The sequence below is a fragment of the Vulpes vulpes genome, chromosome 12 (genome assembly GCF_048418805.1).
Source record: "Vulpes vulpes isolate BD-2025 chromosome 12, VulVul3, whole genome shotgun sequence".
Taxonomy (NCBI): Eukaryota; Metazoa; Chordata; class Mammalia; order Carnivora; family Canidae; genus Vulpes; species Vulpes vulpes.
The window spans coordinates 163,803,623-163,946,235 of NC_132791.1; the positions used below are offsets into that span (position 1 = coordinate 163,803,623).

The 142,613-nt window shown below is 50.5% G+C and overlaps 2 protein-coding genes across 3 annotated transcripts; both read right to left on the reverse strand.

Annotated features, from left to right (window-relative positions):
• Positions 1-23,858: 23,858 nt before the first annotated feature.
• Positions 23,859-43,799, reverse strand: LOC112924672 (solute carrier family 2, facilitated glucose transporter member 5). The gene is made up of 12 exons (XM_026005073.2): positions 43,440-43,799; positions 36,892-36,990; positions 36,150-36,310; positions 34,084-34,208; positions 29,856-30,008; positions 26,847-26,972; positions 26,552-26,739; positions 26,322-26,432; positions 25,736-25,837; positions 25,313-25,388; positions 24,713-24,840; positions 23,859-24,619 (listed from the first exon to the last, which is right to left on the reverse strand). The coding sequence occupies exons 1-12, from the start codon at positions 43,470-43,472 to the stop codon at positions 24,416-24,418; spliced, it is 1,506 nt and encodes a 501-aa protein (XP_025860858.2). The 5' UTR covers positions 43,473-43,799; the 3' UTR covers positions 23,859-24,415.
• Positions 43,800-59,716: 15,917 nt separating this feature from the next.
• Positions 59,717-77,787, reverse strand: GPR157 (G protein-coupled receptor 157). Of its 2 annotated transcripts, XM_026005072.2 has the most exons (5): positions 77,304-77,787; positions 65,326-65,539; positions 62,977-63,171; positions 62,238-62,476; positions 59,717-60,885 (listed from the first exon to the last, which is right to left on the reverse strand). In XM_026005072.2, the coding sequence occupies exons 1-4, from the start codon at positions 77,684-77,686 to the stop codon at positions 62,264-62,266; spliced, it is 1,005 nt and encodes a 334-aa protein (XP_025860857.1). In that variant the 5' UTR covers positions 77,687-77,787; the 3' UTR covers positions 59,717-60,885; positions 62,238-62,263. The 2 variants fall into 2 exon arrangements, with proteins under 2 accessions (XP_025860857.1, XP_025860856.1); XM_026005071.2 differs by having other exon boundaries at positions 59,717-62,476.
• Between the last annotated feature and the right edge of the window lie 64,826 nt (positions 77,788-142,613).

A 142,613-nucleotide genomic window follows, 5' to 3' on the forward strand; every position in this document is an offset into this window, starting at 1 on the left:
TGGGTTAGGGGCTGCCCACACGTGCTTCCTGCGGGACAACCCCACTCACCTGGATGGAAGGGGACAAGAAGCTCATGGTGAGGTTGGACGGCCCATGCACAGCCCCACCTGCCACGAAGGCAGCTGGCCGGGAGGACTGCAGGAAGATCTCGGTCCTCACCATGGGGGGGGTGGGCCCTGGAAGCAGAGAACACAGGACGAGTGGAGAGCAGAGAGGGGCCCAGAGGGCCCTCAAGGACTAGTGGTCCGGGGACCACTAGTCTATTGCAGGTGGCCGAAGGGAGAAGCTGACATCTCTCAGCCAGCACACCCCACTTCCTCTCTCTTCGGGCTCCTTCTTGGGTGCACAGCTGCGCGGCATGGGGACAACCTCCGTGCGTGGGCCCCAAGGTCACACCGAGTCCACTCCACCCTGGTGTTGGTGCCAGTTTGAAATTCTCAGCCAAGGCATAGCAGAGCTCTTGTGTCTGGGAAGTGCTGCCCCCCTGCGGTGGGCGTGGGGAATGGCGGTCACCTGCAGGTTACCCCTCGCCTTGGGTTTCTCAAAACTTTTTCCATTAAGGAGATTTGTCTAAAATGTCCTCAGCCATTTTTCCCCCGATCACCACCTCTCATGAAATTTTATTTATTTTTTAAAGATTTTATTTACTTATTCATGAGAGACACAGAGAGAGGCAGAGACACAGGCATAGGGAGAAGCAGGCTCCATGCAGGGAGCCCGACGAGGGACTCGATCCCAGGACCCCGGGATCATGACCTGAGCCAAAGGCAGATGCTCAACCACTGAGCCACCCAAGTGCCCTCCTCATGAAATTTTAATGCCACATATATGCTGTATAACTGTTTTATGTATTGTCTATAGTTTTATGTATAAAAGGAGTAACATTCCTTTTTTTTTTTTAATTCATGAGCGACACAGGGAGAGAGAGAGAGAGAGAGAGAGAGAGAGAGAGAGAGGCAGAGACGCAGGCAGAGGGAGAAGCAGGCTCCATGCAGGGAGCCCGACGTGGGACTCGATCCTGGGTCTCCAGGATCACGCCCTGGGCCGGAGGTGGCGCTAAACCGCTGAGCCACCCGGGCTGCCCAAAGAGTAACATTCTGTCCCTCCCCCCAACCATCTTCCAACTCTTGAGGGTGATATGGCCACATTGAAAATGCACAGTCTTACTGGATGGAGATGGACAGGAATTCCAAGTCCCCGAATGGGCTGCCCTTGGGAAGTCAATCCAGTGAGGAGGAGGCCCCTTTTTCAAGGCTCTGTACCCCCAAATGGTGAGAATGGTCACCTGTGCTGCCCACCCTGTCCTGTTTTCCTCTTCATTCAGACTGGCAGTGAAGCAGTCCTTCAGAAGCTGGCTCGCCTGTCCAGTCCGTCCACTGTCTGATCCTGAATCTGCGGCACATCTGATTACCCACATTCCTTAGGCAGGAGCCAGAGGCCCGGAGGCCTTGGGGAAGCACGGCGGCTTGCTCCAAGCCACACACAGGCAGGAAAGGGTGGACTCAGGTTCCTGACACAAAGACCAGCACTCTTCCCACTGGGCCCTCCTGCCTCCACATTTGAGGCTCATCGGGGGAGGTTTCCTGCCAAAAACCCCACCTAAACATCCTGAAACACGACGGTGTCGGTGTGGTTCACGGCTGTATCTGAGAGCTTGGCACAGCAAGACAAAGCCGGGATTCCATCACCGTGTGTTGAACGGAGCAGTACCTTTATTTTGGTGTTTGGACAGCTCTTTTTCTTTTTTCTTTCTTTCTTTAAAGATTTTTATTTATTTATTTATGAGACACACACACACAGAGAGAGAGAGAGAGAGAGAGAGAGGCAGAGACACAGGAAGAGGGAGAAGCAGGCTCCCTGTGGGGATCCCGATATGGGACTTGATCCCAGGACTCCAGGATCATGACCTGAGCCAAAGGCAGATGCTCAACCACCGAGCTACCCAGGTGTTCCTGGACAATTATTTTTCAAACCAACTTTCTACAGGGAAGGTTCTCATCTTAGGAGTCAGATCCCTTGCCCAGGCAGTGAGAGGAGGACCCCAGAGTCTGGAAGCTCCTGAGAGGTAGGCTGAGGGAAGGCCTGAGCCTGCCAGCATATGGACAGAGGGGTAAGGCAACAAAGGATTGTAGCCAGGGCAGGGGGTGATGGGCAGAGGACCAGACAACCAAGCCTGCGTGGGCTGTGGGCTAAGCAAATGATACAAGGTTTGGATCTGAGCTGAGGTGTCCCCAGTGGGGTCTGGCTGTCATGAGCTCCTTCTTTGCAGAGGCTCCGTTGGGGACTGTTAGGAGTCACAGGAGATTGGTGGGGCCCCAGCCTGGCTGTGGCACAGGTTGGCACTTGATCAATGTGTGTTGAATGGATGAATTCAAACTGGAACAGCCTTCAAGGGGAAGGTAAACTGAGCCTAGCCTTCAAGTCTGGGCAGGGTTTGTACAGCAACAAAGGAAAAAGCAGAGAGGATGTCACAAGCATCATGAATTGAGGACATCCACTCATTCAGCAAGTGTTTCCTGAGCACCTGCTATGTGCCAGGCCCTGGGAGGCTGGCAGGGTGTGCAGGGCCCAACAGAATGTCCCACAATGTAGGCAAAGACGCAGGTGATGCCAGAGTAAGACAGCTTGGGGACTGTGCTCTGTGGGGAGAGGCAGGGTAGTCTGGGCCTTAGACAGTTGGCCTGGGACCCTTGAGAGCTCAAGGTCCAGAGCTCCATGTGCAGAAGAGGCCACCTGCAGGTCCCTACACAGGGCTCTACACTACCTTCTAGGAGCCACGAGGCCAAGACAGCTGGCAGACCACCATCCCTGCTCCCCACAGCCAGGACAACAGCTGGCACCAAATCGGGCACACAGACTTCGAGCACACTGAGCAGGGATCTAACTCACAGGACTAACTCACAGGACTAAGTGTCTTCTCTGCAATCAGAAGGCGAGCTGCGGAGGAACTGGCACGGGCCTGGCGGTGGAGATGAGCCAGGAATGGCTCGTTCTATGATGCTATCTCCTGCTGCCAGGGGAGGACGAGGCTGGGAGGACGGCCTCCTGGAACGGAGGGGGCATGCCGGGTGACACGGGGATGAAGAGCCAGCGGAGGCCTCCGAGATCCGAGAGCTTGGCACAGCACAGACGAAGCCGGGATTCCATCACCATGTGTTGAACGGATCAGTACCTTTATTTTGGTGTTTGGACAGCTCTTTTTCTTTTTTTCTTTCTTTTTCTTTTTTTAGGATTTAAAAAATATTCATGAGCGACACAGACAGAGGCAGAGACATAGGCAGAGGGAGAGTCAGGCTCCATGCAGGCAAAAGGAGGGTCAGGCCTGATGCTGGACTCGATCCCAGGACCCTGGGATCATGCCCTGAGCCAAACGCAGACGCTCAACCACTGACTCACCCAGGAGTCCCTTTTTCCAGCATTCTCCTTACCAGTTCCATCGGTCACTGTCTCCCTACCGGTTCCTCCACCCGCCTCCCTGTCTTGATATTCCCTGCGCACAACCAGCTTTGTGCCCCTGAAACTTGCCGTACTGCCTAGGAATGAAGGAAGGAGCCCTTCTGGGGAGAGGCCAGCAGGGAGAAGACAAAGAGCGAGGACCTTGTCCCTAACAGAACAATTTTGCACGTTCTGGCGTTGACAAGGGTTCCTGACTGCGGGCAGGATGGCGAAGAAGTAGCGAGGATGTATGAGATACTGCTTGTTTGTAGGCTGTTTCATATTATGGCCACCCTGTGCATTTTCATCTTTTTTTTTTTTTAAGATTTTATTTATTCATTCATGAGAGACACAGACACACACACACACACACACACACACACACACACACAGGCAGAGGGAGAAGCAGGCTCCATCCTGGGAGCCTGATGTGGGACTTGATCCCGGGTCTCTAGGATCACGCCCTGGGCTGAAAGCAGGTGCTAAACTGCCGAGCCACCCAGGGATCCTGTCCTGCGCATTTTCAAAACGCTTGTGGAGCACAGGTAATAAACGAAGGCCAAGAGAATTACAAATTAAAAGAACGTGCAGGGCAGCCCTGGTGGCTCAACGGTTTAGCGCCGCCTTCAGCCCAGGGTGTGATCCTGGAGACCCGGGATCGAGTCCCACATCAGGCTCCCTGCATGGAGCCTGCTTCTCCCTCGGCCTGTATCTCTCCCTCTCTGCCTCTCTCCCTCTCTCGCTCATGAATCAATAAATAAAATATAAAAAAAAAAAAAGAAGGAAAACCCCTTTAAAAAAAATAAAAGAACGTGCAGGTCTCCCCCGCTCTCTGAAAGCAGAGCACCCTATGAAAGATTTCATCAGCTGAAATCATGGGAAGCGGAGGAGCCATTATTATTAATTTCAACAGGCAAAAATTTGAACATTCCCAGACCCCAAAATAACCTCTCTTAGGCTTTTCTGATACCTTAGGACACATCTTGCGTATGATGCATGAAATAAATAGACCTAAAAAGCACAGATGTTCACGGATGTGGTTCAAAGCTCCAGCAGCTGGATGCTGAGCTGCTGAGACTATTTCCCGGGCGGAGGAGCCGGGGTGGCAGTGGGATGGGGGATGGGGGGTTTGTCCCACTAGCTGCTGCGGAGGGTGGGGTGCTGCTTCTCCAAGGGCTGGCTGCAAAACAAATACTTTTTCATAAAAGTGGATCTCTTTTGATTAGTGAAAACACATACTAATGCAGGTCTTTGGTAAAACAGAAACTTTCAAAAAGTGGGACACCTGCATTTCTTGTTCGGGGAGCCGATTATGTTTTAGTCTTACTCTGACACCACAGCTGGCCCTTGAGCAGCACGGGTTTGAACTGAGTGGGTCCACGCACAGATGAACTTTTTTTGATAAACACGGTCCAGTGTTGTAAATATATTTTCTTCCTTATGACTTTCTTAATGACATTCTTTTCTCTAACTGACTTTACCACTAGAATACAGCGTATAATACATATAACTCACAAAATATGTGTTAATTGACTGTTTCTGTTGTTGATAAGGCTTCTGGTCAATGGTAGGCTGTTAGGTTTTGAGAGTCAGAAGTTACGCTTGAATTTTTGACTGTGTGGGGGGGGTCGAGCCCACTGTAACCCCACATTGTGCGAGGGCTGACTGTAATCCCAATGACTTTTCAGCTTCTACGAGGTTCATTTCCCATTTCATTCCGATCTGGTCCCCGGGATGTTTCTAATGTTGCAGATGGTACATGGCTTGACGTGCTTCAGGATTTCGAGATGAGAGCACGGCCTCACTTTATAGCCTGGGTGTTCTTTGACCGACACGTCTCTAAATCAGACCAAGCTCATTTGCTAGAACATCACGTCCTTCCTCACGTGCTCTGTCCTAACCTTCTCGGGTGCTCGAGTATCCTTTTCCCTCTCTCTCATCACAGATCCCGACACTTGCTTGTTCTGCTGTCCACGTCGGCTGCCACGCTCGCCCTCTAGTTCTGCTTGCGTGGACCAACTTCAGACCTGTCTTCTCCTGAGTCTACCCCCGTCCATCCCAGGGGATTCTTTCTTTCTTTCTTTCTTTCTTTCTTTCTTTCTTTCTTTCTTTCTTTCTTTCTTTCTTTCTTCTTTCTTTCTTTCTCTTTCTTTCTTTCTTTCTTTCTTCTTTCTTCTTTCTTTCTTTCTCTTTCTTTCTTTCTTTCTTTCTTTCTTTCTTTCTTCTTTCTTCCTTCTTTCTTCTTCTTTCTTTCTTCTTTCTTTCTTTCTTTCTTTCTTTCTTTCTTTCTTTCTTTCTTCTTCTTTCTTTCTTTCTTCCTCTCTTTTTTCTTTCTTTCTGAATTTATTTATTTATTTATGAGACACACACACACAGAGGCAGAGACATAGGCAGAGGGAAAAGCAGCCTCCCTGCGGGGAGCCTGATGCAGGACTCAATCACAGGACCCCAGGATCACGACCTGAGCTGAAGGCTGATGCTCAACCACTGAGCTACCCAGGTGCCCCCGGGCAAGTAATTTCTAGTAACTTGGTGCCTGAGTATTTAGCTATTGAAACACCTGTTTTATGGAAAGCTCTTCTGTTGTGCCTTCACGTGATGGCTGGAGCATCAAAGGTCCCCGCTTGTTCCCCTGTATGTGTGTAGGCGAGTGAAACTCCCACCGGCTTCCCTTCAGGACGGGGCATTACAGAGGACTTGTCTATGAGGGGCAGGGGGGCCCAGGGCTGAGGACCATCTGGTCTAGTGGTGCTCCAGGGACCCCCCCACCTTGCTCTGTGCTTCCCCACAAATCCCGTGGAGCAGGAAAATGGAGGTGAGACCTGGAAGAGGAGCACCAGCGTCAGCAGAAGGCAGGCCAAGCCACAGATGTCAGAGCCCAGCAGCAGGAGAGGCCGCTTCCCCAGCTGGCCTGCAGGAGAAGGGAGGATGGTGAGGAGCCTCCATGGCCTGACCCCTGACATTCTTGGGTCTAGGAGTGGCTTCTGTCTTCACTCCCTCCGCAAGGACCTCCTAAGTGACCACTGCCCAAAGGGGATGGTAGCTGCTTATCTTGGCAGGAGTGTGATGGTCATGTGGTCAGACTGCTGCCCTCCCTTGTTCCCATCATCCACAGAGCCCAGATCTCCACTCCCTGACCCCCATGACCTCCCCACGGAGGAACACATGGGAAGGCAGAGGGAGTGGCAGGAACGTGGGCAAGAGCCTTTAGTGTGGTTTCTAGGGGAAGGCAGGCTGAGGACTGGCTGGTCTGAATGACCTCAGCAGGTTCTGGGGGTGCAGAGGCCTCCCCTAGCTGTCTGGTACCTGCCCTGGGGCGGTTAGGGCTGAGGGAGAGAGGCTCAGAGTGTGAAATTCTGCAGATGTGCCCGGGTGTGTGGGCTCTGGATTGGCTGATTTCACGTGAAAGGTACACTTGCCAGTGAAGCTGTTTGCTCTTTCTAGAAATTGGCTAATCATGGGAGGCAGGGCGCAGTCCCTCCAAAGTCAGGAAGGCCCCAAGGTGTCAAAGCATCAAATACAGAAACTAGAACACGTCCTCTCCCTTGGGAGCTGTGACAAACTGTCCTTTCAGTGGCGGTCATCTGATTTGTTGGCCTTCCTATACCCAAATAATCATAAAACTTGTATTTAAAAATACAAGTCCCTGGGGCACGTGAGTGGCTTAGTGTTTGAGCATCTGCCTTTGGCTCAGGGCGCAATCACAGGCTCCTGGGATCGTGTCCCACATCAGGCTTCTTGCAGGGAGCCTGCTTCTCCCTCTGCCTGTGTCTCTGCCTCTCTCTTTATCTCTCATGAATAAATAAATAAGGTCTTTAAAATAAAAATAAATAAATAAAATTACCCCCTGCCCCCCAATACCTGCTGCTTGGATTCAGTGTGGCTGTCTGGAGTCTGGCCTCCCATCAGGTCCCACTCACCCTGCACACTGCCCTTTCCACTCTCTGGACGTGCATATTCCTTCTTGAATATTCCAATCTTGAGCCATGTTCTTTCCAACTAACTTTCCCTACATCCTTCTGGTTCCCATAACACTTCCAGTTCTACTCCATGCCTGCCACCAGCATCAACAGCAGTGCCCCATGGAGGGCCGACCTGGTGCCAGGCCCTGTGTGGTCACTTCTAATCCTCCCAGCAGCCCTATGGACAAGGATTATTGCTCCATTCAGTGAGGGCCCAACATGAGCAAAAAAGCAGCCCTGGTTTATATAAAAAATTAGAGGAAGAAGACCAACCTCACGGTGTGGGCCTAGCACCCGGGGCTATTTCTCCAGGTAGGTGTGGGTCCTGGGCAGGATGGTGGGCAGAGGGTCCTAGAGGGTAGGGTTCCCAGGAGGGGCCAGGCCCGCCCAGAAGAAGGTAACCTGAAGGAGGGAGTCAGGGGGAGGGCAGTGGACAGGACTCCACGCAGGAAGGGTGGGGGCCGGGCTTGGGCTTACCCTTCCCATCACCCTCCTGCTCTCACCTCCTTAAATCCCCTGGAAGTTGGCTGGGGTTTAAACTGGCTCCGCGGGGATCCCTGGGTGGTGCAGCGGTTTAGCACCTGCTTTTGGCCCAGGGCGCAATCCTGGAGACCCGGGATCGAATCCCACATCGAGCTCCCAGTGCATGGAGCCAGCTTCTCCCTCTGCCTATGTTTCTGCCTCTCTCTCTCTCTCTCTCTCTGTGTGACTATCATAAATAAATAAAAAAATTAAAAAAATAAAAAAATAAACTAGCTCCGGGGAAAGTATGAGCAAGTAATAAGTGACTTTCTAAAATATCTTCAGCCTCACAGCTAACTCAAGAAACAGTAACCAAAACAATAGTAAAACCCCCGGAGAGGTTCTACAGAAAGGAACTCTGGGGTCACGGTCACCTGATCTCGTGAACGAGCATTCCTCTGTTGATTTACTTTCTTAACGTGGCATATATAGCAAGGTGTGAGTGCTTCACACCTTAAATATAAAACTCTGAGATAAGTTTTACAGCAACAATAACTCCCACATCAGCACACTGGGTAGTGCAACCCCCACGACCACTTTACAAAGGAAGAAACTTGATTCCAAGGTAGCTAAGTGGCCTGGTGGAGGTCACACGAGTGGTTCGTCAGTATGTGGACATCCAGGAGTCTACGCCCCTCTAGTAACCCCAGGACCAGTACCACTGCACCTCTCAGCAGCCCCTTGGGGCTCCTGTGTGCCTGCCTCGCCCCTACAAGGGGAAGGGCACTTCCCCGTCACTCACCGAGGTGATGATCACCACTGTGTGGGTCCTGCCAACACCCACTGTTGCATACCAGGAGTGAGCGGCCTCCATGCCCACAGACACGTAAATCATGTCTTTGAAGGGCACAGAGGCAGTGAGGAGTGGCCCAAGGGCCCAGGCCCCTGGCTTACCCTTCCTGACTTGACAACAAACAGTCCTGAAAGCCTAGGGGCCCCCTTGGATGGGAAGGAGTCAGTGGGTGGCCGGCAAGAAGAGCTGTGATCTGGAGTCCAGAGGCCTGGGGTCGGGCCTGGCTCTGTCTGGGCTTCCAGGTGCCAGCGGTGTCCCCTCTGAGCCCCTGGATCTGCCTCTTCTGGCCCTGCCCCCAGGACATGGGCACACACCGCACTTCCGAAATCCACAGGTGCTGTTGTGGCTTCGGTGGCTCTTGCCCAGGCTGTCCCCCACTCCTAACATCCCATGAGTCCCTGAAACCTGATGCCCCCTCTTCCTGACACATTCCTTGAACACTAACTGGGCTAGCCGAGCAACCTGCGATGTTTCTGGGAGCGGCCCCCTTCCCCCCACTCCCTCCCTCCTGCTTTTTCTCAGATCTCCACCCTTCCGGCTGCACGTGATAGTTACAGCAGAAGAATCATGTTCGCAGACAGTGAGGCTGCCAAGCTGGGCTCCTGACCCAAGCTGTGTCAACCAGCGCCCCCGCCCCCCCCCCCCCCCCCCCCCCCCGCCCCGGGAGCCTGACATGGGGTTGACCCCCACCCCCACCCCCCCACCCCCCCGCCCATTCCAGCCTAGGCTGGCCTTCTGCAGCGGAGGGGAGAGGACTGTTGGCAGGAGACTGGGGGGGCTCTCGGGGAATGGGCAGCAAAGAAAAAGGTTCTGTAGCAAGAGAAGAGCAAGGCAGGCACGTAGGGAGAGGCAGATCTGGAGACAGAACCTCCCTCCGGGCTTCCTCCCTCCAGAGCCCCGACAGCGACAGCACAGCACACTCGGCAAGCTCGTATTTCCAGGACACCGCACTAGAGCATAGAACCCTGTCGCTCAGGGGGGCGCAGGAAATGTTTGGTGGGTGTGGTGAAATGAAGTGGCTTTCAGGGGGACCAGAAGTTCTGAGGGACCAGAAGCTCATGGACAGGCCAGCAGCCCCCGAAGGCCTCATCCTTGCCGCTTGCCCACCCCCACCTGCTGCTGGGCACACAAGCTGCCCCTTGCAGCCCAGGTCCCACCTTGGTCCCAGGAGCTGCAGAGGCCAAAATGGGAAGAGGTTGGGCACCAAGAGGAGGCCTGGGCCTTCCTGAGGCTGACGGCAGCTCACTGGCCTCAGGGAGGCAGGGGGAGCTCCCTGCCAGCTCGGCCCACCTCTGGCCACAGCCCACTGTTGTCCTGCTGTGCTACTTGACCACAACAGGGTCCCCGACACTGTGATGGTGCCCCCATCACCACCACACCCACCGGGTCCAGCTCCCAGCTCCCAGCCCTCAACATCCATCAGTCATGAGGCTGACTCTGACCTTGACCGTGTTCTCCACCGGCCACGCCCTGAGCTGCCGGGGATGCACCCCCAGCCCCCCAACCCGCCATGATCCTGTCCCACTGGCGCCTGCATCTCCTGTCTTGGCAGCGGCCCGGCCTCTGGTGGGCACCGCCCAGGGCCACCTGCAGGCGCGGGAGGCGGCGGGTAGCCCACAGAGCCTGAATCTTCCCTCCCTCGCCAGCTGTTTCTTCCTCACCCTCGTGAACCAAGGTAAACGCGGGCTCTTGGGGAAGAAGGGCAGAGAGAGGAGCTGGAGCAGCGAGGGGCCCCGAGTGCCAGCGTCCGGGCCGGCCTGGAGGGAGCCAACGCTCCGAGCTGAGGGGCTAGGGGTCCCGGGGAGCTGGGGGCACCCTCCGCGGGCCTCCCCGTGTCCTGACTCCCTCCTCTCACAAAGTCACCCCCCATGAGAGCGAGGACAGCAGGGGCAAGTCCTTGCAGAGATGGGGCTGCCTGGGACCAGCCACAGCGGGGCGCCACACTCAAAATTGGAGAAAATCATCCTAATTTTAAAAAGACAGGTTATTCATTCACTTTGCAGGAAGAGCATCGTTTTTCTTAACAGGCCTGTGATTTAAAAGCTTGAGCCCTGGAGGGGAGGAAGCCGTGCCTTGTTCCTACTGTTGTGGCTAGAGACAGCATCCACTCCACCCCACGGGAGGGGGTGCCCAGCGCTGGGCCTATGGGAGCCCCTTCTGGAAGGTTCGGGGCCTGGGGTGCTGCCAAGGCTCAGGGAAGCCCTGCTAGCCAGGATGGAGAACGTGGTAGTCACCATATTCATCAGCCTCACTGAGCAGGGGATCCTATCACCGGAGCAAAGGGGACAGGCTGCTGCTGAGTGCCATGTGAGGGCACAGAGGGTGGGCGGATGGACGGATGGACAGACAGCACAGCCTGGGCACCAGGGCAGGCATCCTCTTCCCAGTTTCCTGCTGAAGTTCAGTTGCACTTGGGAACCCTCACTGCCAATGGCCTTTCACTGAGCACCTGCTGGGCTCTGAGTCTCTTCAAGGTCCCTGGTGGTGAATCTACCCCATGGAATTTGGGTAATTTGGAAATGTTTATTAACAAAACAAAAACAATCCCACGCTGTTCCTTTTTTTTTTTTTTTTAAGATTTTATTTATTTGAGAGAGAGAGAGCAGCACAAGCAGGGAGAGGAGCAGAGGGAAAGGGAGAAGCAGGCTCTCCACTGAGCAGGGAGCAGGGCTCAATCCCAGGACCCCGGGATCACAACCCCAGCAAAAGGCAGCCACTTAACTGACTGAGCCCCGCAAACACTCCCCTTCCATGCTCTTGTAGGCTTGTTGTCCCTCCACCCCACCCGCGATGGCTTGGCCTTCTGTTTTCCTGAGGCAATAGAAGCAACCAGAAGACAATGTCCAAGGGCCCCTCCACCACTGCTGGCTCCTGCACCCACTGCCCTGCCCGGGTCATTCTGTTAGCAGTCAAGCACGCTGCATAGTGCCCTCTGGGAAACCCTTTTCCCTCCAGGCCCCCCCCACATCTTCTCTACAGCAGAATCCCCGAGCTGTGCGCCCTTGTCTCTGAGGCTCTCCCTTCCATACCGGGGAACCATCTGTCCCCATCACCCACCAAAGCTGCCCTCCCCACCCACGTCCCCCAAGCTGCTCATCGCCCAACCACAGGTCACCTTTCGGCCTCACCTGACCATGTCGTCCAGTAATGTGGCAGAGCTGAGGGCTTTGGCCACCCACATTGCCTTTGACCTTGGCGTGCTGCGGGACCTGTAGCCCTGCCCAAGATGGCCAGTGGCCTGAAGATCTGTGCTAGGGAGAGTCTCGAGATGCTAAGGATGTCCACCATTGTTCCCAGAGTGGCCCTAAGGTCCTTGGGAGGCCGCCTCTCCCAGGGGCATGGGAAGAGCGTGTGCAGGAGATGCCTGGTTCCAGCAAGACAGGAGTCGGAGGGGGAAGCAGTCCCAGCCTCCTGCGGTTCAGAGCCCAGAGCCCGGGATGTAATCCAGTCCCATCTGCTACTCCCTGAGTCAGCCACCCCGCCAGGCAGCTCGAGCAGCCCCCCCCCCCCCCCCCCCCCCCACGGAGATGGGACTAGGCCCTGTGGTCTGCACTTATAAGGCAAGTCTTGCAGGATCCTCAGACCAGGGGGTCGCGAGGGTACCCTCTCCTTCCTAACTGCAGAGCTGGGGCCGCTGGCTACACACCAGGTGTGTGTCCCTGGGGAGCAGGACTTGAGGACAACTCTTGCTTTGACTTGCTTTCTGATTTTTCTAAAGCATGGATTACTTCTATCACTTTTTTTCTAAATAGAAAAAAATTCACTGGAGTTGAGAAACCTCGCTCCCCTGCTGATCGAGGCTTCAAATTCAGTATTCCTTTTGCTTGAAGCCCTTCCTCCTCAGAGTAAATGGTACATCCGCCTCGGAAGATACCTTGTAAAACCTTATCAGTTGTGTTTCCAGGTAAAAGTTGTTTTTTTTTTTTTTAAGATTTTATTTATTTATTCATGAGAGACACAGAGAGAGAGGCAGAGACACAGGCAGAGGGAGAAGCAGGTTCCCTGAGGGGAGCCCAGTGTGAGACTATCCCTGGACCCCGGTATCACACCCTGAGCCTAAAGCAGACTCTCAATTCCTGAGCCATCCAGGTGCCCTAAAAGTGTGTTTTTAAAGATACTTCCCTGGGATGCCTGGGTGGCTCAGCGGTTGACCGTCTGCCTTTGGCTCAGGGTGTGATCCCAGAGTTCCAGGATCGAGTCCCACATCAGGCTCCCTGCATGGAGCCTGCTCCTCCCTCCTCCTGTGTCTCTGCTCTCTCTTTGTGTCTCTCATGAATAAATAAATAAAATAAAATCTTAAAAAAAAAAAAAAGAAAAGAAAAACAGAACTGCCCTGGATGTACCTTACCTACCCCCCAGGATCCACCACTACTTTCCAGAACACTCCATGCTGACTTACAACAATGGCTCCTTTGCCTACCTGCCCCCACTTTGGTGCGGGCCTTGCCAAAGGAGGTGAGAAGGGAGAGAGAGCACCAGCTGTGGGGGGGCTGCAGACTCTGCACCATCACCCTTTGTGGTGTCCCCGCTCTCTGCCCACCTTTGAGAACCATCAGGCCCCTGACTGACACAGTCAGCAGCGGGGTACCGGGGGAGGGGAGCTCTGCTGCCAGGAATGGGTGTGTGTGCATGTGTGGGTGTCTCCAAACAGAAACCCAGAAACCCCTCCTGACAGGTAGCCATAGGAGTTCTACGAAAACCACCTCCTAGGCAACAGTGAGGGCTCACCAGGTATGCACACAGGTTTTCTCAGCCACCTGGGGTGGCCACACCCCCCGAGAGAACTGCCACCAGAGCCCGAACTCTGAGAGCAGATGATCAGCCAGGCCTGGGGCCCCGAAGAGAACAAACAGCGCACACATGGCTGCCCCACCTCCAGCCTCCCGAGGACCGGAAAGCCTTAGCTTAGCTCAGGGCTGCCCAGATCCCACTGGGACAGGCTGGCTCCACCGAACCTCCTGGGCTCAGGGTTCTCATCTGAAGGCAGTGATGAGACCATCACCGAGGTCCCAAGGTCTGGGGCTGTGGAGTTCAGGCAAGAGAGTGGTGGCCAAGCCTGGGCTTCTAGAACAGCCCAATCACTGTTGGTGAAACTGAGAACAGCACAGTCTGAATTACAAAGAAGCCTGTGTTGTGAATCATTCCAATATGCTGAATGTTTTCTTCATTCAAATGCACAACATCTGGCAGATTGTTAATCAAGTACCTAGAGGAGTAGGTCCTGTGGTCCTGCTTTAATAAATAAGTAATTTTCACCAGCAATGTTTTCTTTAATGTGTGAAAATTGAATGGATATGGTTTTTTAAATGTTAGTTTTCTTTAGAGGGCTTTCCACTACCTCCTACAAACTGCCAACCTTGGCACATCAAGTGCTAAGTATAATAATGAACTTTGAAGAGTGAGATCTAGGGGTGCCTGGCCAGCTCAGTCAGTAGAGTATGTGATCTTGATCTTAAAAGTTATCGGTTTGAGCCCCACATTGGGTTTTAAGAGATTACTTAAAAATAAAATATTAAAAAAACAAAAACAAAGAGCGAGATCTGGTCAAATGGAATGCCATGGTGCCTTCCCTGAGACCTCGGCTCACACCCTTCCTTCTGGGAACCTTGACCTCGGCATCCTTCCTTATCTGCAGAGTCATGTCCTTGCAGCACCCAGGCTTGGGCATGAAGATTGCTGGGTAAACCAAGCAAAGTACAAAGAACTATATTCTTCTTTCTTGCACAAGGCACGAGACAGGAGCATGTGCAGTGACTCAGTCTGAACCCCAAACCTTAGAACAACAGTGGTGCCGAGGCCACCCAGGGAGGGGCTGCAGCTGTTATAACCTGGAGCCCTGGGTCACCTGGCTGTAACTAAACCCAGTGAGGCATATGCTAAGTGCCATCAAGCAATCTTCTTTCAAAGGCTGTGCCACCTCCATGGGGTGGATGATGGAGGGAATGTTGTTCTGTGCAATGGACATGGGAAGAAGTCCCGAGAAATTCAGGGGCTTATTTCCAGGGCATGGCGTCTGTGGCCAAGTGGGAACTGGACTTCAAGCCTCTTGATTTTCAAGATCATACCAATTCCCACCACATGCACAATCTAGAGACAATGTGGTTTAAGTGAGGGCAACACATCTCCTTTACCTGCAACATCTGTCAAACAGCAGGCCAACTATCAGCGACTCCGGTAAGCCACTGAGAGGAAACAAGGATAGAGTGCAAGACCACAGGAGCAGCATGAGCATCTTGTCCATGAGTGTTCTGTGTCTCTCCAAGTAGGTTTTCTAATGGAACCTATAATGACTTTAAGACATGGAAACCATTCTCTATCTGCAGCCAAGAACACTGGGCATCTCATGAGAGATGATGATGTAATGTTCTCAGCTGCCCCTTGTCATTGTACTGAAGGGTGTTTCTGCCGGTACCCCTGGGACACAATGGATTCTCTGCTGTCATCTGAGAATAAAAAAGCCTACTGTAGTGTGGAGTGAGATGAGGAACCAGACTGCACAAAAGGTTGCTAAAAAGTCACCCAGGGGCATCTGGGTGGCTCAGTCTGTTGAACATCCCACTTTTGGTTTGGGCTCAGGTCATGATCTCAGGGTTGTGAGGTAGAGCCCCACATTGGGCTCCACATTCATTGGAGAGTCTGCTTGGGATTCTCTCTCTTCTTCTATCCCTACCCCGCTGTTCTCTCTCGCTCTCTCTCTAAATAAATAAATAAAATTGTAAAAAAAAAAAAAGAAAGAAAGAAAGAAAAGAAATGTGCTTCAAAAAAAAGAAAGAAAGAAAGAAAGAAAGAAAGAAAGAAAGAAAGAAAGAAAGAAAGAAAAGAAAGAAAGAAAGAAAGTTACTGATTGTGTGACCTTGGGCAAGTGATCCTAACCTCCATAAGCCTTAGTTTCCTCATCGGTTATATAGATAATATATGTCTAATAGAAAACTCGTGAGCATGCAGTATGATATGGTGATGGTACATTCATGACTGAAAAAAGATCATTGTAAGTATATTAACACACACCATGAGCAATTAGTACAGTGTCTCCTATAAAACAGTTGTGAATAAAATATAATTATAAACGAATGACATCATAAAGGTACAACAGAACTCATACCCAAATGAATGGTAATAGACCATGGGTCCTGTCCTTGCTCTTTATGGGGCTTTCTCCCTGCAGTTGTCCCCTGTGTGTCCTGCATCATAGCTCCTTCCTTTTTTTATTGCCTACTCCCTCTCAGTACACAAACTAGACTCCTGCCCTATAAAAACCTAACATGACTCCCTCATCTCCCTTCACTGAGTTTCATTTTTTGTTCCCTTGTGCAATAAAACTCCTGCAAATAGCTGCCTGTCTTTGCTGTCTCTCCTCCATCCCACCCACTGGCCCTTGAACCCACTCCAGTCAAATGTTTGCCTCCAGCTCTCATCTCAGCTGTTCTTGTAAAGGTCATTCATGCCCTCCATGAGGTCAAAGCCATGGTCAGTTCTCCATCCTCAACTTGACTCATCAGAGGAGGCTGTCCCTCTCTCTTGACTCATATGCCTTACGAGGCCTTGGGGACACTTTGCCCTCAGGATCTTCTCCACCTAACAAGGACCCCTTCTCCTTTTCCTTTGCTTGCCTTCACCCCGTCCCGATCCCTAGATGCTCCATGGTTCAGGGAGGAACCTGAACCTCCTTGACCCCAGTCTCTCTGCCACCTGCAAGTGGTCTTCCCAGGGGAAGGGCTGTGGGACTGAGGCTCAAAGCCACAGGCAGGGAACTCAGGTGTACTTCTACCCCACCCCTCTGTCCCAATATGCCTGGAAAGGATGGGGAAATGACTAAAATCATTCCCTGGTCTCCAGACAGAGGTGGGCATCCAGGCGGAGTACAAGGGGAAGGACGATGGTGGCAGCCTCCCACCTGCCCTGTGCCCAGCTCGTTGGGCCTGTTAACCACAGCGATGTTGTAACTATACTAGAAGGTCAAGCCAAAGGCTGCACTCAGGCTCACCAACAGCAGCGTGGGCTGGAGTCTTGGTGGGAGATGGGGCTATGGTCAGGAGCTCTGGGGGGTCACCCTCGGCCCCCGGAAATGGGGAGCAGGGAACCCATGCTGAGTCCAGCTGGAGGTGGCGGATGGCTAGGGGCAAGGATGGCCACCCAAACACTCATTCCCTCCTGGAAGACCTGTCTATGCATGTCCTCTGTGCCTGGCCCTGGACCAAGTGGGGGCAGCTTCAAGGACAAAGGTCCACCAGCATGCTGCCCTCATGGAGCATGAGGGAGCCACCCTCAAAATTGTACACATATGCGAAATCCAAATAACAATAATGTGAGGACAGTAAGACGGAGTGATGGGTTGGAAGCCAATGGGGGCTGACGGGCTGGGTTCGGTAGGGTGGATGGGGAATGTGCCTCTGAGGAGGAGCCTTTGGGCTGAGATCTGAATGGATGAGATGAGGCAGCCTGTGAGCTTCTGCAGAAAGAAAGTTCCAGAAGGAGGGAGCAACAAACCGATGCCCTGAGAACATACATGACTTGTCTTTTACTGCAGGACAGGCCCTCAGGAAAGACAATCACACTTCGCTGCTTGCTACAGCACCCAGGACAGCTCAGGGGTGGCTGAATTGGGGCAGGCTCTGTGGCTGCAGCCCAGGGCTCTAAAACGGCAGCTGGAGGGATCCCTGGGTGGCTCGGCGGTTTAGCGCCTGCCTTCAGCTCAGGGCGTGATCCTGGAAACCCGAGATCGAGTCCCACATAGGACTCCCTGCATGGAGCCTGCTTCTCCCTCTGCCTGTGTCTCTGCCTCTCTCTCTCTCTCTCTCTCTCATAAATAAATAAATAAATAAATAAATAAATAAATAAATACAAATCTTAAAAAAAAAAAAAAGGTAGCTGGACCATCCCCCCAAAACTTTGCTTGCCTTGCTGCTCGCCTGAGACCCACCATCCCCATCAGCTGCCTGGCCTGGCACCCCTAGGAGTCAGCCTGGCAGACAAGAGCAGGATGAGGCACCTTTAGGGGCCGGGGTTTGGGTTTGGGGGGAGAACAGGACCGGGTAGAGGCTAGAGGGCAGGTGGCATCTCTGAAGTGCTCCAGCCTCCCACAATTCACTAGCTCTGACTCAGCTCCCTGTGCTGCATCTGAGCTGAGATGTTAGGGGAAGCTACTTGCTCACCACCCCCAACCCCGCTCTCTCAGAGCTGGCAACTCCCCAGGCAAGGCAGGAGCAGGGCTGTCCTCTCCTTGCTGGAAGCATTTCTGGAGCCTTCCTCTTCCCCCACAGGTTCCCTCTTCCCATAGGACAGGGATGGTGACAGTAGTCTCAGCACTTACCCCTCCTTGGGTGGAGTGGGTGGAGGAGTCCCTGTCTCCTTTTTTCTTCAACCCTGTTTGGGTGAAAAACAGTGCACCCTGCTTCCGAAGCGGCACCTGGGTCCTGCTTCGCCCTGACAGCTTGTAGCACCACCCGTTTCTCCCCCGGGGCCTGCATGGCTTTATAACCCTCTGGCCTCTGGACGCTGCTGAGGGAGTACATTTTCCTTGGACATGTTGACTGATAAGATAAGACTCACACGCTGCGTGAATTTTGTCTGTGCCTCTGCCAAGCGCCAAACCAGAAGCTCCGCAGGTGCGCCAAGAAGGGGAAAACACCATGTGCCATCGTCCCTAGAAATGAGGAGTCTTGGAAACCAGGTCGGGCCTGATCGCCTGGATGTGTTATGCTTCTCCTGTGTTATTTCTCCGTCTGCGCCTCCTCTTACGAACCTGGACTAATTGTCCATTTAGAGGAAAGAGCAAAGTAAATTAAAAAAAAATACAGCCTATTTATTTCTAATTACGCTTAGTAGTATTAAATAAGCCATTAGAATTTTGAACAAAGGTTCATTTCAGATTCACTCTATCAGCTAAATAAAAAAAGCGGGGGTTGCCTGGCTGGCTCAATGTGTAGAGTGCACAAGTCTTGATCTCGGGGTGGTGAGTTCAAGCTCCACAATGGGTGTAGAGATCACTTAAAAATAAAACCTTTGAAAAAAAGAGAGTGACTGAATAGCTTATGACAGCATCACCTGACTGGAAGGCCAGGCTGCCATTTCAAAACAGAATTATGAGCATAGGAACGTGGACGCATACTGTGGACGTTATATGAAATGACCCAAGCAGAACACAGGAGTGTGCGTAGGTCATGGTGTACCGAGGACATGTCACAGGGTAGAGGGGATCCTGAGTCCCTATTTCCCCTAATGCTCTGCTCATGACAATTTAGGTATTCTCTAAAGGACCAGGCTATGTTTTCTCTGCTGCAGCCCCTGCTCCTCCCAAGGCCTGGAGTCCTGATCCATTAGGAAGGCATGTATCTTTGGTCCCTGCTCTCTCAGCTGCCTAAGAACGGGCCCTGAGCCCTGGACATTTCCTTAGCGAGATCACACAGCAAAGTCCAGCTGATGGCAAAACCAAGCTCCTTCCCGCTGCTCCTCCCGCTTAAAACATTCCTTCTCCCGATCCGATCGCAGGACAAATGTTGCCTCCCGGGAACATCTTCTCTGGGACCACCCTTCCAAAAGTAAGCCCCGCCCATCACCTGGCACGCTCTGAACACTATCTTGAGTATTCTCTGCGATAACCTTAAGTGCTTATTTACTTGTATTTTTGGCCACTAGATCCGTTATAGCCAATGCCTGACACATAGTAGGTGCTCAACAAATATTTATTGAATGAATATCCTTGATTGACAACGTTCATCATCATGCTGCTCCCTCTTCCACTAGGTGCAAACACCTTTCCACCGCACCTGTACAGATCTCGCCCATTCTTTTTTTTTTTTTTTTAAGATTTTATTTATTTATTCACAATAAGACAGAGAAAGAGAGAGAGAGAGAGAGAGAGAGAGAGAGAGGCAGAGACACAGGGAGAGGGAGAAGCAGGCTCCATGCAGGGAGCCCGATGCGGAACTCGATCCTGGGACTTCAGGATCGCGCCCTGGGCCAAAGGCAGGCGCCAAACTGCTGAGCCACCCAGGGATACCCCAGATCTCGCCCATTCTTTTTTTTTTTTTTTTAATTTTTATTTATTTATGATAGTCACAGAGAGAGAGAGGCGCAGAGACACAGGCAGAGAGAGAAGCAGGCTCCATGCACCGGGAGCCCGATGTGGGATTTGATCCCAGGTCTCCAGGATCACGCCCTGGGCCAAAGGCAGGCGCCAAACCGTTGCGCCACCCAGGGATCCCAATCTCGCCCATTCTTGAAGGCTCGGCCCACTGTTGATCTTTTCTTCAAAGACCGTTCCAGTTCACATTCATTCATTCAACATCTGTGAGATGCCAGCGAGGGCCAAGCTCCCTGCTCAGATGATTAAGTCAGTGCTGAGAGCAGGCTCGGAACGAGACACACAGGTCTCCCATTCTGTCCTCTCTTATTGCCACTCCAGGGCAATGCGGTTTTCAGATCACTGGCTAGACTGTAGACTCTTTGCAGACAGAATATGCCCCACATGCGTCACTGCCGTGTTGCTCAGTCAACAGGCTGGGGAACAGCAGGAAGAGGACGAAGATGAAGCATTTGCGGGTAAGAGAGCCGAATCTCACGTGTTTCCAGGGCAGCTCCCTGTCTCCTTATTCTTCCTCCAGGAACCCAGGAACCAGCCCTGGAGAGAGCAGATTTCAGATGGCAAGATCCTGTCCCACTCCCATGCCCAAGCAGGACTTTTTTTCTTTTTTAAGATTTTATTTATTTATTTATGAGAGACATACACAGAGAGAGGCAGAGACATAGGCAGAAGGAGAAGCAGGCTCCCTGCGGGGAGCCGGATGTGAGACTCGATCCCAGGACTCCAGGATCACAACCTGAGCCGAAGGCAGATGCTCATCCACTGAGCCACCCAGGTGCCCCCAAAGTGGGACTTTAGACACAGTCCACAAGCCCTTTTATAAGAAAAAGGGCCAATATCACTGCCCTCCTGGTCCTGAAGCCTGCCTCCCGGGGTGGGGGGGGAGAGGGCAGTGTAGTGAGGCTTCTACAAAGAAACCTCTGCTCAGTTGATAGTTGATTTTGTGATCACGTCTTTCCTGTAAATTACATGAAATAATGCGCTTTCTTTTAAATGGTCTTTTTCTCATTATAGTAGTAGTCTGGAGTTTCTCCTTCTCCTTCTTTGTCATGTTTTTGCTTGCAAAAAAAAAAAAAAAAAGGGTGGGGGGAGTCCAGTCCAATGCAGTCCACTGAGTCTTATTTTCAAAGATTTTATTTCTAAGTAATCTGTATGCCCTCGAGTGGGACTCGAACGTGGGACTCGAACTGACAACCCGGGGATCAAGGGTCACATACTCCAACTGAGCCAGCCAGGTGTCCCTAGTCCACTGCATTTTGATCTATGAAATCCAGAAGCATGGAACCCACTGGTGAAAGCCACCTGCCACCCGCCTGATGGGGTGATGAATGTGCTCGTTGCCTTGGGGCTGGTGACCTCTCTCAGGTATACTCTTTGCAGCGTCACCTCAGCCTCGCTCTGTTCTGCCTTTATCACCTGAACTGCTCCCAGCAATACTCAGCCACTCAGAAAACATTCAGTGAGCCCCCGCCATGTGCCAGCCCCTGCACTTGGCACTGTGCACATTGCAGCGAGTAAACAGGGTCTGTAGCCCCCCTCTCCTCCTCCTCCTCTCTCACTTGCTAATTGCCCTGACCTTGACTGACCTTGGTCAGCATCCAAAGAACCTCCAACCTCCTGACACTTTGCAATTCTCCCAAACTATTTTTCTCCTCCATTTTCACTTATCTTTGTTGCCACCTCAGCCCCTAGTGGTCTCCAAACCTTTTCTGTAGTACTATTCCATCAGTAATAAAGTTTTGAACACAAACTTCCAGTGTATGTGTATTTATTTTTTATAAGTTATGTACATGGACATGTCATGTGATAAAGCACACACTCAAACAGGAATCGTAAAAGGAGGAAGCAAGAAATACAGTAGCCCCCCATTATCCATGGGGGATCCACTCCCAGACCCTCCATGAAACTGTGGATAGCACCGGACCCTGGGTACACTGCTTTCTCCTATACATACCTGTGATCAAGTTTAATTTATAAATTAGGTACAGTAAGAAATCAACAATAAAACACAATAGTTTCACCATTATACTGTAATAGACGTTATGTGAATGTGGTATCTGTCTTCTGAGCCCCAGAGCCATGTCTGATGTCCTTCTGGACATTTCTTCCATATGTTATGAGCTTCTCCATCACAACATGTCCAAAAATGTTACTATCTTTTCCCCAAACTTGCCAGTCTGTTCCCAACACCTTTCACCACTGGCATGTCAGAAACCGGGCAGGGCACCAGGTGCCTCACCTGTGAGGGCTGAGTGGTCCCTAAATCCTACAGGTCTCTCTCTGAATTCTCTCATGTCTCAACCCAACCACTGCTGGCTCTGGAGGGCCCCCCTATCTCTTACCCACTGCCCCCCCCCACCTTTTTATTACTGCCACAGCCCTCCCTCAGACCCAGTGATCACCCAACACCCAGGTTGTGTGGAGGGCCCCAGACTCACTTTGGCTCCCAAGGACCCACACCTTTCTGGCTTCATTTCAGATAGACCCGTACGTCCCCTGAACACCTCCACAGTGCCATGCGGCTCTCACCTGGAACACCCATCCTCCACTTTCCTACTGCATCTTCTGCACTGGAGCGATCCTGTGGTCTTCCCTGGTTCTACACCTTCCTTGTGCAAGCCCAATCCTCTCTCTTGTGTTTTCTGACCCATTAAACATATCTGTAAGTGGCTTTTTCTTTCTTTTTCTTTCGTTCTTTATTTTTTCTTTCTTTCTTTCTTTCTTTCTTTCTTTCTTTCTTTCTTTCTTTTTCTCTTTCTCTTTCTCTTTCTTTTTAAGAGAGGGGTTGGGGAGGAGAGGGAGAAAATCTTAAGCAGGCTCCAGGACTTAGGGCCTGATCTCGACCCTGAGATCATGACCTGAGCTTAAATCAAGAATCAGATGCTTAACTGACTGAGCCACCCAGGCGCCCCAGTGTTTCTATATGTAGCAATCTGTGTTTATATTAAACTGAATGTGAGCTCATACTAGTATCTCCAACATTCATCTAGGGCCACATGGATCGTCCTAGGCTCCCTATCTTGGCTTATTTGCACCAGTGAGATGGCTCTCACCATATGTCATTCTTTTGCTTAATTGCTTAATCCCAGTTATACATGCATAGTGGTCTCTCACTGCATATTTACCTGTGGGTTTATTTGTCCTCAAGATCAATGCTCATTTTCAAGCTCTTAAAAATAACTAAATACATAATGCATGCCAGCTGCTGATCTAAACACCATAAACATATTCTTTCATCCTCGTAACCATGTGAGACATCTGATATTAGCTCTGTTTAACAGAGGAGGAAACTGACATACAGAAAAGCCGAGCAAGGAGCCCCTGTTGCACCATAACTGAGAGGCAGGACCAAAGACTTAAGCTCCAGTCTCCTGGATTCTGGAATCCCGGAGGGACCGCTCCTCCGTGCTAAAAGCTCCCGCATGTGTGGCTGTTTCTTGTGCCCCCTTGCACATGGTGTGTCCCTGCAGCAGGAAGTCAAGGGTGGTCCAACCACAGCGGGGTACTATTCACTTCTGGACTCTCGCTACTCTTACAAGTTATTTAATTCATCACCTGTGGAATCCCCATCCCACCCCTAAGAAAGCTGCTCCTAATTCCACCTCTGATCCACGTGGCCCCGGCTCTGCTTCCCTCATGCCTGGGAGCAGGTCTCCATTCTGTTCTCCACCTCCCTTGAGCCCCTACATCTCTAAGAAGAGTCTCTAGCTCTGCCTCATGTGTGGGGGCAGGGGCATTCCTCCTTCTCCTCACCCCTCACTTCCAGGGCCCCTTGGTGTTTGCTATGCACCTGAAGACATGCAGAGGAGCCCCAATCTTAAATTTTTAAAAACCACAACTTTGCAACCACCTCATCTCTTGCTTCTCCCCTTCTTCCTCCAAATACTGTCTGAGTGCTCCTCCACCCCAGGCTCTGTTCTAGGCAGAGGGATTCCGGGACAAGCAAAACTGGCCAAACTTACATCCTCGAGGGGCTGGTGCCGCAGCACATTTAATCTGCTTGAAGGAACAGGGAGCACCCAACCCCATGCCTTCTACCTGCTTTTAGGAAAGAAGTGTGTATTGGTGAGAAGTGATCATACGTGTTTTATTGAGCATACAGAGGCAATGCCATTGTCCATCAGCAATATAATTCAGGATTAATCATCTCTGACTCAATTAAAGTCTCCACAGGGACCTGCCCCAGTTTCTTAGACATCACACTTTGTAGGACTGGTATTTCTGAAGATGGACCTGGCAAGAGGAAGGATCCCTTTGAATACAGGCCTCTGGCCCTGAGAAGACCCATGGGATTGCAGAAGAGTTCCTTTCTCTGGCCAGAGGCGGTTCCTTCCATCCCATCACTGTAGTGATGATTTTCGTTGTAAGAGCAGGTGTTATCGGGAGCTACTACCCCAGGGCTAGCCCAGCACAGCTAGACGCACCTGCTCACGGTGAATCGGGAATGGTGGGTCAGTCTGGAGAGAGACACCACAGAAGCCTTTTGGACAGTCCCAGTGGGGCCTGCATTCCACCCTGGGCTGGTCCTCATTCTGGATGCTCGCAGACACTACTGGTCAGGAATAAAAGCCCAGAGGGAAGCTCCACACAGACCCACTTGGCAGGCTCCTCTTCCGGAGTTACTGCCCCAAAGTAGAGAGTGGGAAGTCCTTTAGTTCCTCCTTTTCTGGGTGCACCTCTGACACCTTATTCATCTTGGTGAAAATCTGATTGATCTCCATGAATGTCTTGGCCTTGGTCTCGGGGACAACCAGGAAGATGTAGATGGTGGTGAGGAGACATATCACAGCAAAAATGATGAAGCTGTAAGCTCCAAGGCCCACCTGAGGGATGGGGACCAGGGTTCACTTTCTCGAAAAGGTTCTCCCTTTCCCCCTTGGGGATTCGTGCTTCTGGGTCCCCCGGGTCCCACTCACCTGAATGAACGGGAAGATCAAGCCCACGGTGAAGTTGGAAAGCCAGTGGACACTGCCACCCACCATGAAGGCCGACGGCCGGGAGGACTGCAGGAAGATCTCCGTGATGAGCAGCGCGGGGATGGGACCTTGGGAGGCAGAGTGAGAGAAGAGGAAGAGCTGCCTCCTCTGAAAGCAGAGCAAGACCACACGGGGTCTTGGAGCCCCTACTGGTCAGGGCACCCAAGGCAACGGGCCCAAGGGCCAGTATGTCTCCAGTACCCCAGGGCTTGTGGAGAAGCAGGGTAAGAAGACCAACAGCAAGAATTTGGCACCACAGGTGACACTCTGTGACGTCCCTAAAAGGGGCCCATGACCACCCTCAAGGGTCTCTACGCCAATCATATGGCGCATTTCAACACACACAGTCCAGGCTGCTTTACCACTTTAACTCTAATTATGCTCTGTCCAAACCCCTTTGCAATAAGAAGGCAGGGGGAGAAGCCTTTTGGGGGCTGTATCCGGTCTCCAAGGAGCCTCTTCCAGGTAACAGAGGTTTGTAGGGCTGATGGTGCAGGGGAAGAGATGCAGAAAGCATAGAGCCGGCTCTGGGGTACATACTGGGCCCAAGGGCGTGTCCTACGACGTAGCAGATGACACAGGCAATGCTGACATAAGGCATCCAGGATATTGTGTCCTGTGGGGAGAGAACAGAGTTGGATCACACCTGCAAAGCAGGCAACCAGGGATGGGGAACGTCGGGGATTTGGGTCCTCAGAGGGCCAGCCGCTCTGCAAGGGCTGGGGGAGGAGGGCACCTGGCTCCTCCAACAGGCAGCACCCCCCAGAGGCCTCCAGAAAATCGGCCATCAGTGGCAGTGGGCTGCTTTGGGGTGGGGGCCCCGGGGGCCTGCAGATGGTCCCCAGGCATCTGATTCATTGTAGCTGCTAAAAGACCACTTTGGTCTCCCCCCTCATACTGCAAGCGCGGGCTCAGGGGGTGGACAGAAGACTCCTGCCTCCACCCGAGCCCCAGCTGCCTCACCTGCAGGGCCAGAGCGGCCGTCAGCACGCAGCAGGCCGTGAAGCAGACAGAGAAGCCCAGAAGGAGCAGGAACCTGCGTCCCAGGAGCTCCACCACGAACGCCTGCAAGGGAGGGGGCGCAGGATGAGCAGAGAGGCTCAGAGCCCTGCGGGACAGGAGGCCGCACCTCTGCCTGGAGCTGCCTTCCTGGGAAGCCCCCGCTCGTCCCACACACCCCTTCTGGAGGGGCAGCTGTGAGGAGACGCGGGCAGACCGTGTGCCCACTTGCCCATGTGCATGCCCCCCAGCAGGCCCCCACGCTGGCCAGTCCAGGGGTCCCACGCGTTCCTGGCACAGGTAGCAACCCCGAATGCCAGACATTGGGGAAGAGCCACTTCACGCAGTGGAAGCTTCCAGACTCTGGAGCAGGGTTCCCCACCTTGGGGGGGTTGCACAGGCTGCCTCTCCTAAGAGACAGGCTGTCATCTGACAAGGGCCAGAGGCTGCAGATGAGGAGACCAAGAGGCACCTCGGATCCGGCTCTTTCCTTGGCTAGGACCCTCCCCCCCAAGATGTCCTCCATCCGTGGTGGCTGTCGCAGACTCACGGCACAGATGGTCATCAGCACGTTGACAGCCCCGGTGCCCACTGTCACATACTGGACATCATGATTGTTCACCCCGGCACTCAGGTAGATCTGGTCTGCATAGTAGTAGATCTGGAAGGTACCCAGAGGCTGGTGGGGCCCTCAGGGCAACGCCTGTGATGCCGCCACCCCCCTGATGACACCGCCCCCTGGCCCCACAGCCCCACAGTCCCCCAGCCCAGCCCCCATACCGCGTTCACTCCCGACAGCTGCTGGCCACCCATGAGGATGATGATGGAGATGACCTGCCACCGCAGGGACCTCATGCTGAACAGCTTCAGCACGGAGATGAAGCCTGCCGCCTTCTCCGCCTCGTCCTCCTGCTGGATCTCCTCCATCTCCCACTCCACGTTGTCCCAGCCTCGCAGCCTCTTCAGCGCTAATGGCAGGGAGCAGGGCATCGGCTCAGGGTGCCCCAACTTCCCAGGGCCAAGATGCTGCAGCCTCTCTCCCCTGCCCACTCTGCCCCACACAGTAAAGCCTCACCATTTCTGGCAGCTTCTTCATCCTTCTTCTGGATCAGCAGGTACCGGGGGCTCTCAGGGAAGAAGGGCAAGAAGAGGAGCTGCAGAGCCGCTGGGATGCCAGTCAGCCCAAGGAGGATCGGCCAGCCTGCAGGGGTGCCGGTGTCCACGTGAGAGCCGGTCCCAGCCAGGTCACCTGCCCTCTGCGCCCCCAGCACCTGCTCTCCCAGGTGCCACTCTATCCCAGTCTATCCTGGACTGGTTTCCTTAAGGGTTGGACACAGAGCTGGTGACACTGGACACCCTCCCATGCTCTGATGCAGCATGCCACTCAGGACTCTGTTGGGGTCACCAGGACACCTGAACTAGAATGGCCCGAGCAGCACTGACCATCGAAATGAAAACCACAAACAATGCAAATGTCCGTGATGGTAGAATGGATGCACGAAGCACGGTGTATTCACAGAACAGAACTCTACACTGTGCTGAAAACCCCCACAGGAGCCAAACTTGGTGGTGGCGGCAGTGGTCCACACAATGGTCCAAAACTGGATGAAGTCCAGGAACAGAAAATTAGCTTGATCTTTGCAAAAGGTGACAAAAAACTATAGGGAGATGCAAGGATGAGATGGTAAACATCAGCACAGTTGGCTCCCTGTGGGGGTGGGAAGGCCATGGTTGAGGGGCATGCAGAAAGCTTCCAGTGGGGCGAGGTGTTTGGGAGGCCAAGTCGGTGAAGTGTCTGCCTTTGGTCCTGATTTTAGGGTCCTGGGATCGAGCCCCATGTTGGGGCTCCTTGCTCAGGGGGAGCCTGCCTCTCCCTCTGCCTCTGCCCTTCCCCTTGCTTGTGTTCAATCTCTCACTAACTCTTTGTCAAATAAATAAATAAAATATTTTTAAAAAAACAAGCAAGCAAGCAAGCAAGCTTCTAGGGGACTGGCCTGGTTCTAGTTCCAGATCTGTGTCCAGACTGAGCACCGGTGTTTGATCTCTGGCAGAGCGAAGATATGTCCATTTATGTCTTATGTGCTTCTCCTTTCTTGTGTTATTTTGCACAATAAAACTGGTCCAATGAGTGAATGAGTCACTCAGGCCCCTTCTAGGAGCTCTTAACACCTTGACTCTCCCTCTTTTCTCCTAGGGCTTGCAGTCAGTGACGATGGTGGACATCTGCGTGCTAGGCACTGTCCTAATGGCTCTCCGTGTGTTAATTCACTTCCCCATCACAGCCACGTAGTGAGGCAGGTGCCAGGACCAACCCCACCCTATGCCTGCAAACGCAGGCACAGGGGCCACAGGCCCTGTGCCCAAGATCAGGGGCAAAGCTCAGAGCTGGACCCAGGCATGCTGAGCCCTGGGGACTCTTCACCACCTGTTATACAGACTGAGGCTCAGACTTAGATGACGGCCTTGTGACAACCAGCGAGTCTCACTCCTGAAATGGAAGAGGAGTAAACAAAGAACACCCGCATTTAGACGTCATCTTTTTCTCTATCTCTTTTTTAAAGATTTTATTTCTTTGAGAGAGTGAGAGCAGAGAGAGCCAGCAGGGGAAGGGGCAGAGGGAGAGGGCAAAGCAGACTCCCCGCTGATTAGGGAGACCAACGTGGGGCTCGATCCCACACCCCAAGATCATGACCTGTGCTGAAGGCAGACGCTCAACTGGCTGAGCCACCCAGGCACCCCAACATCATCTTTTTCAAGTCCCGTTTCAACCCCTGAACCTTCCCCCTAAGAAAATGAGTCCCATGCAGTAGGTTCAGCTTCTGCCCTGCCCACTGCTCCGCTGGGTGGCTCATCATTTTCCCGACCTCCTCCCTTCCCTTGTCCTGAATCCAGGGCTCCGCTAATCCCAGACTCTGACTCAGTCGCCCTGTATAGCCCACCACACGTATGGACTCATCTCCGATTTGGGCCACTGCCATCTGACTCTGGCCCCCACCCCACCCCCTCCATGGAAACTCCTCTTGGAGACCCCAAACTGCCAAATCCAGACACCCTGTTGCAATCTTTTCAAGAAGATTGTCAGACCTCTTCACAACCACTGCACCGTGACTGCCTGCCTCCTGCACTGCTACTCTCATCTGGGCTTCCTTCCCTCCTTCCTTGTTCTTGAGCATCTGTTACGTGCCAGGAATTGTGCTGGAGATTCAATGACGAATAAGGCCAAAGCTCTGTCCAGAGGAAGGGCCCCAAGAGGGGAATAGCCTCAAAAAAGGATGGAGGGACAAATGCAGTCCACACAACAGTTGTAGTGCCCTGAACACACAGAGACTTTCTGCACTTCTGCCCCCATGCCTGTGTCAGGAATGCCTGTCCTCCTCTCCCCCCCGCCCCAGTCCGGGCTCCCTGCTGTACACTGGCAAACACTTTATGGGACACCAGGGCTCTGCACATTGCCCTGCGTCCTGCTGATCATTTACGTGCCATCACTGGGAGACAGGAAGTTAGCCCTGTGACCTCTGGTCCCTGCTCCTTATGAGGGGCATTGAAAGGGGGATCAGTGTTTAACATGGACCTAGGCCCAAGCCACCTGAAGTGCATCCTAATGAGACTTCGGACATGTTATCCAATCTCTCTATGCTTCAGGTTCCACATCTGTAAAATGGGCATAATAAGTATCTGCCTTATAGAGTTGTTTGGAGGATTGAATGGAATTAAGATAAAGACATAGTGCCTGGCCCCCAATAAGCATGTTATACATTTTGGTTGGCGTGACTATTTTTTTTAAGGATTTTATTTATTTATTTGACACAGAAAGAGAGAGAGAGAAAGAGAGAGAGCACAAGTAGGAGAGCAGCAGGCAGAGGGAGAGAGAGAAGCAGACTCCTCGCTGAGCAGGGAGCCCCATGCAGGGCTGGGATCATGACCTGGGATCATGACCCGAGCTGAAGGCAGACACCCAACCCACTGAGCCACCCAGGCACCCTGCAAGTATCACTGCCTTTGCCTGTTACTGAGCACCTACTATATGCTGGACTTGGGCTCTCGAGGAGGGAAGCGTGGGGTCTGCAGGCGATCCTGAGCTTACCTTCTTTGTTTGCAAGGAGGTTCCGAAGACCAAAGATCTGGGCCACAAGGATGCCGACAGTGATGAAGACCTGAGGTACCACCCCGAGGGCCCCCCTCAGATTTTTAGGAGCCAGCTCCCCCAAGTACATGGGGACAACGTTGGAAGACAGACCTGTCAGGGGATGGAAGTAAAAACACCGTCAGGAAACATTAGTCTGAGAGAGATCAGCTGCATCTCCAAACACACTTGTTCTTATCCAGTAATCACATTAGTTGGGCTGAAACTTTTGTCTCAAGGAGGCAAGAGTAAGCAAACACCTCTTTTAATTCTTCATCCTTTAAGCAATAGGGAAAAGAGAAAATAGTCTGAACCAAGGAAGTTCACAGACAAGCACCCTTGGTTTTCAACACGTGTCACTGGGGGCAGGGGACATGGGTGGCCTGACCTCTGGGCAGCCCTCCTACCTGGCTTCATGTCAGGGAAGAAAAGCCCAGGTGTGGTCTGGCACCTTGTCCTCTCTGGCTTCTTGGGAGAGTCTGTTCAGACAAGGCCAAGGACCCCTGCCCACCGGCTCCACCTTCTGAGAAGGTATATCATGTAACAAACTGATGCACAGATGCCCACAGACACCGAAGCACTAACTCTATTTATCAGTAAGCATGACAAATGTAAATATATATCGTAAGATAATTGCTACCTCAGATTTCTGGAATCCCCACTATTTAAACTTTTAAGTTTTCTCATCTTACTGAAACAAGAAAGAATAGGTGGAACTTAATTTTATAGGCTCTAAAGTATTTTCACATATATCATCCCATTTAATTCCCCTAAAAGCACAAGAGGCTGAGAATCTTGGATGGAGGTCAGCTGGGTTGTTAGTACCCCAAGGATGGGACACCCAGTCATGAGTCAGGCTGGGGCTCCAAGGGACAAGGGTCTGAGAGGAGGCTCCAACCACAGGGAGGTCGAGGGGAACCGTGTAGGGCTCGTGGAGATTGGAGCTGCTGGCAGCGGGTGGGTATTTGATGACATCCAGACAGGAAGGAACCTTTTGAGAGCCAAGTGTTCAAGCCTTGCGATTCTGCCCAAGGATATCTGCTTAGTGTTTTAAAAGAGGCTTGCTGCTCATTCACATCGGCTCATCCCAGTTGTCGGAGCAAAGAGGGGCAGCCTTTGCAGCAGCCCTGAGAAGTCTGGTGAGGTGTTGCTGGGGGGAGATCCTTGCAAGCCTAGTGCCCAAAGGGCTGGGAGGAGGCAGGGGCCCTTGACGGGTGGGCTCCTTGGTCACCACTCAGAGCCCAGGGTGGGGAACCCCACATCTCAGCAGCAAGTTGCTTAATTAGGGACAAAATCAAAGAAGCAAACGTCAGGAGGTTTGTGAAGAGGTGGGTCCTCTTCATGCTCGTGCGAAGCAGTCTCTATTCTGACTTAAAAGAGACTCCGCTGGGCAATCCCAGCTGGTCCATTTGGACAGAGTCCGGGAAAGTGGCTTTTCCATTTGAAATTCCTTCGGTGAATGTGCCTGGCGCTCTTGCCACGCGACTTGGCCAACAGTGAGCCGGTGAACTGAGCATCTCAAGTCCCACTGTATGTCCCTGCACTGCCGTTGTCCCATACCACCTTTGGCAGCTGTTCACTTCCTTTTTAGGAAGTCTGAGTAGCATGCTGCTGGCTCACACACCTTCCTGACTTTATCCAGAGCCATGTGAAAGGATTAACTACAAATGCATTATGACCTCAGATCCAAACATGATCTGAGGACCCAGGAAACTCCTGACACCTTTTCAGGGGGCCTGTGAGATCAAAACTATTTTCCAATCATCCCTGGATAGTGCCCTGTTCACTCTTGTCCTCGTGAGCACACAGTGGAGCATTCCAGAGGCTACACAACCAGTGGGGCACAGAAGCAGGTCTGAGAAGCCAGCTGTCTTCTATGAAGCCAGCCATTAAAGAGATTTGCAAAAAAACGTAAAGCAATGCCACTCTTCTCACTAAGTTTTTTTTGTTGTTGTTGTTTTGGCATACACAACTCTTCTCCTAGAGACATGTAATGGGCTTTCTGTTGCCATTTAAGTCAATTAAATGAACATTCGTTGGTTGCAATTTCTAAATGGCAAATATTGACCAATACAACCCACATGAGAAAGAAGCTCTTTGGAACCCTCAATAATTTTAAGAGTGTAAGAAGGGCCTGAGGCCAACACGTTTGAGAACTGCTGACTTCAAAGTCATGCTTATTTAAGAGTAAAGGTTGGGAGTTTTGTGATTTGTTCTCTTTTGGAGTCTAACATTTCCCTGTTGGGACCAACTCTGAAGTGCCGGATGGTCAACAGAAAAGGGCCTGCCTGCACCTGCCCACTGCTGACACCTGCCAGCCAGAAATCAGCCCTGTTCCAGCAGGGGTGGCAGGAGGCAGGAACAGGGCCAGGCACCCTCAGGGCTCAGGCCTCGGGCCATCCAGCGCTCTCAGGGAAAGCTGTACCAGAGTAGCTTGTCATGGGGCCTATCACTTTCTTTGACAGGACCTCTTCTCTCTTCAGGGATCTTATTTTCCTCTTCTCCTGGACTCCACAGTTCCTCAACATTTCCCCTAACACCACCTCCTCACCATCTCCCCCATTGTCCACTAGCACCAGCTGAGGGACTTGCTGGCTTCCAGCCAGCTCAATCATTTATCCTCATTCCCATACTTGAAGGAGAAGATGAGAGCTGCTGGCACTGCCAGGACCAGGTGCAGGGTTGCTGGCAAGGCACCCAGGATGCAGCATTTTGGGGGCGCCCACCCTGGATGCCCACCCTGAAGGCAGGCGCACAGCCCCGAAAGTAGGTGTCCTGCTCGCTCCCACCAGCCCTGGGAAGTACAGTCTACAAAAGAATGTCAGGTTGGGGAAAGGCCCCACACATAGATTTAACCCCATCTCTTCAGTCTGAAGCAATTATGGGGGAGCTTCCTATGACCACTAAAGGATGGCCTCCAAGGATAGCTTTGGAGGGTTTGCAAAATAGCTCTGGGACTTATGAAGCGAGAGACCCCAATGAGTCATTGCCTTGGAGGAGTAAATGAAAACAGACCCCTGAAAAGCCCATTGCAAACATCACATAAAAGTTGTGATCACATTCCCCATAAAAGTTGAAAGGCTGCTCTCATTAAGGATTCATGGGGGCAGCCCCAGTGGCCCAGTGGTTTAGCGCCACCTTCGGCCTGGGGCATGATCCTGGAGACCCAGGATCGAGTTCTGCATCGGGGTCCCTGCATGGAGCCTGCTTCTCCCTCTGCCTGTGTCTCTGCCTCTCTCTGTGTGTTTCTCATGAATAAATAAATAGAATCTTTAAAAAAAAAAATAAAAGAAGGAGTCGTATGTTGGATTGTTTGTCAACATGCTTTTTTTGACCAAGACCCACTAAAAAAACAGAGACCTGTTTTATATTGCAACCCGATTTTCACACCCGTATAGATAACCAAAACGAAAGTTGCAGAAGACAAGTCTTATCTCTACAGCACACGACACAAACTACTCTGCCTAGAACAAGAAAATGCAGCTCACTAATCAAGGGTCACCACCCACTCACCGTTCCTCCTGCAGTTGAGAAAACACAAAGATAAAGGACCAGACGGGAAGCGAGCTTCTGAACAGAATTCTGTATTTCTGACTTTCACAGAACGGCTCTCTTCACCAGAAGCGGCACAGGGATGCTCTGCCCTTGGCCACCCCTGAGACTAAGCCCCCGATCCAGAGTCTGGTTCAGGGCAGAGGCAGAGGAGCAGCCTCCATCTCCATCCTTCAGGGGTCCCAGAATGGTCTGGACCCTGGTGCCTGCCCCTCCTCATTGATTATCCTTTTTTTTTTTTTTTTTTTTTTTAAGTATTTTGTGTATTCACAGGATACCTTAAACTTAAAGTCACATGAATGACATGAGGGTTGGGAAGGAGGAATTGGGAATATAAGGTTACAAGTTCTTTTATGTAATGTGTGAAGCAGTTTATTATTGATTGAAAAGTACACTCTAATCATTTGTAAATGTACATTTTAAATCCTACGCTGACCACTAAAAAAATCTTTAAAATAAGATATAGAAAAAAAAAATAAGACATAGAAATAATGTACCAATAGAGGAGATAAGATGGAATTGTTTTAAAATTTTTAAAAATTATTTTAAATTAAATAAAATAATTGTTTTAAAATTTCAACTCAGGTTCTCGATCATCCTAAATTACAGAGTGGTAGCACAGGGTAGTATCATTTACCTGCACATATTCCCACCAAAAGTCTGGACAAAATGATCATCTCAAACGACCGGGCGACCTCACTGCACCCCATTAAGATGGCGGGAACTATGGAAAAGATGTTGTTGAAGAGCAAGGTCCCTTTCCTGCAGAGGAGGAAATCTCAGTTAGCCTGGGTGCAGGATTCACTTATTCATTTAAAAGATAGATGTTCACCAACTGTCCGCCCAGTTACAGCATCGGGCTCTGTGGCTGCTTTATGCTCTCTGCAGTCGAAGACTGACAGGTCAAGTGCACAGCCTGGTGTGGGAACATTCTTTCTGTGAGACAGTGGAAATGACCACAGTGCGCAGCACATCAGTGGTGGGGAGCAGAGGGAAAGAGCCACATAGTACAATACACTCAAGGGTTTTTGAAATCATAAACTCTTATGATGTTAGTGTAATCTTGAAACCAGATCGGATAAGGACATTAAAAGGAATGGGTAGGCCAACCTCACTTATATTACATAGATGGAAAAATTGTGCATGAAATATTAGCAGACTGAATCCAACAGCATATATAAAAATCTTTTAATGTTTTAAAATGCCAAACAAGGAATGCCTGGGTGGCTCAGTGGTTGAGCATCTGCCTTTGGCTCAGGGTATAATCCCGAGATCCTAGGATTGAGTCCCGCATTGGGGTTCCAATGGAGCCTGCTTCTCCCTCTGCCTATGCCTCTGCCTCCCTCTCTCTATGTCTCTCATAAATGAATAAATAAAATCTTAAAACAGAAAAACACCAAACAAAATAAAATGCCAAATCTGGGAAAAGCAAAATTGTAATATTTTACAAATTATAGACAATCATTGTGACTCCAGATAGATAGGGAAGGCTGTCATCAGACACAAAAAGCAAAAACCATAAGGAGAGTTAAGTCTGTCCACTGGAACATTTAAACATCTTGTATGAAAAAGATACTATGTGTGTGATTAAGCAATAAAGCAAGAGATCAAGAAAATACTTGCCTGATACAACAGTGTTATTTGGACATGCCCAGAGATGGAATTTCCTCCTAGCTGTATAATCTTGGCTAAGTTACAGCATGGGAAAATGTTTTCCTATTTTGAAAAAGGAGATGGGGCTTTTGTATGGATTGGAAGAATTAATAAGCCTAAAAGTGTTCAGGATAGAGCCTGGCACAGAGGAACCCATCAATAAATTGTTGGTTGCTACTGTTATATAAGGAACAGATCCTTAGGAAAACCACAAACTACTGAATAGCGTTTATCATCTTCTCAGGCAGACAGCTGGACAAGCAACTGTCTGCTCCATCTGTGGACCAAAAGGACCAATGGACCAAAGTCCTTTCCTTAGAAGACTTGTCCTTCAAACCTGTGATTGATTAACGTCCTGGCCCCCAGGGAAAACTGCTCAGTTCAACACCAAACTCCCAGGAAGACCTTAGGATTTTAGATCCCAAAGCAGAGGTTGTATGTTTCTAATCTCATACTCTTTTTGAAAAATATTGGAGAAGGCACTGGGTTCTGGTCTTGACTCTTGAGCTAAAGAGATCTGTGGCCAAGAAGACAATTTGACCTTACCTAGCTTCTGAGCTTGTCTGCCAAGGGAAAAGGCTGGTGGGGTGGGACTCTTAAATACTGTTAATAACAAAACCACTTTTTCATGCCCATGGAATTTATACCAGGGAGTGTGATGTCTTAAGGACCTTTTTTGGAATCAAACATTAGAGATCAAGAATCTCTAATGTTTCTAGAATTAGTGGCAAAGATTGAGTCTCAGTCAGTTAAGCATCTGTCTGCCTTTGGCTAGGGTCATGATCCCAGAATCCTGGGATCGAGTCCTGCATTAGGCTCCCTGATCAGCTGGGGGCCTGCTTTCCTCACTCTCTCTCTGCTGCTCCCCCTGCTGTGCTCTCTCATTCTGTCAAGTAAATAAAATCTTAAAAAAAAAAAAAAAGAAAACAGAAATCATCACAGCAGTTATTACCTAGTTTTACAAACAAAAAAACCATTTCAGTTTTGGCCCTCCGTTTTAAATGGTTGGGATCTAGGAGCTTCAGGAGCTGGGAATTCACATCGCCTTACCTGCCAAGTTTATTCACCAAGGGGCCGACCATGAGGGATCCGATGAAACCTCCAAAGGGGAACATGGACACGGAGACAGACCAGAGCAAGGTCAAGGAAAACTCATTTATGTAGTTATTGTTACGTTCAAAATAGGTCTCATTATAAAATGCTTTCATGAGCTGGAGAACAAAGAAGAAGAGAGTGCCACAATAACTTGACCTGGTTTTGCAAAAAGAATCCCGTAAGCTGCTGGGCCAACCGACAGATGGCCTGGGCACTAGTAAAGTGAAAGGGAAAAAGGATGAAGTTGTATGAACAGCAATTAGCCTGGGCACCAGCACAGGGAGCTGCCAGGCCTCTGATAAGCACACTTCCCCTGAAGTTCCGAACTCCAGTCCTCTGGTCCTTTGCATGAGCCCTGACCCTCCAGAATCCTCTGGACAGTGCAAGGCTGCAGAAGACCAGAGCCCCCACCCGCAATCCCGAGGCCAGCCCCAGCATGCACAACCAGGCCTGGCTCTCCAGGAGAAGCTGAGGCCGGGGGCACTGGGCCCATCCCCGTGGTCCTGTGCCCACCAGTCACTCTCCTGGGCTTGTGCTGTGTGTCTCGTGGGTATTTCCCTCTCCTGTTACCTGAGGACACACTGTGTGCCTGGGTGTGCACCTATTGCCACCATTGTGGACATGCCCAGGTCCAGGGAGCTCCAAGCCCCCCTCCTCGTTTGTGGGTGGCTGTGTCTCACTCACCCCAGGGACCTACCTCGTCAGGGGAGTTAACGGCGGCCACGTTGTACCCATACTGGAAGGATGACCCAAAGGCTGCTATCAGCATCGCCAGTGAAAGTACAAGTGTCAGCCTCTGCGGGAGGAGGAGAAATCCTGGCTCAGGTCATAGGAGGCGCTGGGGTTCAAGGGAACTCCTGATTTACTCCAATGTCATATAGAAGGATGCCAGAGAATCTGAAGACCCGTAGTCTTTCGACTGCTCCCTATCTTGAAGCCTACCTCTACCCACCTAACCTGGTAGGTTCCCTGAACTGTAGCACTTAGGGCCAGATAATTCTTTGCTCTGGGGAGCTGTCCTGTAGGCACTATAGGGCCACCTGTCCCCTACCTGTGACAACCCAGAGTCTCCAGACATTGCTAAACGTCCTCCGGGCTGGGGGAGGCAATTGCCCCTGAGAACCGCCGGGTCAGAAAGACACCAAAGGCTCACCTACTCCAACACTCTACCTCATGTCTGAAATGCTTCCATAACATTCCTACCACGGGGCTGTATGTGCTGACAGTAGCAAATGCACTCAAGTCCTGCCTTAAACACAAACTCCCCTAAAAATCAAAAAGAAGAAAATGTGAACAATTTTAATTGTTTCTTGAGGGCCACTGATTAACTTTCGTTAGCCTCTGGACTTTTGATGGAACAGGCACACAGAGAGAAAATATATAAATCCAGGTTTCTGGGGACTCAAACACCAGTGTTCTGTGATCATATCCCCCTTTGATACATGAGGAAAATGAATACTTATTTAATGGCAAGAGGAAGTCATTAGCAAGATCATGAAAACCTGGAGAAAAAAGTGGAAAAAGCTTCTCTTAGAATCTATGGATTCTATTTTTTTTTTTTTTTGAATCTATGGATTCTATAATATGTTTGCCCATTGCCGCTTGCTAGCTTAATTGCAAGAATCTCCAGTTTCCTTATCTTCAAAAGGCAGGTCATCACACTCCCTCAGAGCTGTTACAAGGTTGAATTATGAAAGTGTCGAGCTATGGAGGTGAATCCACAGACCAGGGCCTGGACGCAGCTCTCAGAAGCCTCCCCTGGGCACCATCATCCATGTGCTCCCATGGAGGCCCCATCCAGGGGACACATGCCCCCCATGGCAGCCGAGGCCCTCAGGTCTTCCTCCCGGCAGTGCCTCTGCAGCGAGTTAAGTGAAGAGCAGGGCAGGGAGAGAACCTGTAGCCATCCCTGCCTTGTCCTGCTGCCCCGGTGAGCATGAGCTGGTGCTCCATACAGCAGGAGCAGGAGTGAGACCTGTAAGGAGCCCCCATAAATGAAACCTCGCCCTTCCCCTCCCTCCACCAAATGAATGAACAAATGGTTAATTCAGCAGGAAATTTCTGGTAAGGGAGATAAGAGCCATGGGCTCCAGTTTCCAGCCTCTCCTCAACCTCCACCATCCCCTAAAGGCAGGTGCATAAACAGGCACAAGCACACCCCCCCCACCCCAGATGCAGGACGGGGCTGAACTAGCTCACCTCCCACCTGAAGTGCTCTGGGCAGTCAGTCACTCAAATGCGAGCCAGGCATTGTTCTAAGTGCTGGGGATATAGTGGAGAACAAAACAAAGTCCCTCCCCTGTGGCTGTTCTATTGCTTGATTTCGTGGAAGGAAGGAAGGAAGGAAGGAAGGAAGGAAGGAAGGAAGGAAGGAAGGAAGGAGAAAAGTGATAAAGTTTTCCTCTTCTAATTCTCTTCTAGGTAAATGATTAACTAGAAACACAACAGGCTTCACTCATGCCGCCAACTGCAACTCCTGACCACTTTCTACTTTGATGGGTCCTATGGTTTGAAGTCCTTAGCAAAGCTCTGCTGGGGAGCTGGCTGGTGCCCCAGAATGCGGGAGGCTGCCAGGCGTCCTGGACAGCCAGCAACCTGACAGCTTTTATGAGATCCCAGGGAACATTATCAGAAAGAACTCAGGCTGTAGAGTCCCTAAGCATAGAGCGTACAATTTAACTTCTATGCTTTTTGTCTTCCTCCTTGAATTCAAGAATGTGCCATAGGCACATGCAGGCGTAGGGTATATGGACCTGTAGGAGTCAGGGGTTACCCTCTGTCGAAACAGCAAAGACATTCTGGGTAGGTTCTCACTGACCACGCTGGTCCAAACGCCTTCATTCATTAAACAAATAGTGGTTGACAGCTGACTATATTCCAGACACCACGCTACAGTCTGATGAGCAGATCAGCTGCCCTCAACATCATGGTCCAATGCGGAAGGCGGATATTTAAAAAAAGACATAGTATTTTAATAGTTTAACTATAACTGTAGTGAGCTCTACAAAGAAAAAACCCAGAAATGGTTTAAAAGAGGTGTCAGAAGTGTCAGGCAAGGGGGGCTCAGGTGGGGCATGGCTGAGCCAGGGGCAGAAGTACCAGCTCTGAGGACCATTTAGGGAGCAAAATCAAAGCACTGGTACCCCATCAGGAAAATGCAAATCGAAGCTCCAATGAGATACTGCTTCTCACTCACAAGGATGGTTAAAATCAATAAGACAGGTAATAAAAAGTGTTGGCAAGGGGAAGATTGGGACCCTCTCGTGGTGCTGGCAGGATTGTATGATGATGCATTCGCTTTGGAAAGCCTCACAAAGTTCAACAGAGTAACCGTACGACCCAGCAATTCCACACACAGGTGTGTACCCAAGAGAAACCAAAACTTGTTCGCGCAAACAGTTGAACACAAATGTTCCTGGCAGCGTTATTCCTAGCGGCCCCCAAAGGGAAACGATCCAAATGTCCATGAGTTGAAGAATACACCAACAGGTGCAGGACATCCATGCAATGGAAGATGATCTGCCCAAAGGAAGAGCAAAGGACACACACTGCAAGTGGCCTTCAGCACTGCAAGGCGCTGAGCCTCGAAAGTGTGCTAAGCGAAAGCAGCCAGTCACGCTGTCTGCCCCCATCTTTGTGAAATGTCCAGAACAGACAAATCCACGGAGACGGAAGGTAGATTGGTGGTTGCCAGGGGCTGGGGAGAGATGTGGATTACTGCCGGTGGGTACAGGGTTCCTTCAGGGTGATGGGAATGTTCTAAACTTGATCATGCTGATGGTTGCCCAACTGTGAATTATTCATGGGTATATTTTATCCAAATTGCATACTTTTTAAAAAAGATTTTATTTATTTATTCATGAGAGAGAGAGAGAGAGAGGCAGAGGGAGAACCAGGCTTCATGCAGGGAACCGGACGTGGGACTCGAACCTGGATCTCCAGGATCATACCTCGGGCCGAAGGCGGTGCTAAAACCACTGGGCCACCGGGGCTGCCCAAAACTGCATACTTTCAAGGGGTAAACTGCATGATCTGTGAGTTATGTTCTCAGTAAAGGTACTATATGTAAAAAAAAGCGTGTAAAAGAAAACCATGGTTTAAGCTTTCTTCTTTTTCTTCCATCTATCTTTCTTTCCTTCTTTTCTTTCTCTCCTTCTTTTCTTTCTTTCTTTCTTTCTTTCTTTCTTTCTTTCTTTCTTTCTTCCTTTTTTCTTTCTTTTTTCTTTCTTCTTTCTTTCTTTCTTTCTTTCTTTCTTTCTTTCTTTCTTTCTTGGGAAAAGGAAAAATATCAAGTATTGAGCTGGATTAGGGCATGAGCGAGAGCCACGCAGGTCTTCCAGCAGCTTATATAAATGACAAGTGGCCTTCAGACATGAAGGGGGCAGCGGGGGGGGCGTGTATCCTCAGAGGCCAAGGGGAGCCATGACTCAGCTATGCTTTTGGGAGAAATCGCACGTTCTTCATGCCCACAGTAAACTGGCTTCCGGTTTCATAACCATGAACACATTTTGAGACTTAGTAAAATAGCGGCCTTCGGGGTCTGTCTTCCAAATGGGTGTGATTCAAGGCTGCTGGGAAGGGAGCCCTGCCCCAAACAAATCCCTTTGGGAATTTGCTTCCTGGATCCATTCCCACTGTCAGGGATCCCCCAGAAAAACACACACATCTCCAGAAAAGTTAGTTCTTATGAATTATTAACTCTGAATCACTTTCTCACACTATTGATCCCAAAGTTCACAAACGGAAAGGGAGGGACAGAGAGGTGCCTTGTCTTGTGGCCATGGTGGTTTAGAGCACAGGGCAGAGTGAGGGGGGAGCCCAAGAGCCTGGGATCGGATCCCAAGCTCCTGCTGCTCCCTGGGTGGACCTGGGCCAGTTACTGGACTTCTCTGTGTCTCAGATCCTTCACCTGTAAAAGGGGGAACCATACTCCCTCCCTCATAGGACTGATGTGAAGAATGGATGAGTTTATACCTGAAAAACACTAGAGCCACACCTGGCTTAGAGTAAGTGCTACACACAGGCTTGCTATCATCATCATGAGCAGCGATAGAGTCAGAAAGGAGGTTACCTGTTCCAAGATGCTGGGTGTTTTGATGGTGGATGTACCCCCCCTAAAATTATGTGCTTTCATTTTCTAAAATGCTTGGACTTCCCCGCCCCCCCTCCAGGCCAAGAGTCCTTTCCCTTGGTAAAAAGTCCTTGATGCCCATTGATTAGATTCTCGTCTTTTCTTTTTTACTTATGAAGAACCAAAGGCCAGTGAGCCCATGGTCACACAGCCAATGGGGGACAGAGAGCTGGACCCCCTCCATCAGCGCACACAGTCCCTGCTTTCTGCAGGCTTCCCAGGGGCTCCCACTTTCCCTCACCTCCTAACCGCCCCCCCTTCACTCAGTAATCTGCAGATTCTTACCAGCAGCCACCATGGGAATCATTTTGTTTTCGGGTATCCCAGGAAGCCCAGCACGTGTCCTGGCCTTTGTCCAAAGGGGCAGGTCTGCCCTCAGGCAGCCAGGAAGGGATAGCCTTCATCCCACCTGCCACTGGAGGAGGCTTCCTCCCTTGGAGAATCCAGGGAGCCTACACCTTCTGCTTGTGACCATTTTAATCATATCCTTTCAAAATGTGTTGCTTCTTTTCAGGGACCACCATGCGGGGTGTTCTTCTGCAGCCTCACCCAGGGGCACAGATGGCCAGCCTGTTCCTCTTTGAAGAGAGGGCACAGAGCAGCTGAGGGCCTCTCCTGACCCTTGAGCCCCTAAGTTCTTGTCACCGCACGGTCCCTTTTATATAAAATAGGGGGGTTAACACTGAGCAGTATAATGATTCCTTAGTTGTCACGAGAGTCTAACAAGATCCATGTGAAGGTGCTCAGCAACCTGGAAAGCTCTGATTCTCTGGGTACGAGAACACCTCTAATGAGAAAGGACTAGGGATGTTACTCAACATTCTGCAATACTCAGGCCAGCCCCTCACAGCAAAGAATCTTCTGGCCCCTGGGGTGCCTGGGTGGCTCAGTGGTTGAGTGCCTGACTTTGGCTCAGGTCGTGATCCCAGAGTCCTGGGATCTGCCTCTCCCTCTGCCTATGTCACTGCCTCTCTCTCTCTCTCTCTCATGAATAGATAAATAAAATCCTAAAAAAAAAAAAAAAAAAAAAAAAAAAAAGAAGGAAAAGAAAAAAGAATCTTCTGGCCCCAAATGCCATTAGTGCCCTGCTCTAAAGGGTGAGCAAAGTAATATCAGTTATGGGGGAATCATGATGTACCAGGTAATTTGAGTACATTATCTCATTATTTGCTCCAGCAGCCCTATGAAGCGGTAGGGTTATCATTCCCATTTTACAGATGCAAAAGCTGAGGCACAGAGCAGTTAAATAACTTGCCCAGGTTCCCACAGCTAGAATAGGATGGAGCAGGAAGGGAACCAGGTGCTTCCAGCTCGAAAACCTGCTCTTAACCCGCAAGCTACAGAGCATGCTCCCAACCTGTCTGTGCTAATGGTCTCATATCCATGCCCGGTTCAATAATAATCTGCACAAATATGTACCTCTGCTGCCACAAATACAAGCAAATGCTGTTGCAGCAAATAAAACGCAAATTCCTTGAAAGCGTTCATAGTAAATTCATAATCTTTCTATCATCATGTATTTTCTTCAATGGGGTGACTCTCAAAGTACAATGGAAATGCTTTGAGTGAGGGGAGTGGGGTAGGAGGCAAAAGATCCAGAAACCAGGGAGCCTCTCATCTAAAAGGCTGGGACTCTCTGCAACAGATCTGAATTCGATTCGAGTCCTGCACAGTCTTTTCTGTGCCCACCTTCCTGCCATGTCAGCCCAGCCATGTGGCTTGCCGAAAAACCTAAAGAAGATGTTTCTGAAGCCAAAATCCAAACAGATCAAAATGCACCTCACCGGCAACATGTAAAGGGTTTTGTGGCTGGTTGCAGAATGCCTGCCCTTCAAGCTTTTCTGGGGGAGGCAGTGGGGACAACTTAACCCTTTGCATCTCTTCAATTTGGTTGCAGGCATTTTTCAAAGCTGTTCCAGTAGAATGATCCCCGAACAATCTCTACATCTCAATATCCCCTAAATCTGTCCTCTAGTCCCTGTCTAAGTGAACTCTGAGGAGCACCTTCCTTCCAACAGAACCCCACCACCACCGCCATCCCCACCCAGCAATGCCGAGCAGGCCCCGGCAGCAGGCTGCTTCGTGCTCCCTCCTTTGCTGGGAGGCCCACTTACCCCCTCCTTCTTGGTTGGATCCTGTTGCTCCATCTTTGGTCTGCAAGCGTGGACTGCTGCTTACTTCCTTTCAGCCAAAATAACAAATGCACTGAATAGAGAGAGAAGACATTCTGGCTGTACTTTGGCCGTGCCAAGTAACAGCCAATAGCATTTTTATAGCCAGCCTGAGACCGAATAACCCTTTCGGGAGTCCAGAGGTGCGTCTTCTTTCACTTCTTTTAAATGAACCGTCTGGGGTTTCGCTCAGCAAGCGGGCGCCCCCCCCAGGAGCGCAGGCACGGCGCGCCTTCCTGATTGGGACAGTGTGGTACGTGCTCCTGCCAAAGCCTCCACTAGGCAGGCTCGTGATGAGTGACTGGAAGGGTTATTTCTGTCACAAACACATGGAAAGCCGCTGGCCCCACACCATAGCAGGTAACCCGAGGGCAAGAGTTAGGGTCACCAGAGGTTTCTCAGAAGTGGTCCCTGCCAAGAAGCTTGCAGCAAATCCTTCCGAGAGGCAGCTTTTGCTCAAATAACCATGCCACACTTGCTCAGAGACTTTATTTTCCTTTGGAAGAACCAAGTGGCCTAAAGATGTGATTTTATGTGTAATCATCCCTACTGTAAAGGCAGTAGTTAGTCTGGATGTCTTTATCTACAGGGCAGGGAAAGTGAGTCACGGCTGCTGGTTTGGGTCCTCCATGCATGCCCAGGCCACAGCCAGGCTCCTTATGCTCAGCACGTGTTCAGCCACCATGGGGCACCCCCGGGTCAAGGGGCCAAAATCCAGAGCAGAGTCCCACAAGGCCCACAGGCTTTCATCTTCACAGGATATATTTCCTGTTTTATTTGCTGTGGCAGAAATCCAATTACTTCAGCCATTCCTCCCTCACAAGGAGAAGTTAATGGGGAGCCCGCAGTGTGCCAGGCGCTGTTCCTCCCTCAGTAGCAAACTTGGGAATTGTAACCAGGTTCCTGTATGAGGGGGACTGTGAGGAGGGTGGCTGAGAGTCTCTGTGTGTGAGTTGGGGGCCCCCTGCCCCTCTCACAAGAGAGGATTGGCCATTTCCACCCCCACCAGCTGATTCCCTGTCTGTTCCCTGTGTCATAGTATGATGCCCGGTGAAGGTTTGGCAAGACCAGAGGTTCCCAGTTATTTCAGAGTTTTGAAAAATTCTCCCCAAAAATGCACTTTAGTTGGGGAGGAGGATGGGAAAGTGAAGGGAAGATACAAGTTGTGCAAACAAAAAGAATCAGCCTTGGTTGGCAGTCCTGGGTCATGCTCGGGCCCTCCTGCCCTGGCTTCTGTGGATACTGGGCATCATGGGCATGGCCGTGTGTCACCAGTGCCCCAGTGTGGCCGGCCAAGGGGGCACAGACCCACAGCAGCTCCAGCGGTCCCAGCCCCTTGCCTGGGCCCCTGCCACCGGGACCATCAGGGGAAGCACCCAAGGGCTCCAGACTGCACCCCCTGCAGGTGCTCTGTGTCCCTGCTTGGTCACTCCCACTCTAGGACCAGACCCAGCAGCCTAGGGTCTCTGGCTGCTGTTGGGCCCGTGGAGGGGCCCTTGGGCTCCTGGGATCTGGGTGCTCAAATGGAGGAATAGCCCATTGGAGGAGGTATACTCCTGGCAGGCTGACTGGGGATGTATGGCCTGTGCCCTCCCCCTGCAAGTGGTCTCTGCGTGTAGTGGGGGGGGGGGTCCTCAGACTCCGTCCTCTGGGCCTGGCCTTCCCTGACCAGCCCCAGTCCCGACTAGGAGAGGAATCTGCCAATGGAAGCCTATTTTTGCCTTGTGGTTTAAAATGACAGTAATGAACAACACTGATCAACCCAAGGACAGGCTGAGGCGTGTCCCAGGATCACGTACAAATATTTCCAGGAAACTGTATGCGTTTTGGAGCTACTTCTATCAGAGCCAAGGAACCACTCTTAAAGGAAAAGTGGATACTTGCAGGATATTTGGTACAGGCAGGGCCCTCCTGACTCTCTTCCCCATCTTCCATACAGTTTGGTTCATCATGGGGAAATTATATTAGGATTTTATCATTGAGGGAGAGAAGGACCCAAAGCCAATTTTCCTCCTTCTCCAGAGGGCCATATATTAGGTCCCCTCTAACCTCTCATGACGCTAAAGTGCTTGCCGGGGACTCTGCTGTGAGGATTTGGGTCCCAGATCTCAACTCCCAAATTGTTTTTACTAACATAAAATGTAAGTATGTTAGCACACAAATTTAGAAGACATATCAGAATCTGACTGGTTAGTTATTTTGGGATGTGAAATCACAGATGATTTTAACCCTAGTGTATGTTTACATACATACATACATACATACATACATACATTTATTTATTTATTTATTTAAAGATTTACTTATTTTAAAGAGAGTGAGAGCATGAGTGGGAGGAGGGGCTGAGGGAGAGAATCTCAAGCAGACTCCCCACTGAGCACCGAGCCTGACCTGAGGCTTGATCTCAGGACCCTGAGAAATCGAGAGTCTGGATGCTTAACCAATTGAGCCACCCAGGTGCCCCTACGTTTAAATTTACTGAGCCTACTGTGATACTAGAAGGGGAATGCAACAGGGTTCAAAAATAAAAATCGCCTTCAGCCTCAGGAGGCTTAGACTCTAGTTGAGGACACAGCATAGTCAAATAACGGCATTGATGAATTTGATGAATTTGTATCTATAAAAGAGCTCTAAAGGTGGGGTGGAGGGCTGGTCAAGGAAAGGTTCTTAACAATGTGAGCTTGAGCTGTGACAGGAAGGAAGGATGAAAAGAGCTTACAGAGGCAAAGGGGGTAGGTCGGGAGGGGTTGGTGGACAGAGCCTTCCAGACAGGAACAATATGTGCCAAGGCCTGTGGTTGAGTGATGCCCTCAAGAAATTGCAAGGTCAGTGTGTCTGAGGAGCTGAGAGGAAGGGTGGAGGGAGGAGGCTGGAGGGTGGGCAAGGCCAGACTAGATTTAGCACTTGCAGACCACGTGAGTTAAGGAGCTTGATTTTTGACTTAGGATAGCAGAGAGAAGGCATTAAGAGTTTTGGAGAATGATCACATTTGTGTTTCTCCAAATTCATGGTGGCTACGTTGAAACCTGGAGGGAACAGAAGATTAATGGATTTGGGGAAGAGGAGAGGGAGCAGCTCCTTTGCTGTACAACCCGTGAAGGGTGGCCATGGCCTGGTGCAGTGTGGTGGAAGAGGTTAGAGAAGTAAATACATCCCAGAAATATTTAGTTGCAAAACTGATAAAATTTGGTGACAGACAGGATGAGGGGAGGAGGAATAAGAGGACTTCTATATTGCTGTTGTAATAAAGAATCAAAATGATCTTCCTGGAAATGAAGCTTTTCAGAATTACAAGTTTCTATAGGAAAATTTAACAAAAATGTAAAATGTTGAATTGGCACCAGAAGGCAGGCAGGCAAATCCCTGGGCTGTTTTGAGACCAGACAATGATATTGGGACTTTGGGTCCCTGCTGGTCTCACCTCTACTAGCAATGGTCTGGACTCTTCAAGTTTTGCTGCAGACTTATTTTGAACAGACTGCTGTAGCTCCCCCAGCCCATCCCCAAATCGATTAATCTCAGTCCTCTTCAACAGTAATAGAATGTGGGGAAGGACCTCTGGCTGCCCAAAATAAAGACTGCGTTTCCCTATGGCCCTTGCAGTTGGCATGGACATATGATGAAGCTCTGTATTTCACAAAGGTGTTGTGACCTGGTGGCTTCTAGGAACCTTGCTTTCTTTATCCCTTTCTCTTTCCTGCTGCCTGGAATCCAGATGCCACCAGCTTGGACCATAAGATCAAAGCTACATAAGATAATGCCACAAGGTGGAAGGAGCTTGCACCCCTTACCCTGTGGAGTGCTAGTCCAGCCCCAGACTACCTACCTGGACTTCCCATGTAAGAAAATCCATTTAGAAGCTGTGAGGACAGGGACACCTGGTTGGCTCAGTGGTTGAGCGTCTGCCTTTGGCTCAGGTTGTGATCTTGAGGTCCTGGGAGCGAGGCTCCCCATAGGGAGCCGGCTTCTCCCTCTGCCTATGTCTCTGCCTCTCTGTGTGTCTCTCATGAATAAAATTTGACTTTGGCTGTTTTCAATGAAAACAAATATATATACATATATGAATGAAAATGTCCTTACAGCTTCTTTTTTTTTTTAAAAAAGATTTTATTTATTTATTCATGAGAGACACAGAGAAAGAGGCAGAGACACAGGCAGAGGGAGAAGCAGGCTCCATGCAGGGACCTGATGTGGGACTCAATCCCGGGACTCCAGGATCACGTCCTGGGCTGAAGGCAGGCGCTAAACCGCTGAGCCACCCTGGGATTTCCCAAAATCAGATTTTAAATTTTGATGAAACAGCTCTCTATTGGAAGTGAGAGGCCTAAAGACCTTTGTCATAAAGGAAAAATGGAACCTCTCTAATGCTGGGTTCAAATGTCAGTGGAGGTTTACCCAGGCTGCTGTTTTCATTAGGACTGGATTTGGTTTTGTGTTCAGATTTAAAAATTGCATGAGATTTGAGTGGGTCTGTCCCAACCCTTTTTCCCCTCATAAACCCTATTATTTATATGTGCCACATGGTAGAACATCGGGGTTCTTTAGGAATATGTGTATGGCGTGATAGTAGAAATGCCTGCATAGGGACGCCTTGGTGGTTCAGTGGTTGAGTGTCTGCCTTTGGTTCAGGGCGTGATCCCAGAATCCCAGGATGGAGTCCCGCGTTGGGCTCCCCTTGGGTGAGCTTACTTCTCCCTCTGCCTGTGTCTCTGCCTCTCTCTGTGTGTCTCTCATGAATAAGTAAATAAAATCTTATAAAAAAAGAAAAAGAAAAAGAAATGCCTGCATGTGCCTCAGAGGGCACAAAATGAGGCTGCCTACCCCCGTGCTGCCTGTAGGCAGGATTGGAGGGAGGGGTGGGAAGGGAATGGGTCATCTCCATCCAGGTTTAGATAAGGAAGGAGTGATTAACAGGTCCTAGCATGCACCCAGCTATCCAGGTGTGCCTTGCACTCTGGCTTTGCACAGGCAGTGCTCCTGGTGCAGTGAGGGAGGCAGAGGGGGTCTGGTCTATTGACATAAAACTTTTCAAGCCCAGGGCTCAGTGGGGCCAACCAAACACCACTGAGGCCTGCCACCTGGCCATCAGAACTCAACTCAGCATGGTGGGTAGAAGGAGGATGGAGAAGACATTATCTGATCCAAGCTAACTTTCTTGCTCCTTAGGCCAGTTAGGAGTTCTGACACTTAACCTGGCTCAAGATGCTATCAGGTATCCCAAGGACAGGAAGGCTGCCCATCACGCTCTGACACGCCTGGTGAGTAAACTTCAGACACTTTACAAGGTTCCCCTGTGTCCTTCCAAGAATAGAGTTTGACCTTGCTTATCAAAGTGTACATACACAAACAGGTGTGTCCCCCAAGAACCATGGACAGAAAGCGTGCAAGCCAAGGGGGGGGGGGTGTCACGAGGCTCCCTGGGGACCCAAGTGGCCTCTCTCGGTTACACATTACCTTAGGTAGACAACTCTTTGTTTTTAACTGTCATAAAAAACAAACACAACAAACACAACAAAGCTTCCTATTTTTAGGCATACAGTTCACTGGCATTACATATATCCACATTGTTGTGCAACTGAGCTCCTGAACTTTCTCACTTTGCAAGATGAAGGCTCTATGTCTACTACCTGGCAACTCCCCATTTCTCCCTCTCCCCCAGCTCTGGCAACCATCACTCATCTTTTTCTTTCTGTGAATCCACCCACTTTAGTTACCTCATATACGTGGAATCATACAGTACCTGTCTTTCTGTGACTGGCTCATTGCCCTTAGCAGAGCGTCCACACAGGTCATCCGTGCGGTTCATCCTTGTAGGCAAGGCTCTGGAGAAACTGGAACATCGCTGGTGGGAATGTGAAATGGTGCAGCTGCTCTGGAAAACAGTCTGATGTTTCCTCCAAAAGTTGAATGCAGAATTACTTTATGACTCGGCAATTCTACTCCTAGATATAGGCCCAAAAGAATTAAAAGCAGGTACTCAAGCAAATAGACATATACACATGTTCATAGCAACACTTATTCACAATAGCCAGAAGTGGAATCAGCCCAAATGTCCATCGATGGATGGATGGATAAGCAAATAGTGACATACACACACAATCAATTATGCAGCTATAAAAAGGAATGAAGTACTGCTACAATGCCGCGTGAGCCTCTGAAACCTCCTGCTAAGTGAAAGAACCAGGCACAAAAAGGTCCATATTGCATGATTCCGTTTATATGAGAAATCCTGAATAGGTAAATCCATAGAGACAGAAAACAGATTAGTGGTTGCCAGGGGCCAGGGGGAGAGGAAAGTGGAGAGGGACCGCTTAATGGGTATGGGATTTCCTTTGGAAGAGATGAAAATGTTTTAGAACTAGTTGAAGTTATACCGCACGGTGCAGAATTGTACACTTTACAAAGGCTAATTTCATGTTGTGTGAACTTCACCTTAATAAAAGAATACTGAGACATCCTCTAATGATCTGAGAGCTACTGCACATCTTTCTGTGTCTAGTGACCACATGTTAATAAAGATAGTCCCCCCCAAAAAAAGTTAAAAATTACGATTCTTGTACAAATCAAAAAGAAGCACGTGTTAAAGGTTTTTAACTCGTGATTGAGGGATCCAGGCAGATGTTATGACTGGTTTGAAAGAGAATCCAAAGAGCAGACACATTTTATAGATCCGGAATGTCGAAAGGGATTTGCAAGTGGTTTTAAGCGACTTCCAGGGAGGACAGACAGTCAGGGAAAGTCCCCTGACAGCATTCATTTGGTGTCTATAGACAATTATTTTGTGCTAGCATCGTTGTTGACAACTTGCAGAATTGTAAACTCAAAGGCAGTATAGGGGCAGAGCCCTGTGGAATCAGGAAGTGTGCTGTGGTAATACATGGTTTTCCACCGAGGCACGTTTCTCCTACATCGTTTGAAACAGGCCTCGGTGGGAGCATCACAGATATCAGCAAAGGCTAAAAATCAACACACACCCCCAGTCCAGTCCACTCCTTTGTCGAAGGCATACAGCAGCCCCATGGGATCTAGCACCATATGACACCCCAGGGCCACATAACGCATCTTACCAACCTGAGATCTTGAGGAAGAAGCCAGCAGCTCTACAGGGGCTGCCCAGCCACTCCAGTTCCCCTCAAAGCCAAACCCTGCAAGCACCAGTCCACACTCTCAGAGCTCCCAGAATCACAGTTTCCTTCTAGTTCTTGCTGGTTTATGGACAGGCAACAGCCCCATCACCTGGGAGCTTGCCAGAAATGCAGACTCTCAGCCTCCACCCCAGACCTGTTAAGAACCTACATTTTAACCAGAACCCCAGGTGGTTCCAGCTCTCCCTACCATCTGAGAAGCCCTGCTGTGTGGACGCCCAGCCCTGAGACTTCCCAGATCTGTGTCCCACCAGAGCAGACTTACCCTCTGGCCTTGTGTGCAGAGTCCCCAGGGCTCTTACCTGGTGGTGGTGGTGGTTGGCCAACGTCAGACAGCACTCAGCGCCTGCTCTGACTCCCCGCTCTCACATCCTTGCCTTCTGCTTTTCCTCCAGGGCTGGTGGGGCGAGAAGCAGCACCGGCTGCAGGGAGGCCACCTTCTCCCCAGTGCCTTGGGCCCAGACAAGCCCAGGGACCCACTGTCTGCCAGGAAGAAGAAAAGCTACCGAAGGGATTAGAAGGGAGGGTTTCCTCCCACCTCTGGCAAAATAGTCATGAGGAATGTCTCAAATGCTTCATAAGCTGGGGCTGCCCAATATTCTACCCTCCCAAGGGCCACCAGGACTGCTGGGCCCAGGGCCTGGGAAAGATGGAACTGGCTGTGTCGAGCGGGGCTGGGAGTAGAATCTTCAGTGTCGTTTAGATAACACAAGAAAGGCCAACGTGAATACAGTGACTAAGCATCGGGCCATTATTCCCATTTTAGATGAAACTGAGGCCAAGCCAGGTCACAGTTTTTTGCCCAGAGTGAAGCAACTATAAATGGTAGCATGTGGTTGACCCAGTTTCTCCCCTTCCAGAGCCTCATCATCCATGAGCATGGTTGTTGGATTCACCTGTGTCTCCCAGTCCCTTCCCGCGGCCTGCTCTCACACGGCTTGATGAAGATGATATGGCCACTTGCATCAACATCACTTATCTCTACCCTCGAGACTCTGGCCCAGAAAGATAGAAGCTGCAAGTAACTTTATTGTTCACTATAAGGACTTCCCAGAAACACTCAACAGCTCTTTTTAACAGAAAGCCTCAAGCGACATTTACACCCCAAACTCTTTATTTTTTTATTTTTTAAAGAATATGTTTATTTATGAGAGACACACAGAGAGAGGCAGAGACATAGGCAGAGAGATAAGTAGGCTCCCCACCAGGAGCCTGATACAGGACTCTATCCCAGGACTCTAGGATAATACCCTGAGCGGAAGGCAGACACTCAACTACTGAGCCACCCAGGCGTCCCACCCAAAACTCTTTAAATCCCACTTTTGAATTTTCACCTCAGATGCCCACTAATCCCAAAACTGCGATATCATCACCCCAGTGCCTGGGTGGCTCAGGTGACAGAGCGTGCGACTCTTGATTTCAGGGTCGTGAGTTTGACCCTCACAGTGGGCATATAGATTATTTTAAAAAGGAAAAGAAAAAATATATATATAATATGTGTGATATTATGACCCTTGCCCAGTCAAAGTGCATTGAGACACCCACCCCCCACCACACAAGAGCAACATCACCTACTATCCCAATGTGGCCTGCTCCGGCTCTGAGATGCAATAAGGCCCATTGCAGGAGTACTTTTCCTTACCCAGGCCTGCAACTTGTGTAGTTAATAGAGGATAGTCAGAAGAAAGGCAGGCAGGGATATCGGGGCCTCCTGGTCCTAAGAGGAATTCACCCTTAAAAGGAAAAAGGCCCCATCCTCTTATTCTAGGCTTTTCTCGGGGTCCCAGCTTTAAGTCTTCCTAGGGGGAGGACTTGGAACTTGTATATGACAAGAAGGAGGGAATGGTTTCAGGCGTCCTAATCCAGGCCCAGGGGTCAGCTCAACAGCCCGTGGGATATCTAAACAGAGCTTGATCTGGTGGTGGCCTGTGGCTAACCAGCACTCCTTAACGCAGTGGCAGTCACCAACCCTCTTGCTCCCCAAGGCTGCAAAACACCACCCTGGAAGGAGCCCTCCACTCTTTCATACATGAACAAGGACCTGATAGGTAGAGGAGTGCGTGGACAAGAATCTGATTGGGTGACAGGTGCAGGGAGAGTTAATCAGATTGAAACAGCCCACACCAAAGAGCCCACAAAAACCCCTAGATTTAAACACCACATGGGCCACCCTCTTGGGGCCCTCCCTCTTTGGGAGCTTTGTACTATCACTCAGTACACTTTGTTTTGCTGCCCACCATCCTTTGTCCAGTCTATCTCTTCATTCTTTGAAGTGGTGTGACCAAGAACTGTAAGGACCAAAGCAAAAGACATCCTGCTACAGGATCGCGCCCTGAGAAGCACTACCTCATTTGGCCCCAAACGTAGTAATGACGTGCAGAACAAGGCAAATGAAATGTGTACATTTCTGAGTTCTTTGTCATTTATACTTACTGTTCTGATGCTCTTGCAAAATGAGTTTTTCTTCAAGGAGATTTATAAAAAGGGCTTTTGATAAATACAAGTATCTGACATCTTTAAGATCATAAAACCGAAATGGGTGAAAATTTCCAGAACTAATGAAAAAACTACATTTAAACTGAACAAGAAATAGTACCATGGGACTAAGTGAACAGAAGAGGATGATTACAGTTTCATGACTCATTTGAAACATTGCTGGTTCTCCTAATATTTGCTCTTCCAGATTAAGGAAACTTCTTAAGATATCCATGATTTATGGAAATGTGGTAAAGTATTCATTTGTGAACAAATTTTAGCACTTCTCTCTGCCTGAACCCTCTGAAATTCAAAAGGTCTCAGTAAGTATTCTTTCAATGAGAATCTGTTCTCCTTGTAACAGGACACCATTGGAAACATTGGTTATTTTTACCAAGGCTTTGACTGGAAAGTTGTATTTGAGAGACATGCACTCAGATATGACCAGACAGTTGTAAGGAATTGAGGCTGATTTTATGAAACATAGAGCCAATAAAGCCCCTTGGAAATGTTGACCTGATACCTTGCTCAGAACTCCCAGCAGGCTTACCTGGTGAGTAAAGAATGTCACTTCCTGGCAGGTACAGGAACCTCAGGATATTCGGGGACCTCAAGAAGAAGAATGCGGCCAAATCTATGGGTATTGCAGGCATGTCTGATGGCAAGGGTTGGCTTGGTTTCTGACCTAAAGAGGCTACTGAAAGTTCAATTGAGGTTCTTTATGAGAAGTTCCAGCAAAGCAGATTTTGAAAGATCTATGCGATCAGTCACTATTCTTGCTGAGCTTATGCAAATAATTAGGCCGAGTTTGTTCAAATTGGCCTTGCTTTACAAACAAATTAGTCTCAGCTTGGCTATCTCTGGAAATAAGGGTGATTTTAGAGAGGAAAAAATTATTTCAATAATGCATCTTTAAGATGTTAAATTCTAGCTCTGATTGTCTTTGAATGTTTGTTTGCCTAAGCTAGACAACTTAAGGTAAACTTCAGAGGAATAGCTCATATACAGATAGTTTTCATGCTTATTATTCTGTGGGAATAATAACAGGACCCCATGGGCATTTCATTATTTGAACAGCTGGAAAATGGGATGAATTCCCCACCAATTGTATACCTCAGCTACACCCTGACCAATTCTACATGGCTGGGAAGACCATAAAAGCCAGAGCGTATGTGGTGCCCAGGAGGCTCATTGATTAGGTGGCCGACTCTTGATTTTGGCTCAGGTCATAACCTCAGAGTTCTGGGATCAAGCCCTCAGATAATCTCTGCTTGAGATTCTCTCTCCCTCTCCCTCTGCCCCCACCCCCACCTCTGCATGCTCTCTCTCTCTCTCTCTCTCTCAAATAAATAAACAAATAAATGTTAAATGAAAATAAAATAAAAGTTGGAGCATATCTCACTCCATGAGATTAACTATGGACTTGTGGAAAGTGGGTAGCCCCACTTTCCTTATGATTGGATTGGATGATGCACTTGGGGATGTCCATATTCCCAGACAAGTCTCCTTGCATTTTCCAGTGATTCTTTGTAATTAGGATATTGTTGAGGCTATACCTCAAACAAAGAGGGCTTCTTGATGGTATTATCCCATAGCCATATTTGTCCTAGGAGCCACCTCTATTGATGTAAAACTATAAATAGAGGCTTTAGCCATGCATACAACAGCCACCTTTAACCAGATCCACCTCTAACTTGTGGCCATGGCTTCCCCCAGGCTGGATTGGGTGCTGTACTCTGGGTTTTGCCAGGAGCACAGATGCGTTTTTAAAACCACTACACCCAGCCAACCTTCCAAATTTAAAACAATGGTGGACATGTTCCATGTTTCACTGATATGACCACCGAGCATCCATTCTTATTCCCTCTTCAGGACTGGAGGATGTCGTTTGGCACATGGAAACTTCACAAGGACACAGTCAAAGCCCTAAATGACACTCAAAATAGCATTTCCCTATTAAATACTGAAGAAACACAAATGCATGAAGCAGTTTTACAGCATTAGATGCTTTAACTGCTGCACAAAGAAGAGAAGGAACATGTCCTATCATTAAAAACAAAATGCTGTGTACACATTCCAGATTACCACAATAACATTTCTGGGTTTCTAAGTGACATGAACACTCACCGTGGCACTTTAAATGATCCTTCTCCGTCCTTTAATGGCTGGTTAAACTCCTGGACTGGAATGGATTCAGTGGCCTCTGCCTTTCATAACTCCTCGTATAGCAGCCCAATGGGGACCCAAAGAGAGGGACATCTCTACGCCCTGATTCAGCAGGAGGAAGTTAGGAGAGGGAAGACCTTCCTCCCTCAGCAATCTTAAAGATTTAAGGGTCAAAATTATTCAAGGGGGGAGTTATGTGGAAAACAAAGCAAAAGAAATGTAGATAAAATTAAATCTCATGACTTGCAGCCCATTGACAAGCACTTGGGAGAGGCAGAATGGCCTTCCTCAAGGAGCTCAGTGATGATGCTAATACTTCACTAGAGGCAAAAGGTGACCTTATCTTTTTTTTTTTTTAAGGTGACCTTATCTTAATATTAACCACTCCCTTCCCCGCCCCCGCCAGGATCCTGTAAGTCTCCTTTAACATAGGACAATCCTTCCAGAAACTTCCTTTGTCTTTACTTCCCTCCACTCCAAAGTATAGAATCCGCCACTCCTCACAACTCCAGGGCAGCTCCTCCTACCCACGGGTCCTGTTCTCGTGCTTTAATAAAACCATCCTTTTTGGGGTGCACCGGGCGGGGGGCACCTGGGTGGCTCAGTGGTTGAGCATCTGCCTTTGACTCTGATCGTGATCCTGGGGTCCTGGGATCAAATCTCACATTGGGCTCCCCACAGTGAGCCTGCTTCTCCCTCTGCCTCTATGTGTCTCTCATGAATAAATAAATAAAATCTTTAAAAAAAAAAAAAAAAACACACACACCCCTTTTGCACCAAAAACATCTCAAGAAGTCTTTCTTGGCCGCTGGGTCACAGACGCCCCCTGAAACCACATCAGTAAAACCTCAGGAAACACTAGCTATAGTTACTAGAAATGTCCTGAACTCCTAACAGTAGGTGCCCTTACTTCACGGAGTGTGGGTTCTGGACTCTGCTCCAGTAAGTGATTCTGAGGGGTTTGTTGGTTGGTTGGTTGGGACTCACATGCTTCATTCAGAAAGCAGTTCACCTCTTCCCCAAAGCTTCTCTCTTGCCAGGTGCGTGCTGGGCTGACCCAGATGGGGGTCCTGATCTATGTCGGGAATCAGGCAGGCTCTGGGGGAACAGGCTGGAGAAGGGGTCTCTGCAGACGCTGTGGCATCCCAGAGGTCTGTGTAAAAGGCCGTGGAGCCGAGGGAGGTGCCCTTTGGTGTGTCAGCTGGTTAAGGGCAGAAGTGAAAAGCCAGGCAGGAAGGGGAGAAAAAGAGCTTTCCAGGGAGAATGAATAGCATGGGGACAGCACTGTGATATTGTGATTTAATAAGGAATATATAACTGGTCTTAGTTCGAGTCCTGGCAAACAGATCCTAAAGTCCTTGGAATTTCCTAAGCATCAAGAATGGTAAAAGTACCTTTATGTCCATATGATGACTTTTGGAAAAGCCCCCAGGTAACCCAGAGACGAGCAACTGTGTGCCTGTAAGGAACCCTCCAGATAAACTCAAAGAATGGGGTCTGAAGGGCCTCTGAGTTGGTGGTCCAAGGAGAGCAGTACCCTTCCCCCATGCCTTTCCCCATGCACCCCTTCCATCTGGCTGTTCCTGAGTTACATCCTTTTATAATCAACCAGTAACCAAGTGAGTAAAATATTTCTCTGAGTTCTCTGAATCACTCTAGCAAACTCATCATACCCAAGGATGGGGTCGTTGGAACCTCTGATCATAGCTTAGTCAGAAGTACCAGTGATTTGAGAGTGGCATTGGAGGGGCAGGAACAGTCTTGTGGGACTGAACCTTTCACCTGTGGGACCCGATGCTGTCTCCAGGTAGACAGTGTCAGAATTGAATTGTCAGACTCCCAGCTGGTGTCAGAGAATTGCTTGTTGGCATTGGGAAGAAAAAACATGCACATCACAAACATGGCCCAGCGTGTTGTGCTACGGGTGGTGCAAAGGACCTCTCTAAGCAGGAAGAGAAGGTGCATGGGAAGGTCAGGAGGAGGTGACAAAGGAACACTGAGGGGAGACAGGACAGACTGGGAGAAGCATGTGGCACCTCATGAAGAGTGTAGGGTGGCAAGAAGGTTCCTCAACATGGGCAACAGGGAGGCTTCTTCCATTCTTGCACAGATAAGCATGAAGCATCTTGTTTAGAGACTTGAAAGAAATGGCAAAGGAAATAGTAGCTTAAAAAAAAAACAAAATAACAGCCCATCACAGTGGTTGCCTAGAAGAGGCAGGACAAGTGCAGTCCTATTTATATTTGTGTGTGTTGCATCTTAATAGCAAAATTAATATAAAAAAGATGCAAGCCATTTCTAGGGGCTAGTCAATGTATTTTCAATTTGCTAATTTTATTAGGACTGATTTTTGGAACAGTTAGGTTCACGGCACAAGTGCAGGGGAAGTACAGAGGTTTCCCATATACCCCTACTTCCATGCTCCCACACAGCCTTCTCCATTATCAACGCTCTCCACCAGAGTGCTGTGTTTGTGACCATGGATGAACCCACTGTGGCACATTATCACCTAAAGTCTGTAGGAGATCACTAGGGTCTCCTCTTGGTGTTGGACATTGTGTGAGTTTGGGCAAATGTATATTAACAAGTATCCATCATCATAGTATCATAGGGGGTGGTTTCACTGCCCTAAAAATCCCCTGTGTTTTGCCTATTCATCCCTCCCTCTCCAACCCCTGAGCCTTTTACTGTCTCCATGGTTTTGCCTTTTCCAGAATGTCTGATAGTTGGAATCATACAGTATACGTAGCCCTTTCAGATTGACTGTTCACTGAAATGCATATCATCCATGTCTTTTCATGGCCTGATAGCTCTTTTTTCTTTTTAGTTCTGAATAATATTCCATTGTCTGGATGGCCCACACTTTATCAGTTCACCTACTGAAGGACATGTTGGTCACTTTCAAGTTTTGGCAATTACAAATAAAGCCGCTATCAATATTCGTGGAAAGGTTTTTGTGAAGACGTTAAGTGTTCAACTTAGGTAAATATTGAGTGCAGTTGTTGGATCATATGGTAAGAGTATGTTTATTTTATAAGAAACTGCCCAACTATCTTCCTTTTAAAAAAAATATTTTTATTTGAGAGAGAGACAGCACGGGTGGGGGTAGGGGCAGAGGGAAGAGAAGCAGACTTCCCATCCAGCAGAGGAGCCTAAAATGGGGCTCTATCCCAGGACCCCGAGACCATGACTCCAGCTGAGGGCAGATTCTTAACCGACTGCCACCCAGGTGCCCCCCAACTGACTTCTAAACTGGTTTTACTACGATACATCCCACCAGCAACAAGTGAGAGTTCCTGCAGCTTCACATCCTCCTAGAATTTGTTGTTGTTAGGATTTTGGTAGGTGTGCAGTGGTATTTCATTGTGTTTTTATTTATTTTTTTTTAATTTTTATTTATTTATGATAGTCATAGAGAGAGAGAGAGAGAGAGGCAGAGACACAGGCAGAGGGAGAAGCAGGCTCCATGCCCCGCGAGCCTGATGTGGGATTCGATCCCGGGTCTCCAGGATCGCGCCCTGGACCAAAGGCAGGCACCAAACCGCTGCGCCACCCAGGGATCCCTTCATTGTGTTTTTAATTAATTAATTATGATTTTATTTATTTGATAGAGAGTGAGCACAAGTAGGCAGAGCGGCAGGCAGAGGGAGAGAGAGAAGCAAAGTCACTGATGAGCAGGGAGCCAGATGTAGGGCTCAATCCCAGGACCCTGAGATCATGACCTGAGCTGAAGGCAGGTGCTTAACCCACTCAGCCATCCTGGCACCTCAGTATCCCATTGTTTAAATTTATATTACCCTGATGATACATGACGTGGAGCATCTTTTCATGTGCTCATTAATGTCACAAAACCCAGAAAGTGTAAAAAAGAAACGAGCAGCACCCTGGAAAGCAAAGTTCCCAAGATGGAGCACTTAGAGCCCAATTCTGAGGGCCGGGCTGCCGTTCGGTGGCCAGTTTTTGGATGGCTGTTACTTTCGGAGAAGAGCCCTGGAATGTCCCAGCAGTCCCAGCCACTGGGCAGCCTGTAGCTGCCATTGCCGTGAGTCCCGCTGTGCCGTGATAAAATGGTGCAGGGCAAGAACAGGGTCAGTGACTCTGGCTAATGGGAGCTTAGCTCCAAGCTGCAGGTCCTTGGAATCTGGATCTGCTGATCCTCATAGGGGACAGGGCCCAGGAATCTGTATCTAAAGTCCTCATTCCCTGCCTGCCCCTCCTACACCTGAGACCCTGTCAGGTGAACTCAGGAGAAGATGGTTGAGCCAATAGGTTTCCCCCAACTTGACTGCATTTGCCCACGGAGAAGGGCCCAGGTGTTGTTTCCAGGTCTCAGGTGTGTAGAAGGCTCTGGAGCTGCCCCAGAGCATAGGCTAGTCTGGGCCCACCTCAATCCCCAACCGGGCCACGGGCAATCAGTTTACCAAACACGCGAAAGAAAAAATAATTATTTTATTTAAGTTAAAATAGGGAGACTTTGGCTTCAACCCAAGATGATCAGGGTTTCGATACAGTTTTGCACAGGCCCCAAAGACCTCACAACTGTTATTATGCCATGACAGGAAGTTTGTAAAACGTTTCTGGTAGAAGGTTTCTTGTCGTTGTGTACATAAGAAGCGCTCTGTGTGCACCCTCAGCCCCGGCCAAATACTACTTCATTAAAAGACAAAACAAACATAAACAACTGAGAAGCACAGAAAGGCAGAAAGTGCCTGAGAAGAGAAGGCTCTGGGCTGAGGACACACGGATGAGGCCGTAGCATCTGTCCTGGCTGAGTTACACGTCTGTAAGGGAGGACACAGGTGCAGGAACATGCGCAAGGCTGATGGAAGAGAAAGAAACCCACGGAGGGGCCCGAGCTAAGTTCCAGAGGAAGCCTCTCTTGCTCTGATAGGAAAGCAGGAGCCCCTCCCGGACTCCTAAGATATGACTTTGCTCCCATCACCTTTGAGTTCTGAACCCCACAGAGATCCAGCCACAGCCTCCCCAACCCCCCACCCGGGCCCCTGGCCTCAGGCCAAGGCACTGGGACGCACCCCTCCCCTGCCCACATGGTCTCCACCAATCATGGGAACACCTGGGCCCTCGGCAGAGCCGGGCAGGCAGCAGGGGGAGTGAAAGTGGAAATATCCAGGGGTAACATTTAGGTGGTTGTTACAAAAGCAGACAGCACAGCAGCGGCATCAAACAAGTGGAATGAGAACTTGAGGGAGCCCCAGAGAGTCTCCTGAGCCCCTCTTCCCTCTGCCGGCCCTTCCTGACAGCGGCCAGTCCTGTGGAAGCCACACCCGCCAGGCGCTGCAGTCTAAGCCAAGGATTCTGGGGCCCTCTTCCGAGCAGGCTCTATTTTCTTCTCATCCTCTGTGGCCCACAGGCTAACTCAGCTCTGAACCGTTTTCTCTCTTGCAGCAAGTAACTTCCTGAATTTCTGCTCCATTCTAGAAGCCATGTGCCCATGATCTGCCGTCTTGTCTTTAGGGGATCCCTGGATTCCCCTTCTATTGGCCATTTCTGTTAGGAGATTGCCCTATGACAGGCAGCTTTCTGTAGGGCAGCCCAGGAGTCCTAAAGGGATGATCACCTTCTGCTGATTTTCGTAAAGAAACCTTTAAAAAAAGGGGGTGGGGAAACAAAAAATGAGTATTTTTTATCTAGTTCTATCAATGACTCTTCCCTTCAGATTATCTTCCTCTGACAGATTTTGCTTCTGAGAATAAAATAGGAATCAGCAGTATGGTGAGGCTTTGGCTTTAATCCAGAACGGTCTTACAGGTTCAGAAGGTCATCTTGGTTTTGCAGAGTTCTGACCAAACCCAAGGGAGGGACACCTATAGGCTAGAGTTATACTTCTCCCCATGCCTCCTGCGGTGACGCAGACACCTGCCATCTTTGCCAGTGGCTTCTGTGACTTAACAGAGAAACTGTTTTCTGAAATTAGAGGAAATGTTGGTGGAGGAGCCACGAATACAAAGATGTGGATGCTTATTTTAAATCCTTTTCTTTTAAAAGTAAATAATCACCCCAAGATGCCTGTGTCACTTCCCCCAACCAACAGGGAGGAATCTGTCTGTGGATCATTCACCAACTCTCTGGTCACCTTTCCTATAAAAAAACAAGCCAGGAAGTGAATCAGTCGATCCCTCACCAGTTCTCCCCGTTCCAGTCTTCAGGAGAACAGATGCGAGAGGCAGCAGGCACCCACAGGGATTCCCCGTAATACCTCTTCTTGTACCTGTTCCAGCTCTTACACTGGAGAAGGGAACCTGTATTTTAAAGTGACCGCTGGAGGCAAGGGTATGGATTCTGGGCTCAAAATGCAAGCACAATCTGCATCAAGGGTTGGCAACCCATACAGAGAATTTGGGAGACCCCAAGGGGACCAGCTGTCCAGAGTGATTGTGCTAGAGTCATGGTAGTCACCTGGAAACCTTCAACCTGGTTAAAGGGAAACGGCTCTTTTGCTGACCAGCAAAGATAGGCTCTCCAGGAAATCTCAATGCCCTGACAAACTCAAAATCTGCTTTGTCACATCTAAGTGGGGGATGCATCTCTGGCAACCCCCGGCATTTATTTAGGATAGATGCAAGGTATACATATTTCTTTGTGCCTTTCCCCCAGGTGTGGGTCCCTCGAACTGTAAATAGTGCTGTGTGGTCATGAGGCTGATGACCAGTGGACATCTATTAGGGCAACCTAACAGTGACCATGTGCCAATCTCACTGCCAACCTGCATGCAATCTCACTGCAGACAAGTACCCCCGAGTGCAGCCAGACATGGGGGCGAGTGGGTATGTGCTACCCGAGGGTCTAGGAGGTAGAAGAAGCTGAGTTCATGGCTGCTGCCCCACTGGGGGGGTCAAGAGCTTCAAAAGCAGAAGGCTTAAAGTGCCAGCAGATGCCCACCCCCACTCCCTGCAGCAGGGACTCATAGAGCCACCTGTTCCCAGGGAGGCAGCACCTGTATAGAACTAGGAAGGGAAAAGCTCAGGTGCTTGGAAGTTCATCTGGGGTGCGTCTGGATCCCTGAGAGTCTCCTGTCTTGGAGGGTGCAGGAGCCTTGGGGGGGCCAGTCGGGCTCTCTGTAGATGGCTGGGAAGAGCAGCAGGAGCAAACAGAGAAGAGCCGAGTTCGGACGGCCTGGGTGCAGAGGACGAACATGATGCAATTGGCGCCGCCCTGAAACGTGTTCCCAATACCCTGGGGAGGGGAGGAAAGGAGAGGCATGAGTGCCCGAGCTGGAGGCGGTCTCTCTCTCTCTCTCTCTCTCTCTCTCTCTCTCACACACACACACACACACACACACACGCACACACACACCAGGAAGTGCTTTGGGCCCCAGAACCCTGTCCTCCACCCACCGAGGCTGGTATTCAGCCCCCAAGCTGCAGGTCTTCTGTGCTGGGAAGGACAGGATCAAGGCAGCTCTCTCCGGGCCATTCCCAGGCCACCAGAGGGCCCCTTAATGCCCCTGGGCTGCACCTGAGCCTCACTGCCCTTCCACCCTCTCTCACTAAGACTTCCCCATTGGGTCTCAGGCAGAAAGGAAGGCACCATGGAGCTGAGATTCCTGCCAGTCCCAGGATGACTGGTGTGCTGGGATGCACCCACTTTGTGGGAGATGGGGGCTTTGGGGGGGGGGGATCTAATTCTGCACCAGAGCCAGAGCAGCAAGGGCCAGGGAGGGCAGGCCTGCATACGTGCAGAACAACCAGCACCGGCGACCGCACCGCTGGGGAGCCACAGAGGGTCAAGACGAATCGTACGGTGCTCCAGACCCGGAGGCAGATGAAGATGAGCGGGATGAGGATCAGCTTCTTATCGGCCACGGAGGTGCGGCGCTGAAGCTGGTGCGCCTCGGAGAGGATGGGCCGGTACTCGGAGAGCGCCTCGTGCTGTGCAGGGAACGCAGAGAACAAGTGTGAGCCACTCATCCTGCCTATCTTTGCTCGATGTCACCCCCTGGAGGAGGCCTATCCTGACAACCTCCTTTCAAGAGCAAAGGCATTTTCCAGGTAGTCCTGTCCCCAGATTCAGTTAATTAGTTTTGCCCCCCGCCCTTTTTTTGTAGCTCTTAACATCCTCCATCCTAGAAGTTACTCATCTCTGTTTATCAGGCCTGTTGCCTATTATTGTCCTGCCTTCCCCCTCCAGAATGCAAGCTCCCCCAGGGCAGAGGCCTGTGAAGGAGGGGCTCCATGCAAAGCTGGGACAGAAAGGACAGGGGAGCGGGCGGGAGCTTTGTACTTCCCCACTCCCGGGAACACCTTCAGTGAGAGGAAAGGGGAGGCTCCATCTCTAGATCACAACTGAATTTGTAGCCATAGATGCAGCTATTCATAACAAAGATGTGTTTCTGAGCCTGGTCCTGTGTCTGGGACACTGAAAGCCCACGTGTGGGGAGAAGCCACATACCTTGGCAACTCTTCTTTGTAAAGCTTGCTCCAAGTCACTTTTTTTTTTCAAAATTTTATTTTTATTTATTTTAGAGAGAGAGTGCATGAGCAGGGGCAGAAAGAGGAGCAGAGGAGAAGGGAGAGAAATCTGAAGCAGACTCTGTGCTCAGCTCAGACCCCCACGAGAGGCTTGATCCCATGACCCTGGGAGATCATGACCTGAGCTGAAACCAAGAGAGTTGGCCAATTAACCAACTGAGCCACTGGAGTGCCCCCAGCTCACTTATTCTTAGCTCTCCTTCCTAGCTAGGGGCAGGGAACAACCCCTACCCCTCCCTGCCCACTAGTCTTCCGGTTTTCTGGAAACACTTGCAGGATTGTAAGACAGGATCTGTTCTCCCATGGGGGCTGGGCTCCCAGGCACAGCTCCAGGTCACCCTGGAAGGGCAAGGAAGAGGGGTACATGGAAGGGCGGCTGCAGACGGACAGCCTGGGATGCTTCATCTGGGAGCCCAGAACCTTCCCAGGGAAGAAAAGGAGCCAAGAAGGGTGTCCCCAGCCCAGGCAGGAGACCAGCAAGAAGATGGATTCCAAACCAATCACTAAGCCCCTCAGGACCGCTCAGCAACTCCAGCAGTAGCAGAAGAGGGGGGCAGGGAGGTGGCAAGGCCGGGAAATTTCAGAGTGAAAAGAGAACCTGAAGTCTAGACTCCAGAAGCCACAGGCAGGAGCCGCAGGGAACAAGCACCCTACAAACTCAGAAATGGCTGCCATGTCACATACACCCCGAAAGAATAAAGGGGGGCATACCCCCCCTGCAGCTTCAGCCCCTGAAAAATGGGGCAAAGAGAAAGCCCAGCATGGCCATGGCGCCCCGGGGCCTGGGCTCGGAAGCCCCCTTCAGTACTCTTCCACCCTTCCCCACATCCACCCTGTCCCCACGCCCAGCCCTGTCCCCTGCAGCCCCACCGTGACCAGCCAGCCCCGCAGCGCCTCGGCCTGCAGCGCCCAGAGCCGGCAGTCAAGGACAAGGAAGGATTTTCCACATCATCAGAGGAAAACCTTTCTTGCCTGGAATTTCCAGCCAGCTGGGCTCCTGCTCTCTGCGCTCCCGAGACCCCGAAGAGTCTGCATTTATGACACATTTTCAGTGACCACAGGGAATGCGGTTGAGGCATCGTGTGGCCCATTAGGGGATCTCACGCCCTCGTCTCCCGGGGCCATGGCGGCCCAGTGATCTGGATGCTGCTTCCCGGCAGCGGCACTCCCGTCCCGGTGGAGCAAGCCCGGCGGCCTGCCAGGAGAGGGCAGCAGAGGCCTGGCCCAGAACACAGGCCGCTGCTCCCCTCCCGGACTCCACACGCAGTGGCAGTGGTCGCAGTGGCAGTGGCCGCAGTGGCCTGGACTTCACGGTCTGGGTGAGCCTCGGGGGCCCTTAGCCTCCACCAGCCTCTACTCCCTTGTCCGTGGTGGAGAAATGACAGGACCCACCCCTGCCAGGGCTGCATCATTAGCAAACCAGACAGCCCATGATGCGTCACCCTGGCCTGTCCCCCAAGTGGCTGAGCCCAGCACCAGGCTGCCAGGGCACAGTGGCCCCAGAAAGTTTTAGAATAGGGGCCGGGGGTGGGGGTGGGGATGGCAGGTACCTACCGCCCTGTTTATGTGCTTCCTGATGAGGAGGTAGAGGACGGGCAGCATGACATAGGCCAGCATCTCCCAGAGCTTCCCGGTCAGCAGCATCCACAGGATGCGGTCCTCTGCCTCCAGGTCGATCCAGCACCAGCCGACTGACACGTCGGAGGCATCATAGCCGATCTTCTTTAGAGCGACAGCTGCCACGGTGATGGCCAGCGGGACCCCCCAGCTGAGGAACAAGGGGCAGACAGGAGGCAGCAGGTCAGGCTCCCAACAAAGCCAGCAGGGGCAATGCCACTGGCCGCTGTGCTCTCCAAACCTTGGACCACATAGCATCCCTGGAGAAAGCAAGGCAGGAGTCGTCAACTCCCCTAACCTAGCCCCACTCTGCCCAAGCCCTGCCAGGCCCACCCTAATGTCGCAGAGCCTGGGTAAGAGGACACAGGGATGTCCTGGCCTCCTGCCTGAAAGATACTCCCCCACCCCCACCCCTCAGAGGCCGGGTTCTCATTCAGAATCGCTGGGCTCCTTGGTGATTGGTGTGAGAATGCTGTGGCATGGCGAGGGTAGCTCCTTCCTGCCCCCAGGGTGGCCTGCATGCCAGCGTGCACCAGCCCATGCACCCATGTCTCACCCACACAGCCCCCGTGGCCGCCTGGGCCCAGAGGTGCATGCACTGGCAGCTTGAGGTTGCCTGGGAGGGAATGCTAGGGTCCTGTGCACCTGCAGCAGGATCTAGGAGGGGGAACAGGGGCTTGGGTGGGCACATCTCTCTGGGCCTGAGGACTCCTTGCTCTATGGGAAGGATATTCCTGGCAAAGGTCACAGATGGCCTCTGAAGCATAAGGCCTGGGGCAGGGGCCCCCTTTTAGGGCAGCACCAGGCTGACTTTTTTGAGAGTGCATCCTGACGGCAACACAGCCAGATGAGAACTGAGCCCCAAGGTTCCCAGTGTCCCCAAACCAGGCTGCTTGTGAAGCATTTTAAATGGGCCAGGGGACCCACAGAGGCTTCACAGTGGGATAGTGGGGTGGTGTGGAGTTTGGGCAGCCATGCAAGGAACAGGGTTCAAGCAGGCCCAACTCCAACTTGCCTCAACGCAGCAGTGTTTTTCTCCACCAAGTGGGGGATGATGACGGTGCCTGGAGCAGAGTAGGTTGTCACGAGAATAAACTGACTGGTGTACGTCTGGGGCACCGGTAAGTGTGTTGTGTCTGACCACTGCTGCCGTGAGTCATGTCCAACGTCCCAGGACTCTGGCCTATAGTGCAGGTGCCAGGAACGTGTGAGGCCCATGCGGTTCCTGCCCCTGGGAAGAGTACACACGGGCCTATGGGCCTATGTCCCAGGTCAGTTGCTGGGAGACAAGCAGTATGTAAACAGGACATGTCATCAGTAAAACCCTGAGGTCAGAAATTGGTTATATCCTGAGAGCTCTGTGTGAGCAATAGCTGCTTTTTTATTTTTTTAAGATTTTTTTTATTTACTCATGAGAGACACAGAGAGAGAGAGGCACAGGCACAGGCACTGGGACAAGCAGGCTCCATGCGGGAGCCTGATGTGGGACTGGATCCCAGGTCTCTAGGATCACGCCCTGGGCCGAAGGCAGGGCTAAACTGCTGAGCCACCCGGGCTGCCCCAATAGCTGCCTTTTTATTTTTTTAAAGATTTTATTTATTTATTCATGAGAGACGGGGGGGGAGGGGGGGAGAGAAGCAGAGACACAGGCAGAGGAAGAAGCAGGCTCCATGCAGGGAGCCTGATGTGGGACTTGATCCCAGGACTCCAGGACCACGCCCCAGGCCAAAGGTAGGCACCAAACTGCTGAGCCACTTAGGGATCCCCCAACAGCTGCTTTTTTAAAGTTAATTTTTATTTATTTACTTAAGGATTCTCTCTGTACCCAATGGGGGGCTAGAACTCACGACCCCGAGATCAAGGGAAGCATGCCTTTCCACTGAGCCGGCCAGTAGCAGCTCTTTTAGAGAGAAAGTTGTAGAACATTTGATGAGACCAAAGTTGAGTGTTAGTCTTGCCAGAATGAGGAGAAGTGCTGTGTTCAGTCAGGTCAAAAGGGACAAAAAACCCACAGAAGTTAAAAGGGTGGTGAGAAAGGTACCAAGTTATCCTCAGGAGTCTGTCCACTTTAGATGCTTGTCCTATCAGTTACTTATTTATGAAGTGGACATATATTAGCATCAAACTGTTCTGTCATAATATAGGGTTTCCATTTAGGGGCATCTGAGTGGCTCAGTTGTTGAGCATCTGCCTTTGGCTTGGGTCATGATCCCGGTGTCCTGGGATTGAGTTCGGCATCAGGCTCCTCCCAGGGAACCTGCTTCTCCCTCTGCCTATGTCTCTGGCGCGCGCTCTCTCTCTCTCTCATGAATAAATAAATAAAATCTTTAAAACAAAAAAATTCATGCCATCCTGGGGGCATCTGAGGACAACATGTCACAACAAAGAGCTCCATGAGGTCAGGTGCACTGCTCTTTCCAGCATCTAGAACAATGCCTGGCGCCTGGTAGGAACAGAACAGGGACCTGCTGAATGGGTGAAGTTTGTGGCAAGTGACCCAATCTACTCCTTAGTTCTTCACGGCATGAACATATTGTCGTTGAAAAGGAAGTAAAACGCTTTTAGTTGTCTTGTTCCTCATGGCTTTATGGTTTACGGGGCTCCTCCAATGAATCCTGCAATGGAGAAAAGCATGGTGTGTAGAGAGCCTCACCCTGCAGGAGGCTGGGCAGGGGCTGGAGGGACGCCCTCCCAGCTGGAAGTAAGCACACAGGGTGCGCCCAGGGCAGGCGCTCACAGGCACAGTGATTCCTCCTTCCTGACGTCCCTCACAGGAGACCCGGGTCCCCCACGGAGACAGATCCATTCTGTGACTTCAGGCTTGTCCTAGGAAAGCTAGAAAGCAATGGGTTTCTTCTGTATTACTGGGGTGCGTCTGGAGCTAAGTTTGTGTTGGGAGGTAGCCAGAGAGAAGACCAAACAGGCAGAAGGCTTTAAAGGGTTAAGAATGTGAGTTGATTGGGGCGCCTGGGTGGCTCAGTCAGTTAAGCCTCTGCCTTGGCTCTGGTCATGATCCCAGGCTCCCTGCTTCTCCCTCTCCCTCTGTCCCTCCTGCTTCCCCTCCTCATACTCCCTCAATCTAGCCCTCTCTCAAATAAATAAAATCTTTATTTAAAAAAAAAAGAAAGAAAGAAAGTGTGGGTTGATCAATCAGAGTCACTGTTTGAACCTCAGCAGATGGCCAGAAGCTGCTTGGGGAGGTATTTAAGTAGGAGGTGGTAAGGAGCAATGTCAGGGAGGGGTGGGAATGGAGTGGGAGGGAGGGAGAGGCTAATGACCCAGCAAAGCAGGCTCTACCAGACTTGTGAGTTATGGGTAAGGGCCGTGGTGTGCTGGTTAGTGTTTCACAACTGGCTCTGTACACAGAAAGGATTTGTATGCCGGTGCCTGTGTATGTACGTATGTAAGCAAGCACATACATGTTTATTATTAATTTAACTGATATAAAAGATGTGAAGCACACAATCTGCAGGTAATAACACATCACACTACGGTCCTTGTGGTGAATTCCATATAGCCAATCGAGCCTCACAGAATGCACTCAATTTTTGCCAACCCACTATGGTTGCAGTTGGCAAATGAGAGTAGTTCCATGACATGAAGTTGTTTATGTTTTAATTTTTCTTCACACGTAAGAAAAATGTGAAGGAAGGAAAAGCTAAGGGAGAAGACAAATGGTGACTAGGGAGCAACTTCTTTGTGGGATCAGATATTAATTTCCCAACCCTGCAAGGGTATTTCTACTTTTTTTCCCCCTGCTCCACAATACCATGTCTTCTCACCCCTTAAATACCTGGCTTCCTGCCTGCCCCATCTGACTACCACCTCTGCTGAAGTTCATACAAGGAATACTGTTAGGTATAGTTTTAACTATTGATGTTTCCTCTATCATCTTCTCAAATCTAGATAAAGAGTCCAGGAAACTATGGCCCTCAGGCCAAATCTGGCCAGAGTCTGCTCTGCTTTGTTTTGCTTTTCTTTCTTTCTTTCTTTCTTTCTTTCTTTCTTTCTTTCTTTCTTTCTTCCTTTCTTCCTTTCTTCCTTTCCTTTTCTTTTTTCTTCTCTCGTTCTTTCTTTTTAAGATTTTTATTTATTTGAGAGAAAGAGCTCACAAGCATGCACACAGGTGCAGAGGGAGAAGGTAAAGCAGACTCCCTGCTGAACAGGGACTCTGGGATCATGACCTGAGCTGAAGACAGATGCTTAACCCACTGAGCCACAAAGGCGCCCCTTTTCTGCTTTTTTAAATAAAGTTTTATTGTAACTGTAAGAGCAGAGGCTGAAAAGCTGTAATTGAGATCAGATGGCCTGTAAAGCTGGAAAAAAACCTATTATCTGGTCCTTTACAGGGAAAGTATGCTGACCTCTACTCTACACAATCAACAAAATAAACCAAGCCCTGATCTGTGGTGCTTGCTGTTTTTCATGGTGCAGTACTCCCACTGTGACTAATTTCAAGCCACCAATACATGTGGTTGGGGACAGATGGACAGTAATTGACAGTATTTCCATCCCATAGATTTGATAGTTGTAAATAACCTCAAGTGCACAGATAACAGTAAAATAATTAAGATGTAATTTTTAATACTCTTACTACTCTTTTAAATACAACTTATAAGTTTATATAGTTTAGTTTTTATTAATGATTGTACTTAATAATCAGCTCACAAAATGCCCTAAAATTTAATAATTGGGTCTCACCAGCTGGCTCCAGGATGCCACCAGGTGGAGGATAAAAAGCTGAAGATGCCCCAGGTTCTCCACCTATAGAGTGAGGAGAAAGTCCATATTTTTGGCAAGCTCAGATAAGCCAAGCCATTCTCTGGCCAGGTGGCTGGCCTGAGCTGTAGGGGCTGTGAATCTGGAAGATACTCTAGAAACACATGTGTGACATCCCTGCTTTCTAGAAATGCATACTTCCAATTTCTGTCACAGACCACGTAATATTTTCCCTCCTAATAAAGAAGCTGGCAACCAAAAAATTAAAATCAGAACAAGTAAAATATAGCTGAATAACAGCATGTGAAAAAAAATCATGGGCTTTAGTTGATTATGACCTAGAAACTCCTGTGGTTGGAGGAAGCACCCTGACACCCACATGTGGGCAGACCAGAACTGTGAGCAAACTGTCCTGCCTCTGTGTGGATGCTTGTGACCCACATTCTAAATCCGAGATTGTTAAGCTATAACTCAGGCCGAGGAGAAGCAGTGCTGGGGTCACCTGGATAGAAGAAGCCCAAAGGCCACACTCTGGACACAATCCCCCACTTGGAGGGGCACCAGAAGCCCACACCCTCTTGCTTGTGTTCACCTGAAAACCTAGGCCAGAGTCCAAGATGGCTTTGTCCTCCTTCAGAGGCTGTTAAGAGCTGAGTTGTGTCCCCACCAAATTCATATGTCGAAGTCTCCTAACCCTTAGCACCTCAGGATGTGACTATAGTTGGAGAGGGGTCTTTAAAGAGGCGATTAAATTAGAATGGTCTGGAGGATGGGCACTAATCCAGCACAACTGCCGACCTTATGTGGAGAGATTAGGACACAGACACACACCAGGTGCAGACTGTGTGAGGACCAAAGGTGTAGACGGCCATCTACAAGCCAAGGAGACAGGCCTCAGAGGAAACCAACCCTGCCAACCTTGATCTCGGACCTCCAGCCTCCAGGACTATGAGAAAATGGATTTCTCTAGTTTAAGCCACTCTGTCTGTGGTACATTATTAGGGCAGCCCCAGGAGATGACTAGGGAAGTTTTCTATGAAATATGGGGAAGAGACACATGCTAGTTCCTGGGAATCCCAACACATCTGGACTGGTGGGGTCCCTCAGTAAGCTTAGGGGAGGGGTAAACCAACAACAACAAAAATCCGTTCAGATCTCCGTGCCCAACATGAGGCTTGAACTCATAGACCCTGAGATTGAGGGTTGCATGACCTACCTACCTACCAAGTCAGCCAGGGGCCCTAGTGTCCTTTTGTTTTTATATCTCCTCCAGGGGAGCAGAACCAGAAGCACCACAGGATTAGCCAGGTGGTGAGTAAGCCATCCCATCCCCAATGCCTGAATTCCCTGCCGTTGGTCATCTGACCCTGAGCCGGGGGCCTGTCTCCAGGACAGTGATGCTCTGGGTTTCCCTTAGAGTTCCCAGCTCTGCCGGTAAGTGGTCTCTGAAATCTCTCCCACCAGAGTCACGGTGGGGGACACCTAGAGGGACAGTTGCACTTCACACAGAAGGGACTCTGCACAAAGAGTCTATCCACCTCCACCGTTAGATTCCTGCACTCTTCCCTCCACCCCAAACCTCACTCTTCCTACAGATGTTTCCAGAAGGGGGCTGGCATCTGATGGGAAAGAAACAAGAGTCTTCTCCCACAAACAGCAGTGCCTGGTCTATGTGCTGGGTGGCCTACGGAAAGCCTTGAATGTTAACTTAAAAAATGCTTTCAGAACAAAACTACCGTGCAACAATGTGCCAATTTAGAGAGTTCTTGGGAGCAAGACAGAGCTGTGCAGAGGGAAGCGCAGCTGCAGTGAGCCAGGCCTGGTGGAGAGAATCACAAGGCCTGTGGCTGCCTGGAGGTTTCTTCCCCAAACAAAGGGCACTTATTGTTGAGTGTGGGGCAGAGGGGTAGGTCGTGGGAGAAGTTTGAGGAGCCGGCCACTAGACCGGCACCACGAGGTCACTCTGTGGCACTGGGCACAGAAGGGAGTGTGGAAGGGGGGTGTCCAAAGGAACTGTTATGCATACACACACCCTGGTGCCCCTTCTGCAGCCCCGGTGCTGGTGGGCGTCACAAAGCCACCCTGCAACACTCAGAGACACTCTCCTTCCCAGCCAGGTCCTGGCCGACTGGATGCCGGGTAAGGATGGGCACTTGCCCTGGCAGGGGGTTCCAGGGCAGCATCTGCTTTCTCACAGCCCCTGGGGCTGCGGACAGCTTCCCATGAACACAAAACGCTGTACAGAGACCTCACGATGCAGCAGTGCCCTCTAAAAACTTTTTTAGGAGGGCAAAAGCAAAGCCAATTCAACTCTTGTTATTTTGGGGAGCACCGATTGACATGGGGTACTGTTCATGCAGGTGCTTACATGCAACCCTCATTCAGACACACCTGCTTGGGGCCCCATCACTGAGACCCACAGTGAGCTAGTTTCCCATCAAAGAGCTTAGGGGATCTTCCCCTTCGTGGCCCTCACTTCCTCTTTTGTCTATATTAGAACTTCCCACTCCCCACCCCCATCAAGCAGGGGTCTTGATGGTGAGCTTGGGAACCACAGACTCTTCCTCCAGAACCCCAGGCAACCTCCAGGGAGTGGGAGCAGGTGGGCCCAGGGGCCAGAGGTCATGCTCACATCTGCTCCCACCTCGTGCCAGAAGAAACCCTATGGCTGCCTGAGGTGGCTAGCTTGGCCAGGACCCTTCCCTTACGATTTGGTGCAGTGAGGCTCCCCCCAGCCCAGCCTTCCTCCCCTGCTCACAGGACACAGGATGACATCTGCTACGGTGGTGCCTGGGCACAGGTACAGGAGATGGTCCACCGACCCTGCTCCGGCCTCGTTCAGAAGAAGGAGCCCACCGCTCTGACAACTGCTTCTGAGGGGCAGCTCACCATCAGCAGGGTGGCAGGGATGGTTTCTGACCAGAAAAGAACTGATGGCACCCACAGTGCCTCTGGGCCTGACCTTCTGGGCACCTTCTCAGAGAAGGTATTGTAAATGCTCACAGATGCACATCCATGTGACTGTAAGATATCGGGTGTCCGTGTCAGGCTGCCTCAACAGCTCACGTACGGTGGACAGGGACTTAATACAGGACCTTCCCTTGAATGCTGAGTATTCTCACACAACCGTAGAAAGGCAACAAAAAACAGGAAATTCACTTCAGAACACTGTCAGATCAATGCATGCTAACTGGGTGGGTAAAGTCTGAGGCATAAGAAGATCTTTATCTCGACAAGGTATTTATTAATTACCAAGAGGAGAACAGGAACTGCTGTGCACAACTGGCAGGCAACACCCTTAATCAGGTGATCAAAATTATTATCACCAGAGGCAGAACAAATCAAAGTCCCTGGAGAGGGAGCAGTGAGAATCTTCTGTTAGATTCCAGCCCAAGTGCAAAACCTGAAACCACTTGTGGGGAAGCACCAGCCAGCCCAGCAGAGGGACCTTCTGCAAAACAATGGACCTGTATTCTTCAAAGAAGTGTCCTGAAACACCAAGAAAGAACTACTGCCGATTGCAGAATAGAGACCTAACAAGTCAAACACAAGCCAAGGGTTTCCCTTTGCTACTGGGGAAATCTCTGTAGAAGACGGGCAAAATCTCTGTAAAGTCCACCCTCGGTAATAGCATCATTCCCTGCTATACCATTTCCCTGCTTCTGGAAGGTGTGTGTGGTTACCTAAGAGACTGACACTTGCTTAAGGAAATACACACTAAAGGACTGAGGGGTTCTGGGGACATCAATCTACTCTTAAATGGTTCCAGAAAAATAAATGCAGAAGACAAAACCAACAGGATACAATGTCTGTCATGGCAGAAATCTGGAAAGTTAAAAAATAGTTTGATGATGTAAGAAAAATTTCTTCTAAAGATTTTATTTATTTATTCATGAGAGGCACAGAAAGAGGCAGAGACACAGGCAGAGGGAGAAGCAGGCTCCCTGCGGGGAGCCCGATGTGGGACTCAATCCCAGGACACCGGGATCATGCCCTGGGCCGAAGGGAGGCACTCAACTACTGAGCCACCCAGGTGTCCCCAAAATTTTTTTTTCTTTTTTTTTTTTCCCCAAAATTTTTTAATTAAAAAAAATATTGTTGGGCCAAGAGACAAGATGGGATCCTAAACCGAGGACTGACCCTCGGAGTTCTAACCCTGAGCCCCTCATTTATGGCCATGTGAGCTTGGGCAAGTCTTGCCAGCTGTGGCAGGACCAACCTGCCCGGCCCCAGGGCTACTGGTGGCCAATGAGCTAAGGAACGAACCAGCACTTTGCAAGCCTTCAGGAGCCAGATGCAACTCGTGATAGAATGCCATTTCCTTGAGGATAAAGTCTAAGCTGCCCTCCTTCTCCCAGCGGGCAAAGAAAATAAGTCTTTCTGTAAAGGGAACCTGGTCAGGTCTTATGATGGGGTCTGTGCAGGCATTTTCTGGGGAGTAGTGGTATGAGTGCAGAACTCTATCTGGCCTCCTACTTTACCTGGATCGCTTTTATAGATGACTTTTTTTCACTTAACATTGTAGCATACCATTTAAAAACCATTTAAAAATGGCTTACAGAGTTCAGAGCCAGTATCTGATGGCTGTGTAACATTTCTGGTGAGGTGTAGTTTGTGACCTATTGCTCCTCTATTTTTTGGACATTCAGGTTGCTTCCAAATTCCTGTACAAACTCCTTTGTACCTATGGCTTTGAATGTATTTTGGATTATCTCTTTACACTAGGTCCCTATGAATAGGATTATTGGATCAAGGGGTATGAACCAAATACTTTCTATGTGGATTATTCCAGTTTACAGTGCCAATAATAATGTAGGAAAATAAAATACCAGTTTTACCAGCATTTATCGTATTAGTATTCTACTTTACTATTTTTTTCTAAGTTAATGAGAAAATGGTACCTCATTGTTATAATTTGTATTGTTTTGACTATTGATGGGGTCAGCTTTTCCCCGTGTATATTTATGAACCATTTTGACTCTTCTGTCTGAATATCTCCTATGTCTATTTATCAAGATATTTGTTGTTTTTTTTAAAAAAAATCATTTCAGGGGCACCTGGCTGGTAGAGCACGCAACTCTTGATCTCGGGGTTGTGGGTTTGAGCCCGATGTTGAGTGCAGACATTACTTAAAAATAAAATCTTAAAAAGAAATCATTTCATAAAAACTCCAATAGACATTCTCAACCTCTATGTTATCACATTTTAAAACTTTCCCAAACTGAATTTTTGATGAGGACTGATATTCAGTTGTCTGAAATGGTTAAAAAGTAGATGACCATGGAGACTACATCTGGAGATGAGATTTCTCATGTCAACAGGTCTTAAACAATTATAAACTGCAACACCAAAGAAAGCCGATGGAGAGCCCTTAGCAAGGTCATTAGCAATACAGTCTGGGGGAATCTAGGTCAATAAATGAACCTGTTAGACAGGTTTCCTACCAATTCTCTTAGACCAGCAAGGTGAGCTAACTTCTGAAAGGGAGCTCCAAAGAACAAATTGTCAAACTCCCTTTGTAGCTTGGATATAGGTTAAAAAAAAAAAAAAAAATTTTTTTTTAAGTAGGTTCCACGTCCAGTGTGGAGCCCAGTGCAGGGCCCGAACTCCTGACTCTGAGATCAAAACCTGAGTTGAGATCAGAGTCCAAGGCCACCTGGGGAACCCTAGTAATTTTCTTTTGAGAAGCTGATGGATCCCATTCAACAGAAAAGATGAGCAACTCCCTTCTTTTTTATGGCCAGCACAGAGGACACATGGGCTTTCTTAGGAGGCCTTTCCCTCGGCATCACAGAAAACACCCCTAGGACTGAACAGAAGGAAGTCCCAACTCAGGTTCATTACGAAATGTACCTTTTCTATAAGATGCACCAGGTTTTCTTCATCACTTAAAAAAATTGTTTTCAATATTTTTTTTCAATATATTTTTTAAGAAGGGAAAACAAGAGAAAAGATTCTTGGCAAAGACAGGTCCAGTCATAGGCTCCTTCTCAAGTACATGTGAACTCTGGTGTACATGCTGTCCACACCCAGCAAGACTGCCAACGACTGGGTCTCTGAAACATGCAGAGGCCAGGGTGGAGAGGGGGCAAGGGGAGAAAAGGCAGCCCCTTGGGTCTCTGCAGCATCTGAGGTACTGTGGACTCCTTGCAAAACTTTTGACATGAACAGCTGAGAAGCAGGCCACTTAGTTTCCCAGGGACCAGCTGGCCTTCATCCAGCAGTTCTGAGACCTAGAGGTCAAATGACTCTCGCGGGCTTGTGATCTCACCGTTGTGACACCCAGGTGACCTGTCTCTACCAAAGTGCTGACTGTCCTCAGTTTGGTCCCGTGGAAAGCACTCAAGTATTTAACAGAGAGAGCCTATAATTAGGGCAGTATTTGGTGCTCTTATCTGGGAGAGGGAAAAGGAGAAACAAGCCCTGTAAAATTCCTGCCTTGAGTGCGGTGCAGGACACCATCAGATGTTCAAATCTTGAAATTACACCAGAAAGGGGCCAACCTTCCATAGGTGAGGGTTACCTGACGAGGCGTTTTAGTGCCAGGGCAGGGCAAGGCCTGGGTTTACTCTGCTCTCAGACTCCAGGCAGCTGGGGGCCCTCTCCCAGACCAGCCTCTGCCACTGACCTCACCCTCAGATTCCAAACCCTAGAAACTCGAGATGGTGTGAGTCTAGAGATGAGCAAAGACAAAATAATGAAGAAGGTACTTCGGAAATTTTACAGCAGAAACCCCGCATTTGGCAGGGGGTAGCTGGCCTGGGAGTGGCTGAACGCATCACACCTACTGGGGCACAGGGTGGCACCGGGGGCAGCCGCCCTCTCCCTCCTGGAGCATCACCTAATTCATCCCTCGGCCTGAGAACGAGCACTCTCTCCGCATGGGCAGCAGAGCGGCCAGAAAGCAGGGAAGCAGGAGGCAAAAGGCATCAGGTGTCCCTGCCATCTCTCCAGGTGCTTCCAAGCTAGGAGAGCCCAGCTCTGGCCCCCACCTCTCGGGCAGGTGCGGGGCGGCTGAGCCGACGCTCGACGCTGGGGCAGGTCCACCTCTCCGCCCGGGAACCTGAGCGGACCTGCCCCGCGAGCCCCCCGCCAGGGGTCCGACCGAGACGCGGGCGCCGGAGGGCGCGAGGCCCACGGGGGCAGAGGGCAGGGCCCGGGAGGGAGTCCTGGGGGGCGGCGCTGCTGCCACACACCTGACGACGTGGAAGGCCCAGAGCAGGCGGCCGGTCCGAGGCTCGCGCGCCGCGCGGACGATGCTGAGGTACAGGTAGAGGGCGATGGCCACGGTCCAGAAGAAGGAGCTGGTGTTGGCGAAGGTGGAGAGCGCGCCCTGCAGCACGCAGTCCCACGAGGGGCCCGCGAAGTCCTGCAGCACCCCGTAGAAGTAGGAGGCGGCCGAGAGCAGGTCCGCCAGCGACAGGAAGAGCAGCAGGCGCCGAGCCCGGCTGCGCAGGTCGGGCCACAGGGCGTGCGTGGCCACCAGCAGCCCCGAGCCCAGCGCCGAGAGCGCGCACGACAGCAGCACCACGGCGCGCTCCGACGGCCCCAGCTCGGTGGGCGGCGCGGGCGGCGGCATGACCCGGCGGGCAGGGGCCCCCCGCCACCGCCACCGCCACCGCCACCGCCACCGCCACCGCCGTCTGGGCACCGCCGTCTGGGCACCGCCGCGCCCGCGGTCCGCGTCCCAGCCCGGCCCGGCCCCTCCCGCCCCTCCGCGCCCGGCCCCGGCCCAGGCCCCGCCCCCGCCCCGCCCCCAGCGCCCTCCGCGCCCCGCCCCCAGCGCCCTCGCCCCCCGCCCCGGCGCCCTCCCCCGTCCGCCCTCCCCCGCCGAGGGCGCCGGACCCCGAGCTCCACCCTGCGCCACGCCCCCTGCGCCCTCCAGGCTCCACCCCGTGGCTCCCACGTTCGCTCTCCCTGCCCGCCGCGCCAGGGCGGCCGCTGCTCTAGCCAGGTGGCTGGGACGTCCCGTCCTGCAGAGGGAAACGCTGGCATTTTCAGGACTAGTGTTCCCCTCCTCTCAGCCCGCTGGTGTGTGTGTGTGTGGGTGGGGGCGGGGGCGGGGGCATTCTTCCCACTAGTGACAACTGTGACCAAGTCCCTCCTCATCCAGCGGTACCGCGCTGTTGGCAGGCAGGGACGGCTGCTGTGGGAAGGAAGTGTGCTCGTTCTTTCTTGCAACGAACATGCTATTTGGTAAAGTCAAGCTTATTGTTTTTTTTGAAAAATAAAATTTTGATTCCCGGTTTACTGGGTTTTAGATTTTTGGAAATTTCATGTGTTTTAATTGAGATACCATTCACATACCATAAAATAACCCTTTTCAGTGTACGATTCCATATTCCATAGTTTATAGTATATTCGCAAGTCTGTGCAACCGTCTTTAACTCCACAATGATTTCGTCACCTGGAGAAGAAACTGTTGCCACCCACTCCCCGTTTACGCCCTCTCTCAGCGCCAGGAGATCCCTAACCCACCCTCTATGTCTGTGAATTTGCCAGTCCCGGTACCTGCATACATGCAATCAGATAGTAGGTCCTCTTTAGTGACTGGCTCCGTTCGCTTGGAATGTTTTCAAGGTTCATCCACATTGTGGCTGGTATAATATTTCATTTATTTTTATGACCAAGCAATATTCCAATGAATGGGTACACCACATTTTCCGTTTTTATATGCTGATAACACACTTTTTGGCTATTATGAATAATGCTGTTTAAACATTTGTGGACACATTTTTCAATTCTTTTGGGTATGCATCTAGGAATAGAATTGCTGGTCATATGGTTACTCTGTGTTTAACTTTTTGAGGAACTGCCAGACTTTTTCAAACTGGTTGCAACTTTTTATATTCCTCCAGCAATGCAGGAGGGTTCCAATTTCTCTCCATTTTCTGAACACTTTTTATTATTATTTTTTATTCTAGCCATCCTAGTGGTGTGAAGTGGCGTCTTATTGTGGCTTTGATTTGCATTTTTCTAGTTAATAATGATATGGAGCATCTTTCCATGTGCTGGCTCATCCTTTGCATATTCTTGCTGGAGAAGTGTATGTCTTCCATTCCCTTGCCTATTCTTCTGTCCTTTTAGTATTAAGGGGTAGGAGTTCTTTATATTTCTGGATACTGGACTCACATCAGATATATGACTTATAAAATCTTCCCTTCTGTGTGTTTTCATTTTCTTGATAATTTGAAGCATAAAAGTTTTTATTTTGACAATGTCCAATGTACTTATTTTTTCCCCTTTGGTTGCTGTGCTTTTGGTGTCATATCCAAGTACCCACTGCCTAGTCCCAGCTCATGAAGATTTACACCTATACTTCCTTCCTTCCCAGTACAACAAGTGTTTCATTAGTGTAGCTTTGTAGTAAGTTTTAAAATGGGGAAGTATGAGTCCTCCAACATTACTTTTCTTTTTCAATATTATTCTGGCTGTTTGGGGTTGCTTGCATATGCCATATTGGCATTTCCATTTCTTGAAAGAAAAAGAAAGAAAGAAAGAAAGAAAGAAAGAAAGAAAGAAAGAAAGAAAGAAAGAGAAAGAAAGAGAAAGAAAGAGAAAGAGAGAAAGAAAGAAAGAAAAGAAAAGAAAAGAAGAAAAAGAAAAGAAAAGAAAGAAAAGAAAAGAAAGAAAAGAAAAGAAAAGAAAGCCAGCCAGCTGGGATTTTGATAGTGATTTCTTCGAATCTGTATATAAATTGGGAGGGCTAATGCTATCTTAATGATATTAAATCCTCTTATCCATGTACATGGATGTCTTTCCATTTATTTAGGTCATCACTAATTTCCTTCAATGATGTTTTGTGGTTTTTAGTGTACATTAGATTTGCTTTTGCATGTGATTCACAAAAGGCAAAGATTATCATAGGCATAGACCTTTTGGATCTAACTTTTAAAAACACTGTATTCTGAAATATACATACTGAAAATTACCTAAAATACAAGGTACAATCTAATATTATACAACAAATACTCACCCAGAGCAAAAAATATAACATTTCCAGCACACCAGAAACCTCCCGAAACCTTTCTTCCGCTTCAGTCACTTCCTTTCTTTTTACAAAACCATTCATGCATGCATCCCTAAACAAAATGGTATAGTTCGCCTGTCTTGAACTTCACATCAACGGAATCACACTCTACTTTGGAAGTGTCCCACCTCTCCATAGAGCTCCTGGGCTCTGCTTCTCCCATCCCAGGGGCTGCTGGCCCCACAAGGAAGACTGTTCCTTTTGTGTCTTCTGCTTTTTGCTCAACATCATTTTTGTGAGATTTACCCACGTTCTCACACAAAGCTGCAGCAGTTCATTCATTTTGATCACCATATGGTATTCTGTTGTATGGCTAATATATGTATCCATTCTACTGCTTTTGGACACGGGTTGTTTCCAGGTTTGGGCTATTACTAGCAATGCTGGAATGAGCATATATTCTTCTTTAATCAGAAAAAAATTTACTAAAAACAATTATCAGGAGCTTGAGCAAGCATATTCATGGACTTTGCTCTGCAGAGCAGAAGAGCAGCTGCTTTCCTTCTGAGTCACTTCAGAAGCCCCTGACCTCCTCCTGAGAGGACCCCAGATAATGAACAGACCGCAGCGGCAGAGAGTACTGTCAATGAAGCCTCTCAGCTTTTTACGGATATTAATAGTTTTAGGCTTGGATTGTGCAATCAGCCCTGGGCTTTGGCACGTGGCTGGGCAAGAGCCTGGAATAGACTGCCCCCTCTCCCATCAAGATCAGAGTCATTTAATCCTTTGCGTGTTTGAGGGAGGATGAGGGACAGGAGAGATCTGGCAAGAGGCTGTGTCACAGACCAGGCCTGACTATATGTTTCTTGCTTTATTGAAATGAAAGCCCTTTGCCCACCTTCCCAGGTGAGTGGTTGGCTATTTTACAGGCAAGTCTGGTCAGGAGATCACTTGGTTTTCCTTGCACTGGGAAAGAATATTCAAAGAACCAGACTTCTCACTGTAGGTATGGCAGGGGCAGGGGAGGGGGGGGTTGGTGCGAGGAAGAGACATGCAATGATATACCTTCAAATCACTTCAAATGAAGCTTGTAGCTAATTTTCCACAGCCTGAGCTCCCCAATGTTGCCCCGAGGGTCTAGGAAGTGAGACTCATGACTGCCGGGTTGCTGGGTGATTTTAAGCTACTTAGTATGGTCTCCACCAAAGGGAGCCACTGACTCCAGGCTCCCCACCTCTCCATAGAGCTCCTGGGCTCTGCTTCTCCTATCCCAGGGGCTGCTGGCCCCACAAGGAAGACTGACCCAGAGAACAGCGGACCCAGAAAAACCTCAGGCTCCAGGCTGTCCCCAACGGTTCCCATCCCACAGGGAATGCGATCCCTATGAGCCACATTTTCCACTTCTGGGCTCCCAGTCCTCCCTCCTTCCGTCCCCCTTGGGGAATTGGTAAGAAACGCAGATGGAGTCTTCCTTTGACCCCAAGTCATCTCTCTAGAATTTGCGCCAAGCGAGCTGGCAGTTGTCTGTTGCTCCATGTCCAAGGCCCTGGCACATCATGACTGCCGTCTCTGCACTGCAATTGCCTGACTGCAGAATGAGGGGCCCGGATATGGAGTAATCCCATAATCATGGCCAGTGGCTCCAGAGGCAGATCGGCTTTGGTTGACTTCTCTTCCCTTCTCCCACCCCAGTCACTGGCACAAGATCCTCCTCCTCAGACAACAGCAAAAGGGGTGACAACTTGTCTCGAAGTCAGAGGAGCCCTAAACAATTTTCAGAGTGTAACACCAACCTAAGTAACTAGCCATGTATGTGAATTTAAAGATTTATTTATTTTTAGAGAAACAGAGAGAGGGAGAGGTGCGGGGGGGGGGGAGATAGTTTTCAAGCCAACCCCCCACTGAAGTCAGAGCCCCACACGTGGACTTGATCCTAGGACCCTGAGATCATGACCTGAGCCAAAACCCAGAGTTGGATGTTTAACCAACTGAGCCACCCAGGAGCCCCTTCATGTACATGATTTTAAAAACTAGAACAGAAGGGGGACTTTTCCTTATGTTGTTGATAGAAATGCGGGCTGGTCACCTTTCTCATTTCCCCGTTTGGAGGAGAATATGGCCCATCTTGCCCCTACCTTCCCCGGTGCCACAATGAGCAATGCTGTGGAAGAGGAACTCGGCCCATAGGGGCCCCTCTCTGTATTCCCCCACCTCCACCCACCCCCACAAAGGAGGTTATGCAACCCCTGGCATGCTCATGAGGCCGTTGGGCCACACAGCTGAAAGGCCAGGACCAGGCTGACCAGCCGCGTTTCTGGAGTTGGGGGGCCTCTTCCCTCTTTAAGGGGCACCATCTGGTGGGGCTATGTTCCCACAGAGGCCCTCAGGTCTCAGTGGGATGCATTTAAACTCTCTCCCGACACCTTGAGCCTCCCCACTCCGCACCTCCCAAACTCTGAAAGCTGCTACCCCTGGCGTGCTGTGCACCCAGCCCTCCCACCTGTGCACCCAGGCCTTGGTTTTGAGGAGCCCCCAGGTTGGCCCCAGACTGCAGTTCTTAGACACCCAGATCTGTTAAAAAGCTAAGCCACTGGAAGGAAAGGCTATCTTTCTCTGTACCTCTGCTTGGGGACTCATTTTGCAGGTAGCACTGCCTTGAGGTACACTGCTGGCCCCAGGAGAGGGGTCCTGTGGTACAGTGACAACCCAAGTTCTAATCTTGTTCCTGTCCTAACCCCAGCTATAGGCAGGATTCTAAAAACCAACCCCATCCCCCCAAGATTCGGGTCCTCTGGTATTAACCAAACACTAAATGCTGCTGGGAGGCTAATTTTAAAGATGTAATTGAAGGCCTGTTATGCACTGGATGTTTGTCCTCTCCGCCCCTCAAGCCCATGTGAAGTCCTAACCCTCAGTATGATGGTATTAGGAGCCAGGGGCCTTTGAGAAGTGATTCGATTTAGATGAAGTCACGAGGGTGGGGCCCCATGATGGGATTAGTGGCCTTAGAAGAGACCCCAGATGGCTTGCTGCTTTTCTCTTGGCCATGGAAGGATACGGCAAAAGCCATCCATCTATGTGTAAGCCAGGAAATGGGCTCTCTCCAGGAACCAAACCTGCCAGCACCTGGGTCTGGGACTTCCAGCCTCCAGAACCACAAGAAAGCAAGGTCTATCCATTTAAGCCACCCAGTCTGTGGCCCGTGCTGACAGGTCAGGTCCTGCGTCAGTGGGCCTCCAGAGGCTAGGAATTATTCAGGTTGACCTGGCCCAGTCTGGAGAACCCTTCAAAAGAAGCAGGGTTTTTTTTTTTGGCTAGTAGCAAAAGAGGAAATCAGGGAAATGTCAAGAGTGAGGGAGATCCCTAGGAGGGGGCTCTGACGTGAGGATCCCACCGCTGCCCTCTGCAATGTCGCCAGTGGGCCCATGAATGTGGGAAGGCTGCTGGGAAATGAGGGTGGCCTGAAAACCACAGCCACCTGCACGCGGAGCTGAGGACACAGCCGGCCAGCACAGGGTGTGCAACACCCAGAGCAAGAGATCCAGCTGAGTCACAATCGACTTCTGACCTACAGACACTGTGAGATAATAACCTGGTGTTGATTTAGGAGCCACCAAGTTTGTGTCACTGGTGACACAGGTAGCAAACAGATACACTGCGTGACCTAAAAGGGGCCACTTAACTTTGCCAAGATTAGCTAGGGGCACCAACTTGAACAAGTGATTTGTTTCTTAGACTCAGCTTCTTCATCTCTAAAATGGAGCCAACAGCAGCTATTTCTTTGGCAATGTGGCAGTAGCTGGGCACATGGCCACCCAGCTAGAGCCTGCTTTTCCCCAGAGCCCCTGGCAGCTAGGTGTGCTCATATGACTTGGCCTCACCTGAAAGGTGGATGGCGACACTGGGCTACTTCTAGGTGTGGGTCCTCAAACACAGCACATGGCCTTCCACTCTTGTCCCTTCCTTTCAACGGAATGCTGAGGTCCTGAGGCAGCCACACAGCGTGGACATGCAGACCAGGAGCACGATCTGCAGGATACTGCAGAAGGAAGATGGAAAGAACCCAGATCTCTGAACCCAGGTGGGTGTTAGGGTGCCCGCTAACGGGGCACACTCCCCTTTACCGGCGTGCGCGGGAGGAAGAAACATCTATTTCCTTGGAGCCACTGGATATGGGGGGGGGGCTCCTTATTACAGCACCCTGGTCTCTGCCTTAACCAATATGAACCCCCAATACAGGGTGCCTGACTGGCTCAGTGGGCAAAGTGTGAGACTCTTGATCTCCAGGCTGTGAGTTTGAGCCCTGTGTGGGGTGTACAGATTGCTTAAACATAAAATCTTTAAAAACAAAAACAAAAAAACAGCCAATACAGGGAAGATGGGTCTGAGGGTTAGCCCAGGGTTTTGTTTTGTAAAGTGGAGACATACATACGCCAAGTAATTTATTAGTGCTTATAAGGAAGCAGTGTTTGAAGAATATTGTAGAATTTCAGTGAATCAAAGAGTTCTACTAAGTTATTCATTCCATACTTATCTATTGAGCTGCTGCTAATTATCTGAAGTTATGACACGGAATACCACCAAATCTCTCACCTTCTGGTCAAGAAAGATGGTAAACAATCAACAAACACACAATGTGTCCGATGGTGGTCAGTGTAGGGGAGAAGAGTAAAGCCGGGTAATAGGGCCAGGGGGTGCTGGGTGGGGTGGGTGAAGGGGGTACTTCATACAGGTGTCCAGAGAAGGTGACTCCAGTGGGATGGTGTCTGACAAGATCCTGATGTTGAGCGAGTGAGAACTGGGTCACTCAGGGAAAGAATGTCCTAGGCAGAGAGGAAAGAGCACACACAAAGGCCCTGAGGAGGAGCCCGCTTCTTTGTTCAGGGAACAGCAGATGCCACTGTGGCTGGAGTGGTGGCAGAGAGGGGCAAGGGAGCATGCAAGGCCTCTGGTCAATGTGAGAGCTTTAGCTTCTACACACTGGGCGACATGGGAGCCACTGGAGGGCTGAGCAGAGGTGTGCCTCAAGCTACTTGTAAGAAATAAAGCCTGGCTTAGAGGCCCCTGCATCATCCAGGCGAGGGATGGTGGAGGTTGAGGTCATGGATACCTTCTGGACGCAGAGATGAGAGGATTTACTGGAGGCTCAGATGTGAATGTGAGCCCATGAGGAGTCAAGAAATAGTCTAAACTTCTAAGATTAAAGGACAGAGTTGCTCTTCACGGGAGGGAACAGGTTTCTGGGGAGGCAAGAGCAGGAGCTCGGTTCTGAACACGTTACATTACCTCTGGACAACCCAAGTGGTGGAGGAGTCAGAGTTCTGGGGGAGGACCTATCTAGAGACAAAAATAGGAAGCAGTCAGCATAAAGGTAGCACTTAGGTCACAAGACCTGAGAGCTCCCAGGGACCAAGTATGGAGAATGACTGAAGAGGGAGCGGGGGCCACTGTGTGACTGGGAAAGCATCGGGAGGGGGTGGGTCACGTGGCATAACCAGAAATATATCTTTAAGCAGTGATTTTTAATTTTTTAAATTGTGGTGAAATACGTATCACATAAAACACTGCCATTTTAACTATTTTTAAGTACACAAACCAGTGGCATCAATGACATTCACAAGGTTATGTAAGCATTGCCACTATTTCTAAAACTTTATTATCACCCCAAACAGAAACTCTGTACTCCTTAAGCAATAACCCCACTGCCTTTTCTCCCCAGCGCTAGCAACCACTAACCTACTTTTTGTTTCCATGGGTTTGCCTTTTCTGGATGTTTCACACCAACCAAATCAGATGACAGGTAGCCCTTCTGTGTACGGCTTCTTTCACTTGCTATGATGTCTTCAAGGTCAACCCAAGTTGTAGCCCGTGCATTTCCTTTTATGGCCAAATAATACTCCACTGTATGACTGTTTTGCTTCTCTATTCATCTGGTGATAGACACCTCAGTTGTTTCCACCTTTTCGCCATTGTGAACAGTGCTTCTGTGAACAAGCTGTGACTCTGAACGGACTCTTGATGAGTTCGGGAAGGAGATAAAACACATGAGCACCCCTCCTTCCCAGAAGCCCCTCAGAATCTTCCAGAGGAAGGATTTCTTTTGCTGTATAAAAAGGGAACGGAGCACCTGGGTGGCTCAGTCAGTTAAGCGCTTGCCTTTGATTCAGGTCATGATCCCAGGGTCCTGGGATTGAGCCCCACATCGGGCTCCCTTCTCCATGGGGAGTCTGCTTCTCCCTCTCCTTCTGCCTGCTGCTCCCCCTGCTTGTGCTTGCTCTTCCTCTCAAATAAATAAATAAAATCTTTTAAAAAATAAATAAAAAATAAAAGGGAACCCTGGGCTTCACTAGTTTGAAAACAGGGCTTTAAAGCAAACGGGATTAAGAGAAAATGTTTGCTATGAAGAATTACATAACAATTTTCAGGAAACATTTCAGGAAACATGTAATTTTCAGGAAACATTTCAGGAAACACGTAAGATAGTCAATAGGAAGATGGCACCTATGTGTATTTTACCACCTGTCTCTCCATAGATGGCACACTTGCTAAGGGCAGAGACCCGGTCTGCGTCGTGCACAGTGTCTGCACACAGTGGGTCCTCCGTCAGTGTTTGCAGGATGAGTGATGGGAATATGCAGCAGCCACATGACGGTCACTTGGGCCACGTTGAGGTAGGTGCAGCGGGGCCCTGCCTGCCTCCTAAAGCAGGGTCCTTACCCTTACCAGGTCAGTAACCTAGAGGATGACTGGGTACCTCTGCTCTCACCAACTTCCCACAGGAATGTAGCATTCCCTGACAAATACAGGTAACAAGTCCTAGGAGTTTTTCACAGCACCTGTGATTCTGTCTGCAACACAAACTGCGGACATTTTCATACCACGGATGCAGATTTCTCTAAAGGCCATTAATGCTCATCACTCTTTTTAAGTTATAGTCATCATTAGCACAGCTTCTGCTGGATCTTATTTAATATGCTGATAAGGGGCACATATCTACGCTACAACAAATGTGGCTTTATCAACTAGTTGGATAATTACATTGCATTATGATTGTTCTGCTTTGTAATCCCAAGTATTTTATTTTTCGCCTTTATCTTACCTTTTGGGTCTACAGGCATCACTAGGTGGGCACAGGGGTCCGTGGTATGTAACAAAGGTTAGGAACCTGCGTGAGGGCTTGCTTGGCTTCCCCCTCTGGAGTCCTCCTGGGACACACCCCGTCCTGGACACGGACTGCAGGTCCTGACCCGGCTGTATGTGTGTGTGTGTGTGTCGTGCCGCCTCTCGCCACCAGGGGGCGCCGCTCCCCCCCAGGTCAAGCGGAGCCCAGAGGCAGGTTCAAAGCTTCCTCCTTCCCACCTCCGTCCTAACCAGGGCTGGCAGCAGAAGCTCCTGGGAGTTTCCCCGCCTCCTTCTCTCTCTTTTTAAGATTTTAAGTAATCTCTACACCCAACGGGGGACTCGAACTCACAAGCTTGTAATCAAGAGTCACATGCTCTACCAACTAAGCCCTTTAAAAAAAAAAATTTAATTACAGAAAACTTCAAACAAGTACAAAAGTATAAGAAGCTCCAGAAAGCCATGAACCAGCTTCAATAATTATCACCTCACGTGGGGAGCTTCCTACGTGTACAGATGCCCAGGCCTAGCCCCAGATGGAGGCATCAGACTTAGGGCCCCTGAAGCTCATAGGCCATTTGGGAAGCAGTTATAAGCCCGGCCCTGCCTCCTAGGACACCCCAAGTGACCAAGTGTGGGTCTCCAGACCACACTTCCTGCTCTCCCGACCTCAGCCTCCGACCCCCACCTTCGACCCCACCCTCAGGCCTGAAGGTCTTTTCCCGGCTCTGACCAGAATCCTGCTCACACTCATTTCCTCTCGCTCAGGCCCCACAGGACTTGGGAACAGCTGGCTCCCATCCTCTGTACCGTCACCCTTCCTGTGTCTATCTGGAAGCCAGTATTAAGTAACCCACGCCTCACACCCTTGAGCAACCACCCACAGCCACATTCTGCTGGCCACTGAGTCTCATGTCGCTTCTTCCTGCGTTGGAGAACAGACCCTGGAGTCGACAATTCTCGCCTTCTCAGACTGGGAAGATATTGTTGAGCTATTAAAACAAGATTCTGAAGTGCCCGGAATAATCTTAGAGACAGGTTGAACTGTGTCCAACCACCACCCAGCACCCCTGCCCCCAACCCCGCCATTCATTTGTTGAAATTCTAAGCCCTGGAACCTCAGGATGTGACTTTATTTGGAGACAGAGTCTTTAAAGAGGTGATTAAGTTAGAATGAGCTCATTAGGGTGGTCCTAATCCAACATGACTGGCCCCTTTCCAAAGGGGAAATTTGAACACGGTGGATACAAAGGGGAGACCCTGTGAAGGCGGAGGGGAGGACGCAGCCTACAAGGCCAGAAGGCTGGCCTCAGGAGGACCCAACCCTGCTGACACCTTGACCTTGGACTTCCAGCCTCCAGAACTGAGAGAAAACAAATTTTTGTTGGTTAAGCTAACCTACTCTGTGGTTCTTTGCTAGGACAGCCCCACCAAATTAACAGAATAATCCCCAAATAGATACAATTCACCAAACCAAAATTCCTCCCCAAATTCTGATGAATCGGTTTCTAATTACCACCTGAGGCAGCCCCATGCATAGGACCCGAGTTCCCTATTTGTGTGTATCCCCCCCAGAAGGGGGGCGGGCGGCTGGAGGGAAGATTCTGGTCCCACTCAGCTCCACTCACCCTGACCCTCTGGATGAGTCAGTCATGTCTTTTGCTGGAGCGCCTGCTCTGTGCCAGGAACTCCGGGGAAGTGGGCCCCAAGGCCCGATCCCATCTCGGGTTATGAGTTTGATGTGGCACAAGAGTCCTCTGGACCTGCAGCCTGATGGCCTGTGGTAGGCTGATAGAAACAGCGACATAATTCATGGGCAAAATGAAAATATGGGACCTTTGTACAAAAATTACAAATTTCAAGTCCAAAGGCAGGCCCAGCAGAGCACGGACGTGACAAGTCCATGAAGCCAACCCTGCTACTGGGGAACAGCAAAGGGAGGCTTGGCAAAGCCAAGTGTCCAGGGCACAGGGCTGTCACCATCCCTGACTTATCATGTGGGCGCCCTCAGATCCAGTATGTGTGCATGTGTGCGTGCATGAGAGACAGACGGAGAAGTGGCCCCTCTTTGTCCCAATCTACTGTCAGATACAAAAATGCCAGAGTATATCCTATATATCTGTTCTAAAGACTGCAGAAGTAAATTGCCAAAAAGACACTGGTTTCCTACAAAGACTGGAATGGACGCAAAGCCTGCTTATTTGTTTCATTACTTATCATTCAGGAAGTTCTGCAGGTGAACTGTATCTGAGAAGCACCATTTTTCTGGTTTCTGTTTTGGCAAAACAAAAAGCAAAGCTAGATACGAAAAGAGGTTACTTGCAAATAATTTTACCTGAACTCAATAGGCCAGTTAGATCACAACCCAAGAGTGTGGTTCTTAAAATTAAAATTGCAAAGCTCAAGATCCTGAATCAATTGGTGGTTGGGAGAAGGCAAGCATTCTTCATTTCTGCCTAAAACTGGGAAAAATAAAAAGACTTCTGCTCAGAAGCCATCCCAAATGCTGCCTTGGTCAAAACTCCCGTGAGGGATCTGAGTGTTGGTCTGTCACTGCAGCCGGCATTCCGGGCATTCCATCGGCCCCACTTCAGCCCACGCCCGGCTCCACGGGTCTGGGGAGCGCAGGGGAATTTGTGGCCAAGTGGGCACGGGTGTGGCCAGTCCAATGTGCGTTACAAAGGGGCCCTCTCTGAGGCAAGCTCTCTGAGCTCTGAGGAGAAACAGAACAATTCCCACAGGAATCCGATTTGCTCAAGAGAGCCTGGCTGCCCACTCTGCTCTCCAGCATGAAGACAAGGAGGACTGGCTTGGACCAGAAATGCGTCAGGGCCAAGCTTAGACTCAGAATACCTTTCTAATGGGTCTTCCGACTTACATAAAGTGGTCTAAATGGAAGCAGGCTCATTTGTCCCTCGGCGCTAGGAAGCACGGAGGTCGACAAGACAGAACCAAAAGATGGGGTCCAAGCAGGTGGGCATGAGCAGGGAAGGTGCCGCAGACAGTGGCTGGAGAAGGAACAATGGGGGTGTGTGAAGACCGGTAGGGGCGGGGGTCACAGCAGGTGTTGTCTTGGCCTGCATCAAAGGTACAGAAGGCCCATCACCTCATGGACTCTAGAAGCTTCTCTTAGTCAATGGGGTCAGAGGAGTAAAGCTGACACCTGGCTTCACCTCTCAGACTTGTGTGAATTTCTATATAGCACTAGATTGGAGAGTGGAAGAAATCAGTGGGACAGAGACTGGAGCACTCATGGTTCCGTCAAAGAGCACAAAGGCACCAGTGCAAGACAGACAAGGACCAAAGGCTGGTTCAGTGGGCTCTCTCAAAGCACAGGGCCTGAGGATGGGTTATCCAGGCTCACTGGAGGCCATGGATGTACCTTGTGGCCCAAGAAGCGACCCCTGTACCCTTGCTGCCCAACCACTGGTAGCTTGGATCCCCTTCCTGTTGCCATGGCAAACCCAAAGTTGGCATCTGCAGGTAGAGCTGGGTGAACCCAGAGAAGCAGACTCTCTTTTAGCTGAGCTCCCATGGAGGAACCTTCCTCATCGGCCGCTGAGGCAGAAACACCAGCAACTTCTCATTCCTGTCAACATCCTGGGCCTGGACTTGACTGAAAAGGAAAAATCCTCCCCAAGGCAGACACATTTCCTCATGCCCACCCAGGCACACCCACCAAAACTAATGATTGCCTTCGCAATCTGCCTCGTGGGGGAAGAGGAATGGTGTGTGTTTATGTTCAAGCCACTCTGCATGGCAGGCCGGCCCACAGGGCAGGGATGCCACCCAAGGCCCATCTCCAAGGACACCAGCCACCGGTTAAGAGTACGGATTCTCAAGCCAGACTGCTCGGGTTCAAATCCCATCCCCCATTTCTATCAGCCACATCCCGTTACCGGGGCACTTTGTCTTCTTCTCTGTAAAACAGAAGTAACAACAGACCCTTGCTCCTGAGACTACATTTCCAGTGCTTAGAGCAGGGCTTCATACATACCAAGTGCTCTGTAAATGCTGGATTTTATTATTCCTGCGTGCAAACTTCTCCCAGCCAAAAACCTCCCCTAAGCCAGCCGGGGTGCTTTTTCCCCCTCAGCATCCATGAACAGGCCGCTCCAGGCCCCAGAGCTGGCTTACCAAGCAACATGGCGGAGCGGAGCTTCCAACATCCTGGTTTTGGCATCTCACGCTGGCTCCGAGCGCCCCTCGCTTATTTCTTCCCTCTTGGGCCCAACAACGTGCAGCACTTCTAGGGCAGTATACTTGCTGATTGCTTCCTTCACTATTACTCACAACAACCAGCTAAGACACTGCCAAAGAAACACTCACAGCTGGCCCTGACGATGACTCAGGGGGCAGGCCTGCTCTGCCTCTCCTTCGGACCTGTGGATGGGAAGGGAACGTGGGGAGGAAAGAGAGGATGGTGGAGAAAGCAGGGACAGGCAACAGCTCCCCACAGGCCTGGCCCGCCACTCACTGACCAGGAGAGGAAAAAAAAAAAAAAAGTCATCACTTCCCAGGAAGAGAAAAGGTTAGAACTTTAAAGCCACACGAAAAGGGAGCAAGAGAACAACGCTCCCCCATCCTGGGCGCCCCCAAGAGAGGGGACCGGTCAGCATCCTACCCGGGAAGTGGAACCAGGAGGGGATACAGATGAAGAGGTTTATTTCAAGGAACTGGCTCACATGACTGTGGGGCTGGCTAGGGCAGCCTGGCAGGCTGGGCGCTCTCAGGCCGGAGCTGATGCTGCAGTCCACAGGTGGATTCTTTCCTCCTCAGGAAACCACCCTCCCCCCCGCCGCCCCGCTTTGTTCTTAAGGCCTTTCTACTGATTGGATGAGGCCCACCCACATTAACGAGAATAATCTTTAAAGTCAACCAGTGACATATGCCACCCACATCTGCACAAGGCCTTCACAGCAGCTCCCGGATGAGTGTTTGGCTGTTACTGGGTACTGCAGCCTGGCCAAACTGACGCCTCAGCTGACCATCACAGCAGCTTCTAGAATATTTAGTCACTAGCTTCTTTGGATGCGGACCGCTGATGGACAGTTCCTCTTCTGTGTGGGGTAGGGACACACAGGGGTGTTCCTGGGAGAGTCGCTGTGCCCCCTTCCCCAGCCCAGGAGGTCCCAGAAACGGGTTTCAGGCAAGTTGTTGTGGATGAGGACAGCGTACGGGTGGGCAGGGCCTCTGCCGGAGAGGAGAAAGCCCCTCTGCAGCCTTGTCACACACGCTCGGCAGGATACAGAGCACATGCCGCCTCCTTCCTCGGCTGCTAAGTGTCCAGCCGGAGATGGTGGGAGCCTGCTCTCACCTTAGCCTTCTGCCACCAAACAGATGAACCCGTGATGCTCTGCCTAGAGCAAGCCAGACCAGACTGCTTTAATTATGGCTTTCTAGGGTGGAAGATGCACCTGTAATATGTCAGTTTCATCCCAGAGGTGAGTTCCAGCAGAGCACATCTGTCAGGTCAGAGCACTGGCAACGGCTGTCCTGTGCCCAAGAATCAGCTGGAGGCCCTGGTGAAGTAGGAATCCTGGCTCCGCGCTGGAGCTCCTGACCACTCGGTGGGCCTGGGACGGGGCCAATGGCACTCACTGTCCGTGGTGACCGTCCTCACATCAGCACAGGGGCCAGCAAGAGCTGAGGGGCTCCCGGGCTGGCTGGATGAGGTGGACTCCTAAGTACTGGAAACAGCAGCAGGCCCCCCACAGTAAAGACAGCTGCGTGGGAAAGAAGCAGGAGCAGCACTCGTGGTGCCCGTGAGTACAGAACAGCATCTGGGGCGGGCTGGCTCTGCCAATGGTGTTGTATGAGAGGCGGGAACAGGCTTGGGAGCGCTCAGTGGCCTCAGGCCTGGCACTGCTGTTGCAGAGCACGAGGTCAGGGCAGCACGGTGGAAGAGCCTGCATGCTTCCCAGGGACGGGGCACACGCCAAACCCCAGCAAGGTCAAGCACTCACAGAGCTCTAGGGAGGGAGGGAGACCAGGAGGTGCTGCACCTTGGATCCAGCCTAGCCTCTAGCTCAGAAAATGAACCAAAGGAAAAAGGAAAAGATGGCTTAGAAAAGCAAGACCATAAAAAATAAATTAATTAATTAATTTAAAATTTTTTAAAAAATTTAAAAAAGCAAGACCAGATGTACCTTCTACTGCTCAGTAGCCCCTGCCCCCAACTTCCACACAGAACCCCATTTTCTGAATCTGGGCAGTGTTGTGGGTGAAGGTGTCTGCCTATGGAGGCTACTCCCAGGGGCCAGGGCTGATCTGGCAGTTATAGTGGCCAGGACAGTGTCCTCCCTCTTCTTCCTCAGTCCAGGGTCCTCACAGAGAGGACAATCTTCCCAGTCAGAGAGGGGAGGCTTGGACTTCAGGGACAATCTCCCCAGTCACAGACACGAGGTCAGAACTTTAGGCAAGGGTGAATAATCAGTCAGTGGATGAAATCCGACTGTGTTCCCCGAAGTATAAAGCAGGCAAAAAAATAAAAATAAAAATAAAAATAAAGCAGGCAAGGCAGCAGTCTTGAACCAAGTCAGACTTTCCTGCCAAGTTGCAACCCAAGGTCAGAGTAAACGTACTTAGATTAAAATGTACATTCTCTTCTACTGAAAGGTCTTTGGTTCAACCACCAGGAGAGCTTCTGCTGCATTAACACAATATGTTTCAAAGGCCCGAGGCTCAGTAGAGCCCTGATTTTTGCCGTCACTTCACTTCCTACAGAGTCTCTCCTGAGTCCCTGGCCCAACACCCCTCACTGCAGAGCCAGGGCTGCGGGTCCAGGGAGCTGGGAGGAATACAAGAAAACCAGAAGTCATCTCTACCAAGGGAGTTTTAAGTTCCTAGCACTTAAATTTTAGGCGCTAAAGAAAAAGTGGATTCTGGCAACATGGCTCTTGGATGTTCCAATTCCTGGAAAAGGAGGCGCCCTCTTCATCCAGGAGATGTGGAAATTCATTCAGGAAACCTTCCCAATCCGATAGCACATGTCTCAGCAAGCATGAACGTCTCTTCCATCAGCTGCTGACTGTGCACCTAGGATGTACTGACCCCATGCTGGGCAGGGAGGGTGCAGGCCATCTTGGGCCTTGGGGTGCCCATGAAGAGAGAGATGGGCAAGAAATCACAGGCGTGCAAAATTACAAGCGTGAACGGTTCTGAACCATGAGAACAAGCACTTTTAAAATGCCCGTTCTGGGGGCCAAAGCCTGGTAGTGAGAACAAGTCACAGCTTTGCACCACGTGCTCCCTCCCCTGCCAGGCCTAGAATCCGATGATTTCTACCAGGATTTCCACCACCAGTCTTATTTAAGTGTCCTCTTGAGTTTCACAATTATGTTGAAAGCTAGAAGGAAATTTTTGTGCTCTTGCAAGTGATCTCCAAAAACCTGACTCAGCGGCAGGAAGGTGATGGTGGCTCAGAGGAGCTTCAGAGACTTGCCCAGATCAGTGAGTGACTTCCATCCAGGTTAGAGCCTGGGCAGAGAGAAACCTGCCTTAAGAGTGGGGAATCTTGGGCAACCCAGGTGGTTCAGCGGTTTAGCGCTGCCTTTGGCCCAGGGCGTGATCCTGGAGACCCGGGATCGAGTCCTACATCAGGTTCCCTGCATGGAGCCTGCTTCTCCCTCTGCCTGTCTCTGCCTCTGTGTGTGTGTGTGTGTGTGTGTGTCTCATGAATAAATAAATAAAATCTTAAAAAAAAAAAAAGAGTGGGGAATCTCATACAAAAAAAAAAAAAAAAGAATTACAGGCCAATATCCCTGACGAACATGGATGCAAAAATTCTCAATAAAATGCAAGTGATTAAAAGAATTATTCACCACAATCAAGTGGGATTTATTCCTGGGCTACAGGGGTGGTTCAATACTCACAAATCAATCAGCATGGTACATCACATTAATAAAAGAAAAGATAAGAACTGTATGATCCTCAGCAGATGCAGAAAACATATTTGACCAAATACAGCATCCTTTTTTTTTTTTTTAAAGATTTAATTTACTTATTCACGAGAGACACAGAGAGAGGCAGAGACATAAGCAGAAGGAGAAGCAGGCTCCCTGAGGGGACCCTGTTGCAGACTCGTCCCAGGACCCCAGGATCATGACCTGAGCCGAAGGCAGGTGCTCAACCACTGAGCCACCCAGATGGCCCACCCCATGGCATCCTTTCTTGATAAAACCTTCAACAGAGTAGGGATAGAGGGAATATACCCCAACATCATAAAGGCCGTATATGAAAGACCCACAGCTATTATCATCATCAATGGGGAAAAACTGAGAGCCTTTCCCCTACAGTTGGGAACAAGACAAGGATGTCCACTCACCATTACTATTTAACATAGTACTGGAAATCTTAGCTTCAGCAATCAGACAACAAAAAGAAACAAAAGACATCCAAATCAGTAAGGAAGAAGTCAAACTTTTGCTATTTGCAGACATGATACTGCACACAGAAAACCAGACTCAACCAAAAAATTACTAGAATACATGAATTCAGCAAAGTTGCAAGATATAAAATCAATGTTCAGAAATATGTTGCATCTCTATACATCAATAATGAAACAGCAGAAATCAAGGAATTGATTCCATCTGCAATTTCATCAAAAACAATAAGATACCTAGGAATAAACCTAACTAAAGAGATAGAAGATCTGTACTCTGAAAACTCCAGAACACTTGTGAAAGAAATTGAAGAGGACACAAAGAAACAGAAAAGCAATCCATGCTCATGGATTGGAAGAACAAACATTGTTAAAATGTCTACAGTACCCAAAGCAATCTACACATTTAATACAATCCCTATCAAAATAACATCAGCATTTTTCACAGAGCTAGAACAAACAATCCTAAAATTTGTATGAAACCACAAAAGACCCCAAATAGCCCAAGCAACCCTGAAAGAGCAAACCTGAAGGCATCACAATTCTGGACTTCAAGCTCTATTACAAAAGCTGTAGTCAACAAGACAGTATGGTACTGGCACAAAAACAAACACAGGAATCACTGGAACAGAACAGAGAACTCAGGATGGTGCCCACAACTCTATGATCAACTCATCTTCAACAAAGCAGGAAAGAATATCCAAAGGAAAAAGACAGTTTCTTCAACGAATGGTGTTGGAAAAACTGGACAGCAGCAGGCAAAAGAATGAAACCAGACCACTTTTTTACACCACACACAAACAAATTCAAAACGGCCATAAAACCTAAACATGAGACAGGAAACCATCAAAATCCTAGAGGAGAACACAGGCAGCAACCTCTTTGACCCCGGCCGTAGAAACTTATTAGACACGCTGCCCGAGGCAAGAAAAACAAAAGCAAAAATGAACTATTGGGACTTCATCAAGATAAAACGCTTCTGCAGACTGAAGGAAACAATCAACAAAACTAGAAGGCAACCTACGGAATGGGAGAAGATATTGGCAAATGACATATCAGATAAAGGGTTAGTCTCCAAAATCTATAAAGAATTTACCAAATCCAACACTCAAAAAACAAATAATCCAGTGAAGAAATGGGCAGAAGACATGAATAGACACTTTTCTGAAAAAGATATCCAGATGGCTAACAGACACATGAAAAGATGCTCAGCATCACTCTATCAAAACCACGATGAGATACCACCTCACACCTGTCAGAATGGCTAAAACGAACAACACATGAAACAACAGGTGTTGGTGAGGATGCAGAGAAAGAGGAACCCTCCTGCATTGTTGATGGGAATGCAAAAAAATAAAAAAAATAAAAAGGAATGCAAACTGGTGCAGCCACTCCAGAGAACAGTATGGAAGCTTCTCAAAAAGTTAAAAACAGAATTACCCTATGACCTAGCAATTGCACTAATAGGTATTTACCCAAAGGATGCAAAAATACAGATTTGAAGGGACACATGGACCCCAATGTTTATAGTAGCATTATCAACAATAGCCAAACTATTGAGAGAGCCCAAATGTCCATCAACTGATGAATGGATAAAGATGTCTCTCTCTCTCTCTCTCTCTCTCTCTCTCTCTCTCTCTCACACACACACACACACACACACACACACACTAGAATACTACTCAGCCATCAAAAAGGACGAAATCTTGCCATTTGCAACACGTGGATGGAATTATGGGTATTATGCTAAGTGAAATAAGTCAGTCAGAGAAAGACAAATACCATGTGATCTCACTCAAATGTGGAACTTAAGAAAGAAAACAGATGAACATATGCAAAGGAGTGGGGAGGAGAGAGGGAGATCAACTATAAGAGATTCTTAACGATTGAGAACCGAGGGTTGATGGAGGAAGGTGGTGGGGGAGGGGCTAGGTGGGCGATAGGGATCCAGGAGGGCACTTGTGATGAGCACTGGGTGTTATATGTAAGTGATAAACCACTGAATTCTGCTCCAGAAACGAATATTGCATTGTACGATAACTAAGTAAAATGGAAAAAAATAAAAATAAATAAGCCTAAATACACGGTAAAAAATAAATAAATAAATAACACAACAGTGGGAGATCTCCGGGACAAGGCCATAAAAGACTTACTCGGATGTTTTAACCTTAACAATTATTGTCAGTCTGGGTCAAGGGGAATCAGCATTCCCAGAAGGGCAGGCAGCACCTCTGTTTCTCCTGAATTTCAGGATCCACTTGTGCCTGCCCTGGAAAAAAAAGAAAAGGCCACATAGTCCCTGGTAGGTGACACTGGTGCACGCTTGTCCCTCCATTGGACCTGCAACATCCCTGAGTAAATGGCATGCATGTCTGCTGGCTCTTGGGGGCTGCCAGCCAGAAGCCTGCTGCCTCTGCCCTCTGCAGAACTGGGGACCTTACTCATCTAACACCTCTGACTATTTAGAATCCTTAGTGTTTCCTATTCTAGTCCTTACAAGATGGAGGCCTGAAGCAGCACGTTCATCGGGAGGGAGAACAGCTCAAATGCTTGAGGACCACCAACCGGGACCACCAGCTCACTGGGAAGAGGAGTTGTTTGGCAAGTGAACGGGGAACAGTAGATGCCATGACTTTCTAGAAGTGCCCTTGAGTTAAGAATGGAGTATTATGCTCCCTTTGGGACGCCTGGGTGGCTCAGTGGTTGAGCATCTGCCTTTGACTCAGGGCATGATCCCAGGATCCAGGATCGAGTCCCACATCAGGCTCCCTGCAGGGAGCCTGCTTCTCCCTCTGCCTGTGTCTCTGCCTCTCTCTCTCTGTGTCTCTCATGAATAAATAAATAAAATCTTTAAAAAAAAAATGGAGTATTAAATACATGTATTTTCAGAGTGAGCATTATTATTGGTTATTGACTCTCCAAGCCAGTTAGAAATCTGAATCAATTTCAAGTCTCCGATGTAGCAGATCCTGGTTACCTGCCCCAAATCCGTGCCTCTCTGCTCCTACTCACAGGCCCTGACTTGGCTCAGGTAAGCCCAGCCTCTTCTGAGTCACAGGCCTCACCAACGCCATCCCCGCCAGCCCCTTCCCTTGCCACCGATCCTCTGGGGCTGGCCGGGCCTCAGTCATCATTCTGGCCAATGAGATGTGTGGGAAAGTCCGCTGGGGCTTCGAGAAGGATTTCCTCACTCCGAACAAGAGATGCCCAGGAAGGCTGGCCGGGAAGAGAGCTGGTAGATAGAAGACAAGGTCATTGTTCAGAGGGTGGCCGAGCAGAAATATGGAGAGAACCTAATGCCCCGACATCATCGAGCCCTGGATTCACCCCACCACGAAGCTGCCAGCCTCTGGAATTAGGGTTTTGTACAACACTTACTGTTCGGACTACTTAAGTCAGTTTGAGTAGAACTGCTGTCTTACTTGCAAAGGAAGGAATCCTAACAGATATATCCCATGATCTAAGCAATCTAGACATCACAAATTACCTTGGAATTGAAAAAACAACAGCAACAACAACAACAACAAAAAACAAAAAAGGAAAACCATTTAACAAAAACATCTGTTTCAACGGCAGCAGAAACAGTAGCCCCGTCCTCTCCCTGAACAAATAGATGGAGCAAGGACAGTTTAGGCAGGTGGCCCCTGTTCTGAACCCTCTCCAGTGACCTGGTGGGTGATGTTCCCTGATGGCAGCAGAGAGGAGCGCGCACGGACCACTTGGACCTTCAATGATGCCTGACAGGACAAAAGCAGTCCTGGTTTCGCATACAGGGTCCTGGGTTTGTGCTTTAGACCTGCACTCCCTTCCTGTCCTCTGACCAGAAATCCCCCTGGACACTAAGGGCTAAATACAGCGGGAGTGAAAATGCTGCAGACAGGCTTTCACAATTTCAGAACTTCACAGACAATTTCAAAATAAAATCCAGCCCAAGGGGCTATAACATAAATCTGAATTTTGGAAGAAGCCCGGCACTTCCCCCACCCCCTAAGTGCTTCTCTGAGTAGAGACTGAGGGTGTGGCGCTAATTTAATACTGAGCCCTGCTGCCAGGCAGAGAGAGCCCCCAGCCCAAACCTCCCCCCCCCCTTATGGAAAACAGCCCATCTAACCACCATAGAGCCTTCCACAGGCTTTCCATCTGCACTAACTGAAAAACTCTGGTCCTTAACCCCTCAATAAGGATCACCAGAGCACCTGGGATACTGATACCCTGCCTTCCCCACTCACCGTTAAGCAACCAGGCCCTGTTAAGACATTTACTTTTCAGAACAAAAGATCAGACAATTAGAAATGTGTCTTCTAATGCCAAGGCCAAATTTCCAGCACACACACAGTAAATCCTCTAGAAACAAATTCATGATTTTCTCTACTAATCCCAAAAGTCTTTTTCTCAAGGTGTAAACGTTCCCTGAAGTTGACAGTGAACTAAACCAGCAGGGGGGAAAAAAAAGGCAGGTTACCTGCTTTGTGGGCTGAGGGCCGGCTCCACCTGTCTGACCTGTTGGGCTTGCCACCTGGGGCCAGGCACCAGACTCGGTTGCCAGGGGCTGGGCTCTCTGCCAGCACCTGGCCCCTCCATAGGTGTGCACTCACCTGCGGAGAGGCACTCCCCCCTCTGTTTGTACCCTGTGATCACCCCCTCCCACCACCACCACCACCACCACCACCACCACCACCCCTGCTGGCACATCTTTCCTGAGTATCTAATCTCAAAGCTGGTGGTAAGAAAGAACAAAGAGGAAGGAGGGAAGAGGAGACAGGAAAAACCCGGTTCCCACACCCATCAACAGTTCCTGGGTGACAGTCAGGGAGGTGGAGCTGGGTGGGACCAGGAGCCTGAGCAAGGCCGTCATGGTCATCATTGGGATCAAATTCCAGGGCTGCTCTTTCCCTCTGGGTGGCTATTTTGGGAAAGCAGCTTTACTCCAGCAGACTGGCTACCGCTGACACTGGAATCCGGAAGCCTCAGAGCTCCACCAGGCTCTGGCGCAGGTAAAGGCAGGAAGAACAGCCCCAAAGAGCAAAGGTTCCAGGCACCCTCGAGAAACTCTGCTCTGAGCACACACAGGCTCACCTAGCCTGCCTATCCCCACGCCTTCAACAAAGGTGACTGAGCACCTGGGATACTCTCTGGCTTGCAAGAGGGGGTCCTGGCTTGATGTCTGAACCAAGGTGCTGAGGGGCACAGCTGGTGGGGCTGGTGGTCTCGAGTCCACAAGCATCCTGGGTCCTTTCCTTGCCATCCGGGACTAGGAGCCCTGGGCAGCCAGACCTAGCTTCTCTTCCCTTGCACTCTCTGATGCTTGCCAAGTGCAAGTCCACAGTGAGTGTGTGAGCTCCCAGCACAGGTGTGTGGGAAGGAGGCGAGAGGGAGGGTCATCCCAACCACCGCTCAAGTTCAAATTGTGTGCTTTGGAGGTGGCCTAGTAATCCGAACCTCTGGGAGCCATTGAGCTGTGGGCACTACTGAGATCTTCTGATAACTGGGGTTTTCCAGTGCAAGGGCAGATGCTAAGTTTAAAGCCCCTACCAGGAAACCAGAACCCATTTCCCTGAGCAGACAGTGAGGCAGGGAAAGCTGCCCAAGGGAGAAGCAGTGGTAGAGCTCAAGCAGAACCCAACCTCCTTCCTCGGGGGTGACCTCACTCCCCAAAGGAGCAAAGGAAAAGGCTGCCTGGGTCAGGAGAGGCCTCCAACCTCAGAGTTATGTCGGGCCTCAGGGCAACACTGTGCTTTGTGAAGCCGGATCTCAAAGTCAGTGGCTCCCTTACTCTGGTCCCAAGAGGAGCCAGCAAACAGGCCAGCCCTGCTCAAGGGGCCTGATGCACAGCCCTGTGGCATGATCCCGGGTAGGTCCATCCTAGGGCCTGACTCCCTCTTCCTCCTCCTCGCTCTCAAACAGCCAGTCCCAGGTCACAGGCTTTCAGAAAATCCCTCAAGCTCTGGCCAACTTCAGACTGCCCTGGCCCTTAGATCATCTGCTAGTCACTGGGCTAAGACCCAAACTAATGGGAGAGAAATGCTCAGCGATTTCAGAAAACCAAACTGCAAAGGTGCTCACAGTAAAATTGTCGGCAGGAGCTTCCCATGCTCGGAAATACTCTAGGGGAGCGCATATCAAACAGAGCTAAAAATGAAATTGAGGCTTCCTGCCCCCAATATAGGCGGCCAGAATCTTTCAAATTTACATATAAAGTCCCATGATAAGTCATTTGGGATCCCTCAAAGTAGGAAGGCTGCTTGTGGTTACAGCAGGGTGAGTCAAGGAAACAAACAAATGAGGCGGATGAGGTCAGCCTTTTGGAAAAGGAACAAAGAAAAATTGCACCCAAGCGAGAAGCAGCTCATGATGCCCAAGCAGTGGTCATAGGAAGCCCATTTCTGAATCCTGGAGTCTGGTGGGTCTCGATGGGGGGGGGGGGGTGTCTGTCCCCCAGGGGACAGCTGGCAATATCTGGAGACGTTCTGGGTTGTCACAACTGCAGGTGGAGGGTGCCACTGGCATCCAGTGGGTACAGGCCAGGGATGCTACTAAATGTCTCACATGGCAGACAGGACACCCCCGACACAGAGAATCACCCTGCCCCAAATGTCAGTTTGGAAAACAGTTTGGAAACAGCCTAACACAGTGAGAAATACTTTTCTCTCTTCTTTAAAAGTCCTGGGCAATTGGTCACCTTTTTAGTCACTTGACATGTCCCATAGCCCAGAGGGCCACTGTTGGGGACCCCTCCTGCCTGTGATTATGGGCTCTGCATCTTTGGAGTGACCTCCAGGAACAGACTTCAGCTTGGGCGAGCTGCCCAGCTGCTCCAGGCTCTCACTTGCCACTAGCAGAGGGTTCCAGACCTCAGGGCTCACCCCACTGCGGCTCAGCTCTGAAGGGCACAGACTGAAGCTATGAAGCCAAGGAGAAAGAACAATGACACCTCCGCCGTCACAGCAGGTAACCTCGCCTGGTGGCAGGTGCTTCACCGGTGTCAGTGAACTTTCACACAGTTTGTCTTGCCTGAATAAATACAAGCCTCACCCATTAAAGCAGAGTCTTTCTGCGTTCCTGACCTGCCAGCCCAGTGGAACAGCAGATGCCACACGTCCAAGTGCACGGGGGTAGGGAAGGGAGAGCCAGGCACGTCCACCCTCACATCACATGAAGGCAGAGCTGATCGAGTCCACCTCAGACCTCCTGAGACAAGCTCCTGCCTGGTAAGCCCCAGGAGTACAGGGCTGAGCTGGTGGCAGACACATCTGGGGGATACCCCTGCACCTCACTGTGCACCCCGGAATGTGAGTCCTGCAGAGACAGAAGCTCCAGAAATGTAAGGAGCACATCACACTCCTGGAGTTTTTTCTGGTCTGCCACAGGCTCAGCAACTGGTCACCAGAAAACCCAGGAGCTGACATAAGCCCAGAGCTGACAGTGGCTGCCTTTGGGGAGTTGTGAGGAGACGCAGGCCAGAAATGGACCTAACCCATTAGCCTCATCTACCTCTGGATTGTTTGACTTTTTACCAGCGTTGTACTAATTTTATCATTTTAAAAGAACATTTAAAAGGAAAGAATGAGGGCAGAAATATCTTGTATCCACACCTACTTCTCTGGGAACACACCTTACCTGCTCAGGGCAGGCTTGCACAGAGCTGCTGTACCCGGTCACCAGACCCCAGAAAAGTGGCCCAAGCGAGACCACAAAGGCCAAACAGGGAAATGAGAAAAACAGCTCATGTGCCAGACCAGGAGCCCGGGCACGGAGGGGAGGCGGGGGAAGGAAAGCTGCAGGCCCGACACCCCCCTGTCTCCTGCCAACACCCCCTAAGCCCCCACCGATGTCTACTCAGATCCAAATAAGGGTCTGGATCCAACACTCACCACTGAGGTTCACACTGAAGAACGTCTTGCATGACTAAAATCCAGAAGCTTGCCAACCTCTAGCCACCCAGTCTGCTAAGAGTTCAAACAAGGCACTGCACCCCCACTTCCTGACCCTTGGGGCCTGAGATCTGCTTTTCCACTTAAAATCCTTGCCTCAGCCTCAGGCCTGAACTCGGCATCATCCCTACCACTTCAACCCCTTACTGCTTTCCATCATGAGTTCTGGGCTCCCCTCTACTGGCTTTCTTACAGGCTGGTGAATAACTCACACATGGTGTCACCTTTCCAAGTTACCCTGTACTGCAAGAGGGACCAGACACCTAGAGACAAGACCGGAGCTGGGGAGACAGGGCTTGACCCAATGGGACCACTCACAAACTCTAACATTCTCATGAGCAGTTACTTCCTGTTGCCATCCAAGGCAAAACTAGAGCTGCAACATTCAGCCAGAAACCATCACATTTTAATAGTTCAGCAAACATCGTAAAACATTGGAAAGAAAAAGAGGTAGGTTGAAAAATAATACTCAGAATAATTATCTAAGGTTTGTGTCTGTACATACGCCTTTAGCTTATGAAGATCAGCTAAAAGGCAAACAACAGCAACATTCCCAGTGGGCAGGATAGAGAAGTCACTTCAGTCACAGGGGTCTGGTGAAGGGGGTCATGCAAGAGGCAAGCCATTCGCCATAGCCCCAGTCCGGGGTCCTGGTGAGGGCTGCAGCTCAGGGGGTTAACTGGTGATCTGAGATGTGGAACCAAAGAGAATGGAAGACACACAGAAGCCAAATCAGATATGAATCCACTGCACCAGGCAGTGAATTAGTGGGGGAACCGACTGGTGTCCCCCAAAGGAAGGGCTCAAGCATCAAGTGTGTTCATAAGAGCATCAGGACTCAGTGTCCCAATGGTCGGACAGATCAAGACTGACCTGAGAGAAGTTATAAGGGAGGGATGTGTGTGGATCCTGAGGATTGTCCCTTCTGCTCATGTCCCTGCATACTGATGGCTTACTTTCCACCTACGACGTCCTCAAGTACCACATGTCCTCAGACCTTGCCTGACCATGGGCTCACCAGGCAAAACCTGCCCTCAGAAGAATACAGATGGGATGCCTGGGTGGCTCAGTGGTTGAGCATCTGCCCTCGGTGCAGGTCATGATCCTGGAGACCTGGGATCAAATCCCACACCAGGCTCCCTGCATGGAGCCGGCTTCTAACCTCTGCCTGTGTCTCTGCTTCTCTCTCTCTCTTTCTGTGCCTCTCATGAATAAAAAAAAAAAAAAAAAAAAAAGAATACAGACACCCTGATGTGCAAATTCAGTTGGCTGAGCGGGGAGCCTCGTCCTGTTGGGGGCGGAGGGGGGTGATTTTGCATTCGGGCGCAGAGTGAATCTGCTACCTGGCTTGAGACAAAAAAACAAAGCTCTCTAATTTTTAAATGTCAGCCACAAACCAGCTTGCTGGAGAGTAGGTGGGGGTGGCGGTGGCAGGGGAGATCTCTCCAAGATCACAGACCAGGGGCTTCGGCCCACTGATGCTGACTCTCCTGTGCCTGGGCCTCGTGGCCCTGCCTTGCCTGCCCTGAGCATCCTTCCTGCTGGCTTCACTGACTGGCTCCTGCACAGCCTTTAGGCTAGGGGAGGTGGAGGGCGGGGAGAAGCATTGGCAGCCCTGCTGGATTTGGGACTTCCGGCCTCCAGAACTGTGAGAGAATCAATTTTTGTTGTTGTAAACCCCCCCCCCCCCAAGTTTGTGGTAAATTTGTTACAGCCGCCACAGGAAACACAGCCCTGGAGTCATCCATTAACTCATTAAACAGCAACACGGAGTGGGGGTGGGTAGGGTGTTGGGGGGCAGGGAGGGAGGAGTAAGAAAGAGGCCTCTGAGCAGCACAAACTTCTACACCGAGTTCTTTCCTTTCCTCAGAAGGTACGGTTACCCCCAATGCAGTGTTCTGTGACTATTCACATACTCTGTTCATTAATGCTCCCCTTGGATAAACCGTCACCCCAATGTGATAGTTAGCTGGAATTCAAAACCAGGCAAATTCATCTTAGAAGTCTCTCTGACTCTCTCTCTGTGTCTTTCATGAATAAATAAATAAAATCTAAAGAAACAATTTTAAAAAGCAAGGAATCAAAGACTCTCAAATGACACCCGGTCCCTTCCTCCGATACTGGGGTGGGGGCAAGATCGCCCTTGAGATTCACTCATTAACTCATAGCTCACAGTGCTAACCTGCCACGGGGATGGGGATTTCTGACCCACAGTCATTCATTCGTTCTTTCTTTCTTTTTTAAAGATTTTATTTATTTATACATGAGAGACACAGAAAGAGAGAGAAGGAGAAGCAAGCTCCATGCAGGGAGCCCGATGTGGGATTTGATCCCTGGACTCCAGGATCACGCCCTGGATCCCTCCATGCAGGGAGCCCGATGTGGGATTTGATCCCTGGACGCCCAGGATCACGCTCCCTATGGGGAGCCTGATGCAAGACTCAATCCCAGGACCCCGGGATCACGACCTGAGCCAAAGGCAGATGCTCAACCACTGAGCCATCCAGGGGCTCCTGGCCCACAGCAATTTAGAAGCAGAAACTCAGAAGGGTGGAGAAGGTTTGAAGAAATCAGATTCACTGACAAATTCACCAGGGGAGACAAGTGAGGGGCAGAGAACGGAGTGATGGAAATGCAATAAAACATAGTCACCAGCATTAGAAAAAGCCCAGTAGTCTGAAGCTGGGGCCCTCAGGCCGCGGTTCCACACTACCCAGCACAGCCCCGAACATTCAACATGATATTCCAGCTCGGCAGGAAAAGGTGAATTGTGTTTATTCGGTTTTAAGAAACATGCTATTCCCTTTGCCTGCCTGTGCCTGCAGTGGACTCTGGGGTGGTCACCCTGCAGGTGACCCCTGGGAGTGAGACTGCCCAAGATGTCCCAGGCAGAGGGTGCCCACCTGCTCCTCCCCACTAACTCTACCGGGGACGCAGCAGAGGGACACGGGCACGACTGTAACCAAGGCCCGCATGGAGCAGACACACAGTGCAGAAGGAACTCACCCAGGTGTGCCGGACACGTGAACACGCGAATGAGGGAAGAAAAGAATAAATAAATGAATGGATGAATGTTAAAGTTCTGATGAAACATGAATTCTTCCCTGGGCGATTCCTTCTCTCTGCTGACTCTACCCCAAGCATGATTTCCCTTTTATCAAATTCCTGGGACCGTTTAACCATGGAAATAGCCATGATGGGATTAAGTCCCTAGAGGGCAGATACCTGTGATACAGGCGGATCAGGAAAATATGTAAGAAATGCTGCCTGGTGTCCTAACCACTTTTTTTCTCTTTAGGTTGCAAACTGTTGATGGGACAGGAACCTATAAGGACAAAAGATCCACAAATAAAAATTAGAAACTGCGGTGGAGAGACCCTGCCAAGCACCCTGGTGCCATCCACTCCTCCTGGGTGTGTGTCGCGGGGGGGGGGCGGGGGGGGGGGGAAGACCCGAGACTGGCTTCCAACCAACAGAACAGGGCGCAGGTGGTGGGATGTGCCTCCCCTTCTGCAGTCCCCCAAGTGCCTGCACGCCCATGTCCATTCCCGGGGCACCCTGCAGGTCACCCCTTCTCGGCAGCAGCTGAGTCATGCCACGTGCATTGGAGCCCGGCTCTGCCATGACCAAACTTACGTCTACGTTTCCTCACATGCAAAGCGAGAACAACTCTAGCTTCCTCCTACTGTTGACACAAGGATTAAATCGGTTAAGATTTGAGAAATGCTGACGACAGCACCTGGCACACAGTAAGAGCTCAATAAATGTTTGTTGTTTGTGCATTACTTATGCAACCTTCTGCTGTCCTGACTGGACGACAAAGTCTGTGGGGGCGGCGACGGTCTGTCTCACCTGCTGCTACCTTAGCCTTCCACACGGGGTGGATGGAGGAGTTCGAAAGACCACTTCCTGGCATCCTCCTAGCGACTCTGGGCACAGGAGTTCTTTATTCCGAGGTAAGAAAACAGGTCGGGGAAACATTCAATTCTTGCCCAGGACCCCTGAGGAAATGAGGGGTAACCCGAGGGCCATCTCACTCGCAGACCACATTCTTTCTCTCTGCTGCCGTCAAGACAACTTTTAACAAAGTTAATTTGACACATACTTAAGGACAGCAGAAGTCTTAGCCTCCAGGACAGTAATTAGGCTTAAATGGAAACAATTCACATAAATGAACATAATTAGCACTATGCGAACACGCGGCAGCTCACATCTCTGGAAGCATTTAGGGGAAGGTGTGATTCCTCGGTGCAGGGATGAGCATGAGAGGCTGGGGGGAAGGGCTGGCTTTTTGCCCCTCCAATCAGTGTTGAATGATGTGGCTTATGAGCGGCTCTAAGGGAATGGAAGGTTTGCAGTGTTTGGTGGAGTTAGATGCATTTGAGGGGATAGGACAGTCCTCAGTGGGCGCCAAAGTGGGACGCGGGCTTGGAACCTGGCGTGGTTGGCGAGAGAGTTGGCCTGAGACAAACGGAAGAGGCCCAAGGTGAGCACTGTCTGGCCTGTGGTTATTTCCCTGGCGGATCCCACTTCTCCCTCCGTGCAATCTCTCAGGTCCAACTGTATCCCACCCGGCGCCCCTCATCTGGTTATGCCCTGACGAGCCAGGGGGTGATCAGGGCAGGCAGACAGTGGGGTGGTACCCAGGGTGAGTCAATTCAACACCGCTCCCTCCCCGACCCAGCAACTTTCTCAGATTCTCAAGAACTGTTTCTGTCTCTCCAGGTCGAAGGCAAGGAAGGTTAATCTCCTCTGAGATTTGACACATCTCAAATTGACACAGAATTGAGTTTGGCGACAATTCTGACAATTGCCGAGGCCTCGTGGAGGTCTTGGAGGTGGGGCTGTATCGATCAGGAGTCAATCACCTGATCTAGTATTTTTTTTTCCCTTAAAGATTTATTTATTCAGAGAGAGAGAGAGGCAGAGACACAGGCAGAGGGAGAAGCAGGCTCCATGCAGGGAGCCCGACGTGGGACTTGATCCCGGGTCTCCAGGATCACATCCCGGGCTGCAGGCGGCGCCAAACCACTGCACCACTGGGGCTGCCCACCTGATCTAGTATTTTAAACTGGCTTTACCCCACAATTGGCGGTAGGTTTCATAATAGAGGGGTTATGAGTAGTCTTATCCACTTTCAAGTCTGTTTTAATTAATTTTATCACGACCCGATGTGACAGCCTCAGTATATGTTTAACGCTAGGATTAGGAATCAATTCAATTCAACCCACCCTTGCCCCCCACACTCCCACTGTCAGGACAACTCTCCCTCCTCCGGATGGACCCTCCCTTTCTACCATCTACCTTCCCAGGGGAGGTGACAGGAATTGGGCAGAAGTGCCTGCCTGCAGGAGGTCAGCGGGGGAAGCTGGAGTAGTAGTCAGCACCACTCTCAGAAGGGGACAAGCCAAAAAAAAAAAAAAAAGGAGACAATCCAAGCATCAAATGACAGAGGTCATTAACATCAAATGGTAAGAGGTCACCTGGTACCACAGAGGTCAAGGTGGTGCCTCATCATGCACGGGAGCTCCCCCACAGCACATGGGGGTCCATTGCCACCTGCTCATAGGCAGCGACTTGGGAGCAGGTGCATTCTGTTTGTATCAATCCAAGGCAATTTACTCCATTTAATGATTTTTTTTTTTTTTTAAGTAGGCTCCAGGGCAGCCTGGGTGGCTCAGCGGCTTAGCGCTGCCTTCAGCCCAGGGTGTGATCCTGGAGACCCTGGATCGAGTCCCATGTCGGGCTCCCTGCATGGAGCCTGCTTCTCCCTCTGCCTGTGTCTCTGCCTCTCTCTCCTGTGTTTCTCATGAATAAATAAATAAAATCTTTAAAAAAAGAAAAATAAATAAAGTAGGCTCCACACCCAATGTGGGGCCCAGTGCAGGGCTCGGACTCATGACCCCGAGATCAAGACCTGAGCTGAGATCAAGAGTCAGATGCTCAACTGAATGAGCTACCCAAGCACCTCCATTTTACTCCATTTAAATATCTGCAATTCTAGTTAGCTGCAACAACAAAAATGAAAGCATCAATTTTTAGGAAGGGGAAGTTGAGAGAAATTATTTGCAATGCAAAAATCAAACAACTAAAAAACCTCACGAAATATTATCTTTGTAGAGGAAGATTCTTCTGATTTAATGAAAGTACTGAAAGAAAAGCTCTCTATCTCTGTGGATGTCTAATATCTGCCAGTGCATCCTGGGCCACAGTCTATACACATTATCTCATGTATTTTACACCACGACTCTACAACATAGGTCCTAACACAATAAGCCTAATTTTATTATTTTTTTATTTTTTATTTATGAATCATGAGAGACACACAGAGAGAGGCAGAGACACAGGCAGAGGGAGAAGCAGGCTCCATTCAGGGAGCCCAATGCAGGACCCAATTCGGGACCCCAGGATCATGCCCTGAGCCAAAGGCTGACGCCCAACCACTGAGCCACCCAGGTGTCCCAATAAGCCTAATTTTATAGATGAGGAACCGAACCAAGGAAGGTTAAGTACTATATGCAGATTCACACGGCTGGTGGCAGAGATGGGCTTGGATGCCAATTCCTTGATCAGAAAGTCCTGTGCTTCGTGGACACTTTGGGCCCCAACAGGAACCAAGATGCTTATGAATAGAGAAAACCAATCCATACCCGCTGCCAAACCCTGGCATCTAGCAGCCTCTGCGTGGCATCTGCAGCCAGGCAAAGCGGGGAAAGCCACAAGGCCAGCCACTAAACGCTTTCACTCCTAACGGCTCTTGAATCCCTCAAGCTGAAATTTAAAGTAGCCCCGGACGGCCCTCCTGGCTGAACACACATAAGCTGCCCTCGCCACCAGACAGCCTAAAAGAAAAAGGTGCTGATTTCCATGGGCGCTGGTGCTCTGTACCTTAAGGTCTGAGGTAACAGATGTTTCTGTTCCCTGTCCTAACAGAGACCTGCAGGCAACCTGCTCAGACGAGGCAGCAAGTGCCAACTCGGCCAGAACTGCCAGGGGGCTCTGGGGTGGGACTGTGTCCACACCATCCTAAGGAGGGGAGCCCCACAGCCTCTCTGCACCTTGATTTTCATCTAACACAAATGAAGATCATCATCCTCATGCCTTCCCCACCTCACAGACACCAGAGAGTGTGTTGTCAGCCACACCTGGGCAGCTTGGCTCTGCAGCGAGGGGTGGGGGTGGGGATGAGGGGTAGGGGGGTGTCCTGTCGCCCTCTCAGACTGGGTTGGGGAACAGGCTCTCCCACTCTCCGGCTTCTCCCCCTGCCCCCCCCCCCAGCCCCCTCGAGGGGCCTCAGCTATTCTGCTGCACCAACTCTCCCTTTGTAAGAACCTTCCACCCATCCAGAATCCAGCTCCTGTAACAGACTTCTAAACACACCTCGTGCCTTCCTAATTCTGCTAATGCCACCCCCTTCTCTCCAACTGTCTCTGAAGCCTGGCTGCTCTCCCAAGTTCAGGCCGAATCCTTTCTACTGCCCCAGCCCTGTGAGCCCCTGAAATCCCAGAGATTTACTATCCTATTACATTCCCCAGCTGGCCTTCATGCTCAGCTCTGCACACCAATCCTACCACTTTTTATGCGTGCATGCATCCATGTATGCACCTACCCATCCAAGTGTCCCACAAATATTTATCAAACATCTGCCAGATGGCAAGTGCTGTTCTATCACTTCTAACCATTTTCTTCCCATTCTCCAAGATGACTATCCTCTGCCTCCTGCTCTCCCTAAAAGCTCCACCACCCATTCCCTCTGCAACCTCATTCGATCTCCTGGCATTCGGTACCACCTTAGTCACAAAGACGCCCCTGCCCTGACCAATCTCCCACACTCCAGGTGCCAGAACCCAACACCATCTCCAGTGGGGTGTCTAACAGGCAACATACTGTAGCCAAAACAGAATTCCAGATGCCCATAAAACCCAGCAGCCTGTTCCCCGCCCCTCGATAAATGATTCACCCATCTGTGCAAGCCACAGACGGAGTCATCTTCATCTCCTCTGTGTGGCGTCCTACCTTCCCGTGACCACCCAGCAGTAGACTCTGCTGGTTCTCCCTTCAAAACCGATGCTACAGCCTGGTCCGAACCACAGTGGTTTCTAACCAGTCCAAGGAACATCTCCAGTAGGTCTCTCTGCCACCACTCTCACCTCTATATATTCTTTACAAAACAGCCAGAGTGGTAGTTTTAAAACCTAAGATTTCAGGACACCTGGGTGGCTCAGCAGTTGAGCATCTGCCTTCGGTTCAGGGTGAGGTCCCGAGGTCCCAGGATACAGTCCTGCATCGGGCTCCCCTTGAGGAGCCTACTTCTTCTCCCTTTGCCTGTGTCTCTCTCTGTGTGTCTCTCATGGACAAATGAATAAAATCTTTAAAAATAATAAAAAAAAAAAAAGTACCTAAGATTTCAAAGTCCCAAGGCACACAAAGTCCTAATGAGCTGATTCCTGCCTAACTTCACCTGCTGCTGCTCACCACCAGATTCACTGGCCTTCTTGTCGATTTTGCAAATGCACCAAACAGCAGACCTTAGTGCTTGCTGGTGACCCTTCTGCCTGAGAAGCCTTCTCCTGGCCTCTTCAGGTTTCTCCTCAATGACTTAAGCCCTCCTTCCCCCATCAACACTAACAACCCCTTTCTAGCACTCTTCACCTTCCTACCCCTTCAGAGCATTTATCATAACCTAACACTGTTTTAAATGTTTGCTGTGTCCATGTATGGCCAGTTTCCTCCAACAGAAGATCAGCTTACACGACCCGTGGGAACTACCACCCAGCATGCTGGGATTGAAGGACCCAAGGCCAGAGTGTGTTTAGGATGATTGATTTGTAATGTGCACCAAGGGTGCGGGGTAGGGAGTATAAGTGCAGTCCTGTGGCTGCCACGTGTGTGAACCAGGGAATCTTTGAGGCCAGACAGACAACTGGACTGGCAGGGCAAAGCAGGACAGCACTGGCCAGTCCTCAAGCTGGGGAAGCTCAGGAGCCAGGCCACTAACCTACATGGCAGCAGAAGCCACTGGGCCCCAGGGTACAAGCTGATGCTTCCCCATCAGCCCTCTGCCCCTGGACAGACCCTCAAGGGGAAGGCTGGCAAGTATAGGAGCCTCGCCTCCTGCCCAGCACCCAACCTGCCAGCCACCCATCTCAGCTGCTACCACACAGCACTTATGGCACATGCCACATGTGGAAACTCAAGGGAGTGACCATTTGTCCCAAAGGCATCTCAGACCCGGGCGCAGAGGCAGAACTGGCCTCACATACAGTGGGCCCTCCTGCTCCTGTGATGTGGCTCTCAGCATCTGCTAAAGGAGTCCACAGGCACTAACCCAGGAAGCCCAGCCACTCCTCGCTGCAGGAGACATGAGTGAATATACCAGGAGGGCGTAGGCCTGGAGTCTTTGTGCACAACCATGCTGTCCCCTTGCTTCCTGTCCCTCAGCAGGCACAGAAATAGTGAAGGCACAAGAGCATGGGCCCTGTCTGTGCTACCAGGCCACAGCCACTTAACCTGGGGGCGGGGAGTTCCTGCGGAGGCCATCTGCTGATCCAGTCTCCATGCTGACCTGCAGCACCCAGCTGGACCCGGCTCTGGCCACTAGGGGGTTGTGGGGGGAGGGGGATGGAGGGCTCATGTCCACCTCGCGGACTGGAAGGCTGAAACCCCTTCTCCCGTTCCTCTCTTTAAAAATGCAAGCTGGCAAACTGGGCCCCGAATATAACACTTCCGTAGTGACCACAGGACTTTTCATATCTGCTGAGATTTGTCATAGCCACCGTGGGGAGCTAGTCTCCAGGCCCCCCGCTTTCAGGAAGCCGAGGTACGGGCCTCCCTCGCAGCTGGGAAAGCAGCGGCCATAAACCAGAGCCCCCCACTTCCACCCCCAGACCCACGAGCCCTTCTGCACCCACCTCGGAGAGTGAGGAAGAAAGAAACCACCAGCCAGCAAAACCCAGAAAAGGCACCCCTTTCTCTCCAAAGATTATGAAATCAAAGAGCATTTTGTTGCTTCTTGGAAATCTCTCTCCTTATGACTCGGAGGCCGCACGGTTCACCAGGGTCCCCGGGATCACCCTTCAAGCTCCTGCCCCCTTTCCCAGCTCCGAGCACACTGAGCACGAGCGCTTACCTGCGCTCGCCGTGGCACGCCGAGGCCCGGCCGGGCTGCAGGGCTGCAGGGCTCCCGCAGGATCCCGAAGTCCCCCCGGATCCGCGTGGTCACCGAGGGAAGCACCCGGCTCTGAACAAGCCCAGGCAAGCCCAGGCAGAGCCCGCTTCTGGGTCCTCCTCCCGCGCGCCCCGGCCGGCCCCGGGGCGGGAGACGCGGCTGGCCCGAGGGCCCCCGGACGGGCTCGCCGGGCGGGTGGGGCGCCGGCCTCCCCGCACCTGGACGCAGCGCCCGGGGCCAGGCGCGGCGCGGGGGGCGGGGCCGCGCGGGGGAGCCTCGCCTCCTGCCCAGGAGTGGGTCGGGGCGCGCGCCGGAGGGGCCCGTCCCGCCGTCGCCAGCCTCCGGGGACCGCGATGCCCGGCCCGCGCGGCCTCCCCGGGGAAGAGGGAAGGAGGCACCAGCGTCGCGGCCGTCGCGGGCGGAGGCGGCGTCCGGGGCCGGACCTGTCGTCGCCGAGCGGCCGGGAGGGCGCCGAGGGCGCGCGCAGCCCGGGTTGAGGGAGACGCCCCCGGCCCCGGCCCCGGCCCCCGCGGCGGCGCCCCGCCCCACTCACCGCGCCCCCCGTTCCCGCGCGGCCCCGGCGCGGCCCGGCCCCGGGCTCGGCCTCCCCGGGCCACCCGCACGGAGGCGCAGACGCGTCCCGGGCTCGGAGGCGCGGGGAGGGGCCGGGCCGCCCGCAAGGTGCGCGCCTCCCGTTTCTCGCGGTTTCCCGGGCAGGCCCGCCCTCGGGGCTAGTGCGGACGCCCGCGCAGGGGTGGCTCCAAAGACCCCCCTTCGCCTGCCGGCGGAGGGGAAGGAGATCCCCGGCCACCACCCGCTCGCAGCCGTCTTAGACCCGCCGGGTCCGACCTGGCCGGGACCTCTGGGAGACAAGCTGCCCCGGGATCCCCCTGCAAGCGCTCCTGCCCGGGGGTTGCTGCAGGACAGAGATCTCTCCGGGAGAAGCAAGCCCTTCTCCCCTCCTCGCAGGACTCCGTGCGGGGCCCGTACACCTAGCAGGCGTCCGTCTCCTACCCTGGGCCGCGACCGAGACCGACGGAAGGGCGAAGGTCCTCCTGATTTGGTGATGCGGCGGCTCCCCACGCGACATGGGAAGCTCATTCGACTCGTACTGGGGAGCAAACAGCCCTTGTGGAGACGGCAGGGAAGCGGCTGCTGCCCTGGCTGCCCTGGAGTGTCATCACATCTGGGCTCGCAGGAGGGAGCAAGTGGAGGCCAGGTGGGGGCTGCCCCCATTTGATGGATGAAGATCCTGAGATTAGTCCACAGAGATTGTGGAGCCCAACGTTTCCCACACTTCCCCGGGGGATTCTGGAACAGTCCTAGAAAAGTAAAGAGTTAGCCAGCAGGTGAGAATGTCTAGCTGCAGGTCAGACCGACCTTTCCCCACACCCACCATGCAGGGTAGGGGACAGTTCCCCAGCCACCCTCACCGCAGGATGGCCATCATCGTGGGGCAAATAGGGTGATGATGTTCTTCCCAGATCCTCAAAGACTCAGGAAGATTCAAATGAGGCCAGTGGCTCTAGAGGCAGCACACTGCAATGAAAGGAAAAGGGGATTCTCCTGACTTGGGTGTAACCTTGACCAATCGTAATAACAGCCCATTTGCCCTGAGTGCTCTCAGTGTGCCAGGCATCATCGTAAACCCTTCCCCAGGCAGGATCTTCAAACAGTCCTGTGTGATTGGTACTGGTACTGCCCCCATCTCCAGGTGAGGACGCCGAGGATCAGAAAGGTAAAACTTGGCCACCGTCACAAGGAAGAGAGTGAGGCAGAACCAGGACCCCATGCACGCCTTTGAGACCCCCAGCCTCACCTCTGAAGCACTTGCCATTTTGTCTCAATTTAGCAAATTGCTTAGCCTCTCCAGGCCTTGGTGTTCTTGTGTGTACAGACAGCATCAAGTTCGAGGTAGGGAGTCAGTAAATCCTGTGGAACCTCTGCCCCTCGGGGAAATTGGATACACGGCATGAGATACAGTGCCTGCACGTGGTGGCACTTGGGGGCATCCCCAGTTCATCTAAGGGACCTCTGTGGGATGCCAGGCCCTGAGGATGCATTAGCTCTCCGCCGCCGTATGCATATAGCACCTGGGAGCATCCTGTTTGAGTGCTTTTGCCCTCATTGGCCCTTTCTGTTCTTGCTTTCCTTGCAGAACCACCAAAATGCCTTGACCCGGGCAGCCAACAGTTGAATGCATTCCCTTTGGAGACACCAGGTTCTGGCAACTAAAGCATTGGAATAATCAGATTCTTAACACACTTTTTCATCCAGAAAGGCCAAACCATATCCAGGCCTGATTTTCTTTTCCTTTAGCATTTTTGTGTAAATGAGGACTTTTTACAAAGTATGTACCAAAATCTGTCTCACTCACCTGTGCCCAGCCCCACCAGGCTCAAGGATGCCAAGCCATCTGTATTTCACCTAGGACCCACCCAGCACCCAGACATACACATACACCTGACTTACGAGCAAAGCAGGGCTATGGAGAGAGGGGGCTATAGAAGTAGTGTGGGCAGACTTCAGTGTATGCCTCCAGCTGTGCAAAGTCCACATCCCAGTCATAGCTGTGAACCAATGTGCCAGAAGGTTTTAGGCCTGAAATGTAACCAAGGAGTCCCACTCTCCAGTCAACCTATGGATCAATCTTGTGCAAAATAGTGAATTAAAAACAAACAAACAAACAAACAATGTCCTGGGATTAGATATGGGGATGGGGCACAGTTTGGGGAATACACTAAAACCCACTGAACAGTATGCTTTTAAGTGGTAAATTTTATGGCAAGTAAGTTATATCTCAGTAGGAAAAGAAAAAAGGAGTCACCAGTCTTCCTTATTGGCTACAAATACATGGCAAGAGCCCCGCCTGTCATCTGAAAGCTCTGGCACTCTTGGTACTTACTTTTTGCTAACAGATCTAATCCAGGTTGTTGGTAACACAGGAGCGTCAGGCATCCTACAGCTCTAGCTGTGCTATGCCAGGGCCCTGGCTGTGACCATCTCAGGGGCAAGTGGCCAGGAAGCTGTGGCAGCCTGTCTGTTATGCCCTCGAAGAAAGGACTACAGGGCCCCAGGGCCCTGGACTGGACCCTGCAGAAGAAAGAGTTCTTGCACCGAGGGACTTTCTTCCTTGCAACCCTGACATCAGAGAATCGCTTGGGAGAGTAATAGTGGAGGGGTCTGGGTATGTGCACACGGCACATGGGGGTGCTCCAGGGAGTCCCCCTAGCATTACAGAGCCCTGTGTCAGCAAGCACAGTTTTCAAGGCCCCATCTCTGAATAAGGAAGCCCAACTTGACTGGTTGGGCTGGTGAAGAAATCGCCACCAGATTAAAAATAGCAAAAAAATGTAAGAAGAGTGCTGCACAAAGGGGAGAATTACTTTGAGATGTTTACTCATTGCTATGCTGACTGGGCATTTTAACTAAACATAGTTTTGAGTTCTGTTTATTTTCCAGTTCCTAAAGTCACCCTTTGGCTTATGCATCAAGTCAGTCTTTTTCCTAATTGAGGACAGAGAGGTCAGCTTATTCTTAGGAGATATCTATCTATGGATTGATTGATCGGTAGATATTTAATACAAATGAATACATACATACGTTATTTACTACCCTTTATCAGGTGCTTATTCTACATGTTATACTCTGTTAATGTGTTTTACAGACTTGGTCTCACTTGACTCCCAGCAGCTCTATGAGATCCTTAATATTATGCCCATTTAGCAGGTGATAAACTGAGTCTCAGAGAAGCTTCAGTCATATCGCTTAAAAGGGACAGATCTAGGGGAACTGGGGGGCTCAGTCAGCTAAGCGTCCAACTCTTGATTTCACTCAGGTCTTGATCTCAGAGTCATGAAATCGAGCCCTAAATCGGGCTCTGCGCTCAGCAAGGAGTCTGCTGGAGGTTCTCTCTCTCCCTCTGCTCCTCCCCTGCTCACTCTCTCTCTCTCTCTCTAAATAGGTAAATAAAATCTTAAAAAAAAAAAAAAAGTGACAGACCTGGGATTTGGACCTCTGCTGAACCCCAAAGGCATGCTTAGCCTCAGAACACAGAGACACTATTTAACAAAGGCTGCAGGGACAGAGGGGAATCCCCTCCATTTTTATTGGAATGAGTGAAAACTCCCCAACCCTGAGTCCAGAGAAGTGAGATTTGCCCAGATCTGTTTGCCCTGCCTGCAGCTTTCATAAATATACATAACTGGTACCTCCTATTTCTCCAGCTCAAAGAGGAAAATAGGGCTAGTTTCTGTCCTAAGAATGGTAGGAAGGACATAGCCCCTCCCCAAAGAACCCTGGGAGCAGCAACTCACCCCAAGGCTGTCAGTCCTGCTTACTGCCTCCATCATCCCTCCAGAATAGATCTGGATGGTCAGGTTGAGGTCTGCTGGTTTCCCCAGGTACAGCTGGGCAGGGTGATGGAGGAGGATGCCCCATGTCTTGGAGAGAGCAGACCCACTACCCTCAATGTCTAGCTCTTTAGAGACAGAAAGTCTTACTGATCCACACTGGATTATCTAACAAAGACTTACACTGGGGGTCTCCCTTGGTCAGGCTTGGGCCCAAGGTTTTACAGAAATGACCTTTTTTAATCTTCATAAAAACACTAGGCTTTTATTATTCCCATCTTACAGATGAAGAAACTGAGGCGTGGAGAGGTTAGAAAGCTCCCCAAGGTCATGCTGCTAGTTTGGGATGTGAGTCCAGTGGTCCGGCTCCAGAGTCAGCCGCAACCCCCTGTTTGTGTTACCATAGCCTCCTGGGTATCGGGGTGCCGGGTCTACCTGCTTCTCCAGGACTTCCTAGCTGCTGAGGTGGGCTTCCAATGGCTCGTTCCCCAGACACCTTTGAGGTGTGTTCCTTCTTGTTGTCCAACTGCATCAGGGTCATCCCCATCCGTCCCAGACAGTGGAAAGGTCTAAACTCCACCCTCTCCTTTCCCAAGGCTTACTGGCTCACTGCCACCTTCTAGTCACCTTTCTAACCACCTTTACCTCCACAGTGGGGAGCCAGCTCCCCTGGCTATAGCCCTTCCTCGGCCAGATGCTTCTGGTCTTAAATTGCCCCCAGAAGCCAGTGAGTGTCAAAGGGACCCTTGAGTGGTCCCTCCTAGGACAAGACCACTCCAAGATGGCTTCACAACTCCGCTGCCAGCGTTATGAACAACACACAACATTGAAAGGCAATTTCTCTGGTTAAGTAAACCTGGTGCCGCCCCACACTATATATGACGACATACGTTACGTAAGAAATACATGTCTTATTATATAACATATAGGGGCACTTGGCTGGCTTAGTTGGTAGAGCATGTGACTCCTGATCTCAGGGTCATGAGTGTGAGCCCCACATTGGGTGTGGAGCCTAATTAAAAAAAATAAGAGGGGCACCTGGGTGGCTCAGTTGGCTAAGCATCTGCCTTTGGCTCAGCTCATCAACCTTAGGTCCTAAGATTGAGCCCACGTCAGGCTCCCTGCTCAGCCCCTCTCCCTACTCATCTCATGTTCTCTCTCTCTCTCTCAAATAAATAAATAAAATCTTAAAAAAATAAAATAAATATTATATATGATGGTGATGATTATGATGTAGTTACCATCTACTGCTCCAGATTAATGGTTCTTACCCTTTTGTGGGTTATGTAATCCCCTGAGAATATGATGAAAGCTATGAACCCTTTCCAGGGGGAAAAAAAACAACTCACATCACACAAAATTTTACCTACAATTTCAGAAGCCCTCAGCTGCCTCCTCCCCCCTCTTTCCTCCCCTCAAATTTAAAAAGTTGAAACTACTATGGTGCTGTCCAATAGAAGTGTCCGTGAAGGTGAGAAAGTCCCACACCTTTGCCTCACGTGACTCCTGGAATTAATTAAATAAAAGGTAACATTTAGGGGCAGCGTGGGTGGCTCAACAGTTTAGCGCCACCTTCAGCCCAGGGTGTGATCCTGGAGACCTGGGATCAAGTCCCACCTCGAGCTCCCTGCATGGAGCCTGCTTCTCCCTCTGCCTGTGTCTCTGCCTCTCGCTCTCTCTCTCAGGTAGATAGATAGATAGATAGATAGATAGATAGATAGATAGATAGATAAAAATAAAAATAAAAGGTAACATTTGGTTCCTTGGTGCACAAGCACATGTGGCAAGTGGCCACCGTACGGGACCATGCAGTTCTCAAACCTATCCTGGGGTGACCCAGAAGATCGGGAAATCATAGACCTGGGCTGCATCATGTGTCGGTTTGCTGTCACTGGCTTATTGAATATGAGGACAAAGATGGTGTTTAAAAGGAAGTAGTGTGACCGACCAAGTTTGGGCAGAATATTTCGAAAGGTCTGGTGTGTCACTTGTGCTGGGCAGCCCAGTGCTGAGTGCCTAGCAGCTCCCAATAGGACCAGAAGTAGAGGTGGTTGGCCCCATTGACTAACGGCCTGGAGGCTGTCTCTCTGCAGTCACTGGACACAAGAGGATAAGCTCTGGGGCTCTGCAGCTGCAGCCGTCCACACGAGACCCAGGGCAGAAGAGACGAGCTTCCCCTGAGTCTGTGGCATCCTCAGAACCTGAAGGCTGCCATGAGCCTGAGTCCAATGGATCCTCTTTCTTGCCAACTGGGTCTGGGGAGACAGCACCGAAGCTTGCTTTTGTACCACTCATACCTCGTCAGGGTCACCGACGACCTCTGTGCTGCGAAACCCCATGACCACTTCCAAGTCCCCTCAGCACCATTTGACATGGCTCATCCTTCCCTGATACTTGAAACTCTTTTTTTTCCTTTCCGTTTGGATTTTTGGAGGCCACTGTCTTCATTCTCACCTACTCCGCTGACCACCCTTCAGTGTCTTCTGCTGGGCCCGCCTCTAGCCCCCACCTCTTTATGTCAGGGGACCCCAGGGCTCAGTCCACCTACACACCCTCCCTGGGTGATTTTATCCATCCTCATGGCTTATCAATCTCCTCTGTACACTGCTAACTCCCAAATTGTTATCAGCAGCCATGACCTCTCTGCTGACCTCCAGGCTCTGAGAGCCAACAGCCAATTCAAAGTCTCTCGGATATGTAATAGGAATCTGAAAATGTGACACATGTCAAACTGAAGTTCCGATCACACCTGGCCACCCTAGGCTGCTTCCCTCAAGTCTCCTCCTTCTCCATGCATAAGAACCCCATACTTCCAGCACCCTGGCAAAAATCCTTGCTGTCCATCCTTGACTCCTTTCTCTCTTCCCCTAATATCCAGTCCATCAGCAAAGCCTGCTGGTTCCACCTTCAGATAAAGCCAGAACCTAGACTCTTTTCTCATCACAGCCATCCCTCCTATACTGTCCAAGCCACTGTCATGCTTTTGCCTGAGTGACTGTCACAGCCTCCTACAGTTTTACTGGGCCCTTGCTCCCCAAGGCCTGTCATCAGCACAGCATCCAGGAGTGACGTTTAGAATGAAATCTAGTCACATCTCTCCTCTGCTCAAAAGTGGCTCCTCCCCCTGCTCAGAGTCAAAGCCAAAGTCCCTTCTATGGCCTAAAATCTTCAAATAAACCTGGCCCTGACTCCTGACCTCATGTCTTATTGCGCTCCTGCTCACTTACTCTATTCCAGCGACATCTGCCTCCTTGCCAATCTTGAAACACACCAAGAAGTCCTCTCTGCTACCTGGGAGGCCAGAGGAACCAGACCAGGGCCCTGGGGCCAACACTGTCACCAACATCATCATCACCAATGAGAACCAGAGGCTATAACCATTAAGCCCGCGTCCATCCTGAACCCCCAGTGAGACGTAAGAGGTGACAGGTACTAAGGAGATGCTCTGGACCATGGTTAAAACACCCATCTCTTACAGCCACAGGGCTGTGGGGGTACAAAGTGGCAATTCTCTCTTAATTCAGAAAATATTAACACGAGTACTTTATTTCTGATGCAGATACCTACATTATTCTACTGATTAATCAAAAAGGAAAAAAAAAAGAGTGACCTCATGCCAGTAGGAAATGTGGATTATTCGACAGGAGAAAGAGTCAATCCTGTTGAAAGGCAGGGTGAGAGAGTCCCACACCTGGCCCTTGACGAGATGGAGCGGGAAGTGCCATAAGCATAGGTGGGGCCCTCATAAAACCAGGCAGCTGGTAAAAAGACACAGTAATTGGTGGAATAGGCTGCCCCCTGACAGTGAGTCTACTCTAAAGGATGACAGCTCAGCAGAAAGCCAGAAAGTCACCCACATCCCAGGACACATAAATATTTCCAATATAAGGATTATGGGGATGACTCCCATGCATGACTTGGGTCATTGTCCTTAAGGGAACCCCCTTTTCTCTACTCAGCCACACCAACGCACATCCTCATCCTTTGGTAGATACTGCCAACTTGTGTTTGTGGTCACTGCCCCAAGCCTCACACTTAGCTGTGGATTAGCATCACCCATGTCTTTCTATAAATAAGCAGAATTCTTAGCACAGCCCTCAGAAGACTGTGTGTGGCGAGCACCTGGACTTCTGGCCGGTATAGATAAAGGCACTCACCGGGCTTCTTTGCTGGGGCTGTGTCTCTCCACTTGCCCAGAAGGAACACCTTAGGAGAGCAGCCACTGTTGGCCTGCAAGGACCTAAGAAGCAAAAAAGTCATGAAGACCAAATCAACTGCAGGGCCAGGTGCATGTGGAGGTAGCCTGGGGGTACCTGGCTTGTCTGCTCAAGGGTCCCTCACCAACATTCTCTCCCAAGGGTGATTTTGCTAGGAGGAGTTTCTTTCTTGAGTCAAAGCATTGCAGTCTCCAGGAAATGTCAGAGAGCCTGTGCCTTCCAGGGACCTACATGCACTGGTGTCCACAACAGAATTTGCAAACTTCTGAGGAGAGAGAGAGAGAGAGAGAGAGATGGGTCAGATCTAACAAAAGCATGGAGCTCAGGCCGCTAAGCTGAGCAGAGGCACCAAAAAGAGGCCCCATGGTGACCTGGGTCCCTTTGAGCCTGTGGGGTAGGCTAGTGGGGTGAAGGCAGTGGGGAGTGTCAAGGACAAGCTTGGCCCATTTCACATTTTTTTAAAAAGATTTTATTTATTTATTCTTGAGAGACAGAGGCACAGGCAGAGGGAGAAGCAGGCTCCATGCAGGGAGCCTGACGTGGGACTTGATCCTGGGACTCCAGGATCATGCCCTGGGCTGAAGGCGGTGCTAAACCGCTGAGCCACCCGGGTTGCCCTTCACATTTTTATCATGAGCCAGGCCTATCTAATCCCTTCTGTTTTGAAGAAAAACCAGGAGCACCTGGGTGGCTCAGTGCTTGAGCATCTGCCTTTGGCTCAGGTTTTGATCCTAGGGTTTTGGGATTGAGTCCCGCATCAGGCTCCCCATGGGGAGCCTGCTTCTCCCTCTGCCTATGTCTTTGCTTCTCTGCTTCTCTCTGTGTGTCTCTCATGAATAAATAAAATCTAAAAAAAAAAAAAAAAAAAGAAGAGGAAGAAAAACCAAATTAGTACTTAAAAAAAGAAAAGAAACACACAAACAAAAATGCCTGAGCCTAGTCTACTCCCTATTATGAAATAAGCACATTTATGACACAGAAGGAAGCCTGGTATCTCTGAGACCTTGAAAGGACTATTTGCAACATGTGGGCTGCAGGGCAAGGTGACCTTTAGACCAGAGTGGCAGTGCCTTGCATGTGGTCCGGCCTTTCAGAGGACGTGGCCTGGCCTTTCAAAGAGGACGTGAGACATGCAGGCCACTTCCCTGTTGTAGGGGACCTGGGAGGTTGCAAAAGGAAGAAATGTCAAAATAGGGTTAAAAATGTGTTTCAGGGGGATCCCTGGGTGGCTCAGCGGTTTGCCACCTGCCTTCGGCCCAGGGTGTGGTCCTGGAGTGCCAGGATCAAGTCCCACATCGGGTTCCCTGCACGGAGCCTGCTTCTCCCTCTGCCTGTGTCTCTGCCTCTCTCTCTCTCTCTCTCTGTGTGTGTCTCTCATGAATAAATAAACAAAATCTTAAAAAAAATGTGTTTCAAACATTTAATATTTTAAAACAGAATGCTTTTAACAAATACCCCAAATACAAGAGAACTGTGCTGTACACTAGAACGGATAAAAAAAGACTGAAGGTTCTTTTGAACATAGGGCCCAAGCCAAATGCCCCACCTGGAGCAGATAGACCCCACAGCAAGATACCCCAAGAAAGCAAGTAATGGGCATTGACCCAGGCACTGGAACCTGAGCCCCAGGACTGGATGGGTCTACTTACCCTGCTTCTGAACTCAAGTGATCTGTCACTCTGGCACAATGTCCAAGTGCCCACTCTTGACCAGGACTTGGTTCAAGGAGGAGAAGGCAGAAACAGAACTGTCAATTCAGTCACTAAGAAGTGACCCCATCCCTTGGTGCTTTGCCACCGTATTGTCATACGGTGATATTGCTATTGATTTTTAAACGCAGGGACTGTTGATACTGTTTGCACCTATTCACAGCCCCAGTTCTCACGTGAGTGGATGCTTGATAAATACTTGTGGGGTCGAATCATATTATCAGGAAAGTATGATCAAGAATTCCTTGGGAGATATACAGGGGTGCCTGGGTGGCCAGTCCGTTAAGTGTCTGCCTTCGGCTCAGGTCATGATCCCAGGATCCTGGAATCGAGTCCTGCATGGAGCCCTGCAGGGGGCTCCCTGCTCAGTGGGGAACCTGCTTCGCCCTCTTCCTCTGCTCCCCACCCCACCACACTGCCCCCCATCCCTCCCCCCACCCTGCCCTGCTCATGTACACACGCTCTCTCTCAAAGAAATATATAATCTTAAAAAAAAAAAAAAAAAAGAATTCCTTGGGAGATAGACAGTAGTCTTCCCTTCTCTGCAGGGCCATGTGTTCCAAGACCCCCAGTAGGTGCCTGAAACCTTGGATAAACCTATACACCCTAAGTTTTTTCCTATGCATGTGCACCTGCGTTAATGTTTAATTTATAAATTAGACACAAGAATAATGAATAATAAAATAGAACAATTATAAGACTATAATGGAATAAAAGTTGTGTGAATGTAGTCTCTCTGTGTCTCTATTTTATTGTACCCTACTCACCCTTCTGTGACAGTGTCAGATGATAAAATGCCTACGTGCGGAGATGAAGGGAGGTGAATGACTAGGCGCTGGGACATAGCCTTAGGCTACTTTTGACCATCTGACGATAGCTCAGAAGGAGGATCTTTTGCTTCCGGACCGTGGTTGACTGAGGGACACTGCGGAGAGCAAAATTGCGGCAAGCGGGAGGACAATAACAATTTTACACTGTCAGAGGGTCAGAAAGCCACGCATTGCCTACTGGTGCCCCTTGAGACTGCCCCAGTCAAATCACTCGGTTAACTGTCCCCATTTCTGTCATGTCGGCATAAACACCACCCACATCTTAGCAAGGGGCCCAGCAGCTGCCCTGCTCCTCTGTCCGGGAGTCCATGCGGTGCACACAAGCACGACGTCTCAGACCTGCCCTACACTGGAGAACTAAGACGTGCGATCTTAGTTCACCTGCCTTCATCTCCACACGTAGGCATTTTATCATCTCACACTGTCACAAGAAGAACGGTGAGTAGGGCACAATAATGTGTGACCTGTGCAACCTATTTTATCACGGAGAAGTAATCTCATGATACAAGAAAACGGACTGTCTTCTACATAATCGCACTAATTCACCTCCCGGCACCTGAAGGTCACCAGTACACCGCATTTTAGTTTCCAGGGTGTTCAGATCGGCCCTATTCACAACAGCAAATCAATACGGAACAAGAGGAACCGCGGGGGATGGGAAGGCGGCCGGAGCTCATCCCATGCAAAAGTGAGCTGAGACTGCAATAGCAGCCCCCAACCAAGTGACAAAAAGAGTCATCAGGAAAGGTTGATGGGACAAGAACGAGCAAACCCAGTGGCCAATCCATGTGGACCCCCGTGGATCCCCAAGCAGGGGTGGGCACAGGTCCCCACCAGAAACCCAAGCGTGGCCTGTAGATCTTGCAAGAGGACCAGGATGCTCTCAGTTTCACGTCGCTGGTGGGCAGTCCCATCTGTCATTTGCCACCTTATTCGAGGATGGCCAGTCCTCCCTTCTTTTATTAGTTGAAACAAAATCCCGAAAAATTCTTTCGCCTGACGGCGTGAGTCAATTAAAACCAAAAGCCCCATCGGGCACCCCACCGACCCCGCAGCCCGCCCCCGAGCGGCAAGCGGCTGGGCTTCCTTCCCACGTCCTCGGGCGCCCTCTGCTGGAGAAAGCCTGACTTACAGCTCCGATAACCGCCATCCGTGCCAGAGGCCCCACTTGCTGGAATTGACCAGAAAAGCAACTATGATGAAGCCCCATGTTTTCGCACCCCACCTCCTGGCCCACCTGGCACTTCACCCCACGATAATTGTAAACCAGAATTGTAAACCTGCTCAAAGGCAGCACCCAGGTCCCAGGGCAGAACGACCTGATGGCCATTACGTTTTGCCCATGGTCCTCAGGAGCTCAGGTTCCTGCCACCTCCCGATGCCCACTTTCCTTACCTTGTCCTATTTCACCAGAGTTAGGGTGGATCCAGTGTTGATGATTTCATCCTTGTCCCACAGGCCCAGGTCCAAGCACGTCCCAGAGACTCCCAGGTCTGCCCTGAGCCCCCTGTGTCCTTGGTCAAGTTGAGTGGTCTCTGGGGCTCCCTGTCCTCATCTCTGAGCCAGGGGCTTGGACCAGATGATTTCTAAGTATCTCCCATTTGGGAGGTTAAAGTTTACATGCATAAAAGGAAAGACAGGTTCTGGTCCTTAATCAGATTTGCGTGAGTGAGCACGGCAGAGAAACTGCCGATTCTACATTAGGTAGATAGAAAGCAAAAGGTGGTCAGTGGGACATCCATGGGTCAGGGTCTGGCTCTGAAGCCTTTTCCTGCCATCTGCCACCTGTCTCCCTGGTACTCCCCGTCTTGGGGTTTCTGGGGTTGCCGCTTTGCCAGGTGGACACCAGAGCATCCCATTTCCAGTGGAAACCCAGACCCTCCATTCACGGACCCTTTCCACAGACCTCGACCCTGGAGGAGCTGCAGGGACGGAGCTGGCCAGTTGGCTCTGCCCGGAGGGTGCAGACGGTCCCCTGGAGAACCGCCTGTCCCCGTGCCCTTGGCAGGAAGACTGGCAGCCGCAGTGCCTGTCCCAGGCTGATCAGGGCTCCTGGTGTGAGTTCTGGGGCAGCCATGGGCCTGAACAGGGCCCCCAAACTGATGACATCAATGCAGAGCAGGTTCTACAGCCCCTGGCCCCTGCCATCTCCTCCTCCTCCCCTTCTCCAGTCACCCTCCTCTCCCAGCGCAATGCAGGCTCCTAGGGCAGCCTCCAGAGATGGGGACACTAAAAAGAGCGCTGGCTACCAGCACCAGGGCTCTCCTTGTGGACGTCCAGGGTCCAGGACCGTGAGAGACACCAGTCTCTGAACTGTCTCACAAGCACGAGCAGCCCCCAAAGAGTAGGCTCATGTACGCAGCGTGACATCACTTCCCATCCTGCCAGGCGATGGGGCATTTGCCAGGAACAGGCCCCTGAGGACGAGTGGAGCAGTACTTTCCTGCTGCTGGCATAAAGGACAACCTGCACCAGAGGTTGCTATTCTGGGCGCAAGGTGCTGGCTAAACCCCCTGGGGCTGCCCTCTCCGTACCCCAGACCCTTGGCTCCTGCCACCTAAGCCCTTCGCATCACCCAGGAGGGTCAGCTGGACAGGACCCCACCCACATTTGCTGGCTGGGCTTCCCTCTGCAGGGGAAGCTGGACCTCCTCCGTCGTCTTTAACCTCCTGCTACTGCCTCCATGACAATGGGGAGAAAACCTTCTCCCATCGTCTCCGTGCCTCAGTCTGTCTCCATAGGCTTTTCCAGCAATCCTGAGCGGGAGCGTTCAAGAATGCAGTCCGAGAAGGTCCCTCTGCTCACACCCAAGAAGATGCTGAGGTGGGAATCCTTTCCTTACCCCCCTACTGGAAAGGCAGCCTCGCTTTCCAAACTGGTGTCCACGGTGCGAGGGGCAGGAGGTCCACAGCCAGGGCCTCGGTCACAGCTCCCCCTGGCTCATCTCAAAGCCTCCTTCCTCCTGATCCTTCCGAGGTGCTGCCCATCTTGCTCTTCTGTGGGGGCTTCCGAATCATGCCCCCGGCTTGGTGGACGCTGAGTATCCAGGCGCCCATGGCCAAGGCTCGTCCAAGGAAGCGGGAAGCCAGTCAGCGCAGGAGCCCTGTTTGTCATCTTCCCACCGGGGGAGGCTGCCTCCTGCCTCCTGCCTCCTGCCCCAGCCGTCAACTCTGATGAAGAGTCGCGAAGAAAAGGTGGTATAAATAAAGCCCGAGACTCACTCAGTGCACCAATCAGGACCGGGTCCTGTCTCGGCGCTGGCTGCGCGCAGCCGCCGGGAGGTGGCCGTCGGGACGGAGCAGGAGCAGCCCGCCAGCCCGCCCGCCGCCGGAGCAGTGGTGCAGGGCCTCCGCACCGCCCGCTGCAGCCCTGCAGCCGCCAGCACTGCTGACTTGGCCCGGGCAGCGGGGAGGGCGGGGGGACCTGCATTAGCGTGGGGTTCCAGCTGCCCCTGCAGAAGAGGACCTGGAGCAGCAGCAGCAGCGATGGCAGGGCCGGCCAAGGCTGGGCGGGGTGGGAGGGGAGCGCGCCGAGAAGCCCTGACTCAGCACTGGTGCATTGCGAGGTGCCCCTGGCCGAGCCTCCGACCCAGACGTACCCACCCCCACCACTACCCCCCCACCCCGCGCCTCTGGGCACAGCCCCCACCTGACTCAGGGACCAGCTCTAGCCTCATTTCTCCTCTCAACAATTAGGGGAGCACGGTGAGCCTGCCTCTGAGGACTCCGGGGGATGGAAAGAGAGAATTCTCTTTAAAAAGCAGCCCAGGCCCATGTCCCCCACCTAGATGTTACTGTGGGGTCAGGCCCAAGGCCCCGGAGGTCTGACCCACGGTAGGGTAGGGGAGATTCCTTTTCTCAGGCCTGTGGGTCTGCCATGGGGACCATGGGGGTGTGCGGCAATCATCGCCAATGGCTTTTCTGCCTGACAAAACCCAGGAAGTGCTGACCCCTTGCTATCCTAGGCCAGCTCTTACCTCACCAGCTCCCTGTCTGCTGCCCCAGAGACCAGAGACTGGGACATCCAGGAGCTAAGGGCCTGCCCCCACCTACCAACCCTGAGGGTCTCCTGTCACCCTGACTGCTTCTTCCCCAGCTGCCTTGCTGCTGTCACTCAGGCCCAGATGGCACCCGCCTGTGGGGAGGGACACCTTGCTTGCAGTGAGAAGCCCCCCACTCATCTCACACTGGCAGCCAGTGGAGCTCATTCCCAAAACCCCAGCAGAGTCAGAGTGCTAGGCTCAGGGTCACCTACTCCCCCTCAGAGCGCATGTGCTAGTTCCTGTGTCACCTGACCTCCCTGAGGGGCCCAGAGACTGGTACACTTGGATAGCATGCTGGGGCAGGGGGGGCACAGCAACACTTGCTTTGCATCAACTAGAGGCTTTTCTCTTGGCTAATTCCAGATAGAAAGGAATTAATTGCAGATCTGAAGGATGCTCATTTGTCATCCAGGCTGGGTGGGGAGGCCCCAGATGGGAGAGGAGATGCCTGAGCCTGCCAGCTCTGTTCTCCTCCTCCCCTGTCGGTGGCAAGGCCACCGACATCTCTGTCCCATCGATGAGGGAAAACTCAATGTTTGTCCAAATAGCACATCCTAGCAGCTTCCGGGGCGGGGGTGGAGGGCCAGTTCTGGCTGACGCACCAATGAGACTGCACTTCAGTGCCACACAAAGCTGACCTCAAAAGCCCCAGAACGTAGGACCCCAGTGACTGGTTTGGGTGGACCAGGCTCGATATCTTTCAGGTTAAGGATGCTTGTCTGGAAAAATAAAGTTGCTGCATATCACCAGGGAGTCCTACAAACACCCGACCCGGGTCACCCCAGATTTATAAGCAGGGGTCAGAGATGGTTTTAAATACACAGGGAATGTATAAAAATGGCTGGAGCAAAACTGAGGGTTCTGTGGGACAGAATGGGGATGGCCAGAGTAGAGAAGCAGAAAGACACTCCTAATTTGGGAATGGGGTGCTTCCACCACAGAGTGCTCCTCCAGTCTGGGTGGTTATGTGGTCTGAGACTCTATGAAATACTGGTCTGTGAGCATGTAGTTTCCCAAACGCCTATAGAGGCTTGATAGGAGCACCTGTCGTGCCCCAGGGAGCTCTATCTCTGGCTCCCCTGGCCGAGCGCAGGTAGGCTTTCTCAGGACGAGCCCTCCAGTCTGGCTCCCATCTCCAGCAAGAACCAGAACAAGACGCAGGAACTCACGGAGGTCATGGCACATTGCCAGCCTCAGCCCAGTTGCTGTTTCAGGGGCTTGCCTGGATAATTTATATCTGAGACGTTTGCTGCACATCCTTAGTGCTGATTTATTGTGAGACTGAATATGGTTTTTTTTGTGTGTGTGTTTTGCCTTTTTTTGTTTTCTTTTTTGGTAAAAGGACACCGTTTGCTTTGGGAGAATTGTGAGGAGCTCAGCCCTACCAGTGCCTGGGACCACCTGGGCAGCTGCGGGCATTGGCCCTGCATGACATCACTCTCAGCACAGACCAGGATCCCAGCACTGCATGTCCGGGAATGCCATGCCAGCAGTGCCAGACTGGGAGCTCCTCCAGCCAGCACCTACTGAGGCAGCGACTGGCTTTGGGGCGGCCCTTTGGCCAGGTGGGAAGGAGTCTGGTCCCAGAGACCAGAACTCAGGGGCCTTAAGCTGCTTGTTCATTTGCCCTGAAAAAGCCACTGCCCAAAGTGTGCTTTCAGCTGCTGCTGTGCCATCCCATCTAGATGAGCCCCCAGTGGAGCGCCCCCCAACTGGCGGGCACCCCATGTATCATCATTCAATACCTGCTACTGACACAGAGGGAATCCATCCATTCTTAAATACCACAGCCTTTGCCCCAGTGATCGCAAACAGTAATTTGCATTTTGAGTTTCCCTCCAAAGCTCACCTCAGTTTACCCAGAAGACGAAAACCTCCACCCCCGATTAATAAGGCTGCATCTGTGTTCCCAGGGTTCAAGCCATGCTGGGAAAAATCACAACAGAGATGGACCGAATGCCTCAGCCCGATTCCCCATAACTTAGAGAGCCAGTTAACCAGATACAAATGCGCGCTCCGAGGCAAGGACTAAGCTTAAACTCATCCATAAGTCTGTGGGGTCCCCTGCCCCAAGCATGCGGGAGAGGGAAACCAAACCAAAGTAAGATCCTGATCGGGCTTTTGGATTTTGCCCTGGGGCTGAGTGCTCCCCAGGCTGAGGTACACAGGGGCTGACCCGGAGAGTGGGTATCCCAATCTCTTCCCCCTCCCCTCCCTCCCCCCTCCCCCCCTTCTCCCTCCCCCCCCCCCCCCCAGCTGCCTCCTCCCACTGCCGAAGAGCTTCTGCAGTCACTTGAAGGAGAAAGATTTCGCAGTACGGCATTCTTAAAGCTGCAGTGCCCAAATTCTCCTTCAAACCCCAAGTGTCACGAACATCAGCTCACTTACGGGGTCCTTTGCAGATGGTGGGTGGGCAAGGAGAGAGGGAATGGGTGGGGGGGCTTAGAGAAGCCAGGCAGGTGGGAATCAGAGACTCCGACTCTAGCAAGGGTAAAGAGGAGAGGCAGACGGCACCATGAGAGCCTCTGCAGCTAAACCAGGTTGCTGGGACTGCAGCAGGACTGCAATGGAGTAGAATTTTTTTTTTTTAAACCGTAAAACCCCCACCAAAATTTCCTCCGTAAACTTAACATTCTTTGCAGCTTCCTCAAAACACAAGGTGCAAACATGAAACCAACACGAGAAAGAACCCCATTAAAAATAATAATCCAAACAGCGTCTTAAAATTATTTTGAAAAATGTACCCCTGTGAGCGACTGACTCAGCTTTCCTTGCACCGCTCGGCTGGAAAGCCATGCGGGGAAGGACATAGAGGAACTTCATCAAGCCCGGAGTTTCCGCAAAGTGCAGGGAGAGGGCTGAAGCTTCTCAGAGGAGAAAGCTTTCTGAAACCCAAAGGAAAGGGGATCTTCCTGCCGCCTGCCTAAGGAGCCTGTGAAATGAGCTGATCTAGCATCAGGAAGCCAACACACCCCTCCCTGAAAGTTACCTCTTTCCTCTGCTCATCAGCTGCCGTGGTGCTGCCCGGATGCCGGCAAGTTGCAGACTGCTGCTGGGGAGGCAGGACCCGAAATAAGAAGTGTCAGCTGGGTCCCTGCACCGAAATGATGCCCGGAGTCAACGCTGCAGGCGCCACCGGGATGGTCTCTCCTCCTCCCCTCCGTTTAATTTAAACCCCTGACACTGCAAGATGCCCGCTCCTAGATCTCCAAAGAACCTCCTCCCTCCCCATACTTCCTCACAACCAGGTCCAAGGCTTTGCTCCACCTCCCCCCATTTGTTCACCTGAAGATGCTTTTCTTGCAAAAAAAAAAAAAAAAAAAAAAGAACAAGAACAAGAAAAAGGAGAAGACCGGGACTGCGGAATCCTTAATTCCTTCCTTTCTGGGACCACATTTTGGAGAAGGTGGGACTTGTTCTGAAGTTTGGGAATTGGAGCCTGATGCCCAGGAAGGAGCAGAGACAGCAAGTGACGAGTGATGGTCTGCTTTGCTTCAGACAAGATCACACCATCACTTTACTGAGAAAGGACAGAGAAAGACCCAGAGTAAAAGGAATAGAAAAATATTCCTTTCTGTCCCCTGGCAAAGTTTCAACAGTTTGGAAATGTCTATTTTTTGCTTTGTTTCAAGAAAATCCCATTTAAGAAATTTGTGTTCACGTGAAACACACAGGGTGGGCCCCACAAAGTGTAAATTTTGTCCTGACAACGTCCATGATTCTTAAAGTTTTTGCTCCCGCCTCTCTGCAAGTTAGTATCATTGAAGATTGAGGTAGGGATTTAATTGGGAACGTTCCAGGGGAGAGAAGCACTTTAAATGCAGATATGGTTAGAACGGCACATCCTAGTATAATTCATGAGAGGTGATGCAGAATAGATAAACCCAGAAGTCGAGGAGGGTGTGGGGGGGACATGAAGTATCCCCCGATTTTGAATTTAATGCCAACTCAGAGTCTGAGAAAGGACAGTAAAGGAGAAAGTGGGGGGAGGGCAACCGAGACTCATAAATAAATAGTTCAGAGGGACCAATTGCATCAATTCCATATATGTTTCATTACGGAAGGAAGACGCGGTGTGTGTGACTTGTTTCTAAACAGACCAGGAGGGAAGGCTCTGCTGCTGCGCCCTGCCTGGGACACACGCGGCCACACTGCTGCTGCAGTGCACTGCATCGTGCCCGCCGCCTTCACCCACCTTCCTCGCTCTGGGGCCTTGGCAGACAGGTAAGGCTGTGCCAGCGGACAGAGCCAAGGACCTAGCCGCAGTCAGGCTGTTGGCACTGTCCTCCTCCAGGCTGCACCCCTGGAGGCCGTGGCAGACGGCCGCAGACTCATGGAGCACCACGGCGGAAGGGACCCCAGAGAGCACACAGCCCAATCCTGCCATTTCACAGACAAGAAAGCTGAGCCCCAAGACAGTGACCTGGCTAGTGAAGTACAGAATCTAGATTAGAATTTGGATCTTCAGATGCTTCGTCCTGTCATCCTCCCCCTGTACCTGTCATCACCTTAGGTGAGCCATCTGCCCCGGCCACCTCCTCCCATGACCTTGAGGATTACTCTCTGCTCTGTCACTCAATATCCCCTCCCTAGATGGTCTGCAGACTTAGGCCAAGGAATACCAAGTCATCTTCTTGTTGCTAGAGGCAAGGCCATGCAGAAGGAGCTTTCTTCAGCATCCTCCAATTTTGAGACCCAAAATATCATTTGCATTCATCTGCTAGGGCTGCTGTAACAAATTGCCACAAAATATGGCTTAAGGCCATAGAAATGATTGTCTCACAGTTCTAAAGGCCCAAAGTCTGAAACGAAGGTGTTGGCACGGTGGGTTCCTTCTGGAGGCTCTGAGAGAGCATCTGTTGCACATCTCTGTCAGCTGGTTTTTGGTGGTAGCCGGCAGTTCCTGGCATTCCTTGGCTTGTAGACGCACCACACCAATCTCTGTCTCCTTCACGTGGTCTCCTCCCTGGGTGTCTTACTTCTCTTTTTGTCTTTCCTCTGATAAGGACACTTGTCATTGGATTTAGGACTTGCCCTAATCCAGCCTGGTCTCGTCCTCAGATCCTAAATTAATCTGCAAAACCCCTTTCTCCAAATAAATTCATCTTCACAGATTGCAGCTGGACAGATCTTTGGGGGCCCCATTGTTCAGCCCACTACCTTGTCTGATGAAAGGCTTCCTATGAGAACCAATAGTGATGAGATGTGATGCCAGCCAATCCCATCTCAGGCTTCAAAGATGCCATGACATGCCCACCCCTTTGGTTAGAAGAAGTGAATAGCTACATCTATGGAATGTTCAGCCTTTTTATAAGGGCTCTGCTCATTTCGAGTTAATTCTTACAACAACCTTGACTTAATTCTTACAACAACCCTCTGAGGCAGGTACTTCCTTATCACCTCCATTTTACAGTCAAGGAAACCAAGACAATAAAGAGGTTTGGGTCACACAGCTACCGAGTGGTGGGAGGTAGGCCATCTGGTTCTAGAATGTGTGCTCTTGACCACACTTCTGCTAATTCCTGCCATGGCTGCAGACTCCTCTCTCTCTCTCTCTCTCTCTCTCAACTTGACACCATTGATTTGCTATCCAACCCACATCTCGGATTTGTTTCTTTTGCAGATACTGGGCATTTTTGGATGTGTACTCTGTGCTGACATACTGTGGGACACCATTCTTTGCCATCCCTACTTAGGATGGCTCTACAGCCCATCCACACACACAACTCTGCTGATGAGCGTGCGGGATCACCTTGAGAATGGAGGGGCCATATCTCTACACATCTCACTGTGTCACTAGTGATTAGCAAAACATCTGTCAGGTTGATAACTAACATGAAATGAGCTTTCGTTTTTAAACCAATAGGAAAAGGAAGAAACTTAGGAACGACAGTGGTCTTCAGGAACTGCCAACAGTATGGGTCCTGTGTTTTACTTCACCTTGCTCATAGTGTTTTAGCAAACCCACCAATTCTTTCCCCTTTTTCAAGGACAAGCTCTAACACACAAGAGATTTCTTCTTAGACTCCAAGTCCTTGTATCTTTAGCTTATGAATGACCTTGTCAACTTAGACCTTGGGAAAAAAATATGTGCAGTTCCTTGTTCTGTCTCCCATGCTGGCCTCACTCAGGTTGCATGCTTGGAGGTGGAAGGCAGATCCAGCCTGTTTTCTTCCCCGGCCGCCTTATGTGAGGTTAATATGCAACAATTCTCTTTTATGTCCCATAACAGCGGGAGAGAACTGGGTGACACCTAGGAAGAGTGCTCTAACTGGCAGTTGTTCTAAAATACCACTCTAGGGTTGATTTCAGGGTCTTTCCCTTTTTAGGGTGAGGGAAAAGGCCTGAAGGGCCAGGAGTGGTACCGCCTGGAGATAAGCTCCAGATTGCTATCTGAGTCAGGAGATTCCCTACATCTTAACTCATAAAAAGTCCCTCGACCTTTGGGTAGCAAAACATCTGGGTTGGGACCGGGGTGTCGAATGCGCCACAGTGGTTTTTCTTTCCGGATGAGTAAAGCCTTCTGTGATGATTTCCATGTGCTTCGCCTTTGCTTCCCAACACAAAACCACCATCACCAGGGAGGGGGTGCAAGAGGGCAGCTTCTGTTTCCAACAGGGGATAAAGGCCTTCTGTGTCTTGAATCTCTTACCCCATATTGATAACCTCGTCATGTGCTCCCTCTGCCATGAGCCAGGCGACATGATGGAGCCAAAGCCGGTTCTGATCAGCAACAGCCCTTCCACCCCAAACACTGTCTCTTCCTCCTGCCTCTTCCTTGTCAGTGATCATATGGCCATCTCCTACCCTCCTGATCCGCCTCTGGGTATGTTTGAACAGAATCATAAATGCTCAGTTATCACATCTGCGGGCTTACCAGGGCACTCCATGGATATTCACACTTATTCGTTTAAAAAACGTTTCTGGAGCACCTACTATGCACAGAGCAGTGGAGAGACACAACTTCCATCCACGCTGGGCAAAGGTGAGTTTGCACAGCACAGATTGTTAACGTATCTCCATCGGAGGTGCGCCGGCTGGGGCTGAGGTTCTTCCCAGGAATGTCTGTATGGAAGCTGCAGGGCATTCCTGGGCCCCGATGCCAGATGAAAAATCTCTCCAGTGCCAGGAAGCATTCCTGGGGTCCTTGAAATTACCACTCTGGTTGTGGAACCCAGATCTTTTGGTCTGTGCCCAAGTGTCCTCTATGGGAGAGTCCTTCCCTTCTTCCAAGTAGCACACTAGCACTGCCTCCTGCCCCTGTTTCTCACCTCACTTTTACTTCTCTTCTGAGCTGATATATTGTGCCTGGCATCGTACGCTTATTGATTTGTAACCACACTGCATTGGATTGCCACCTCCCCCAACGTAGAGAGGTTGGCTGTTGCATTGCTGCTGTGTCCTCAGCACCAGAGCAGTGCCCGGTGTGCAGGAGAAGCTGCATTTATATCTTTTTTTCCACTGTGCCCAGTGGAATTCTTTACCAATTCTAGGCAAACCTATGACCTCCGCCACTTGGGGACTTCTGGTGTTCCAGCATAAGTGCAAGTTGGCTCCCCAGAAGCCTGAGTTACGGCTGCTCAGATCATGCCCTTGGGAGTCACCCCCACCGTTGCCAACACAGCCGGAAGGAGCTCGCCTCCTCTACGGGCACAGCCCTTCTTGGCTGCCTCTCATCTTAGGGTAAGTGCAAACGCCTCCCTGGGGCCCAGGCCCACTGCACCCACTCCTGGCCTCCTCTTGGCTACTTTCCATGTTGAGCTCTGGCGGCATGGCCTCCTTGGGGTTTTTTAAAATGCCCTTTGCAGGGGCACCTGGGTGACTCAGTGGTTGAGTGCCTGCCGTGATCCCGGAGTCCTGGGATCAAGTCCCATATCAGTCTTCCCATGGGGAGCCTACTTCTCTCTCTGCTTCTCTGCCTCTCTCTCTGTGTCTCTCATGAATAAATAAATATAATATTAAAAAAAAAAAAAGAAAGAAAGAAAGAAAAGAAAATGCCCCTTACAGTTCCCTCACCTAACACAGCCCCTTGCCCAACTGGCCCCTTCTCCCCTGCTCCCAATCCTTGGAGCCTCTTCTGACTGGTTCCCTGAACTGGCACCTGTCTCCCTGCTCCTCACTCCCTCCCGGACGGTCCCTCAGCCTGGCACTTGCCACTGCCTGTGGTTCTCTAGTTTGTCCTTCACTTAGGTTTCTGTCCTCCTCACAGGGAGGACAGTGTTCATTGCTGAGCTCTCTGACATCTGTAAGGACAGCAGTAGCAATAATAATATCTATTGGATAAAGGGACCAATTTCTGTGTCCAGGCACTCAGCCTGCTGCCACCTTTCCGCAGCCTTCTGCTGCAACACCTCTACCGGTTTGCTGGGGCTGCCATAACAGAGGGTGTGGACAGTGCAGCACAAACAACAGACATTTATTTTCCCAGTTCTGGAGGCTGGAAATCTGGGCCACGGTGTCGGCAGGGTTGCTTTCTCCTGAGGTCCCTCTCCTTGGTGTGTAGATGGCATCCTCTCTCTGGGTCCTTGTGTGGTTGTCCCTCTGTGTGGGTCTAGTGCTAACCTTTCTTCTAAGGCCACCAGTTGGATTGGATCAGAGTCCCACCTAATGACCTCATTTGAACTCAGTCACCTCTTGAAAGACCCCATCCCTCATATAGTCCCATCCTAAGGTGCTGGGGGGTCTGGGCCTCGGCATGTGAATTTTGGGGAACACATAACAACACCCATGTCACCCACCGGCTCCACCCACACTGGCTGGGTGCATGTCCTCAGGCTTTTGGGTGACCTCAGCTCCCAGCCCCCGGCCCCCCGCCTGTGTCTCCTCTCAGCGACCTCGGCATCCTTGTTGCTCACATTTTACTCATCGAAGCTTTCTCCTTAGATCTTTGTTTCTCCAGTTGGACTATCCAGTTACTCTGCCCACTGCACAGCAATTACCACACTTGCCAGGGGTGTCTTAAGGGCCAGGCGCTGCCCCATCCCTTCCCACATTTAAGGCTCACATAAGCCACAAGGCAGCTCTAACTGCCCCCCTCTTATCTAGGCAGAAATCCAAGCAACAGACAGACCTACTGACAGACCGACAATCAAAGAGGATAAGGAAATATTGTGAGGGCAGGACAAAGACTGAAAAGCAGAGAAATCTAGGTCCATTTCACAGAAGGGCTGGTCGCCCTACATGCCTCAGTAGGCCCCCACGGCATCGCCATACACATCATCATGAGTAACAGCAGGAAAAAGGTCTGTTCTGTTAGGGCTGGCAGAGTTAGCCAATAAAAATGCAGGACTCCCAGTTGCATTTAAATTTCATATAAACAGCAAGTTATTTTTTCATATGAGTGCATTCTAGGCAATATTTGGGACATGCTTCTACCAAAGAATTATTTGTTGCTTATCTGAAATTCAGATTTACTGGGTGTCCTGTATTTTAATCCAGTGACTTTATATGTTCACTACATGGGTTGTCTATTATTTTTTAAGCCTTTTTTTTTTTTTTTTTTTTAGATTTTATTCATTTGACAGAGACAGAGAGAGAACACAAGCAAGGGGAGTGGCACGTAGAGGGAAAGGGGAAGCAGGCTCCCTGCTCCTCGGGGACTAGATCCCAAGACCCTGGGATCATGACGTGAGCTGAAGGGAGACACTTAACTGACTGAGCCACCCAGGCGCCCTATGTGGGTACTTTAAAAAGACAAAAGAGTGTGACATGCATTCTGGAAAGATTTTTTTCTGAAATGGGTAAAAAAAAAAAAAGATTGGTGCTTAAGTGATCCTTTATGACAAATGTAACAGGTAAAACTGAGTAAATGACAGAAGCTGGAAATAAAGAAACAAACAAAATAGAAATTTCTCTCGCAAATGAAAAAAAAAATCTAGAGGTCAAAGGTCCTAGGATATCTTGGTGGCTCCACCAGGTGACCAGGGACCTGAGCTCCTCCTACCTTTTCTTCTTCCATTCTTAAACCTCCAGCCTCACGGTTGCCTCATGAGCCAAAAGAGTTGCTGAAGCCCCGGTTGTCATATCAGCATTCTAGGCAAGAAGCAAGGAGCAGGTGGAGGAAGAATATGAAAAAAGCACATGCCAGCAGTCTATTCCCCCTTTTCATCTGTTCGGACAACTTCTGCTTATATCTCATAGGCCAGAACTTAGTCATGTGGTCATATTTAGCTGTAAGAGAAGCTTGAAATGCAGTACTGTGTACATTGCCACACTGAATAAAATCAAGTGTCTGTTACTAGAAGAGAGGGCGAGTGGATACTGGGGAGGCAAATGGGCTCAGTAGAACACTGTGTCCTCTTTCCTCATTTATTAGGGCACCTGGCCTTTTCTGCAGGAGGATGTTAAAGGCCCACTTTTTAAAAATACAGGCAATTTTAACATGCTTACTGTTTTGTTTTATAGACTTTTCTGGTTACAGTTCTAAACCACCAAGGGCATAATTTAATATATCAGAAGAGTAATAAAATAAAGCAGCAAATTGATTTTTTTTATATCTCAAATCTAATTTTAAAAGAATGTTTTTAAGGAAAGGAGTAAACCCTTGAAGAATAAATACCTGGTCTCTGTGGATCACCCCATTTTCCATCCTTAGACTGTAATTCTATTGGGGCGTGTCTAGATCCCACCATGTGCTAGGCAGGGTGCTACGATGGAGGGGAGAGAACGCTGGGTGAAGGGGACCCTCCATTGGGGTGCCTGCTCCCAGAGGTGGTAAACGAGTGTGAAATGGTCCAAGAGGGTACCCGGTTGCATTCTAATTAGGTTGCATCCATGTTGCAGTACCTGGGAGGAAGGCCCTGGTGGATTCATTAATATTCTGGACAAAACTCACCCACTGGAGGAGGATTCCAGTTTGCTGATGCTCTGCATGGGCCATGAAGATCTTCATTAGCTGCTAGAGCTCTTACCTGCAACTGGTATTTTGGAATAATTTTCTGCCCCCCCCCCCCCCCGAAGTCCCTGAATGATTTGCATGACTCCCTGAAGTTCTGCTGAGAATTTTTCACCTTTTAGATTTACTATTAAGCGAAACTCTTTAAAAAAAAAAAAAAAGATTGTATTTATTTATTCATGAGAGACACACAAAGAGAGAGAGAGGCAGAGATATAGGCAGAGGGAGAAGCAGGCTCTTTGCCGGGAGACTCTCCTTGCTTTGCCTGCAATCTATGGTCATGAGAAGCATGTGTAGAGGGACGCTAAAAAGGACCCAGGCTCCATTCAGTCTTTAGAGGCCATGATTCCCCATTCCAGAGTGAGGTATGGACAGCTGGACCGCTTTACATCCAACAACTACAATAAAGAAGAAAAAGCGGGCAGCACTTTTGAGGTCAGGGAAAAGATGGCATTCAGGGGTCAGTGTCTTGTGAATATCGCCCCCATGTGGAGGAGCAGTGGCTTGTTTTCCCCTATTCTCCAGCAGACTGGAAGGATCTTTCTGGAGAACTCAGAGAGCAGGCACACAGCCCCCAGCGCCAGGGATGCAGCCCTCCCCTGACACATCTGAAGGCAGAGAGGGGGCGTGTGGCTAAAGCAGCCCCTGGCAGTGACATTCTTCCCCAGGCAGAGGGTCTGAGGTGGGAGCTTCTGCAGACCAGCTGTGCGTCTAGGAGGGTTCTTAAATCTTCCCAGCCGGATGAGATGGGAAGGCCTGGAGGGGGAACCAGAGGATGAGTTCAAATCTCCAGGGGCTGGGGGTGGGATTACAAATAAATAACAGAAGACTAGCCAGAGAAGGTGTTTTCACTGGAATCAGAAGGACGGCAGGTGTGAGCTCCTCCCAGTTGGAGTCTCCAAAGACCCTCCAAAGTGCCTGGTGCGGTAGGCTTCAGATCCCTGCTGAACCCCGGGAGCACTCATGCCGATCCATGGCTTCCCGGTCGAGGTAAACCTCACCTGTCCCCTTTTGTGTCTTTTTCCTGCCCCAACTGTGATTCTAGAGGAGGCAGGGACTACAGATAGCAGGTGGAAGCATGCACCAGCCCTTCCCCCACCTCCCCCAGGAGCTGGGCGGTGGGGAGAAGCTGTAACTTTGGGGTTTTGACTAGTATATGGGACTGGACATTTAAAATCCTGGCTAGAGAGCGAGGCCTGGAAAGTCAGATTTCCTCCTTCGATTCCATCCAAGGATGGAGTTAGAGCATCCCAGCAGGTCTGAGCCAGCAGTGGGGATAGGAAGTTGTTTTCTTTTGCACCTGGGGAGTCCTGTCCACCCCCCCCCCATTCACCAGCTACACACCCTCAGTGGGGATAGGAAGTTGTTCTTTTTTGCACCTGGGGAGTCCCGTTGCCACCCCCCCACACATACACACCCATCTCCCCCCACCCCCGCCCATTCACCAGCTACACACCAAAGCTTTAATACAGTCAGGGTTGATGTCCCAGTTGCAGGGAAACACAATTAGCACATGCATTAAGTAGGGCTCCATTTACACTTCCTGCCTCACCTCTAAATACCTGTTTATGTGGAGCTGCACTCATTAGGGTTCTATTTGCAATTTGGATTTCTTCAAATACCTGAGAGCCTCGCTCTGACTTTACCAAGCATCCTGGAACTTAATACAGATAAATCCATTTGGGGGCCTAATCCACGTGGTGCTTCATTCTAGGAGAATTAGAAGAGCATCACTGTTGCCTTGCCCGATTGCATGGGTCCCGGGAATGTCGTATTTCAGAGTCCTTGGCATGTGTTTGAATTTCATATGCAAAACTTGTTATTTCGCAACAGGGACTTAACAGGTACTCAGCACTCTCCCATACTGGACCAGTCATCAAGGCAAAGTATCTGACTTCAGCTAACACATGACTAACCTGTTACAATAAAATTGCAACAGGACAGGCATTGCTGGGGTGTTGGGAAGGACAAGGAGCAATGGAGGCAGGGTCTGGACCCTTGAAGCAGTTCCCTTTCTGCCTCATGAACATTGGCTGCTGTCCCCGCTCTGGCAGATGTCAGCCCCTGGGATAAACATCCATGTGTCCAACCCTCCCCAGACAAAGGTAAAAGGATGACTGGCTTGATGTAATCCTGGGGTGCAGCAGAGACATGTGGGCACCTGATTAAATGATGCTACCCAAGCCAAGTACCTCTCAGCCCCTTGTCTGTGGGATGCTGCCCGATGTGACTTGGCTTCTTTTTAGTGATTTTTAAAATTGTGACAAAATATAACATTTACCATTTTCATAATTTTTGATCATATGGTTCAGTGGAATTAAGCATTCATGATGTTGAGTAACCATTGCTACCATCCATCTCCAAAACTTTTTTCATGCTCCCAAACAGAATCTCTGTTCCCATTAAATGCTACCGTCCCATCTCCCCCTCTCCTGGTCCTGGTAACCATCATTCTTTCAGTCTCCTTTGAAAGTGCCCGTTTTAGGTACCACATGTAAGTGGAATCCTATACTATTTGTCCTTTTGTGTCTGGCGTAAAATGTTTCACATTTCACTAAACATAAACCTCTTCAGCATTCACCTGCGTTGTAGCAGGTTTCAGAATGTCCGTCCATCTTGTGTCCAAATACTACTTCATTGTGGGGCTAGACCACATTTCATTTATCTATTCATCTGTTGGCTGACACTTGGGTTGTTTCTACCTTTTGACTGTTGTGAATAATACCACCATAAGGGGCACCTGGGTGCTCAGTGGTTGAGCATCTATCTGCCTTTGGCTCAGGTCGTGATCCTGGGGTCCTGGGATCAAGTCCCACTTTGGGCTCACTGCAGGGAGTCTGCTTCTCCCTCTGCCTCTCTCTGTGTATCTCTCATGAATAATAATTTTTAAA

What these genes read in the sequence shown, in the direction of transcription:
- LOC112924672 (XM_026005073.2), bottom strand. Translation starts at nt 43,472, where the DNA reads ATGGAGCAACAGGATCCAACCAAGAAGGAGGGG. An exon ending in TTGGTGAATAAACTTGGCAG is followed by an intron (nt 34,209 to 36,149) that starts GTAAGGCGATGT and finishes CCTCCTCTGCAG; the next exon opens with GAAAGGGACCTTGCTCTTCA. An exon ending in TTTGGTGGGAATATGTGCAG is followed by an intron (nt 30,009 to 34,083) that starts GTAAATGATACT and finishes ATCCCCTGACAG; the next exon opens with GTCTGTCTTCCAACGTTGTC.
- GPR157 (XM_026005072.2), bottom strand. Translation starts at nt 77,686, where the DNA reads ATGCCGCCGCCCGCGCCGCCCACCGAGCTGGGGCCGTCGGAGCGCGCC. An exon ending in TGGGCCTTCCACGTCGTCAG is followed by an intron (nt 65,540 to 77,303) that starts GTGTGTGGCAGC and finishes CTTGTTCCTCAG; the next exon opens with CTGGGGGGTCCCGCTGGCCA. An exon ending in GGAAGCACATAAACAGGGCG is followed by an intron (nt 63,172 to 65,325) that starts GTAGGTACCTGC and finishes TTCCCTGCACAG; the next exon opens with CACGAGGCGCTCTCCGAGTA.